This window comes from Pipistrellus kuhlii, unplaced genomic scaffold (assembly GCF_014108245.1).
Source record: "Pipistrellus kuhlii isolate mPipKuh1 unplaced genomic scaffold, mPipKuh1.p scaffold_m20_p_9, whole genome shotgun sequence".
Taxonomy (NCBI): Eukaryota; Metazoa; Chordata; class Mammalia; order Chiroptera; family Vespertilionidae; genus Pipistrellus; species Pipistrellus kuhlii.
Genome location: NW_023425595.1, coordinates 63749199 through 63862930, shown reverse-complemented (window position 1 = coordinate 63862930; position 113732 = coordinate 63749199). Strand labels below are relative to the sequence as shown.

General features: G+C 46.4%; 2 protein-coding genes across 3 annotated transcripts; both read right to left on the bottom strand.

Moving 5' to 3' along the window:
• Positions 1–22137: 22137 nt before the first annotated feature.
• On the bottom strand, positions 22138–34183 carry HTR3A (5-hydroxytryptamine receptor 3A). Of its 2 annotated transcripts, XM_036427931.2 has the most exons (9): positions 33961–34183; positions 31818–31984; positions 30779–30823; positions 28997–29106; positions 27546–27715; positions 25283–25443; positions 24727–24937; positions 24400–24621; positions 22138–22450 (listed from the first exon to the last, which is right to left on the bottom strand). In XM_036427931.2, the coding sequence occupies exons 1-9, from the start codon at positions 34025–34027 to the stop codon at positions 22152–22154; spliced, it is 1452 nt and encodes a 483-aa protein (XP_036283824.1). In that variant the 5' UTR covers positions 34028–34183; the 3' UTR covers positions 22138–22151. The 2 variants fall into 2 exon arrangements, with proteins under 2 accessions (XP_036283824.1, XP_036283823.1); XM_036427930.2 differs by having other exon boundaries at positions 24400–24937.
• Positions 34184–49330: 15147 nt separating this feature from the next.
• Positions 49331–93332, bottom strand: HTR3B (5-hydroxytryptamine receptor 3B). The gene is made up of 11 exons (XM_045578152.1): positions 93315–93332; positions 91953–92109; positions 86144–86248; positions 81335–81495; positions 63440–63484; positions 63026–63135; positions 62436–62605; positions 61564–61721; positions 52343–52553; positions 52027–52209; positions 49331–51223 (listed from the first exon to the last, which is right to left on the bottom strand). Exons 1-11 carry the CDS (start codon positions 93330–93332, stop codon positions 50988–50990), a joined length of 1554 nt encoding a protein of 517 aa, XP_045434108.1. The 3' UTR covers positions 49331–50987.
• Positions 93333–113732: the final 20400 nt, after the last annotated feature.

The following is a 113732-nucleotide window of genomic DNA, read 5'->3' as shown; positions in this document are numbered from 1 at the left end:
CTTTAAAGAGGTAATTGCAATAAAGGTCATATGAGTGGGCCCTAACCCAAGATGTCTGTTGTCCTTATAAGAAGAGGAGATTAGGAGACAGACACACACGGAGGGAAGAGCACAGGAGGAGAAGGTGGCCATCTGCATCCCAGGGAGAGAGGCTTCGGCAGAAGCCAACCCTGCTGACATCTGGATTTTGGACTTCCAGCCTCCAGAACGGTGAAGAACTAAACTTCTGTGGTTTAGCCGAAGCCAGTTTGGCTCAGTGGTAGAGCATTGGTCTGCAGACTGAAAGGTCCCGGGTTCGATTACTGTCAAGGGCATGTACCTGGGTTGCGGGCACATCCCAGTAGGGGGTGTGCAGGAGGCAGCTGGTTGATGTTTCGCTCTCATCGGCGTTTCTAGCTCTCTATCTCTCTCCCTTCCTCTCTGTAAAAAATCAATAAAATATATTAAAAAAAAAAAAAAAAAAAAAAGAGCTGCTGTGAGAATTGCTTTGGGATTTCGGGAGCAGAATTGCTGGCTTGTTATTTATGTAAGCAGTGTCAAGTTACTCTCCGAAAACTGCCTTTCTCTTTGTGAGTGCTGTATACATTTCAGCCCCAGCCCACCTGGCACACCTGGGGGGAAAAAAAGAAGGCTGATAACAGAAACCATGGAAAGCACAGAATTCAGGGAATGAGCAAAAAGGAATGGTAAATGTTAGGTATTTTCTTTTCTTTCTTTTTTTTACCTCACCTGATGGTACTTTTTTTCCATTGGTTTTTAGTGAGAGTGGAAGTAGAAAGAGACTGGGGGAGGAGAGGAAAGAGAGAATCGCAGGATTGAGCCTACAACCAGGAACATGCCCTTACCAGGAATCCGACCTGCCACTTTTAGGTGCGTGGGCCAATGTTCTAACCACTTAGCACACCGGTCAGGGCAGGTATTTTATTTTTTAACTAGAGGCTCGGCAGACAAAATCCATGCATTCGGGGGTGGGGCTCCCTCAGCCTGGCCTGCACCCTCTCACAGTCCAGGAGCCCTCAGGAGATGGACCTAAGCCATCAACTGAACATCCTTAGTGCTGCCACGGAGGTGGGAGAGGCTCCCACCACCACTGCACTCACCAGCCATGAGACTGGCTTCTGGCTGAGTGGTGCTCCCCCGTGGGAATGCACTGGCCACCAGGGGGCAGCTCCTGCATTGAGCATCTGCCCCTGATGGTCAGTGCACCTCATAGTGACTGGTTGTTCCACCTTTCGGTCGATTTGCATATTAGCCTTTTATTATATAGGATAGCTTTTCATTCAAACACTTCTCAGAGTTTGTGGTTATATTGTCATTGATTATTTTATTAATCTATGTATCCTTCACTAAATTGTATACTACATCACGGTAGAGACCTTGTCTGTTTGATTATGATTTTAAATTATGATGTAATACAGTACCTGGGACAGAGGAAACACAATAAATATTTATTGAATTAATTAATGAGTTAAATACAGAGGATAATTATGGATTGGAGTAAGTACAATAAAGGAAAAGACAGCATGCTGTGTTAGGGAATAACTGAGATGAGGGAAGAAGCTAGATAGGTCTGCAAGGAAGGCTTCTTTGAGAAGGTGATATGAGCTAAGAGAGAAAAGTAGAGAATGGCCCATCCATCTGGAGAGTTGAGGAAAGAGTATTTCAAGCAGAAGAACAGCACGTTCAAAGGTCCTGGGGCAGGTGAGGTTTGGGCACACCATGGGAAGTCAATGAGGATCTTAGTCAGTGATATAATAAGCAAAGAGAACAGTTAGGAGGTTGTTTCCGTTGGGAGATGATGGTGGCTTATATTGAGCCGGTGATGAAAATGTGGTGGGTTTGATATGCCTTTTAGAAGTGTAGGTCAGGACAAAAATACATAAATCAAAGTTGACTTGGGCAATTGTGTGAGTGGTGGTGCCAGTTATTGGAAGAGAAAAGCTAAGAAGAAATTATTGACTACTAGAAAACTATGAAGATAGTCTATGTTTTTGTTTAAAAGCTTTATTGATTTGTCTTTCACATTCAGATCTACCGTCCATATAGAATAGATGTTTGTGATTGATATGAAGTAGGAGTCAAGATTCAATTTTTTCCCATGTGGACATCCAATATTTTCAAAAGACCATTCTTTTACCATTACTATGCAGTGCCATCTTTGTCAAAAACCAAATATCCACATATGTTTGAGCTTATTTCTGAACTTTCTATTTTGTTCCATTGGTATATTTTTCTATGCCTGCCTCTATTTCAATCAATCATGTTTAATTATGTAAAAAGTCTTAATAACCAGTAATGTAATTTTTCTAATTTTTTTATTCTTCTTACAAGATTTTCTTGGCTTTTAGCATTTAAAATAGTGGTTCTCAACCTTTCTAACGCTGCGACCCTTTAATACAGTTCCTCATGTTGTGGTGACCCCCAATCATAAAGTTATTTTCTTTGCTACTTAATAACTGTAATTTTGCTACTGTTATGAATCATAATGTAAATATCTGTGTTTTTCAATGGTCATAGGCTCTATAGTAGCAGTTCTCAATGTGAAGGGTTGCCTAAGACCATCAGAAAACACAGATATTTACATTAGGAAGGTTGAGAACCACTAATTTAAAAGAAGTGAATGAATTGAGAACCAAGATGGTAGCATAGGTAAATGCCAATACTTGCTGCCTCCCACAACAATATCAAAATTACAACTAAAATACAGAACAACCACCATTCAGAACCCCCTGAAAGCTGGCTGAATGCAAGTCCTACAATTAGAGAAGTAAAGAAGAAAGTACACTGAGACTGGTGGGAGGGCAGAGGCCCAGAAAGGGCTGGTCTGGCATCTACATGGTCTGCTTTCCTAATGGGAATGGAGGTCATCTCTGCAGAGACTTCCCATGAGGATCAAAGGTTTTTAGTCCCACACCAGACCCTCATCCCAGGTTCCCAAAGCTGGGAAAAGAAGTCCCCATAACTTTGGGCTGTAAAACCCAGCAGGGACTGGGGCTCAGTGACATGGAGGCTCCTGGAGACCAGCTGTTCCTTTCAAAGAACCAGAGCACAAACTAAACTTACAAGGTCCCACTTCCTTTGAGCTTCAGCACCAATGAGAGGCTCTGGAGGATCCAAACACATAGGAGGAGCAACTGGATTGTCTGGCATCTGGGCAGGAACTTGGGGCCTCTTCCTCCTAGATGGAGATAGGGGTCATTGTTCCTGTGCTGGGACCTGCCCAGTCATAGGGCTTTGTGGCAGCAATATCTGTTTGCTCCACCTTGGAAATTCCCTGAGACCCCACCACATCCAATTTGCAGTCCCACCCAACCTGTTTGCATTGGCTTTTACAGATGAATGGCCTGTCCTAGCTCAGGCTTCAGACTTTGCTAAAATTGCTTAAACAAGCAGCATTCCCCAAACCTATCAATAAAAGTCCCAAGACCCTGTACTAGCATGAGCCTGCTATGCTTCACAGCTGGACCTTGCCTGGGCACCTCCAAGGCCAATACAAATAGTCCCTGCAAGGTGGTCCCAGGCAGTGGCTGACTTTTTACCTCCCTAGAGGTCCTAGAGCAAGTGTGCCCACTGGATAGCATCAGGCTATACCAGATTACAACTTCTACATATCCACAAATGACACACTCAAGTGGAAGACTCAGTGAACACCAAAGCCCCACTGAGGTAAGTCATGCTCCATAGGGGTGTTTCCTGCATAGCAGCTCTCCCACTGTTGCCTCAGCTGGACCTCACAGCCAATTGGCCTGGAGGTCAACTCCTCCCAGAGACACCAACAGCACCCAAGGCTCAACTACAAGACTATGCATACAGCCCACAGAAGGATGTACCTAAAGCTCCCAGCTCAGGTGACTAGGGAGGCTGAGCCACTGGGCCTACAGGACACCTACTACACAAGGCCACTCTACCAATTCCAGGAGACATAGCAGCTCTACCTAATACATAGAAACAAACACAGGGAAGGTGCTAAAGTGTGGAGACAAAGAAACATGTCACAAATGGAAGAAATGGAAGCAAGCAAAATATTGGATACAGAGTTCAAAACCATGGTTGTAAGGTTTCTCAAGGATCTTCATGAGACTTTCAAGGGTCTTAGCAAGAAGGTTAAAGACATAAGAAATTAAGCATACACTAACTGAAATAAAAATAATTTACAGAGATTCAACAGTAGAGTAGTAGAGGAGTCCAAGAATCAAATAAACTATGTGGAATATGAGGAAGTAAAACACACCCAACTAGAAAAAAAAAGTATAAAGAAATATGACAATAATGTAAGGAGCTTCTGGAACAACTTCAAGTGTACCAACATTCTCATTATGGGGGTGCCAGAAGGAGATGAGAGAAAGCAAGATATTGAAAACCTATTTGAAGAAATAATGACAGAAAACTTTCTCTACTTGGTAAAAGAAATAGACTTACATGTTCAGGAAGTGCAGAGAGTCCCAAACAATAGGAACCCAAAGAGGCCCACACCAAGACACATCATAATTAAAATGCCAAGGGATAATCTTAAGATAGAATCTCAAAAGCAGCAAGAGGAAATCAGTTAATTATCTACAAGGGAGCGCCCAAACAATTGTCAGCTGATTTCTCAACAGAAACTTTGCAGGCCAGAAGGGATTGGCAAGAAATATTCAAAGTGATGAAAAGCAAGGACCTACAACCAAGACTACTCTACCCAGCAAAGCCATCACTTAGAATTGAAGGTCAGATAAAGAGCTTCACAAACAAGAAAAATTAAAGGAGTTCATCACCACTAAACCAGGATTACATAAAATGTTGAAGGATATTATTTAAGAAGAAGAAGAGGAGATAAAAAATATGATGGTAACAAATACATATCTATCAACAATTCTATCTAAAAAACAAAATAAACAAACAAGAAATCTAATGAACAAAATAAACTGGTGAATAAAATAGAATCAGAGGCATGGAATCATGGAACAGACTGATGAATCTCAGAGGGAAGAGGGGAAGGGGGTGGAAAGAAATGAACACTTTGGACACAGACAGTGTCCTGGGGCAGGTTGGGAACCAGGTGGAGGGAGACATCTGTAACACTCTCAACAATGAAGATTTTAAACTAATAAATAAAATAAGTGCATGAAAACAAAATAATAATTTAAAAATACAAGATTGTAATGGATTGAATTGTGTTCCCCCTAAAAGATATATTGAGAACCTAATTCCCAATTTCTCATAATGCGATCTTATTTGGAAACTGGGTCTTTGCAGATATAATCAAGTTAAGATAAGGTCATACTGGAGGAGAGTGGATAAGGACACTCCAATGACTAGTGTCCTTATAAGAAGACACAGATACAGGGAGAAGGACATGTGACAACAGATGCAGAGGTAGGAGTGATGCAACTGCAAGCCAAGGAACAGCAAACACTGATGACCAGAAGCAAGAAAGAAACAAGAAAAGATTCTCCTGACAAGTTCCAGAAGGAGCATGACCTGGTGACACCTTGACTCCCATCTTCTTGTCCTCAGAACTGAGAGACAGTACATTCCTGTTGTTTGAAGCCACCCATTTTGTGGGATTTTGTCACAGTAGCCCTAGGAAACTAATATAAAGATATTGTAACAAAAAACTTTATCTCAGTAATTAATTTGTATTATTCAATGAAATAGACAAATTCATAGGACAATACAACTTACAAAATTAACACAAAAAGACATTTGGAAAAATTCTATATATATTAAATAAGTCAGATCTATAATTATAAAAAAATTATCCATAAAGAAAACTACAGACCCAGATGACTTCATCATTAAATATTATCAAACTCAAAGAGATACATTTACAAAAAAAATATATGTTTTTATTTATTTAGAGAGAGATGAAGGGAGAGAGAGAAACATTGATTTGAGAGAGAAACATCAATCAACTGCCTCCTGCACTGGGGATCCAGCCCAAAACCCGGGCATGTGCCTGACCGAGAATCAAACCTGAGACCTTTTGGTGCATGGAATGACACTCAACCAACTGAGCCACCCAGCCCAGGGTCAGAGATGCATTTTAAATCCTCAGTAATATGGAGAAATGTTTAAGGCTAGAGTTACAATATCCCGGGTGAAAACCTATGAGAACAATGATAACTTAGATTTTATTTCAGTGAAAATGGGTATGGTAAAGAGAAGATAGATACAAGAGATAATAGGGAGAAAGGAAGAATCAACAGAACTTGGGGAAGTTCTAAACATGAGAGGAAGATGACAGAATGACACCTAGTCAATAGTTGAACATCTGAATGAACATTTGTGACACTCTTTAAAACTGAAAACACAGAAGTTCTAATAACTTGAAGGAGGGGTCGATAGGGAATTGAAATTTGACATGTTGAATTTTGATCTCCAAGGAGGGGTGTTCACTGCATGCTAGGTAAATAACTCCGGAGTGCAGTGTGGGTTGGTGCTTAAAAGTTAGGCACCCATTGAGTAACACAGTCGAACTTTGTTTCTTGAACATCTCCCACCTTGAATTATTCAGTTCTCAACCAAGTTGTCCAGAGAAAAAAAATGTCTCGGTTGTCTACAAAAGCTTCAGTTTTTGACCTGATAGTCCTTTCATGCTAATACCTCAGCATGACAAAAAGTGTGTCTCAGGCAACAAACAAAAGAGAGAATGTTTTTATTGCTTTCTAAATCAAGGATTAGCACAATTTTAAAACATAAAGAGGTCCTCAAGAGTGCTAATGTTGCTAAGGTTGTGAAAGTGTTCACAAAACAACAATCACAGGCCATTGAAGAGCTGGAAAAGCTGTTGACTTGGATAAATAAAAAGCAGTTAGCCTGTGATAGCATTTCCCAGGTAGTGATATGAAAAATTCATGTAAGGCTAGTAGGGGGTGGTTCCATAAATTTAAGAAAAGATGCATATTCATAGATTAATAATACATTAAACAGGTACATAAGAAATCATTTGGGGGTCTGGAAAGGATTAATTCAATTTGTATTATTTCTAATGGGAAAAATGGTTCCGTTTTCAAACAGGTCACTTCTCGAACAGTCTTCTGGGTTGAATTAAGTTTGAGAAACAAAGTTCCGCTGTATTTGAAGCTTTGAGCATGGATGAGCTCTCCTCAGAAAGGAGGATGAAGTTAGAAGAGAAGAGGGCCAATGTAAGACTTAATGGTTATCAGTCACGCCTGACCAATATTGCTGAGTGTTTTAAAAGCATCAACATATGAACCAGGTCATGGTTGGATTCCCAGTCAGGACACATGCCCAAGCTGTGGACTCCATTTCCAGTGTGGGGCAGGCAGGATGTAGTCGATCAATGATTCTTTCTCATCATTGATGTTTCTATCTCTCTCTCCCTCTCCCTTCTTCTCTGACATAAATAAAAATATATAATAAAAAATAGATATCAGTCATGAAGCTAATGCAATCTAAAAAATACAGGCAAAAAGCCATATTCAACTATATTAAATGATAAAGGAAAATTGTTATTTCATATAACAAGTGATTTCAGGGTAGGGCAGCTGTAGGGCAGTGGATAGGTTGGAATGGTCCTGTATTACTCTCTTAGGTCTGCATCACAATGTCACACTCACTGGATGGCTGAAAGCAATAGAAATGTATTTCTTACAGTTCTGGAGGGTAGAAGTCCAAAATCAAGTAATCAGCAGAACCATGCTTCCTCCGTAACCTACAAGTCTCTCTATAAGAGAGACTCCAGTGTCTGCTGCATAGCCATTTTCTTTCTGTGCCCCCTCTTCTCATAAGAATGCCAGTCATATTAGATTTAGGGCCCATCCTACTCCATTATGACCTTACTAGAGGCCCAGAGCACGGATTCATGCACCGGTGGGGTACCTCGGTGTGGCCTGTGGGAATCAGGCTGAAACTGGCGTTCAATGCCACCTGCCACTTTTGCCTGACGCTCCTGCCCATCCTGGTCCCACTGCGCCTGCTGCCACTGCCTCTCCAGGCTGCATGGCCAGCTGTGAGCTCTGCATCTGGTGTTCATTGGTCAGCTGAGCAGTGCTCCACCTGTGAGAGCGTACTGACCACCAGAGGGCAGCTCCTGTGTTGAGCATCTGCCCCCTTCTGGTCAGTGCACGTCATAGCAACCAGTCGACCTGTCTTTCAGTCATTCAGTCACTTAGGCTGTAATTAATTTTTAAAAAATTATATATTATATATACATATATAATTTTTTAAAAATTAATTACATTTGCAATGACACATTTCCAAATCAGGTCAGCAGCTTTATTTTGAAAACAAGACATGGGAACACTTATACAAAACACAAAGTTATACATATATCATTGTCTGCTACTGATGCCAAGTGCTAGAGCTAATTCCTAGAGTTGGGATTGGCTTTCCTGGAATCCAGATAACTAGGTGAGTGATAAGGAGTAATGGGTTTTGATTTGCTGCTAAGCAGTAAAATTAACTTACTGAGACAGAACTCAGTGTTCTGAGCTCAGGTTCAAACAGCTATAGCCCGAGTCCTGAGTTCCAGAGAAGAGATTGTGACTGCGGGGAAAAGATTAGCACATGCTTATTTATTTGTCGATCTACACATCTGTCTTCACATGTGTTCAGATATGTCTACTTAACCAGCAATTCCCACATGCTTCTATCTATGCACATTTATTGTCTAGCTTCACATATGTGCTTGCTACTGGAATGCCTCTCTTGGTCTCCATTTCACATTTGTGAGATAGAGAGAGAATTGCACTTCTCAAAGATCTGTTGTGAGAATTAAGTGAGATCATGTCGACAAATAAAAATGTGTATGTAAGATTGTTATGACTAAACATCCATTACTCTCTCTACACACAACATGATCAGCTAACAAGCACTTGATTCCCAAGTGTTGGATGATTACAATTTTAAAAGTATATTTATCCGGTATGATTCCAACTATATGGTATTCTGGGAAATTAAAAACTATGGAGACAATAAAAATATCAGTGGTTTCCAGGAGCTGTAGGGCTTGAGGAGGGTGGGGATGGATGAGGAAGTGGAGCACAGAGGATTTTTAGGACAGTGAAATTCATCTGTAGGCCACTATAATGGTGGACACATGTCATTGTACATTTGTCTAAACCCATAGCATGTGCAACACCAAGGGTGAACCCTAATGCAAACTATGAACCCTGGGTGATCATCATGTGCCAACGGAGGTCCGTTAATTGTAACAAATGCACAGTCTGGTGGGAGATGTTGATGTGGGAAGGCCCAGTGTGTGAAGGGTATCTGGGAAATCTCTGTACCTTCCACTGAATTTTACTATGAATCTAAAACTGTTCTAAAATAATAAAGTACTTTTTGAAGTATATTTATAGCTCTAGCCAGCTTGCCTCAGTGGATAGAGCATCAGTCTGTGGACCAAAGGTTCCCAGGTCCAATTCTGGTCAAGGGAATGTACTCTGGTTGCAGGCTTCTTCCCGGTCCGGACTCTGGTCAGGGGACTTGTGCAGGGGGCAACCAATCTCTCACATCAATGTTCCTCTCTGGCTTTCCCTCTCTCTTCTACTCTCCCTAAAAAAACAGTGGGGAAAAAAATCTTTGGGTGGAGATTAAGCAAAAATAAAATAAAATAACCCATTGATGATCCTGCAATTTAAAAAATATATATATATTTTTTACAGAGAAGAAGAGAGAGGGATAGACAAAACATTGATGAGAGAGAAACATTGATCAGCTGCCTCCTGTACACTCCCCTCTGGTGATGTGCCCACAACCAAGGTACATGCCCTTGACAGGAATTGAACCTGGGACCTTTCAGTCTGCAGGCCGATGCTCTATCCACTGAGCCAAACCGGTTTCGGCTGATCCTGTAATTTTCTAAAAGTATATTTATAGCTATCAACTTTTACCCACCTACATATGCTATACCCAGAGGTACACCTGAATTTGCTTCTAGCATTGCATGTACACATACTCTCATCTATTCTACCTGTCTAGTGTCTGTTGACAGCTATCTGCATAAATAACATGTAGGCACAGAGTTTCCATCCCAGACACTGATGTATACAACCCTCTCCTTCTGTAAATGAGAAGTGTGCTAGTCCTGGTCCTCTGAGAATCAGATGCCAATATGGGATTAAATGTGAGAGCACTTTGCGTTAGGGGAAATGCCTGTTAGGGAAAGATGGAGAGGGAGCCGGTGTAGGCCAGGGGAGCTCTCCGATTGCTCTACAAGTCTGGTTTCAGTGAAGGAGGGAAGGCTGGGTGGAAGCTTCATAGATTGCCACGCAGTGTAAGAAAGGTTTGGTAAGGCTGTTGGGAAGTCCTCCAGCCAGTCAGCGCCAGAGGAACCTCGCCTCCCTGGAGTGGGCCTTACTTAGTCACTGGCCATGAGCAGCCCACTGAGGGTGTGACCTCAGTTCAAACGCTTCCATGGAGATCAGAGCAGCAGTTGGAGTCCTGGATCAGTTACCCCCAGTGCAGCTGGAGGTCCAGGGCGGTGCAGTCTCTTGGCCACCAAATGAGGTGCTATCCATTTTTGCATTTGACCCAAACAGTCAGATTTAAAAAACAGAAAACCAGCTCCAACTTGGAGAATTCACCTGGGGACAGAAGTGCCCGTGTGATCCTCATTACCGCGGCTGTTCTAGACAGAACCTTTGCTCAGAGAGGCCCTTGGGCTGGAGCCTCGGGAAGGACAGGGTGTGGCTGCCATTGAACTTGGCCTGCACTCTGCTCCACGCATGCCTCCTGGAGCTCTGGCTGAGTTTATTGCTGCTGCTTCCCAGCTACGTCCTGCGAGGTCTTCTTACCCAAGGATGGGAGCAGCCGGGACACTTACCAGTGTCTGCAGGGACTCAGACCTCAGATGAGGCACCAGGCAAGTGGGCACCATCCCCTCCGGGATTCCTCCTTTCGTTTCCCTCTGCCTGGTCCATGACCTCCTTCGTGGCAGGGCTGCTGGGTCAGCCTGATCGGAGGAGAGGGACGAAGGGTGGCCAGCCAGCCCAGTGGCTCCGTGTGTCACCTTGCGTTCTAGGCCAAGTCCCACCGATGAAATCACGGAGAGCCGCAGTGGCTGAGCCCAGTACTGTACAGACAGAAGTCATAGTATTTATGGGGAAAATATATCTGCAGAGGGAACAATAAACTGCAAAGTATGACGGTTTGCAGCAAACGCTGTAAAGTTTTATATTCCTGAAAACGAGGGATAAAAGATATAACCATTTAAAGCAAAGTAGATGAAAGGGGCTTCCACACAATTGTAAAACAGCCTTATAATAGTTAATTGCTGGTTTCTTATTATAGCGGCGTCAAAATAGCCTTTAAAACACCCGTGGTTGGGAAAGGAAAGGAGAGAAGAGGACAGGAGGGGTGACCTACCGGAAAGAGGGTTTGGGCCCCTGCTCCCAAGTGTTCTCAGAACAGGGGCCATTGCTCCTCCTACCAGCCCACCCTGGCCCAGCTCCGAGGGGCTGAGCGCTGCCCCAGCCTCTAGCACAGGGGTCGGCAAACTGCAGCTCAGGAGCCAGGTGCACCTCGCGAGCCGCGGTTTGCCGCACTGTTGACTAATGAGTTTGCAGACCACTGGCATAGGGGCTTAATCACAAGGAACAGCAACAGGCTGTAATCATTGGAATCGAGAGTCTAGGTCAGTGGTCAGCAAACTCATTAGTCAACAGAGCGGCAAACTGAGGCTCAAAAGCCGCATGTGGCTCGCGAGCCGCAGTTTGCCGACTGCTGCTCTAGCCCATTCCCATCACTGCCACAAAGACCTGACTGTGCAATGGCGTGGCTGAAAGGAGAGATGGATCTGGGTCTCCCCTAGCTTCCTGACCACTCCCAGGGGTCCCCACAGTTTGGGGGTTTTCCTTCCCTGGGCCACACATCTTCTTTACGGCCAGAGAGTGCACAGCGGTCTTGCAGGTCCCCACTCAGTGACGCCGGCTCCTGGCACTGGAAGGTGGAGGAGGAAGGCTGCGAGGAGGGCAGTGGAGACAGAACTGACGCGGTGCTGCACGTCTGTCTGTGCAGGTGCTGGGAGCAGAGGCAGGAAGGTGTGTTGGGTGCCCGGGGAGGGAGGCCTTCAGACCCGGGAGACGAAATTGAAGCTGGATCTGGTAGGTTGCAGGGAAGCTTGCCAGGGTGACCTTTGAGGTGCAGGACTAACGTGTAAAGGCTCGTGACCAGAGCTTCTGGGTGGCACATCGGGGACGTGGTGCCCCTGAGGTTGTGCCACGCATGACCTGCACGACACAACACAGCAGCCCTGTCCACGCGGGCCTGGCTACAGGCGGGGGATGGGGATGGGACCCCCAATCCAGCACACAACACAGCTCAGGCTTGGACCTCTCACCCCACCCCTCTTCCCACCTCATGGGCTACTGCTTAGATAGGACTGGGCCTCAGAGGGTTCTGCTCTACTCCCAATCTGAGGGGACCCCCAGGAAGTGGTCAGGAAGCTAGGGGAGACCCAAGTCCATCTGTCCCCTTAGCAACACAATTGCACTTGCTTTCTACTCCACAGGGGAGCACACCCCGTTTGTGGGCCTCCTCCACGAACGGGGTTCCTAATGGGAGGCACACCTCAAAGGCAATGGCTTGCCTGATGTCCCTGTCAGTCCAGCCCAGTTCAGCCAGCCTTCAACCCTATGTCCATGTCCCTTCTGCCAGCAGCGACTGTCCACACCGCGCCCCACTCCACCGTCTTCCATCTCCCACGGGAGGGAGCCCCAGAGCCATGGCCTCGGTGGTGAGGCCCCAGAGCCTGGCCTGCCTGCCTCAGCCTGCCCCACGCTGCTTCCTGCACCCAGAGCAGCTCATCCCTCTTCCTGGGGCCGGACTGCAGACGCCCAGCTGGCCCTCCACACAGCTCTGCTGACACTGGCGGCCTTTGACCTGTGACCCCACAGGAAATTCTTCCGACCTCTGAGGGGAAGCTCAGGAGGAAACCACAACCCCACAGTGGACAGGGCAGTGCCGAGGCCTCCCCGCCCAGACTCTAGACTCTAGAATCTGTCAGAATCAGGCAGAAGCACTGCTGGCTTGGCCGGCTGGGGTGGGACTCAGCTGTGGGAGAGGCAGGGAGACCCTAAGGAGGGAGGGTGGCCGTACACCCTGCTCTCCTGGGACAGCCCCAGGGTACAGCGTGCTGTTTGTGAGCAATGGTGAACTCTACTCACCTCCTTCATTCAACAAATAAGGAGCCTGGCCCCCCAGCCCTCCCTCCCCCTGCCAGCCCTGCCGGGCCCTTCCCCCCCCTGCTCCCCCCTCTCCCCCCCGGCCAAGGTGCACCCCTGGCTTTGCAGACAGAGCTGAGGAAGAAGCTGCCCTGGAGCTCCCTACTTGGGCAGATTCTGCCCCAAACAGTTAGAGCACAATGTGGACGTTCTCAGGGGAGATGTTTGTTCTCTCAAAGGATTTCAGGGAAGGTTCGCTGAGGAAGGGGCATCAGGGGCTCCAGTGGCCACCCAGCCTCCGAAGCCCCCCTCATGCTCCAGGATCCTCAGGGCCTCAGTGCCCAGGTCTCTCGTGCCTTCCTCCCGCTCCCACCCACAGGCAGTGTCCTCGGGGCTGAGGAGCAGCTTCGAGAAAGAACCTCGGAGAAGGGCTTCCTCTGCACGGTGAAGGTCTCCTTCTCCTCGTTCATACACTGATTTGCTCCCCAAATGCAAGGCACGGACTAATGTCGGCACCGTGAGTCGTGAATGGGACGAGACATGCCCGCCTCCGGGAACTCACGGAATAGGAGTCAGGACAAATGTTAAACATAAATAAGTGATTAATGACTGTTGTGGGTAAAGATATTGGGAGGGTGTGGAATGAGCACCTACTGGGTGAGGCTAAGGTAATAGGAGAAGCACTACTCACCTTCAGAAGACTTAAAAATGATTTGAGAGAGAAAGGGAGAGAGATTGTGTATGTGTGTGTGTCTCTGTGTGTGTGTGTGTGTGTGTGTGTGTGAGAGAGAGAGAGAGAGAGAGAGAAAGAGAGAGAGAGAGAGAGAGAGAGAGAGAGAGAGAGAGAGAGAAAGAGAAAGAGAGAGAGAGAGAGAGAGAGAGGCATGCCGTACCCAGGAACTGAACCTACAGCCTGGGCATGTGCCCTGACCTGGAGTCTATCCTTCAGTGTACAGGACGATGCTCCAACCCATTGAGCCACCCAGACAGAAGACTTTTGAAGAATGAACCCTTTAGTGGGAATTTTAGGTTGATGACAAACCCAGATGCCAGATTTGAGTTTCATCAGTGAGAACCAGAAAAATGAGTCCTTAGGTGAGAAGGGCAGAGGGTGACCATGTCAGCAAAGAGAAAGGGTCAGAGCCCAGAGCTGGCAACTTGCTCCGCGGTTAAGCATCACCTGGATGGACAGGCAGGACTTCCTGGGCCCTGAGCTGGGAAGGGCCTCCAGGGGTTTCCTGTCTACCCTCCTCCCGCACCCCTTCCCCAGGCAAAGGCAGGGAGTCAGAGACTCACTGTTAAAGGCTCTGAGGGGAGAGATTCTGCACCCCTCCTGTGTGACACCCCTTGCCTCAGGAAGCCCTTGGTACTGCCAAGCCTCTCTCCCCGGAAGAGGATGGGCAGCCCTTGCGTGTGGGGCAGAGAGAGGAAAGAGAGAGGCTGCCCCCAGCCTGTGCTTTACCTCCAGCCTGGCTGGCATCTTGGACTCATTGCTGCCAGGCTCCTTCTTTCATATCCTCCATCTCTTAAGGTTATAAAGCAGCTCCGTATTCATCATCCTGATGCTATTGCACGCATGAATGTTGCCTACTAGGAACTATTGTCTTATGTAGCACTAATTAGATGGCTGCGAGATGGACCACATCTCAATTTTGCCATGCGGGCTAGGCAGGAAGCCTCTAATTTATGCTTAAGAGCAACGATGCAACCTGTGGGCCCTGAGGAAGAAGATACCTACTCAAGAGGCTCCCAGTGGCTAACGGGGCTCCAAGATAAAAAACAAACAGCCTGGCCAGTGTGTCTCAGGAGTTGAGTGTCGACCTATGAACCAAGAGGTCGCAGTTCAGTTTCCCAGTCAGGGCTCATGCCTGCGTTGTGGACTCGATCCCCAGTGTGGGGCATACATACAAGAGGCAGCCCAACGATGATTCCCTCTCATCATTGATGTTTCTAACTTTATCCGCTTCTTCCTTCCTCTCTGAAATCAATAAAAATATACTTTAAAAAAAAACCAAAAAAAAAAAAACAAAACAAAAAAAAACCACACACAAAACACAGTGCCTAGCAGCCATTTCTACACAGGGCCCTCTCATGCACACTGCACTTCAGGGATAAGCCAGCATTGAACTGCCTGCCTCTGCACTGACCTGCCTGTCTCCATGAGAGCCAGGCCTTATAAAGCAGTTCCTGAAATCCTATTTAAACCAACAGGACTGAGGTTTTCCCCATCCAATCAAAGCTGTGAAACTATAAGCCAATCAGCTTCTTCATTGACCAATCAGAGAGGCTCTATTTTGACCAATCAGGACAGTGCCTTTTGGACCAATCAAACTGTGAGGATTTGAGTCTTTGTTTGCATGAGGACAGACCAGGGACCAGGAGCAGGGACTTCTGTTTATATAAGTCAGCTCCTCTGTGGCTCTAAAAATGCATTTTTCCTTTCCAAGGAAGAGTGCGTTTTCTGAGCTGGTGCTGAAACAGCAAAGATGTCTGCCCCAGCAGAGCAGTCCAGCCAGAGAAGGGCCTGGCCCTGGGCCACCTTGCCCCAGGGCTGCCTCACAGCCAGTGCTGTCACAATTGAGCTATTTTGCATTGAATAAAGTTTTCTTCTTCACTGCATCCCAAACTGGAGGTTCCTGTTGGCCTTGAATTGTCAACAATGATTGAGGAACCATAGTTGAAATTTATCAAGTATTTATTTTGTGCTAGACCCTTTACTTGTGTTGCTTTTCAAAACATTCCCAAGTGTTTGGTGCTTTTTCCATGCTCATTGAATAAAAGTAGGAACTGTTATTGTATGTATTTTGTAGGTGAGGAAACTGAGGCACAAAGAAGTTAAGCAACTTACCCAAAATCTCAGAGTAGTAGACAAGATGATGCACCGCCCTCCTCCCCTCCCCCTGCAAAGTTAATCACTTCCAGATCCTGGAAGGTATGATTGTGCTTCATTACAAGGCAAAAGGGACTTTATAAATGTGTCTGATTTAAGGATCTTGAGATGGGACATTATTCTGATTATGTGAGTGGGCCCATTGGTACCACAAAGGAAAAGAGGGAAGCAGGAGAGTCAGAGGAGGTGTGAGAAAGCAGAAAAATCTGAAGATGTTACACTCCTGGCCTTGAAGAGGGGGGCATGGGATATAGGCAGCCTCTAGCATCTAGAAAAGGCAAGGAGCTTCCTGAAAGAACACAGCCTTGCCAGTCCGTTTTGGACTTCTGACCTCCAGAATTATGCTATAATAGCTTTGTGTTTTAAGTTGGCAATTTGTTACAGCAGCGGCCAGAAACTAAGATGCACAGCTAGCATGTGGCATCAGTGAAGTTATGAGCATTGGCCTGGAATGGGTAAAAAATACCATGTCATTTAACCCCCATGTCACTGAAGGCAACTTCACCTTCTCAGTCCTTACCCTGGAGCCACTGGGTGAGTATCTCCCAGCAGCCACCCTCCCTACCTACCTACTTCTCCGACCTACCTCCTCGGCTTCTAGTCTGGGTGGCACCCTCCTCTCACCCTTCCTTTCTCAGCACCATTGCTGTCCATCTCAGAGCAAATGTGGGATGAGTCAGTCCATGGGCCTGTGTATGTATGGATTTTAGGTAAAAAAGTTTCTTCACCCTGAGTCATCAATATCTTGCTCACATGAGCAGAAAGTGAAAAAGCAATGAAATGTGTGCTGTGGGTGGGGTCCATGACTGAGCACAAAAGCCAGAGGGACGGTTGCTCAGGGATCAGTGTGGGCACAGCTATGTGATGGGGGAGGGGCACCATGCATTCTGGAACATGCTCCTTAGTGCTGCCCAAAGGAAAAGGCTGCCCAAGAGGGACGGGAGCTTCAGAGCCCTGTGGAGAGACATGGGGGCATATGGAGAGCAAGGGGGCAAGGAAATATTTCATAGGGTCTCCTCCATAGAACCTCTGGGCTTTGCTGCCACCTTATGGACAGAATTAGAATTACAGGGTTGTGACTGCTGTTGGTCAAAGGTAGATACCAATAGTTTAGCTCTCTTTGCTGGCAAGGAGATAGGAGGCATGGAGCAGGAGAGACCCAGCCACTATAAGGCTAGGCCACCCAGGTTTTGTCAATATTTAGACACATTTTTAGAGCAGGACTCAAAGCTGTGGTTGTGGGGAAGAACTCCTTGGAAAGGAGCTGAAAATGTATGGAGTTGAGGTGGGGGGGAGGGGTGGAAGAGGAATCGGGGAAAGGGACATGGAGAAATGGGACGCAAAGGCCTGAATCCAGCCTGGAGGGGACAGGAACTCGAGGCCTCACTGGCCTGTGGTGTGTGGCCAGTTCACTTTGCCCTGTCCACATCTGAAATGGGGGGTGAGAAGGCCAAAGGCTCTCCTCCGCCCTCCCCTGAGACGAGTTCTCACCCATTCAGAGTGCCCTGTGAGCAGAAGGAGAAAGGGCTGACACGCCACTGGACATCTCTCTCCTCCAGCCGCCTGATTCCCGGGCTTCTGCCCCATTTGGGAGCGTGATGCCCCGCATCACCCATGAGGCAGGTGCTGATGTGATAGCCATTGACAGGCGTGAGGACTGAGGCACAGAAGACCCAGTACTGGTCCGAGCTTTCCCAGCTGGCATGTGATGGGAGAAAATCCAGTTTGGGCAACTCACTCTTACATTGTTCCCAATAAACGTGCTGCAGAAAGGAACGAGAGGGGCCAAACTTCAGAGGGCCAAGCTCTGGAGCGCCTGCCCTCCCAGTCCGGTGGAGTAGTGGGACTTGAGGGAAGTCTTCTCTCCAACTGGTCTGCCCCTTCCCAACCTAAACGAAGCTTTCCCCTTTAAAGGCTCTGGGAAATGATATTCCACGTCTTTCCTTCCGGAGTCCCGATCTAATTCATGCGGGGAATATGAGTATCAATCAGGAGGTTCTTCCTACAATCTAACCTACACACCTCCTCCTGCAAGCCCATTTATAAGGTCTGTTAAACAAAAAATTGAACTTTCATGGCTGAGAGTCTTTTTAAAAGAAATGGTTTATTAGGCCATTGCTGGCAAAGGGAGGAGAAGGAGGAGGAGGAAGAGGAGGAGGAGGAGGAGGAGGAAGAGGTGGAGGAGGAAGAACTCTTCTTTTTTAAAATATATTTTGTATTGATTTCTGAGAGGGAGGGAGGGAGAGAGAGAGAGAGAGAGAGAGAGAGAGAGAGAGAGAGAGAGAGAGAGAGAGAAATATCAATAATCAGAATCATTGGTTGGCTGTCTCCTGCACACCTCTCACTGGGAATTGAACCTGCAAACCTGACATGAGCCCTTGACTGAATTGAACCTGGGACCCTTCAGTCCGCAGGCCAGTGCTGTATCCACGGAGCCAAACCAGCCAGGGCGGGAGGAGTCTCTGCTCCTGCTGCTGGGTCCCGGGCACAGAGTCCGTGTCACAGCAGCTTGGCCAGGAGGGAAGACAACAGTGCGCTGCGCAGTGTTCTGCGTGTTTGCACATCGAGTAGAGTGCGAGATGTAAGCCTTTCTGGAAGGACTGACGTTGCTGTGGACCAAGGGGCTGCGGAGGCTGAGGCAGGCAGTTCAGGGGCAGGTGCGGAGTGGGGAAGGGGAGTGCCCTCTCAGCAGGTTGTAGGCAAGACTGGAGAGTTCACGTGTAACTCAGAAGCAGAGACTCCTGGGGTTCAGAGTGCCTGGCGGTTCTCTCTGAATAATCGCGGACACAGCCACCTGGACATGAATCTGACATTCCTGCATACACTGGGGAGTGAGCGGCCTTTTGTCAGAGCTGGCTCACAGCTACCACCGGCCACAGTTATGTCTCTTTCTCTCACTCTGGCTGCTGGGATGATAATTTAGAACATGTCAGGGGGAAAAATAAAAAGTTTTTTTTGTTTTTGGTCAGGTCCTAGATGGAAGAGACAGAGGATGTGGAAGCAGGCTTCTATTTCAGAGAGGGTATTCATGGTCTCTAAAACCAGGGTTTAATTCTCCATCCATGCAGTCAGGGCTGGCCAATCACAGGCCTTCATGGGAGAGCTGAAATTATAGAGGACCAAGTTAGAGGGAAGAAAAAAGCAACAAAGCCCACCCCACTCCCAGCCACTGGGCTGCAGCTGATGGGCAATTATCTGCTGCTGGCGTGCCGGCCGGCTCCCGTCCTGACTGCCGGGTGGACAGTGTGGCTGGGGGAGGAGGCCAGTGAGTGCGTGTCAGGTCAAGACAATCGTGTGGGGGCGTCCAGACCTCTCTCCACTTCTTCCCCCTTTCACCCCTGCACTCGCCTCCAATCAGGAGAGGAGCTGCCCTCTCTTGCCCACCGCCCCTCCCCAGCCCCCGGAGGAGAGGGGAGTGATTAGCATGGGGCATTGTCCCGATAATGGGCCCCAGCTGCCGCTTCAAAGAAGAGACAAAGCGCCTGGCGCTGCACACGCATCAATCCCTCGTTAAATCTTGTTATTAGATTCCAAATGTATTGATTTGGAGGCTGGAGAGCGATGGGGGAGGGAGGAGAATCTGGCTGGGGATAGCTGAAACACCTCTCCTCAAGCCTGCCCTCCCCGCTGCCGTCCTCCCAGGCAGCTTGTCCTCCTGTTCTCTCAGGAGCTCACCTCCTAACTCTGAGCTCAGTCACTCCCCCTGGAGCACTCCCACGAGGGGCCCTGGGCCACTGAGGGAGGCTGCCATCTTCCAATGGGAAAGGCGGCCTCCGGGGATATGGGCCACTGGCTCTGCTGCTTGGAGCACCACAGAGGGCTGGGCACTTTCAAGACCTTTAATGGGAGCTTTTGAGTAGAACTGACAGGTTTTGGAAAGCAGGTAAGTGGGGAAGGCAGCTGAGAGCAGGGAGTCTTCATATGTGAATAGAAAGGAGTAGAGATGAGATGGAGAACCAACAAGCTTCTCAGAAGGAGAAAGGAAGCAGATTCTGGGAAATATTATAACAGCTGGGAGAGACATTCTGGGCCTTCTTCTCCTTGGGAGAAGTCCAAGGTCAATACTGACGACAAGAGTTAGTGCACTGGGATTCCCTGGCCCCAGCCTCAGTTTCCCATCCCTGGGTAGCACAGCCTGGATGTGGATCGATGAGCTGATTGGCTGTGGCTAGTGGAGCAGACGATGTTACACATGGCAGCTCATTCTTAAGGTGGTTAATTGGCTGCCGCAGTGCTGGGCTCTGTTGCTCCAACGATTGTGGGTGAAGGATGGGGAGGGAGAGATGAGGAATCAATAGGTTGATTAGTGTCTCACTAGCTCTCTGGTTGGACACTTTGTCAATAGCCACCCTCTTACTGACCTGACCAGTGGGGCATCAACAGTGCCAGAAGCATGACTGGCCCAGCAAGTCCAAGTGCAGTGAGCAGCTCTTCCCCGACACCAGGCTCTGAGGTGACCATCCTGGGAGCGTCAGGATGAGCCATTTCTACTCACAGGAGCCATTGTGAGTGTGGCTACTCTCCAGCCCCATAATCTCCTGCTTTTTGTTGGGAGACCGTGATACCCACCCACCAACAAAACAAGGATAAACATAAAGTCCTTAGCTAATCCCAAAGGCCGTATGCCTGGGTGGAAGATCAGATGAACTCCCAGGGCAGTTCTCCCTCTGTGAGTTCTTGCTCCACGCTGGGGACCTGGGATGAGAAGCCAAGAGAAGCCAAACCACACAAGCCCCTTCCTCAGCCTCAGGCTCTTCCAGACACGAGGCCCCAAGGTTTTGCCCAGGATGGTCTACTAACTAGAACTGCAAGTGTGGGTCCAGGGGAAGGCATAGCTTCAGGTGCTTCTTACTGAATCCTTCTAATTGGCCAGCTCTGATGTGGATCGATGAGCTGATTGGCCAGCTCATTCCAGGTATTTCTTTGGGGCCCTTTCCCTTTAGCCTGGTGTGTTCAGTCCCAGTCCACACGTCTTCCCCTGAGAGACAGCAGCCCAAGGCAGGGAGAGGGGTGTGCTGGACTGAGAGAGAACGGCAGAGCCAGCCTCAGGCCTCCATGGAGGACACTGAGGTGGTCACCTCCATGGCTCTGGCAATCCTCTCCTCTGAATGAATGCCTGTGAGGTGGGTGGAGTGATAAGAGTTGGGGTGCCGCTCAGCACGTCTTGAACCCCAATGTCTGGGAGAGGAAGCCACCAGATCAAAGGCCACCCTTCTGCCTGCCTCCCTCGTGGCCCTGCTTGCTGGTGGGTGTGCCAGTGGCCGCCGCTGGGAGATCCCAAAGGCAATTAAAAAGGCAAAACCAAGCATAATCTCAAACCAGAGCTGGCGCTGGCCGTGGTGCTGATGTTCTGATTTGCACAGCAGGGTTCTGGAGCGGGGAGGACGCTGGGTCTGTCCAGCATCTTGCCAGAGATCAAGAACTGAGCTTCCCCCTCCACACCTCTCCATTGCTCTGTTCACGGTCCTGACCTTCCCATTTTAAATCCCACCCCCTATTACTTCTCCTTCATAACAGCCACCATTCCTTGGGGGCAGGAAGCACCAAACAGAAACCACAGAGACTCTCCAACCTCACTTTCACCAGTAACTTTAAGCCTCTTCATCCTCATGACAAATGGTCAAGAAGAGAGATCAGGGGTTTATCGCATTTTATTCTCCCCCCACCCTCACCCCCACCATCTGATGAAACGTGAGTGTTCAGGGAAGTGGTCACAGGTAAGGTGAAGAGAGCAAAGTTGGTGTTGGATAAACCTAAAGCAGTTATCAGGCCCATGTATTAGAGAATTGGATGACCTTCAATCTCAAAAACAAGGCTGAGGGAGATGAGCAGAATTCCAAAGTGCCTTATTTAGGGAGGTGCCAGTGGGGAAAACTGAGACTTACTGCATAGATATAGAGTGAAGTTAGGAAATGCATGGATTTCTCTGATCTAATACAACTTCTTTTAAAGCCATCATGGCAGGTGGGTGGGGGCGGGCGAGGACGTAAGGACCTTGGATGCCAAGATTTTGGGAGAGAGTTAAGGCCCTGCTTTGGGATTGCTGAGATTAATTGGCATTGGAAACAGAGGTGGAGCTGTCTATGTGACTTGAGAACATCCTTGGCACCCCCTGGCCCTTGAGATCCCCCAGCCTGGCTCGGCTGGACTCCTTAGGAATACTGCCAGATGGACCAGAGCGTGACCAGGGTGACGCTGTAGGCCAGCACCGCCAGCAGGTAGATGCGGAACAGCAGCCTGTCCAGCACTGAGCCCACGCGCAGCCAGTCCCGGGCCACCTCGCGGCTCTCCTCCCGCTTCTCCAGGAAGTGCCGGATGGAGGCCAGCTCCTGCAGCAGCCCACGCACGGCCAGGGAGGCCTCCCTCGGCGGCGGGGGCGGGCTGTCTTTGCCCTTCGGGATCTTGTCCACGTCCCTGGGTCCTCCCAAATGGCCGCAGTGGTTCCCCACGTCTAGAAGGAGGGGCAGAGCGTTGGCAAGGGAGGAGGTCCAGCCAGGTGGCCTGAACACCGTCCTTTACATTCCTCTGGCCTGCAAGAAGCTTTTATTACTAGCCATCTCAGACATAAAGAGCATCGGGAGTAACCTAAATATTTGTGGACCCACCACCCAACTTAAGCAAATTAAGAAAGCCAGTACAGCCGAGACTGGTTTGGCTCAGTGGTAGAGCGTCGGTCTGCGGACTGAAAGGTCCCAGGTTCGATTCCGGTCAGGGGCATGTACATTGGTTGCTGGCACATCCCCGGTGGGGGTGTGCAGGAGGCAGCTGGTCGATGTTTCTCCCTCATCGACATTTCTAGCTCTCTATCTCTCTCCCTTCCTCTCTGTAAAAAATCAATAAAATATATTAAAGAAAGAAAGAAAGCCAGTATAATGGGAGATTCCTGTACACCTCTTCTTTGTCACATCCTCTGCCCCATCCCCAAGTCACCAACATCCAATTTGGTGTTTATCCTTCCCATGCACTTTCTTTTTAACTCATGGTCTTTCCCCAGCTTTGATATTCCCTAGTAGTATTTCATTTGTGCTTCACAGCAGCCCGTGGAGGAGCAAAGGAGGATGAGTTGTTACCCACACTCTTTGTATGAAGGTGCGAACGCTCAGAGAGGGTAAGAGACTAGCCTGTGCTCACACAGCTAGAGCGTCATTTAATTGCAAGGCCATCGAGGCCTAGATATCTGGGCTCTGAATCCACTGCCCTCTCCACTGTGTCTTATTGAGGCCTTCTGCACCAAAAAACACACCTGTAGATATGGCAGCCTTCCCCAGGTGAGCAGGGAAATCAGGTAGCAGGTGGGTGCTCTAGCTCAGAGATTTTCAACTGTGCCAGAGTAATTTTTAAAACATGCAGTATCTGACTATGTAGTCAAGGGCATTGACCTCTTTTTCCTTAGATTAACACACACACACACACACACACACACACACACACACAGCCAACACAATAGCTGTTCAGTGTGCATGAATCAAAAGTATACCTATTTTTTTCAGATCGGCAAAAAAATATATTTTTTTTGCTATGCTGCAGAATTTTAGTGACTAGTCTATATTTGCCATGAGATGAAAAAATTGAAAATTTCTGCTCTAGCTCATGAGATCATGAGGTCATAGTTAATGAAACATCTGTAAAAGGTATGAAGGGAGGACAGAAGGGAGGACAAGGAGGAGTGTGGTGGGATGGAGTGATTAAAACACCAGCTTAGTCAGATGGGCTGATTTCAAATCACACTTGACTATTTCCTAGCTCTGTGACTTAGGGCAAGCTATTTGTTCTCACTGTACCCCTGTTTTCTCATTTGAAAAGTAAGAATGAGGGCAATGTGGATGAAATGAACAAAGTCCTAAAAAAAACCCCACAATCTCCCAAAATTGAATCAGGAAGAATCAGAAAACCTGAATATGCCAATAACAACAGATGAACTAGAAGCAGAAAGAAAAAAAAGAAAAAAAAAAAAGAAAAAAAAAACCTCCCAGAAAACAACAGCCCGGGTCCAGATAGCCTCACTGAAAAATGAGAATGAAAGTCCAATGGGGTCACCATCAGGATCACCTGTGATCCCTCAGGAAATACTTTGCACATGCCTGGCCCAAAGTGCTCAAAAGACAGACCAACACACCACCCAGCATGATCACCAGCAAATGGTGGCTGTGGCAACTCCTCAGCAGGTCCCCTGCACCCTGTATCCTGCATCTGTCCAGGCTGATGAGCATGTGCAGGTGCAAAGAGATGGGCACTCAGGCTACCCTGCCTTCAGTGAGGTGGTGCGTGGGGTGCCACTTGCAGGACAACCCCCACTTCCCAGGTCCTGCTGAGCTCCCAAGCACGTCCTCCAGAGACACCCCCTCCCCTGCCTCCAGACTGGAAGGGCCCCTGCGTAGGGACTCCCCCTTCCCCTCTCACCTGGGCAGTCATCAGTCTTGCTGGTTTGGGAGGCAGCTGGGCACCGGTGGGAAGGTGGCTGCTCCCCCAGGCAGAGCAGCAGGGAGATTCGCTCGAGAACCAGGCGCCGCAGCCAGGCGGGCACGGGCTGCTGCAGGTCCTGCTTGTGCACCAGCCGCACGATGAGGATGGTCTCAGCCAAGCTGATCACCAGCAGAGCCATGCACACGACAAAGTACACACCTGTGTCCCCCGGGCAGGGGGAGGGAGGGAGACACATAGGAGGTGGGAGGGCCCACTCCTGGCTTCCTTGGCCACCCCGAGCTCTTCCCCAGAGGCAGGCCTTACCAATGAGGGGCGTGCCGATGGCGGTGGCTGGCAGCGTGTCAGACACAATGATCAGGAAGACTGAGTAGCCCAGGAGGAGTGTGATCTTGAAGGAGACCCTCTCCCCACTCTCTGGGGGCAGGTAGAAGCCCACAATGTCCATGACCATGAGGAAGATACTGGGCAGCAGCAGGTTGACCGCATAGAACAGGGGCCGCCGGCGGATGACCACCTGGGAGCAGGAGAAGAGCTCTGGGGAGGCCTGGGCAGTCAGACCCTGTGCCCAGGAACAGCCCCCCACCCCAGGCCCCTTGCTTGGCCACGCTTTCAGCCTGCATTTCTTAGAAAAGGACGTGGACAGACCCCACATGTTGCCTCTGGATCCAGGCTATGGCTGCTAGGATAAGGGGGGACAATTCAGCGGTTGCCCCACCTGCCTCGTCCAGCACATGAGTGTGACCCTGCCGTTGGGCCAGGGCCATGGTGGTTCCTCCCCGTGTCCCCTCACATCTACCTAGGTGTGCCAGTTTAGTGGTTCTATTCCTTATTTTAACCACACCCCTCCTGTTCCACTCACGTAGAACTTCATCTCTGCATAGCAGCTGCTGCTTTCCATGCTGAACTCCCGGAACTGGGTCAGCACGGCCAGCAGCTCCCACTCGCCCTGGTTCATGAAGACGCTCTTATCAAACTTCACCTTTTCTGGCAGGCGCCAAAGGGAGATGTTGATGTCCTGGACTGGGAGACAGAAAGCAAGCCAGAGCTGGAGTCCACACCAGCAGCACCCCAGAGCCTGCGATGTTGGGGTGCCGTGTGGCGCACCTGCATGGCTTAGCTCGCTTCAGCTCCTCATCTCCAGCCTCAGTTTCCTCAGCTACCCAATGAGGTAACTGCACACTGTACCTATCTGTACAGTGGGCCTGGAGTGAGGGAAAGGAAGTATGAAGTGAAACACACAGCAAAATGCAAAGAACCAACAAACCATTTATTAGAAAACTCCTCCCCCACCGCCACACACACACACACACACACACACACACACACTGTTCTAGGTTCTCTTGTTATAATTACCTATTCAGGAAATAAACAAAAGTCAATACTCTTCACCTTGACCAGCAGAAAGCCTCCTGACCTGGGAAGCAAGCAGAACTCGCTTACAGAACAACAGTTGAGTGCCTCTGTCTACTAAAGAAACAGGTGTACGAGAGCACCAGAGGGCAGGAGCGCCCACTGCTGTCAAGCAGCAGGAGTGACTGACGTGTCCATGAATCAGGAGAATGCTGAGCAAACCGTGATGCATCCAGACCACGGCATAGTCTACGGCGGTCTGAACTCATGAGGGAGATCTACATGCGTACTAGCTTGGAAAAATGTCCCAGATATGCTGTTGGGTAAAAAGAAGCCAGTAGCAGTAGCAAAAATGATGTGTGTAGAATAATTTCCATGCACTTTCCACAGATGTGTATGTATGTGTATAGGGGCAGAGGGTAGAAGAGGATCTGGAAGAGCGTAGCATATGAAGTTTATTCTGCTGAAAGCTGGGAAGTCCTGGTGTGGGGAGTTGGCAAAGGGTTTGGGAATGAGGGTAGAGGTCAAAGACCATTTGCAATTCTGGGTCTGGGTCAAAATTAGAATGTCGTGGAGGATGCCGTTTTGCAGTGAAGTGATGCTCACTTCACTAGACCTCAGCGAGCACCTAGCGTGCACCCCCTCAATGTGTTTGTCAGCAGCTCTCTCTGTGCCAGGCGCCGTGCTGTGCACCCATGGTGGGGCAGAAGCCATGTCCCGCCCTCTCTCTGTGCGCATCTGGTAGAGAAGTGCACATTGGACAAGTGCTTACAAACACAATAGACGTGGGAAGACGAACAGGAGGCTGTACATTGGACGATGGGGATGCCTAGTCTGGGGGTTGAGAGGGGGTTTCCCCGAGGAGCTGCCCTGAGCTGTGATTTGAAGGTGAGCAGAGGAGTTGGCCAACCCAGGTGTGGCTGGGGCAGGAGGGGGACAATAGGAAAGCAGGAGAGGAAGGAGGGCAAAGTGGCCTCAGAGTGGAAGCAGCCTGTGATTGGGGGAAAGCACAGGCCTGTGGGGGCCGGGAAGGAGGCAGCTGGGCTGCAGCAGATCGCAGGGGCATGTGCTGAAGGGGCTGGAGGAATGGGCTGCGGGGGCCAGCCCAGGGCCCCACGGGCCAGGGGAAGGATTTGGATTCTGTCTCGGGAGCATTGGAGCATTGGGAAGTCATCGAGAGTCTTAAACAGATTTGCATTTCAATAAGGTCTTCGTTTGCTCTGAGGAGCATGAATTGGAGGGGAATAAGAATAAAGGACGGGGACCCGCTAGGAAGCTACCGCAGAAACCTGGGCACAGTGAGGGCTTTGAGAGACATGGCGTGCCACTCCTGTGAGTGGCTCAGTGGCATTAAGAATATGAGTGGTGCCCTGGAAGGCATGGCTCAGGGGTTAGAGCATTGATCCCAATCAAGGACACGTACCTGGGTTGTAGGTTCCCCGCCCTAGTTGGGGTGCATTGGTGAGGCAACCAACTGATGTGGCTCTCTCACATCAATGCCTCTCTCTCTCTCTCTCTCTCTCTTCTTTTCTCCTCCCTTCTACTCTTTCTAAAATCAAGGGGGAAAATATCCTCCAGTGAGGATTAACAGAAGAAGGAGGAGGAGGAAGAGGAGGAGGAGGAGGGGGAGGAGGAGGAGGAGGAAAGAAAAAGAGAAAGAAAGAAAGATGTGGTAGGTAAGCTGGATAAGGAAGTTGCTTCTGGGATGTGCTCCTCACTCAAGTGCCCCGGGCCCCAGCCTGCAGCCCTGCCTCCATAGCCCATCCACTCACTGGTGTGCAGCCAGCTGGTGAAGGTCAGCGAGCAGTTCTGCACATCGAAGGGGAAGTTGTAGATGTCCAGGCTGCAGGCAGTCACCACCTGGAGGGGCTTGTAGTTCTGGACCTCGCCATGATGCTGGACGTACACGTACGGGATATCTGGAGACTTCCCCACGTCCACGCTGACCAGGGCAGAGGGGTCAAGAAGCAGGTCAAGCCCAGTGTCTGAGGGTCTCTGAGAGCTCAGCGGGGAAAGAAACCCAGGGAGGGGCGAGGGAAGCAGGACAGCTTTGTCTGGACTCGGTTTTTCTAACCTTCCTGTATCTCTGGCCTCCTTCCCTGCCATCAACACTACTTTCCATGCATTCCTGAATAAAGGCATTTTTTGTTTATTCCTTGGCAACCTAGCCAAAAACGCAGACAAGGATCCCTGGACCCAAACGCCACAGACCCTAAAGAGCATGCCCAGCTGTTCCTACACTGCCACCCACTGGCTGGGCAGAGCTCAGTTCCCAGGATGCCTGCCCGGTGGCCATGGGCAGGCTTGGTGGGTTCCATCCTGACTCTGGCTTCTCTTGGATTCCCATTACTAGGAGCCCTGTGAAGTGAGAGGAATCATCTCTGCAGGAAAAGGAACCAGAAACGTCATGGAGAAGAAGGGGCACAGGGCAGAAAGTGACCACTGCGGCATGCAGGGGCCTGGGCCTGGGCCCTGGAGCCTGCAGGTTTCTGTGGGATCAGGCTGAGAGTTGAGAACTCAAGACTATAGCTATTTCACCGATTCAGCCAGAAACTGAAATTTCCCCGCATCCCTCCCACCTGAGCGATGCAGGGCATGGGGCTCCTGGTGAACTGACTCTATGAAAACCAGTGTGGGTGGCGCCCTGGGAGCCGGGCAATACAGTGGGTCCTGGCAGAGGGTGACCGGCCCCTCCACCTCCTCCTCCCACCCGTCTCCTCAGCCAGAGGGTACCTGAGGGCAGGGAGAAGGAATGTTGGCCAAGCCAGAGAGACTGGCTGCTGAGAATAAAGGCTAGTGGGACCCACTTCAGACTGAGGGTGCAATCTATGGCGGGTCAGGCGCAGGTGAGACTTGAGAAATGTGAGTGTCACCCATTTGCAAGTCTCCCCTGCGGCCAGCAACAGTGGCCAGCACTTCATTCCTTCCAGTAACGTTACTGTCCCTTTAAAAATGCAGCCATCCCTCATTCGACTATTATAACAATGTGAATTCATTCACTGGCCTCCTTTCCCCAGCAAGGGGCCCTGGGGTCAGGAAGTGCAGTTTCACCATTAAGCACAGAGGAGTTTTTAAAAAGGAAAGGAAAAGCAGGGAATGTGGGCCCAAGTTAATGTTACCCACAGCGCTACAAGTCTGGGTGGGGCATGGCAAAGGGCTCCCTGCCCCTGCCCTCCCCAGCCCGCAGCTTCCTGGCCGCCCGGGACCAGGAGGCGGTACTCACAACTCGTTGATGAGAATGTCCGGGACCCAGATGCTGTCCGTGGGGATGGACAGCTTGGTGATGTTGTCGAAGTCCTCGGGGTTCCACTGGAGAAACTCGTCAGTCCAGTACTAGGGAAGGAGCAGGACTCGTTAGGGTGGGCACTGGGGTTGTCCCCAGCACAGGCCACCTCCACCTCTCAGTGCCCAGGAGAAAGGCAGGCATCTTCGTGGGGGAATCTGAGTGTCAGTGGCACCCTTGTCACTCAGCAGCACCCGAGAGTCCCCCACCTTTGTGTCCACACACTTCCTACATGCAAATACGATGCAGCCTCCCAGGGACAGTGGTCGGGCATTGCTAACATTTTGAATCCCCTAGCCACCAACGGAGGGATCTGAGGCTGTAGCTTCTTGCTCTTGTCTGCACAAATGTAAGTGGGGATGATATCATGCACCTCTCATGGGGAGAGATGGTTACTGTTCGATGCATTCTCCATGATCCTGCTAGAATGGCGGACCTAACAGATATACATGTTAACATTTCACATTCTACTTGAAGGCTTGGGGAAAAGATGGTGGGTCTGTGGGAGTGTTCTGGAATACTCAATCGTGGGTGGAATGCTTCGGAAGTTAATAGACTATATTATCACTGATAACTGTACGGCAATCTCTGTCTTCTTGATCGAGGTGAGTCTTACTCATCCTTCTAGACTTAACCAAGACACCCGTCTATTCCATCCTCCAAGAACCTCTGGGAACCCCATCCCTAGTGGGTTTCATGTGTCTCCTCTGTGCTTCTGTGGCTGACATCTTGCCTGCTGTGTGGGTTGCATGGAATTGTCTGCTCACATGTGTGTGGTCTGCCCCAGTCTGTGAGCTCACTGTGGGCAGGGCCTGATCTAGTTTGTGTCTCTAATTCCAGTACCTCAGCACGTGGTAGACTGGCATGCCCTCACTGCTGGGGCAGACAAGTGACCCTAGAGATGCAGAGATGGGAGCTGGCCATGGTGTCCCACTGGGTCCATTCCCTGAGGCAGCGAGTGTGGTGCAGTTAGGAGTCTCACAGAGGCAGAAAGGGAGCAGAACCGCAGGAACCAGCATTTGGCTTCTTCCTCACTCCCACTTCCTGTACCATGAGCTGGCTGTGATGGGGTACTCATGGAGAGTGGGAGGGATTTAATGGAGACCCATGCTGCCAGGCATGTCCCCAGAGTCTCTCAGGCTTGGCCTCAACGAACTGACCTCATGTCCCTGCCCCCTTCTCTTTAGCCACGTTGTTGGCTTCCCCTCTGTTCTGACACCTTCTCCAGGTACTTGGGGCCCCGGGGGCTACCAGCTTAGGACACACGGTGGACAGCAGCCTCCCCTGTTTGCCTGCTCTCCCCCACCAGCTCCGAGCCAGAACTGCTGCCTGGGGCCTTAGAGATTGCACACGCCAGCCAGGAGCTGGAAGAGGTGGGCAATAGACACTGGGTGAAGACTGTTTCAATCACCCAATTTGGCTCAATAGGAAGCAGACTTGCGAGCCATTCGAGCTCCATGAGAGTGAAGTGGCTGCCCATGAGCTCCCAGTCACTGGAGGGGTTCGATGGAGAGGTGGGACACGCACTTGCTGGGGGTTCCATGGAGAACTTCAGAAGACTTCCCCCACTGAGCCTTCCGTCCCTCTCCACCCCCAGTCCCGAGCTAGGGGAGTCCAGGCTTCTGCATCTCAGCTCCCTGACGCTCCAGGTGGTGGGTCCCTTCCCGGAAGGGTAAGTCCAGGCCAGGAAATGAGGCAGGAGGCCAAGGGGGAGCTGCTCACCTGCCGGTACCAGATGTAGGTGGTCAGGACTTGGTTCTTCTCGTCCTGGGAAAGGAAAAGGAGGTCGCACAGGGGGCCCTGTGGGTTGAGGGTCCACTCTGCACACACAAACCCCAGAAGGCGCTGCTGCTCTGTGTCCCTATTTCCTTGGGAAGTGGGGGTGAGGCAAAGGGGCAAGGAGAAGAGGCCGGGAGAAGTTGGTCTTTTACTAGGGTACAGCTAGAAAGAAATACAGTGATTGATTCTTAAACTATATTTGCATGTACGTATATATGCCCTCTATTATCGTCTGTTATGCCATACATATTATATATGTTTATTATGTTATCTATATTTAAAGAAATATGATATACATAATAGAAGATATGACATAATAGAAGAGAATACAAATCATATTTTAGTAATATCATGTATATGTATATCTCTATCTCTATCTGTATCTCTATCTCTATATGTCTATCTCCTATCCTAGAATGAAGTCAAAAGGTACAAAGCCACGTAGAGTTAAAAATTCATCACTCTCCCTCCTATCCAATCCCCAATTTCCTTTCCAAACAGCCACATGGCCCACCCTAACAGCACAATGCCCCCATTTCGGCATCTCTGCAGTCGCTTTCTGCTATCTCTGCCATGTCCAACCTCCTGTGCTGGGCAGTGGACTCCATCTACTACTGTCATTAACGGAGGAATCAATTAATTGATTTGTGATGAACTCTTCAACAGCCATTGAGTAACACCCACCATGTACCAGGGACCTGTGTGCACAGGGCACAGAGATGAATAGGACGATCTGAGCCCTCACACAGCTCGCACAGGGAGGTGGTACCATCATACGGTGAGTGGCCCGCTGGCTGCAGGCATGTGGGAGGGATGGCCGCAAAGGTGGCCCCAGGTTCCTGGTTTGGGCAGCTCTGCAGTGGGGGTGCTGCATCCTGTCTGAGTCATGGTGCCAGGCCACAGGTACGATGGTACCCGAATGTCCCCCAGGTGCCCAGGGCCTCCCCCTCTGAGTTGGGGGCACCTGGGGCTGAGCCCTCACCACGTTGAGGATGGCATAGACAATGACGTCGATGGAGATGGTGGTTGGCCTCCTCCAGTCCCTCACGGGCCGCACGCCCTTCTTGTAGTTGGTCAGCAGGTGATCCGACAGTCGCCACAGCGCAGGCCTGGAGGTGTTGTGGGCCTGGAGGCCGCCCCTGCGCCTGGCTGGGAAGGAGAACAGTTCCAGGTGGACATCTGGCCGGAGCCACAGGGCCTCTCGCCCAGGTTTGGAGCTAGAAGGAAAGTGCCCTCGCCAGTCCCACCTCACAGAACTTCCAGATGCCCAACCACAGAAATTCCCATTGTGACTGCAGACTCCTCCCCAAGTTCAAAGGTGCGATCTCCTACGGGTAACCCACACACCATTCACATGAGAGAGGGAGCCGGACTGGGAGAGAAGGCGACATAAGACAGGTGAGGGTGAAGGAGGCCCCGGGCTCCGAGGTCAGCCTGCAGGGCCCTGGTCCGGGGGCTCCCGAGAAGGAAAGTGGCTGAGAGGGGTACAAAAAAGTGGCCCCCAGTGCACAGCTCCTCAGCCCGGAGGTCTGCGTGAGGGTTTGCCTCTGCCGAGGTCAGATGTCAGTGCCCATACAGCCCCTCAGCTCCTGGCCCCCAGCCTGCACTGACGAAGGAAGAAGAGAGCATCCAGTGAAAACTCACATCTCCTCTTCCCTCCTGCAAAACACACCCCAAGAAGCCCGCCACCCCGCCTGCCGGGGCGCCCAGACTCTTGGGGGAGGGTGCCGGGTCCCTCACAGGGTGCTGTGTGGGCAGTTGGTTAGGGTTAGGGAGAGGGCTGGGGAGGGGTGTGGAGGAAGCCAGCGGGAGCCGATTGTCCCCAGTGCAGGAGGCCTGCAAGGACCCAATGGTGAGGCGAAATCCCCACTCTGAGGCCTAGCCCCGTCCTCTGGGGTGTCCTGTGGGCCTCAGGTGCCTTCTGGGAAACAGCAGAAGCACTTCCCGAAAGGTGCCAAGAAACAGGTGAAAAACAGGGTGGGAGAGGGAGGACTAGGGTGTAGGGTGGAAGCCTCGGGGGGGGGGGGGGGGCTGGCAGCGTGAGCGCAGGTCCCAGCAGGCCTGGCTCTGTGTGCACAGCCTGTACAGCAAATCGATCCTCAGGGTCTCCTTCCTGCCCCTCGACACCTGTCCCTGATACCCGCAGCTGCCCTCAGGACAGAGCTGAGAGGGAGAGGAGAGGTGGGAGAGCGTGCGCAGGGGCTGCCTCTGGAAGAACACCAGTTACCATAGCACTGCTTCCACCCCGGAGCCCGGGTGTCTCCCACGGCAGCAGCAGCCCGGAGCCTGTGGTCTGGGATTCGGGCCAGTTTGGAGAGGACCAGCCTGGACCCCGCGGGTCAGAGAAAGGCCGTTTCGGGGGCTCAGAGGGCTCCTCAGCCCGGGCAGCCCGGGCCAGTCATCCCCTGCTCGTCCTGCTGAGCTTCCCCAGGGCCAGCTCTCGGGAGGAAAAGCATCGTCCACCCTAACGTACCCTGTCCAGCCCAGCTCTGGATGACGAGAAAACGGCCTAAGATGAATGAAGAGTGTCTGCAGAGAGAAGACGCAACCCTTTTGTGAGGAAAACACCTGTGTCCACCGGGGAGGCGGGGAGGGATGAGTGGGGATGCAGAGAGGGTTGGTGTTATCGGAGGCTAGCCCCGGAAGCAAACTTTGGGAGACAGAGATCTCAGGAGCCCATGCAACAAAGCCGGCGCTGCTGCTCACCCTGTGCCACCTGAGCACGCCATCCCCCTGGACCACAGCGCTCCCTCCGAGAACAAGGGGCCCTCGCAGCTCTCCTTCGGTGAGCTCAGGGGCAGGCAAAGAGCAGAGACCTCGCTCCTGCCCCGTCCACGGGTGTCCCACACAGCAGGCTGCGCCCCTCTCAGCAGCCCTGCTCTCACCGGGCTCAGCCTCGACCTCCCAGCTGGGCCACAGAGCCTCAGGATGCTCGCATGTGCTTTTGGGGTGAGAGCCTGACCTCCTGCAGCCTTACCCTCTCCAAAGCCCACCGGCCCTCACCCCTGGCAGGAATCGAGCCTCCCCTTCTGCCCCTCGGTAGGTGGCCACTCATCCCCACTCATCCTGCATCCCCACTCATCCTTCCACGTCCTCCGTGTTTCCCATTTCCCCCACCGCCTTACCTTCTCCCTGAGGCAGGAGCACGGGCAGGAGCAGGGCAAGCAGCGCCTGCGGGGCCCACAGCAGCATGGCGAGCTTCCACGGCGTGGGTGCCTCCGGGCGGTGGGCGGGCAGGGAGAGCCCCGCCGAGGGCCAGCCTGTCTGCGCTCTGCTGGCCCGTGTCCCCGCCGGCCTGCCTCTCCGGGTGCTCCCAGCACTTCTGAGGCTGAGCCTTGCACTGCCCGCACTGCCCGAGCCACCAGGCTGGGAAGCTGCCAAGTGTCCCTGCAATCAATCCCTCATTCGAATCAGGTTTCAGGGTGGGCGGGGAGAGGATGGAACCACTGCGGGGTTGGGGGACTGGCAAGCTGGGTCATTCAGGAAAGCTCAGACCTTCTGTCCTGCCAGGTGCCCTGCGCAGTTCCCCAGGGACTGGCTTGGGGACCGGAAGCCCGGGAGCCCCTATCAGCTGGGAGGTGCTCCAGGCAGCAGCCTTCATGTATGTCCCAGGCAAGTATGTTTCCTGGCGCTGGGCTGGGTGGGTGAGGCGGGAGGAGCAGGAGGGCCACTTTCTCGCTCGGCAGGGTGACACAGGGCCCCTCGCTAGGCCGATGACTGGGCATCTCTGCAGACAGAAAGGGGACCTGGAGTCTCCACTGCCCTTTTGTCCTTCATCGAAATATTCATATTTAAGAAGCCAAGATGTAATATACATATATATTTATACAATACAATTTTTGAGGCTATATATAACTATCTTATGTATTTTTATCATACAAAGTAGATATGCATAGTTAAAATACAACAGCAATACATCCTCACTGTGGGAGAAATGAAGGAAAATGGAAATCATCCATAGGCATACTGACTGCCCAGGACCATTCAGACTTTGGTGTATATTTTCTGTAATACACACATATTCTATAATATGTACACAATGAAGTAAGTTACCATACATGTAAATTTGGGTCCTGCCCCCATGTTTTGCTTAGTGTCATTTCACGTGTGGTCACAACACTTTTTCTTTAAATGTGATTTTCTTGAAAGAAGTGTCTTTCTTTTGTTTTGTAAGTAAAATAAGCATGTATCTATCCCTCCGATACCGAACTGGGTGCCACCAGGTTGTCTGGGAAAACAACGGCTATAGGTTTATTTAGAGGCATCCCACTCCCACCTCACCATGCAAATAGATGTATAAATGTAGACTTTTCTTCTTCCTTTAAAGAAAATTGTTATTTATTTTAAAATATGTTTTTTATTGATTTCTGGGAGAGGACGGGGAGGGAGAGGAAGATAGAAACATCAATGATGAGAGAGAATTATGCCCCCTGCTGGAGATTGAGCCTGAAGCCCGGGCATGTGCCCTGTCCGGAATCAAACTGTGACCTCCTGGTTCATAGGTTGATGCTCAACCACTGAGTCAGCCTGGCCGGACGGGCTGCGTAGACTTTTCTATCTGGACTGTTTTCTAGGTAAAATGCACCTGCATCAAAGTGCAGTCATGCAAACTCCAACCACAGGACATTTAATCCTTTTCCAGCTGAATTGAAGGGTAGATCGGGCTGAGAACACGGCAAGGAGAAAGGATTTTCTGAATTTTAGTTAAGTTAAAAAATACCCACCTGGATCAGAAGTAAGCCCTTCCTGGTTCTGTCTGGGTTTTCCCTCCTGTTCATGTGCATGTGAGCACCGCGTGTTGCATTATCCCCTCGGTTGGTGGGTCCCTCACGGGGCCACAAGCCAGGGGTGGCCGGGGATGTTCCCTCAAGAATGGGCTACCCCTCTTTCCAGCCATGTGTTCTCTCACGGCACAATCTAGGAAAACAGGGAGAACCAGCTCCAAGAATTCCCTTTGGGGGAACGGAGATGGGGAGAAGTGATAGAAAAGGAGGAAACAGGGAGCCCCAAACTTGTAGAGAATTTAGAGCCACCCCCTCCTGTCCCCTGAAAGAATGTGCCCGGACTCCAGGCTTGCCCGCAGGACGGGCCGGACAGGAAGGCTCAGGCCGTGCGGAGGCTGACTCAGAGCGGCTGTGGGTTCCCAAATGCAGCCTCGAGCCCACATCGGAGCCATGAATGAACGCTCAGGCTCCTGCTCACTCACCTCCGTGGCCACCTAGAAATCCGCTAGGAATTTCTAGAGGGCGTTCTCCTCTGCTGGTTTGCGTGGTGAAGTCTGCATCTAGCACCATCCCATTCACTGAGGGGCCCCTTCCTATGGCGGTAACAAACCCCCTTGGGGTTTCCTTATAGTTGCTTCATCATTGAAGAACAGACACTCAACCACTCCCCCATCCCCCAATGCCCACACACACTGACTGCTAGCCCAAGTGCTCCCTGAGCATGTCCAGGAGGCCCATCCCCACCTCCCTCCACGCGGAGGCCTATGTGGCCTGGCCTGTCCCTTCCAGAGCCAGGCTGCGGAGACAGAGAGCAGCGAGAGGCACCCGGCACTGAACTTGCTCTGGAAGGGGCAGTGGCAGAACAGGAGGGGACAGGGCAGGAAGAGGAGAAAAGAAACAGGAGATAACATCATAGGAGATGGGGGATCTGAAGAGGAGAAGGGAGTGAAGTAGAAAATAAAAGGAAGATGAGAGAAGAAACATTGTTGGGAAAGCAAGGAGGTAGAGGAAGACAGAAGTGAAAAAGGCAAGGAGAGAGGGAGGAAAAGTCTAGGAGGAAAGGGAGAGAAGGGAGGGGGAGGCAACAGCAGCAGGAGAGTCTGAGCTGTCAGCCCAGGGTGGCCTGAAGGGGGCTCGCCCCGGCCCACCATGGTGCGGAGGCCTGATGTGGTGGGGATCTCCTTTTTCTGCATCCCGCACGGAAAGAGAGATGAACGAACCGGTTCTAAGTGGAGGTGGCCAGGGATTGAGAAATAATAGAAATAAAGTGAGAAGACACAGAGATAGACTTTAAGCTGGGAGCAGGGAGGGCCGCCGATCTCCTCTGCTGGAGAGACAGACGACGACCTCCTGAGCCACGCAGCACATCTATTTATTCTCCAATCCACCAGGGGGGTTCACAGAAAAACAAGGAGCCTGGGAGGGCTCAGGTCCCACCCACTCCTTCCTCCCAGACAAACAAGCCAGGAACTAAGAACATCCCCGCACTCTCAGGGCCCGAGTGCAACTGACATGACTCCGCCAATGTCCTGGGTCCAGTCAACAACAATCTAAAGAATGTCCATGTGTCTTCCCAGGTGGCCCTCTACACCAGGGGAGTCTGGAAGGAGGGCTCTCCACACCGTAGAGTGGCGTGCCAGCCACGGGCACGTGCTCAGAGCCATCTGGGGGCAGTGCCACAGCCTGGACACCCTGTCCCCTGAGCCCAGGCCCTCATCTCTGTGCTGAGCTCCGGCCCCTCTGGGACCGCCCGATCGCGTTAGAGAAGGAAGAGGATGTCTTGGGCACAGGGTGCGCATTAGAGAATTAGCTTCTTAGGTAACAGGGTTAGAGCGCGCCAGGCAGGCCGCGTGCCTCTCGGCTGGAGCAGCAATCACGTTTCCCCAAGAAACTTCCTATTAATGGATCTGGTGGCACAACGGACAGGGAGGAGCTGGAGCTGCTGCCAGTGGCGGGGTGTAAATTGCCTCCAATGAAACTGTGGAGTCACTTTTGCCCCTTTTAAACAAGAATTAGCTCCAGGCCGGAGGAGCTGCCCTGGGCCGCGGGGACCAGGGGAAGGCAGAGGCAGAGGCAGGGCTAATTTGATTCCGGAGCCCTGGCTGCAGACGGCGGGCTCCTCCCCGGGAGCGGAGGCAGACATGCAGATGGCAGCGATCCAGCGAGTGTAATGAAAAGCTCGCGCCTGCAGGAGCCGCAGGCCTGGGCTTCCCTCGTGTCCAGCTGCCCCCAGCACCCTGGAGAGGAGGACTGTACTCACACGTGCCAGGAGCTTCCTACCCATCCGCCCACCTCACTTTTCTTGTTCCCATTTTCCAGGTTAAAACACGGAACCCAGAGAGCCTTTGCGACATGGCCCTTCCCCACAGGTGGACACGATGGAGCTGAACACCCCCCCCCCCCCCCCGAGTTCCAGCTTCACCCTTTTCCATGGCAGCTGTGCTTCCCACCTTCCGCAGTAAAGTTTTACTGGTCTGTAAAACTTTTACCACCAAAGACCCTGACCTTTCAAAACCTATAAAGTTCCCCAAACTCTGCAATCCGGAGTAACATCTGGCTGCACCAGGGGCCACCTGCCAGGAAAGAGCGGAGGGAGGGCTAAGGGGTGTCATCCTGGTGCTAAGAGGGAGACGATCTGTATCTTCCCCATCGCCTCGGGGAGAGGGCTCCATGAAGCCCCCCTGGGTTGGACCCAAGACGCAGCACCCACTCAGGGTCCCTAGGAGACCCACCCTCCATGCTCTGGGGCTGGCACAGGGAGGACAGACAGGGGCAGCCTTTCTCCACCTACTTCTGTGGGCCTGACACATGTTGGTAAGGAGGTTAAAAGGTTCAGGAGCTGTCCACCCGTGGGGAATCCAGCAGGATGAGAAGGTGCTTGATTCTGTTTGCCTAGTTCCCCTGCTAAAGAGACAGCAGTGGCTGTTATAGGGCGAAGGGAGCAGCGGCAATGACCTTGCTATGCCGTCCTGTCCCATCGAGGGCCTGGTCTCTGGAATCGCCCGGCTCTGCACCCTCCCGCAGCAGCACCTGCCCCTGATCGCGCATGAACTACATGCCAGACTCTGTGCTAAGCTCTGTCATACTCAATCCTTATTTCCTATGAAGAACGTGTTATTATTATACAATACTTGCATGTTGCATATGAGGACACCGGGACACAGAGGAGTGGAGCCGCCTGTGGAGAATCGCACAGCCAATCTGTGAGGGGTGTGGTGTTGGGTCTTACCGGGCTCTTGCCCACCTGGTTACACTGAGTCCCAGAGCATCTCCTGGAGGAGCCCCAGCAGATTGGGCTCTGGCTCCCCGCCTGGAACGGATGGGGCCCGTGTTCTTGCCGTGATTCCTCTCGTCGAAAGGCAAGCCCATTGTGTGGGCCCCACGTTAGCCTGCTAATTAAAGATATTTTTATTGGAGCGTGTCATAAGTGAGGATACACAGCGACCCGATGGGCCATTAGTGCAGCGTTCCCCAGTGCAGCATGGATTCGGCAATGCTGCGCTCCGGCCTCCTGGTCCCCCGAAGCCGTGCCCGCTCACGTCAGCTACGGGGCTCATGGGGAACTTGGACTTCCGCGGCGATGCTGGCGTTTGGGGATGTGATATTACTCTGCTGAGTCTGGGGTTATTTCTTGTCTCCTGTCACCTGGGGAAGAGGCCTTTTCTAGCCTTTTAACCAGACAGGATCAGATCGGGAAGGAAGAGCACAGCGGGGTTCTTCCCTTGGGGCTGGCCCCCAGGGGCAAGATGGCTGGGGTCTTGTTTTTGGAAGGTGTGTGCTGCTGTTGCCACGTCCCACACGCAGACAGGCAGGGAGAAGGAATGAAGAGACTCAGGCCGGGAGCTGTGCTGGTCTCTCGGGACTCCGGGGAAGGGTTCCGGCAGCGGGGAAGGAGTGGACAGGCCTTGGAGAACGGGGCCTCTTGTTCAGTCCACGTCCCCTGTCTTGTCCCTGAGTGTGTTCTTACGTCCGACTTTCCAGCCTTCACCCTCCACACGGAGGGGAGACTTTGCTCCTGTGTAGCCCAGTGTGGTGACAGCGGCAACGGTCTGAGAGAGAGAGAGAGAGAGAGAGAGAGAGAGAGAGAGAGAGAGAGAGAGAGAGAGAGAGAGAGAGAGGTACACAAGCACGGTGACCTCCTGCCTGGAGACCTTCATGGGGTCTTGTTTTCATAAGGGAGGTAGCGACCCTCCCCTCAAGCCACGAGGGGCCCCGGGCATGAGGAACAGCAGAGCAGGGGGTCTGCCCTTCGCCCCCCACTTCCCTGCCTTCCCCTCTAGTCCCTGCAGGTGCCCACGAAGGGACACTCCAGCCTCCTGAGTATGTCTCCTCCACGACAGGACACTTGGCCCCACCCCTTTCCCCAAATCTCTCTCAAAGGCCAGCTTTCCAACCTCCTTGAGGGCGGAACCCTTTTTTTCTGTGCCCCAAACAGCAGAGCCCCATCCAGGGCGGGGTCCAGGGCAGGTCCCTGGGAAGTGCTCCTGGTGTTAGCAAGCTGGTCGCCAAGGCCAGGCCTCATGGTGCCGGTGATGAGTCAGTAGCCCATCTGGTTCACCCGAAGCTGGACCCTGGCACAGAAGGTCACTGGGCTTAGATTTCTCTCCAACTCAAGAGAATGACTAAACTCAGGAAGGAAGGGACCAGAGAAGCCATCTCATCCCCAGTGCTGGACCTGGGACAGAAAATAATTCGGCTTAAATGTCTCTCTTACTTGAATTCTAATTTCCAGAGAGGAAAGGACTGGAAAGGTCTTTCCATCCATCCCTATCCCCTTATTTCTGGGAATATTAGCATCTTAATATGTTGTAATTAGAATTTTCTGAGAAATTCTCAAAGAAAGGAACCTCACAAGTCCCTTTGGGATTTTAAAACAAAGTTTCTCCTAATATCTAACTTTTAAGTGCACTTGGTAAAATTGGAGTAATTTCCTTTCATCCTGTAGAAACATCTCCCATGTCTTGTCTGTCCTCCCCACCGCCTCTGAGAGGGACAAGGACGCAGTGGCCGGCTCTGGGCCCCCCCGGAGAGAAGGACGCAGAGGCAGACAGCAGTGACAGTCACTCGCCCTTGCACACACATCACTGAGTGCTGTAAACGAACGTCCATGCCTGTCCTCTCCTCCACTTTGAAACCCTGTGGAAGGTGAAATGATCTCTGTTTTATAGACAAAGAACCACAACACTGAAACATGTGGTGACTTTCCCAAGGTCACTCAGCTAATACGTAACCAGGCCTTGTTGGAACCCTGCCCCGAGCAAGGGCAGCCCCTGTGAGATCTGACTCTGTTTTCTCCTTTCCCATAGGAGTAAGTGGTGAGAAAGTCATAGGAGAGACCTACTGGGAGGAAAGAACAACAAACTCTCTCCAGAGGGCCCAGACGCGGCCATTACGTCCTCGTCCCCTCTCAGAGGCGGTGTGGAGGACAGACAGGACATTTCCACATAAAAGTCATACCTTATAGTATTTGTCTTTCTCTGGCTTACTTCACTTAGCATCATGTTGCAAATGTCAGGAGTTCCCCTTTGTATGACTGAATAATAAATATTCCTATTATACCCATATCTCTAGGTCTCTACCTAGAGATATGGGTATAATAGGAATATTATGTCATTTTTTTCTTCATCCATTCATCCATGGACAGACTTTTCTCTTGTGTCCATTTCTATCTTGGCTTCTGTGGAGAATGCTGCAATAAGTATGGGAGTGCAGATATCTCTTCGAGATCCTGACTTTGTTTCCTTTGGAGATGTGCCCAAATTTTGGATTGCTGGGCCATAAGGAGTTCTATTTTTAACTTTTTGGGGACCCTCCATACCATTTTCCATAGTAGCTCTACCAATTTACATTTGCAATTCACAAGAGTGCACAAGGCTTCTCTATTCTCCATGTTCTCGCCAGTATGTGTTTCTTCTCTTATTTATGACAGTCTGAGGTGACAGCTCATTGCGGTTTAGGTTTGCACTTCTCTGATGGTTAGTGATGTTGGCATGTTTTCACTTACCTGCTGGCCCTTTGCATTTCTTCTTTGGGAAAATGTCTATTCAGGTCCTTAGCCCATGTTTAAGTCAGATTATTATGTGATGCTGCTGAATTGTATGTGCTCACTATGTATTTTATATACTAACCCCTGATCAGATATATGGTTTGCAAATATTTTCTCCCATTCCATACTTTGCGTTTTCACTTTGTTGATGGTTCCTTTGCCGTGCAGAAGGTTTGATGTTGTCCCACTTGTTTATTTTTGCTTTTGGTGTCATATCCAAAAGATGAGGCTAAGATTCACCGTGTCCCTCACCTCAGCATCTATGGGAAAGCAGTCTGTCCCTCAGCAAGGCCCTCAACACATCTCACCTTGGACCTGCTCACATCAGCAAGGTCACAAAATTCCTAACCCCAGAACTAGTGTCCAGTCCAGAGAATTTTCCAGAGTTTTGTAACATACTTTCAAATCAATATCACCAGTTAGAGATATCAAAGGAAACCCCCTCAGTCCTTAAAACCATCTAGTCCAGCCTCCATCCAACACCCAAACCTCTTTCACATCCCAGAAAATTACCTTCCGGCTCTGCTTGCACACCTTTAAGGATGAGGGAAACTCTCATGACAGCCCGTTATACTTTTGCAGATATTTGTCTTATTTTAATGCCCAGATCAGTTTCCTTAAAATGTCTACCCATTCAGTGCTGTCCTTTGGGTGTGTTCAGAAGAAGTTCTTCCACCATCTTGCCTTCTTGTCGACAGGCCACGCCCTCACTTCTTGCAGCAGAGAATTGGAGCAGGGGAGCTCTGGGCAGGGAGGGCACACACTGCACATGACCTTCCTTGGAGCTTGCTGTGCCGTGTGCCTGGGCCCTCATGGGTGACTGAGTTTTGTGAACGAATGAATGAATGAATGAGTGAATGAAGGACGTGAATGGATGGCATAATTTAAAGTGAGAAAAGTGAATCTCAAGGGGAATCAGTGACATCACCAAGGTCACGCAATTCCTAACCACAGAACTGGCGCCCGTTCAGAGAATTTCCAGAGTCCCAAACCAGAGGGTTTAGAGACCTGGAGTTGCTTTATCTTCTCTTTTATTTTTTGGGTTTGGCCTGGTTGGCTCCACGGAGGCCCTCCTAGCCCACCAATCTTCTTCCTGTGCCTAACAAACCAGGCGTCTTCTGCTTCGCTCTAGACCAGACACCTTCTGCTTTATAGCTCTTCCCTCTGCCTGAAGCTCTCAGCCTCCACCCATGGACACTTAGTTAATCCCCCCTCACCTCCTTCAAATCTTTGCCGAAATCTCACCTGTTCAATGAGGGCTACCCTGACTACTCATTAGTCTCCTCACTTGTCCTGGCCCTACCCCTCTTAGCCTGCCCTATTTTCTTTATGTTTTCCATGGTCCCATCACTTTGTGCCATTCCACATGACTGACTTACATTGATTCTTTATTCTCTGTCTCCACCAATAGGGAGGGCAGGGAGCTTTTGGGGCTTTATCTACTACTATTGAATAGTAACCCTGCACACAAATCTGTGCACCAGTAGCTCACCAGTAGCTCACTGCCACCCTCCAGTAGCTCTCCACCCACTGCCCTACCTTCCTGAAGCTCCTCCCACCTCACCTTCCCTTGGACCCCCCTCATAGCTCGCTGCCCTGCCAGCTCCTGTAGCTCTCTGCCGGCTTATAGCTCGATGCCCCACCCTTCTGCTGATCCGTAATCCGATCCTTAGGCTTCACAGCCTCACTACTATTTGCATATTACATCTTATTTATATAGGATAGGTACTTGTATCCCAAATACCTGTCATAGAGACTGATACCTACTAGGTCTCAATCAATATTTGTTGAGTGAATGTCTTACTCAGAGAACCTGGCAAAGTCCCAATTCTGAATCACCTCTTTTAGGACACAGTAGGTATGAACAGACATTTGTTAATAGATAGATGGATGGCTTATATGATGTGTCTTTGCTGCTCTGTAGCAAAAAGGGAATAAGAAGGACATTTGATAACAGAGAGGAGAAGGTCTTGTGCTGACAGAGGGAGAAACTGGAATGGTGAGCCCCGTATGTACAGGAAGGTGTCACAAACCAAAGAATGCGAGTGACCACTGGACGCTGAAAGGGCTGGGGAATGAATTCTCCCTTCAGAAGGAACCAGCCCTGCCAACATCTTGACTTTAATCCAGTGAAACTGAATTTGGACTTCTGGCCTCCAGAGCTGTAAGAGAATATATCTGTATGGTTTTAAGCCACTAAGTCTGTGGTAAAAAGCCACGTGAAACTAACACACACCATTCCTCAGGCACAAACTCAGGTCTATTTTCTCACATCATACAAAACCTCAGAAACCAAGGTTGGGGTGCGAGGACCCTGCAACCTCCCGAGTGATTTCACCCTGAAAGCTTCCTCCTCCGGAGTGTGGTTCCGAGCTGAGCCACCCACTTCCATCTCCTCTGGAGCTGTCCAAACACTGTAACCAGGCCCTGAAGTGCCTTGCTGGCCTGTAGTAGCTTCCCCGATAGGACCCTCTGACTTCCTGCTTCCAGGTGCCTGATTAGCCCTCAGTGAAGAGGCCCCCAGAGGTGTCCAGCGCTTTGCCCATTTGTGGACACAGTCACATCTGCACCTTTACTGTGGCCCCTGATTGTCATCCTGGACACTCATCCTCTTTGGCTCCCCTGGAGGAGATTCCAGAAGCCCAGAGAGCAGTAGCGCTTTGCAAAGCATGTTCTCTCATTTCATGGGAGCCTTCCCAATTCCCAATTCTGTCACCACCAAGCTGAGTGCTTCTCTTTAGGCGGGGCTGGGAGCAGATGGGATCCCCAGGATTCTGGTCCAGGACCCTCGAGGGCACTGGGGTGGGGCATCTTTACAGCAGGACAAACCTCAAGCTGCGTTGGGGAGCAGAAGACCCCAGGTCTCCTCAGGCTCGGCTGGTGAGAGTAATAATTTCATATCTTTGTGGCTCCCACCCCCACAGCTCCTGTAACTGCCACAGCTCCCTGGGGCAGAGGGGCGCTTGTTCTTATCATCGCCTCTCTAGCGGTACTGGATGCATCTGGACACTAGCAAAGCTACATATTACGTCAGATAACCCTGAGTTCAAACTCCACTCTGTCACTTACTCATTGCGTGATGTAAGGCAAGTTACTTAATCTCTCTGGGCCTTGGTTTCTGCATCTACACATTTACCCTACCATAGGCCACATTAGACACAATGTTGGAACCCGCAGGCAGTGGATAATCAGCATCATTACCACCGTCTTATCATTATCTTGGGCTTCTTGTTATCCTTTCTCGGCCTCATCTACAACATGAGAGCTTTGAACGAGCTGGTTCGTTCCTCTCCAGCTTTGAGTTACCACCTCAATCACACATGCCCACACACATGCCCACCCTGCTGCCCAAAGAGGCCCGGAGCCCCCAGGCCTACAAAGCCACGGTGGCAAGCCCGGGCTCTGCCCGGTACCCCAGCAGCAAGTCCAGGTGTCAGGAGAGTGTCCTGGCAGCTGAAAGGCAAGAGGGACGGCTGAGTGGCCGGAAGGATGGGCAGGCTGTAGGGAGACCGGGGGGCCTGCAGCCCCAGAGCCAGCTCCTCCCGCGGTCCTGCAAGCAGCGCCCATAAAACCTAATGGGCACTTGAAAGCTCACCAGCAGGGCCAGGTCTGATGGAGAGAGCTTTGGTCCCTCCTGGGGACGGGGGCTGAGACAAGGTGGCGGGGAGAGCAGGCACTGGGCAGCCTTGGGGACTGAAGAGGAGACGGAATGCCGGCTTTAGTGAGCGGCTCAGGGTAATGGTTGGTGGCGGCAGCCGGCCTACCCTGTCACCTGGGGCTCTTTCCCTCCCCACACCCACACAGTGCTGTGGTGGTGAGGGCAGCAAGGCGCCTCCTCTATTGCTGGCCTCCATTTGGGAAGCCGGGGCACATGTTCCTTCATTTAAACCCTGTGCCCGTTCTCTGGGCCAGGCTGGCACAGGTGCCACAGATCAGGAAGGATGACAGTGTCAGGCCTGCCTCTGCCCATGTTCTCAGAGTGAGCTCTGGGGAGAGGAGCGGGTTTGGCTGAACTAAGGGGCTATGTCTGTACATCACACATGGAGAGGGGTGCCCACGGAGGACCCTGGAGGCACTGAGGCCAGGACACAGAGGCCGGCTGGCTCGGGGTTTGCCTCTGCTGCGGGGGGTGCTGCGGGAAAACAAGGCACCTGACTGTGGTGCTGGCAGTTTGGTTCTCCAGAAAAGAGGGTGTCTGCTCTCAGGGGAGGGGCAGTGGAAGGGCTTTCCTTGCTCTCAGTCTGGAGCGATCCTCTGAGGGTTCGCTGGGTGACCGGAGCGCAGTCTGACCGGGGCCGGCCGTCCACGTGCAGCCTGCTCCTCAGCGGCACCGAGAGGAGCTGATGAGCCCCCTGGGCCGGGAAGCGCTCCTGGGTTCGGAGCCTGGCACTGGGCCAGGGGAAAGGGAGGGAGGCCAAGGGGGCTCCTCTCCTTCCCCTGCTCCTGCTTCCAGATCTGGAGTCAGGCCTGTCACAGAGCTTGCCCCTGTCCAGCAGTCCCTCCCCCCGCTGCAGGGCCCTCCCTGCATTCCCGTTTACTGACTCTGCCAAATGAAGCGCAAACTTAACTACATCACCCCCCTGACAGGACAGGGGAGGGCTGGGCAGCACAGTGGGCTGCTCAGTCCCCAATCTAGCCGCCGGCGGGGGTCATTTCAATTACAGACACCAGAGTGTGGCGAGAAGAGGCTGCTCATAAGAGCTTCCGTGCTATTGCTCTGCTAATTACGAAGCTCTTACCGCCTCCCTCGCAGGTAAATAACAGGCTGGGAGGCTTGGGCTGCTGAGATGGAGGGTGAGCCGGGGAACAGGGCAGGGAGGTGCCTGGCCTGGCAGGGAGGGAGGCATCGCCTTCCTGGAGGGAACATGGCACCGAGGCCTCTACCCCGCAGTGACCATCCACCGTCCAGGAACTGGTGGGGAAACTCCTGACCCGCAAGCCCAAGATCTGGAGTTGTGAGATACCTCAGGGCCCAGGGGATCCTTGAGAAGTGAGGGGACCGGGAACCCTGTGCTGAGGAAGGGCTCTGCCCTGCGCTCTCACCCCGGCAACTCTCTCGTTTGCTTCCTGGTCTGACCTGTCCAGGCTTAGAGCAGACCCTGCAGGTGGTTGTGTCCTAGACTGGGGAGAGACGAGGGCACAGCTCCTTCCCCACTAAAGCTCCTCTCCTCTGCACAACCAGGAAGGAGATGGGCCGTCTGAGAGGAGAGCGAGACCCTCGAACGGTCACCCAAAAGGCTGCAGAGGCTCCGAGAAGCCACAGCCCCGGCAGTTACGCTGAGACGTGAGGATGAGCAGAGGCTGCCCGTCTAGCCGGGGGCCGTGCTTAATGGCTGCTATTCCAGGCGCCCACATCCCCAATCCCCAATCGGAGCTGTGGTTTCTCGGTGAGTGCTGAGCCGCTTAGGCTCTGGGAAGCAGCAGATGGTAGGAGCACTCACAGCTGGGAGAATTTCGGTTTTGCTCTGTTCCTCAGTTTCCTTTCCCCATGAAATAGGCAACATGAGATTTATAAACACACAGAGGGTCTGAGCTACGGCTGCTGTGTAAACACGGGCTCCTGGCACCCTGTCTTCCTCCCATGGTGGAGGGACACCATCCCAGAAGGAGGACTTTCATGCCACTGTGTGTGTGTGTGTGTGTGTGTGTGTGTGTGTGTATTGATTTCAGAGAGAAAGGGAGAGGAAGGGAGAAATGGGAATACCAATGATGAGAGAGAATCATTCCTCCGCTGCCTCCTGCACGCCCCACAATGGGGATCGAGCCCACAACCCAGGCCGGTGCCCTGACTGGGACTCGAATCGTGACTTCCTGATTCATAGTCAATGCTCAACCACTGGGCCATGCCAGTCAGGTGCCACTTGTTAGTAACGGCAGTGCTCCCAGTGTAGAGCTGGCCCTGGCCTGCCTGCTGTGCTGAGATCAGCATCACTTGGCACATGAACAGAGGAGGCCACACTGGAGCCCAGCTTATTGGCCAGTCTTCACTCCAAAGGGCTGCTTCTCAGAGGCTGATGTAAAAAACCTGAGAGATGTTCTTTTTGAAAAATATTTTTAATTGAGTTTAGAGAAAGAGGAGAGAGAGAGAGAGAGGGAGAGAGAGAGAGAGAGAGAGAGAGAGAGAGAGAGAGAGAGAGAGAGAGAGAGAGATGCTACCTCCTGCATGTCCCCTACTGGGGATGGATCCCAAAACCTGGACATGTGCACCTGACCAGGATTTAAACCAGTGACCTCTCGGTGCATGGGATGATGCTCAACCAACTTAGCCAGGGCTTGAAAGATCTTCTTTGGGAAGGGAGCAAAGGAAGGAGCTGTAATGGAAGTGGGATAGAAAGTCCCTTTGGCAGCCCCCCTCCCCTGAAGTCCCCTACAAGGAGGCATGTGATGGCTTCAGCCTTGACCTTGGGAATAAAGCGCTTTGGGAAGTACCAGAGACAATAACTGGACTCTGATAGAGGTGGCTGGAACGGGAGCCCACAAAGACTCAAACATGGAACCCATCTGCTCATAGCAAGCAGATATTTTATTTTGTGGTGTATTATTTACTCTTCAAAGTGCTGTTGAATACATTGCTTCATGCTGATCTTTAAAATTCTGTGATGTGGGTAGAGCCCCAATGTCAAATAGTGAAAGCAGAAGCTCCGAGAAGTTAAGCTCAAGGTCCCTCAAAAGATGGTGGTGGAACCACAATCAAAATCAGGTGCTTTCTCCAAGACACGGCTGGAAAGGAAGGAGACTCCATAGTGGGGAGTTGGCCACCGGCTTTTTCCTCCTCTAGCAACTGAGGAAGTGGAGGGAGACTTAGGGATGGACTCAGAGGCTAACTGAGCAGGCCGAGGCGGAGGAAGCCAGTGGCACAGAGTAGGAAGTGAGGAGAGAGACAGGTGGAGGTTTGCATGGACACTTCCTGCTCACAAACTTCTTATGCTCCTCATTTCATTAACAGCAGCAGTGGAATTTCATGGGCAATTGGCATTGAACACTAACTGGGAGGTAATGAGAGAGAGAGGATGCAGGTAAAGGCTGTTTGAATTTAAATTCTTTTTCTTTGGGGGCAGGGGGAAGGAGGGAGGCAGATTTTTTTAAAAGGCAATTTGAGTGCTGGAAAAGTTTTCAGCAAACAGCTTTGGACTTTTGCATCCTCTGTGGCAGTGTTAGGACTGGTGAGTGTCATCCAGCCCACTGTACTCTCCAACCCAACTCCCTGGCTGCCTTGGAGTGAGAGATGGTGAGGGACTGGGTGTTTGGCCTTAAGTCAGTGTTGGCCCTCAGACTTGGGAAGACACACTGGAAACATGTACATCATCCATGAGCTAGAATGAGTTGCTCTGTAATAGTTATTGCAGAATCACCATAAGCAAAACTCTGTATGGACCTGGGCAGAGGTGAGGGATAAACTAGAAATAGAAAACAGAATTACTGTCCTAGGTATGCGTGATCTATTTGACAAGTGATGTACACACACACACACACACACGGCCACAAAGCATTCCAAGGGAGTAGGAAAACGGGGAATGTAAGACTGAAGGTAGAGAAGAGGGAAGGGTCATGAGATGACAAAGTGACAACAGTTGGGGGAAGGAGGCTGCTGTGGGCCGGACTCTCAGTGACACTTGGGCGAGTGAACTGAGGGGAGAGGCTGAGATGGAAGGAAAAGCCTCCCAAGGAGGTGGCCAGCTGGTTGGCGTGGCTGGACCACAGACTGTCATGGGAAGCAGTGAGAAGTGAAGAGTTACGTGTAGGGGAGGGAAATGTTGTGGAAAGCTTGAATTCTAATTTTCGGATTCAGGATATGAAACCATCGGAACTGCCACAAAAGAGGCAAATCAATGCAGATTTGGCTACGAAAGAGTATGAGCCAGAAGTGGATTAGTTACCCAGGTGCCAGCTGATCAGGGTTCCTTTGTTCAGGACGAGGAGCTGTGGGCACAGATAGGAAGCTAAGGAGCCATCGGGGTTGTTTAATTTTATGTGTCAACTTTGCTAGGCCATTGTGCCATTCTAGATGTTTCTGTGAAGTTATTTATTTAGATGGGGTTAAAATTTAAATCGTAGAATTTGAATAAAACTGATTATCCCCCAGAAAGTAAGTGGGCCTCATCCAATCCTTTGAAGGCTTAATAGGAAAAGACTGACCTACCCCGAGAGGAACTCCGCCAGCAGACTGCCTTTAGACTCAGACTACAACTCTCCCAGGGTCTCAAGGCTTCCAGCCTCCATAATCACGTCAGAGTTATGGGCTGAATTGTGTATCCACAAAATGTATATGCTATATCTTACAAAATGACTGTATTTGAATATGGGGCCTTTAGAAAGGTAATTAAAGTTAAATGAGGTCATTAGGACGTGAAGTCAAAAAGGTCATGAGGACACATATGACTGTGTCCTTATAAGAAGAGGAAATGTGGACAGGCACACACAGAGAAAAGGCCACATGAGGATACATGGAGAAGACAGCCATCTACAAACCAAGGAGAGAGGCCTCAGAAGAAACCAACTCCACCAGCACTTCGATCTTGAACTTCCAGCTTCCGTAGCTGTGAGAAAATAGAGCTTTGCTTAAGCCACCGAGCCTGTGGTATTTTGTTATGGCGGCCCAAGCAGACTGAAACAGGATAGCAGATTATAAATTCCTTGAACCCAAGGGCTATGCATTGAGCCTGTCCCCTAGCTCAGTGCCTCGCACGTGGTGTGTGCTGGCTGTGTGACCTAGACTGCGCTGGGAGCCTTGGCACCTGGTTTCCCTCCATCAGTGATGCCCTGGCTGCTGGGGCAGCAGAGGAAGATGGCTCACAGTGGTACAAGAGCTTCGGGATACAGGCTGGTGGAGAGGCTCGGCTGCTGAGATGGAGTGTGAGCCAGGGAACAGGGCAGGGAGGTGCCTGGATGTAAGGGAACTGAAGGTTGATGCAAGGTCGGGAATCCAGTCAAGGGAAGGATGAGCTGTGACTAACCTGTTTTGTATTTTCTGGTATGCTTAATACAATGCCTAGAATTTATCTGACACCCAATAAAGATTTTGTTGAAGGACTGACTAAATAAGTGATCAAGACAGGGCTGGGAGATGGAAGGATCTTACACTTAAATAAACCTGCGGAAACATACATGCGAAGTGCTGGATGTACTTGGGAATTTTCTGAAAGAGATTGCTAACAGGGATCACTGTTCCCTGTATGCCCCAAACTGTTTATGCATTTTCATCATGACTACATTACTCCTGGGTCATTTAATCTCCCATTAGGTGTGCATGCCTGGACTGAATGAAAAGAGGCAGCAGGGGCTGGAGAGCTTTTAACCCACCATTCCTCTCTAGTCTCCTCACAAAATTCTCAGCCTCCGCCTGCTGTGAAAGCACATGGACGGAGGCCAGCCACACCCGCCTTCACAGGCGGCTCCACAGAGCCCAGAGGGAGCACAGCGTGACGGCATAGAGTCCCAGCATCACCAGGTAGCCTTGGAAGAGCAGCCGGTCAATGCGTTCCAGGAGGGCCAACCATCCGACCTCCTGCTGGGCTGCCTGGTCCTGGGCTTGGAAGTACTTGCTGATGGATTGAAGCTGGGACAAGACTTCCTTCAGGGTCCTGGAGTGGGCCTGGTGCTCTTGAGAAACAGGGGACTCTGCATGAGAGAGGAGAACACCCAGTCAACCAGGGACGATACCAGTCAACCAGGCCCCTCAAACTTCCCATTGAGGCTGATGGCCTCCCCCTTCAAGAAAGGTTGTAGGTGAAACAGGACAGTGGGTTGAGTTGGGGGCGAGGAATCTCTTCCCACCTGCTCAGGGGTTTAGAATGTAGAAAAATCCTTTTAAGTTTTTAGATAAAACTAATATCAATATTACTAATAATTATAATAACTATAAAAGAAGCTACCATTTACTTCCCACTGCTGTTTACTTGGCACCAGACTGTGTTCCCCATGTTTTGTCTTAGTCAATCCTCACAGCAACTCTAGGGCTGGATGTTATTATCTCCATTTTATATACGAGGAATCCCAGGTTCCTAGAGGTGAAATTGCCGGAGGGAGCCCTGGAGAGCATATCTGTGTGGGGTGTCTAGGCCAGACCCATTCAGGAGGCTTTCGGAGCTGGGGACAGCCCAGGTTGACCCAAGCGGAGCTTCGTGGCAGAGATGATTTTTAAACCTTTGCACATTAAGCTACTGCAATCCAAAGCCACACAGTGTGTTTATGCATGCGCCTGTGCACACGGCACTTAGGAAATAAAACAAGCTAAGGGAATCGAGGACCTGACCTCCAAGCTGAAATGAGACTTTCTGGGAAGCCAGCAGGAGTCAGTGGCCTTCAGTCCCCAGAAAGGCTATGTCAAACACAGCACAGAGGCCGACAAGCAGATGGTTCAGGTTTCTCACGCTGCCCAGTGCTCCATCAGTGGGAACGGGACCTCAAAGCTTCTCACAAACCTGCCACCCCATCAAGATGGGCCCTGCGATCCATTATAAGCCCATCAGCATCGCTGTCCCCTCCAAGGCATAAGAGGGGCCGCTCCTGCCCGCTGTGCTGCTCTTCGTGAAGGAATTTGATCAACAAGATGGACTTGGATAAGCTGAGCACCAGGAAGGCCATGCAGACGGTGAAGAAGATGCCTGAGGGAAGGAACCAGGAGGTGGAGTTAGCTGGGGTCTCGGGGGCCCCTCCCTCCCCAGATCTGAAACGCAGCAGCAAATCTTTGCCACGAGTCATGCAAGACAAATGTCTGGCGACCCCAAGGCTGCTTACCAATCAGAGGGGTGCGCACTGTGCTCTGTGGCATCTCGTCCGACATGTTGACCCTGAAAACGGTGTAGCCCACCAGCACGCTGGTCTTGAACACGATCCTGGCGCGGCAGGTGGGGGGGATGTAGAAGCTGCCCAGGTCCACCAGCATGAGGAAGATGCTGGGAATCAGCAGGCTCACCACATAGACCAGCGGGCGCCTGCGAATCACCACCTGGACAGGGACAAGGAAGCTGTTGAAAGAGGGTCTAAGCCGATGGACTAACGTTTGGCCAAAACCAAAGCCAAGAAATCCTGACCGTGTTGTGTAATGTGAAAAGTCTATGTGGCTCAGAAACAGGAAACTGTTTTGTAGGTTAGAACCACCTGCTGTTTGGTAGGCACCCGACTAAGAGTTCCCTGTTTTGTCTCAGCCAGTCCTCACAGCAGCTCTAGGGCTGAGTATTGTTATCCCCGTTTCGCAGACATCGAATCCCAGGTTCCTAGAGATGAAACTGCTTGTGTAAGCTCACAGAGCTGGTTAGTGGGAAACTGTTTTAAAACCAGGGCTTACACTGAAATCTTCCCTCTTAAACCACGTGTGATGCAACACAGTGTGTGTTTGGGATCTAGTCTGTCTTCTTACTTGGAACATGAGCTGCTTAGCACCTGTGAGTGTATCCGTCGGAGTCTGGGCAGGAGCAAAGCATAACTGACTTGGGAAATCTGAGGAGGACTTAATAAAGAGACGGTTTACAGGATGTGGGCGGGACACAGGAAAGCCACAGGAAGGAGGGCAGTGTCCCAGAGGCTCGGGGGCACCGGTGAGCTGTTCCACCCCTTAGGCCTGAAGGGACCTGAGAGAAGCTGTGGGGACAGGGCTGCAGCAGTTGTGCCTTCCTCTTAGGGACAAAGCCAGTCTGACTGCGACTCCACAGAGAGAGAATGGGGAGACAAGCACCCCCTCGCTCCAATCTCCTGCCTGGGTCCCAGTCGGCCAAACAGCGGAGTCCTGCAGGCCACAGCTCAGTCTCCGGAGCAGGGAGCAGGGGCAGAAGGGGCCCCGCCACAGGCCGACTGGAGAGGCCCAGCGAGGCCCGCGGCGTGGCTGCCGTGCAGGGTGCTGAGTGGGTTTTGTAGCTGGAAATTTGAGCCTCATAAAATCACATTTTTTTAGTTTCTCTGGGATGATGACAGGAATTGTCTTTAATAAACACAAACTGTTTCCTCCCTTGAGATAAACCAGGGACTGACAGGGCTGCTTTTCTCACCAGGCGTTGGACCCTCCGAGGGTGAAAAGCAATGTGTTAGATCTCCCACAGAGCCAAAGGAACACCTATTTTGCAGTGGGTATTCCATAAGTGCTTGCTGAACAAATGGCTGGTTTTGGACCTTCACTGTTGGGATTTGGGGGGAAAAAACAATGTCTGAAATTTCTCATTTCTCTGATTCTCAAAGCAACAGGTTTTCCACGTGTCAGAGGGTACCCTTGGGAGTGGTCTTAGGCACATGGTGTGGTTTAGTTAATCCTCCCTGCGCGCTTGCTGGCAGGTAACCTCATAGCCCCGCTGTACAGATTTTAACAAGTGAAGCTCAGCCCTCAGCGAGGTGAGTTAGCGGCAGAGCTGGGAAGAGCCCGATGTCTCCCGATTCCAGCCCGGGGTTCTTTTTCATACAGCGTAGCTACAACTCTTGATCTGGCCAGACCTCTGAGTTGAGTTCAGGGTTCTTCCCCCTCCTCTCTGTCTCCTGTTCTGGAAGAGAACCACAGAGAAATAAGCCAGACAGAGGCCAGGGATGGTGCAGACAGTGGCAGGGCTAGAGCTTGCATGGGGGAGGTCAGACAGCACCTTGCCGATGAGAGCGGGACCTCCTCCCCCCGCCCCCCCTTCGCCATTGGGTCTGAGAGCATATTCCGTCTCAGTGGTGCTTGACAGGCCGAGTGTTTGGCGGATTGCAGTCTGGTTGTTGTCTTTCACATTAAACATAATTGGCTGCAGGTACCTAAACCAGAGCAGCACTCACTGCTTTGCAATAATTTGGTTAAAACCCATTTCTACTGAAGTGCAATCAACAGCAAAACAACAACAAAATGAGCTGTCATCAACCTGTACCCCTAGCTCCCCCTCATCCCGCTGTGCCTGGCTGTGGTTGGATGGGGGCAGTGAGCAGGGTGCCCAGTGGGCAGAGTCCATGGGGTCCTGGCGTGTGGGCCCAGGCTGGTGATCTGGGCATACGCGTGGGGGGTGACCAAGCTTGCTGTCTCTGGTGAGTAGAAGCGGAAAACCCTGTAGAGGCTTCATGGTGGCTGCTGCATGAGGGGTGAAGAGAAAAGTATAGGTGAGCACGTTGGTTAAGCAGAGAGTCCAGACGTCGTCCAGGGAACAGAGCTCCAGAGCCCTCGGCCCAAAGTCCTACCCGTGCTGGTTTCAGTGGTCCCGGGTGAGATATTTAACCTCTCCATGCCTGATTTTCCCTATTTAAAATATTAATTTCAGAGAAGGGAGAGGGAGAGAGAGATCGATACATCAATGATGAGAGAGACTCATTGATTGGCTGCCTCTTGCACGCCCCACCCACACTGGGTATAAAGCCCTGCAACCTGGCATATGTCCTGAGTGGGAAATGAACCATGACCTCCTGGTTCATAGGTCAGTGCTCAACCACTGAGCCACACTGGCTGGGCCAGGCTGCTTCCTTTTCTGAAAGAGCAGTTCACTGTAGCCTTGCCGAGCACCTTGGGTGCAGTTGAGATTATGGTAAAACTCTTCAAGTGGAGCTCCTCTGAAAAAGCAGGAGCTGAGATGACTGCTCCCCAGCCAGAAGCGGCTGCAGGGAATGAGGGTAAAGCAGGGCCGGAACCAAGGAAGATGCAGTTGCGGGGTAGAGCTGTGGCAAGAGCGAAGAGGTTGGGGGGCAGGCGGCTCCTGGGGCATGGAGCGTGCACTTTGTTAATGCTCTGCTGGTGCCGTTTTGAAAGTCATAGTGATTTTTTGTCAAGGGGCTGCCTTTCACTTTGTGCTAAGACCACACAAACTCTGTAGCCAGTCCTGTTGGGAGGGTATTCATCGCTGGGTCAACAGTAGCTGAAAGCAGAAGTAAAACGGTGGGAACAGAAAGAGGCAGCTTATGGTGTAAGAGAGCAGAAACCCCTCCTGTCTGTGCTTGGCTTATAAAATGGTGAATCTAGACAGGCCCTCCAAAACAGCCTCATCCATCTTCCTACCTTTGGTAAGGATGCTCCCCTTCCGAAGACAGACAAAATAGTGCCTGTACAGAGCTTGCTGAATTTTCCTTGGGCCTACTGACTAATTTGAACCCAAGACTCCAATACAGTCGAGCACTGAACAATGTGGATTTGAACTGCGAAGGTCCACTTATACACAGACTTTTTTCAATAAATATACAATCAGCCTCCACTCCATATTCCTGGGTTTTGCATCTATGGATTTAAACCAACTGCAATGCAGAAGGCTGACTAGGATTTATTGAAGGGACTTGAGCATCTGTGGGTTTCAGTATCGATAGGGGTCCTGGGACCAATCCTCTACACATGCCGAGGGATGACTGTAGTTTAGTTTGGGGAGACTTAACAGCTATGCTAGGATTTTCAACTGCACTGGGCACGTGGGATAGCCCCTAGTTCCCATGTTGTTCAAGAGTTTATATTTAATGCAGCAGAAAGCCCAGTGTTTAGAATAAAGCTGGTATTAATGACTAAAAAACAAACAAAACAAACAAAAAAACACAAAATAGTGCCTGTAGTTTTTGGTTTTCTTCAAGAGCGAAGGAGCCGCCTTTCCCTCTGGGTTGATTTAGGAGCAGGCTAATTTTCTCTACAAGTCAAGGATAGCCTAAAGAAATAGTAACTTTATCCCCCAGTTTTCAGAAATGTTTTGTTTTTATTATCTCTTTCAATCCTCAGAGCCCTTTATTCCCTTGTTCAGGAGACATGAATTGGGTATGAACAGAGTGTCAGACTCCAACCTAAATATTGGAGTCAGGACTGTACATAGGAAACTTCCCCGTCTTATAGAGTCAGGAGCCAGACTCTGGCGTTAGATGTTTCCCAAGTCTCCAGAGGAAGGGGAATGGGCCTCGCCCAGAGGCTGTGCCTGCTTCAGATGCTGAGATTTGTGTTCTTTTGAGTTTACATTAAGATGATATTTTGGTCTTAGAGTTGGAGCAGGTGTGGGTTAAGATTTTTGGGGGAGCTGGGACAGGGTGAGTGCATTTTGGGACAGACACGAATTTCCAGGAGCCAGAGGGTGGTGGACTGCAGAGGGTTGAAGAATGAGTCCAAGAACCCATGCCCTCCTGGAAGGTCATCATGTCACCGAACTTGGAAATGGTGATCCGTTCAGAGGAGGTAGAACTGGGGAAGACGTGCCCTTCATCCGATATGACTAGAGTCCTTTTAAGAGGAAGAGACACAAACAGGAGAAGGCCGTGTCCAGATGAAGGCAGAGATTGCAGTGCTACCTCTGTGAGCCAAGGACTGCTGGAGACTGCCAGCAACAGCAGGAACCAGGAGGGGGCACGAGACTGATTCTCCTCCCTGGGAGCCCAGAAGGAACCAACCCTGCTGGCACCTTGATTTCAGGCTCTGGCTTCAGAACTATGAGACGAATCACCTCTGTTGCTTTTAAGTCACAGTTTGTGGTGCTTTGTTAAGGCAACTCTGGGAAACTAACGCCGGGCCTTGCGCAGTAACGCACAGTGCACAGATGCCAAAGAACGGACTGGATGTGCTGCGTTATGTTTAGTTGTATCATCATCACATGGGACTAGGCATCGTTTCTTGTGTTAGATTGCCTGGGTTCAAGCCCAGGCTCCACGAGCCACCCCTGGTAAATGACTTAACTTCTCTGCAGCCCAATTCATCCGTTTGTGGAAACACAGACACGTAGCGCACCTATCTATCTCCTCCAGGTGTGGGGGTTACGTGTACAAACTCGTAGAACGGGGCCTGACACCGAGCAAATGCTCACGCCTGTGGTGATTGTTCGTATGTCTCCCTGAGCGACTGTGAGGTCTATGACAGGTCCCGGGAGCCTTGTTTTATTCATGTGTGTGTCCTCCGTGCTTGCTTACCGTGGAGCCTGGCACAGACAAGAGCTTAAAGGCTGTTTGTTGAGTTGCACTGTAGTCTATTAATAATTCTATTTTTATTCAATGGGGTGGGATCCTGGGAGCAGCCCAAATGGGGGCTCTGCAGCTGAGGTCACCCTCTGAGGGCTACCTCTCCGTGGGTACGCCAGAGGCAACGGCCCTGCTTCTTCTGGGGGAGGTACGTCACCGCCAGCTCAGTGAGACGCTGTTCTCTGTGGAGCTGCCCCTACCTAGAGCCCATCATTTCTAATGGACTAAGGGAGCCGGTGCCTTTAAATTTCACAGAAAGGGAAGGAAAAGCACTTTAGTTTCAGTCTGTGTTCTCCATTAGACACCCTTCAGGTGTTAGCAATATTATGCCACAATTTCATTATCCATTAAAGCCAGGTAATAATAAGTACACAAAGGTATTTGGAGCCTATTGTTGTTAATGAAAGAGATCAATCTAATTCCGAATGTGTGTGTGGAGAGCTCCTTGGAGATGGAATAGGCCCCAAGGTTAGCCTCTAATTGCCTCTGTGATGGTAGACCCCACCAGTACTCAATTTTGCATGACCGTCTTTATGACATAGTTGGAATTTTGACGCCCAGACTCAGGCTTCATACCGAAGCCCATTTTCCTCTTCTCCTAAGCCCCTCTCCACATTCCTAATTCAGAAAGAATGGGGAAGTGGCTGCCATCTATCTAAGATCTTTCCACTGAGGGAGAGTTTCTCAAATTTGGATCATAGCTCAGTGGGATTAGCAGAGCCCGTGATTCTGGGATTACTTGAGTGACCCTGGAAAGATTTCTAGGGCTCTAAATTCATATCTCCTCTCTCTCTCTCTCTCTCTCTCTCTCTCTCTCTCTCTCTCTCTCTCTCCCTCTCTCTCTCTCCCTCTCTCTCCCTCTCCTTCTCTCCCCCTCTCTTTCCTCTCTCTCTCTCTCTCTCTCTCTCTCTCTCTCTCTCTCTCTCTTTCTCTCTCTCTCTCTTCTCTCTTTCTCTCTCTCCCCCCTCCCATCCCCCGCCATTCCTCCTCCTCCTCCTTCTCCCCATCTCTCCCATTCTTGGCCTGGTGGTACTCAGAAGAATCTTCTATCAAGTTTATGAGCTGCATTGAATAGGTATCTGAACAGACAACTCTTCCTAAACTAGAAAAGAAAATCACGTCAGGAGAAAAAGACGAGGCACCTTTCTTTCCCAAACGGCCCTCCGCATTTTCCTGGAATCTGCCTGTGGACCCCCCTTCCTGCCTGATTGAGCGTTTACTCGGTGTGCGGCTCTGTGGTTGGACTCACGTTAGTTCTCACAGTGTCCACTCTCTTCTATCCAACATGCATTCTTAATTTTTATTCCTACCTTCTTCCCCTTCTACCCTCATTCTTGTATTTTTTATCGATTTTTTTTTTTTTTTACAGAGAGAAAGGGAGGAAGATAGAGAGTTAGAAACATCGATGAGAGAAAACATTGATCAGCTGCCTCCTTCATGCCTCCTACTGAGGATGTGCCCGCAACCAAGGCACATGCCCTTCATCAGAACTGAACCCGGGTCCTTTCAGTCCCCAGGCCGATGCTCTATCCACTTAGCCAAACCGGCCAGGGCTACCCTCATTCTTTAAAAAACAAAAACAAAAATGCCAGTATACAGACACCGAATGCTGGCCCTGCTGTTTCTGGGAACTATCACCTCTGAGGGGGTGTTGGAAGAAACCCCCCCTCCAGGGGCTGCTGGCTCCGGCGGCACTGGCTGCTCGCAGACACCCTTGCAGGTAGGGGGGCTGTGCTTGGGACCCTAGGGCTGCAGCCCCATGCCAGGCTTCGGCAGTACGTGCCCCATGGCTGGCAGATACGATTGCACGTTAGCTGGAACTAGGGGCGCAGCCAGAACATTGGATTTGGTTTTGATGGCAGCAGTGTACCTCAGGCCCAGGTGGCAGACACGTATTTGGAACAGATAGATCATTGTAGCTCCTGCCTGCCCACCTGTCCCCGACCCCCTGCTGTCCCAGCCTGGACTGGGACTCAGCAGGTGATCAGATTCAGAGGGAGGTGATTCTGCCCAATGTCTGAATGGAACTGGGCTCCAAATGTCTTGTTATTGGCCACGGGTGCTGAAGGACACATGCCTCGGCCGCTGAACTCAGAGAAGGATGTGTGGGATGAAGTCAGGGCAGCTGAGCCCAGCCACGGTGCACAGAGCAGGACTGGGGAAGCAGGGAGGCTGGCAGCGGTCAACGGAGACAGGATTGGGAAAGCCACCAAATCTCCTTCAAGCTCCCGAGTCTAACTCCCTGCCCAGCCAAATGTGATCTGTGAGTCTGCTCAGGATTCTTGCCCCCGTCTGTTCTGGAGGGCCAGGTGGCCGCCAGCCCTGCTGGATCACCCACCTTAGGCCCCGGGCAAAGGGCCCAGGGAAGAGCTCTCAGAGCCGGAAACCTGCCTTCACCACGCCCATCACAGACCCTGTGAGTGGAGAACCAAGTGCTGGGAGCCACAGGCCCAGAAGCTTCCCGTAGGCAGTCTTTCTCCCCAGCTGGGCAGGGTAGTGCACACAGTCCTCAGCCACTGTCGAGATGACAGGTTAGTATTGAGGGCATGTGTCTACCAGCAATGGCCGCCTATGCAGAGAGTGTGTGCGTGTACCTGCCCATTTCTGCTTCCCCCCCTCTCCGTGCAGCCCAGGTAATGGCGTGTGCAGCGTTCTCGGGGTGCTTGGTAGGTGACTGTGCCCCACCTTGCATGTGCTGCTCCCTCACATTTCCCTTTAATGCTCTCCATTATTCGGCTGCATTAATAATGTTTGCGGGCTGATATCTTTAAAATTAATGAGGTGTTTACTCTGAGCCAAGAAACTCATTGAAATTTAAAAAGCTCTCTTTTCTCCACTCCCTTCCCCTCACTTAAAAAAAAAAAAAAAAAGTGGACAAACAAGCCACAATACAGGCTTTGCTAAAAACCAAGCAAAACAGGCCAGAACTCAGACCCACCACTAAGAATACATGAGTGGCGATCAGCTAGTGTCCAGGGGGATACGGATCAGGGTCACACAGCAGCTGTCTCTCAGGGGTTCTCACTTAACGAGAGCCTTCCTGGGGAGCTGCGTGCACCTTTTCTCCAATGCAGGGCGTCTGTGCCTGCAATGACACCGCCTTTCACAGCCGCTACCCCTTAACACGCAATTATCCATTGTAACCATAGCACCTTAGTCTAGTCTCAACTTTCCTTCTTACTCAAAAGCCTTATTTCCAGGACAATTCATCTTGTGTATCCTGGTCTGCCTTTTCTGTTTTTCAATGGAATCCCTTTCCTGACATAAAGGATGCCCCCTCCTACCACTCCCCAAACTGCCGCCACCACTGGCAGACTTTGTGCAGGAAAGCAGAGCTGCATGATAGTGCTGAGTCTGTGGGCTGCAGGAACCTGCTTTTGCTCACATTCAGGGTGGTTGGCCAGGAGGGCCGGGGAAGGGAGAATGGCTCTCGGGAGTGCAGAGCAGCGGGCTTCACTGTCCTGCGCCCCACCCCCAACCCCCAACCCCCAGCCCCCAGCCCTGCGGGACAAATCCTCTGTGAACAAGGCAGCCCAGAGCATCCGGGTGGCACGTCTGAGCAGTTGGGGTTTGCATCACAGCCTTTTAGGGCAGTTATTCTCTCTGATCCAGAAACCATCAGCGGTCTCTGCGGATTCTGCGGGTGATTTGTTAGCTAATCCCTCCAGATACCCAAGTTAATAATATGGTAATTTTATGCACCTGCATCTGGAATTAATTAATAATTTACTAAACTGAAAACAGGACAATAGCGCTGAAGAGACAGCTCTCTGAGGTGCTGCTGTTGTGTGTGGGTTCTCTTTGGTTTCCCTCCGTAGGGATTGTAGGTGCCGGCGTTGGTGTGAACTAAAGGCCTGAGTTCCTGCTGTGGTGGCTCACGTGTCTGGTGTCTGAAAACCATTCCCTCTATATTCACGGGTGGAACAGCTCCCGCCGGAGTCCAGGGCCGGTGCCTGCACCCCTGGCCTCTGAAATGCTGAAGGCAAGTGGACGTCCAGAGTCGGCTGTTCCCGAGTAATAGTGAGTGAGAATAAGCAATGGAGGAGAGAAGGCCAAAGAGGGCAGAGAAGTGGGCAGAAGCGACGGGAAAGGCAAGGACCTACGTGAAACTGAAGCTGCGCAAAGTCTCCGGCGCTGCTCCGCAGGGTGCTGTAGGCAGAGGACACAGAGAGGAGCTCCCACTCACTGTCATTGGAGAACGCCTGTTTGTCATGCTTGACATCCTCTCTGCTCCGCAGGAAGGCCAGGTCTACATCTTCCACTAGAAATCACAGGAGCAACGGCGCCAACATAAAACCAGTCCTCTCACTCCTGCCCGCCGGGTACAGCCTCATGGAGGTGGAGTTCCATACAATCATTTGAATTAGGAGTAAAAGGGTAGGAATAAACTCTTTCTAGCCATGGAAAAAACAATTATGGATGTAGGGTTTGGGTTCCACTATCCATAGAATGATGGAGCTGCCACTGTGACTGCTATAACATCCCCAATGGCAGTAGAGGCCGGATAATGTATTCCCAAACAAAAAGCAGATGCTGAAACCAGTTTGGCTCAGTGGATAGAGCGTTGTCCTGCGGACTGAAAGATCCCGGGTTTGATTCCGGTCAAGGGCATGTACCTTGGTTGCAGGCACATCCCCAGGGGGTGTGCAGGAGGCAGCTGATCGATGTTCTCTCTCATCGATGTTTCTAACTCTCTATCCCTCTCTCTTCCTCTCAGTGAAAAATCAATAAAAAATATATATATATTTTTTTTAAAAAAGTGTGCATCTGGCCACAGCACCACACTTGGTCTGAATTACAGCATGAGCCAACTAATGGCAAGAAATTTAGGTTTACAAAAGGTTAATTATGTGCAAGAATAAAAGGGACCTGTAGAGTGGCATAATATAATCACACCTATGTGTGCCAACCACCCAGCACAGGCTGTGCCTCTAGCAGGCTGTGCCTCCAGTAGGCTGTGCCTCTCCCAGCTTACCTGTGTGCAGAATGCTATTGAAGGTTAGGCTGCAATTCTGGATGTCAAATGGAAAAGCGTATGTCTCTAAACTGCAGGCAGAGACCACCTGGATGGACTTGGAGTTCTTAACAGTCCCGGAGGAGTTCACATACACATAGGGAAGGTCAGGGAGTCTGTCAAGGTCCACGCTGTATGAAACACCAAAGGATTCATTGTTAGAGAGCTTTAGCCGATGCACAGAACTGGTTATGAGATGGTAGAGACTGCGACACCCAGGACTAACCCAGAAGCGCAAAGACAGGGTCACCTTTCCCCACGACGATTCACTCTAAGCAAAGATGAACTCAGCAATGACACCTCATAAATGAACTCACTTGCTACTGTTACAATACAAACACAACCCATGAGCAACCTCAAGCATTAGTAACCAAATCTGTATCTTAAGTGATGTCAACCTATGGTGGTACGTTTAACCTGAATACTCCCAACAATATGTTGGTCTTTAAGTTGAGAAACAAAAAATAGCAACAATGAGTGAATGGAAGCAGAAGCTATCCTGAATATCCTAAGCCGTCTAAACCCCACAGAAATATAGCCAATGTACTTACAATTCATTAATGATGATATCAGGGGCCCAGATGGCACTTAGAGGTAGGGAGATCTGGCTAATGTCATCAAACATGCTGGAGTTCCATGATAAAAACTCATCATCCCAAACCTGTTAGGAGTAGCCAGAAAGGAAACTTATCAAAAAGAGGCAATATCAAAGAACTGAAAAGAGATTTGGAGAAATAGCCCAACTGATCAGCCTGTTGGTACTGTCAGGATAGAGGACTTCCCATCCAACCCCAAAAGATGGTAGCCTCAACCAGGAAACATGGCCTACACATACCTGGATCCTAACTAATTAGGTTTGCTGCAGATCTAAGGAACTATAAACACAAAGATAATGTCCATTCCTCAGGGTAGTAATATGTTTCAAAGATCAAGGGCAGCATGCACAGAAGGAAGCAGTCCTTTACCTCAATGTACCAGACATTTGTCTTTAACTTTTGGTTCTGTGCATCCTGCAAAGCACAAAGAAAATACACACCAAACATTAGCATGTTAGCAAGTCAAAGCCCAACTCAACAATATGACAATTCCGAGGAAGGAAATCAAATGTAAATAAATAGTGCTGGTTTTAGAAACATTATCTTGACTCTTCAAGATGGGAATATTTTCAGTTCCCTGTTTATTACGTACACCTGTCACTGTGAGCTTTACTATATTATCTGTGACAAAATGGCACTTTGACTGCACTTGACATCTTGAATGATTTGTAATCTCTCTCCCACTCTAATTAGTTGCTCTGCCATTAATCAGACTAAAAAATGATATTTACTTGTGGCAAATTCTGGGCTAAAAGGATGAGACCCAGCTTTTATTTGTAATCAAGATATTATTCATGTCTTTCAATGCCTGTTATCTCAGCCACTATTGGCAGCCATTCCTCAGTTACCTTATGTTTGGATTTCCATTCTTATAAATAGACTAAATGAGCATATGTAAATGAGGTATATTTTGATGATATAAATAGATGTGATATCCCATGTCTGCAATGAGTCAGTGATTTTTTAATAGACCCCCAAAAAGAACAAACAAAATAAAACCTCCTTACTAATTTTTAAATCTAATCTAGTAAAGAACATTCTAAAACTACTATGTCTCTAAGGATTTAAAATTTTTATACCATATAAAAATTAACTTGAGATTAATCATAAATCTTAATTTAAGAGTGAAAATTTATTAAACCTTTAGAGAAAACACAGGAGTAAGTCTTTCATGACTCTGAATTAGGTAATGACTTCTTAGCTATGACACCACAAGAACAAGCAACAAAAGAAAAAAATAAATGAGACTTTATCAAAATTAAAAGCTTTTGCATTATAAAGGACATCATCAAGAAGTAAAAAGGCAGCTCACAGAATGGAAGAAAATATCTAGTAATAGCCTTGTATCTAGAATATGTAAATAACTCATAACTTAACAACAACAAAACAGACAACCCAAATTAAAGATAGACAAAGTGCCTAAGCAATCTTGAGAAAGAAAAATAAAGCTGGAGGCATCATGCTCCCTGATTTCAAACTATATTACAAAGCTATGGTAATTAAAACAATATGGTATTGGCATAAAAATAGACACATCTATCAATGGAACAGAATAGGGGGCCCAGAAATAAACCCACACATATATGATTAATGAATTTATAACGAAGGAGCCAGAAATATACTGTGGGGGGAAAATAGGCTCTTCAATAAATGGCATTGGGGAAATTGGACAGCCACATACAAAGGAATGAAACTGGGTCACTATCTTACCCCAGTCACAAAAATTAACTCAAATGGATTAAAGAATGTAAGACCCAAAATAATAAAACTCCTGGAAGAAAATATAAGTAGTAAGGTCCTTGAAATAGTTCTTAGCAATGATTTTTTAAATCTGACACCCAAAGCAAAAGCAACAAAAGCAAAAATAAACAAGTGGGACAGGACTACATAAAAATTAAAAGCTTTTACACAGCAAAGAAACCCATCAACAAACTGAAAAGGCAACCCACTGAATGAGAGAACATAATTGCTAAATATATATCTGATAAGGGTCATATATCCATATAGAGAACATTTATAACTCAATAACAAAAAATTATCTAATTAAAAATGGGCAGAGGATCTGCATAAACATTTTTTTTTCAAAGAAGATACACATAGGCACATGAAAAAATGATCAACATCATTAATCATCAGGTAAATGTAAATCAAAACCACAATGAAATATCACCTCACACCTGTTAGAATTGTTATTATCAAAAGACAAGATATAATAAGTGTTGACAAGGGTGTTTTGAAAAGGGAACCAACCCTTGTACACTGTTGGTGGGACTGCAGATTGATGCTACCACTATGCAAAACTGAATGGACTTTCCTCAAAAATTAAAAATCTAAATTACCATATGGTCCAGCAATTCCACTTCTGGGTATTTATTTAAAAAAAAAGTGAATACATTAATTAAAAAATATATGTGCACCCCATGTTTATTGCAGCATTTATTTACAAGACCCAATTTGTGAAAATAGCCTAAGTGCTAACCAATGGATGAATGGATAAAAAAAATGTGTCACATATATAATGGAATATTATCCCACCATAAAAGAGTAGAATGCCATTTGCAACAACATGGATGAACCTTGAGTGTATTATGCTAAGTTATAAATTAGAGAAAGACAAATACCATATGATGTCTCTCATATGTGGAACCTAAAAATAAAAAACAGCAACAACAAAATCCAAGTTTATAGGTAAAGAGAACAGATTGGTGGTTCTAAGAGGTAGAGAGTGGGAGGTATTTGGTTTTGGGGGTTTATTTTAGTTTTATTAAATTAAAATGTACAATATTTTAAAAAGAAAACAAAAGAACAACTTGTAAGTGCTTTGGCAAGCACTATAAGTCTTAGAGATTATAAGCAGCTACTTACAATACAACATTAGCTTTTCAAATGATAATCAAATTTGACCATAAACAATATAACAATTTGAAGAGAAAGCTTTGTAGTAAAAATAATCTGAAATTTTATATTTCATTAGAAATTTTCAATATTCAAAATAAAGCATACAAAAGAACACCTACAAAGGCTTTAAGGCTATGTGCTTTATGTAATATTTATTGACTTCATGGTTAAATATACAATTCCAATTGATTTCTTTTTAACTGTAAGGACAAAATTTAATTTCTCTATGAGAAAATATTTTACAGGAAAAAAATGACCAAAGGACTGAATAGACATTTCTCCAAAGAATATATGTAGTCATACGCTGATAATAACTGGGTAATTTCTGAGAAATGTGTCATTAGGTGGTTTTATCATAGTGCAAGCATCATAGAGTGCACTTACACAAATGTAAATGCTATAGCCTACTACACACCTAGGCTTATGATATAGGCTATTGATCCTAGACTACAGCCTGTCCAGCATGTTACTATACAAAATAACAAGGGAATAAATCAAGCACCAGAGGAAATGATGCAATCAAATGCAGTAACATGAGATGTATGTGGCTCTGCCAGTATAACACAGCACACTGTTTCACTGTAAATTTTTTTTATAAGTAGAAAGAGTATACTTTAAAATAACAATAAAAAATATATAGGCGTTCGGTGCTGAAATCAAAATTCTGCCAGTTGGGGGGTGGGCGGTGGGGGGTGGTTGGGAGGTCAGGGCTTCGGTGCTGAATTGCCCATATGGAAAATTCTGCCAGTTTTGGGGGGAGGGTGTTCGGTGCTGATATGAGAAATCAAAATTCTGCCAGGTGTGTGTGTGGGGGGGACTTGGACCAAGTCTCTTTGTGGAAGAATTGAGACTGACAGCATGCCGCCCCAGCCAACAGCCTTTTTTTTTCCATGAGGCAACCCTGATCGCATCTTCCTACTAATATAGCCAGGCCCATTCCAAACCAGAAAGTCAACTCCAGTGTAAAAAGACGATTAAAGCCTTTTAAAGGGGTTTACATACATTAAAAATTTTATATGCATTTTGCATTTCCTTTTCAGTGTTCACATGCTGATTCCGAACATATCAATTTGGCCGTTATATAGAGAGATATAACCGAACCCCATCAGGGACTGAGCTGGTCTGCTTAGAAAAGCCTGCAAGAGGTAAGCGTCCACATCGGGGGCAGAGACCTACTAATGAGAGTTCATACACTGTGTGTGTGTGTGTGTGTGTGTGTGTGTGTGTATATATATACACACACACACATATTAGTATTTTACTAATAGCAATTTGGAATCCCTAGGAAACAATGATGTCAAGAAAAAGAAAAATTGACTCCGACTGTAGGATATTCAAAGAACAGTGGACTTATGATTACTTTTTCACGCAGTACAAAGAAAAAGCTGTGTGTCTGATATGCCAGAATATAGTTGCTGTGTTCAAAGAATACAATTTGTGACGCCACTATCAAACTCAACATAAAGATAAATATGATTGTTTGGTCGGAGAAGGGAGAAAAGATAAAATATTAAAACTGAAACATACACTGACAACTCAGCAAAATACTTTTGTGAAGCAGAAGCAGCTAAATATTTCATCACTGCGGGCAAGTTTTCAAGTTGCCAAGCTAATAGCACGCAATGGCAGACCATTTGTGGAGGGAGAATTTGTTAAAGAATGCCTTCTTTCTGTTGCCAAAGAGATGTGTCCAGAGAAGGCCGATTTATTTAGTACAGTGAGTCTTTCAGGAGCTACAATGACACGAAGGATTGAAGAAATGGGAGACAATTTGCAGCACCATTTGCAAAACTCTGCAAAAAAACTTTGCTATTTTTCCTTGGCACTCAACGAAAGCAATGATGTTCGTGATTCTGCCCAACTTCTCATTTTTATGCGTGGGACAAATGAGTATTTTGAAGTCACAGAAGAGCTTGCTGCACTGCAAAGTATCAAAGGTACAACCACAGGAGTGGATATATATGAAAAGGTTTGCCAAACTGTGAATGGTTTGGAGCTGGACTGGGCTAAACTAGCCAGTGTGACAACTGATGATGCTCCTAGCATGGTGGGGTCTAAGAGAGGAGTAATTGCTCACATTAAACAAGAGATGGACAAACATAACCATCCTCATCCAATTGCCATACACTGCCTCATCCACCAACAAGCGCTGTGTTTTAAATCACTGAAGTGGGACTCTGTTATGAAAATTGTGGTATCTTGTGTTAATTTCATTAGAGTTCATGCACTAAACCACAGACAATTTCAGGAATTTCTGTCTGAGCTAAATGTTGCCCATGAGGATGTTCTGTACCACACAGAAGTCCGTTGGCTGAGTAGAGGGAGAGTTTTGAAATGTTTCTATGACTTACTTCCGCAGATTACAGCTTTTCTACTTTCAAAAAACAAAGAAGTACCAGAGCTCAATGATGCAGAATGGAAATGGCACCTTGCCTTTCTGACAGATTTAACAGAGCTACTCAACAGTTTCAATCTGCAACTTCAAGGAAAGGGGAAGCTCATCTGTGATATGGCATCGCATGTGAAAGCATTTGAAGTAAAATTAGGCCTTCTCATCAAACAAGTAAAGGAGGAAAACTTCAGCCATCTCCCAATAATTCAAAACCTGTCAGTGGACAAACCATTGGTTGCATTCCCAAAGAAAACATGTGTGGATTCACTGGAATTGTTGCAAAAGGAGTTTCAATTTAGAATCAAAGAGCTTCATCTCCATGAACAGGACATACAGCTTTTTCGTAACCCATTTTCTGTTGAGATTGAAAATGTCCTTACAATTTACCAAATGGAACTGGCTGAACTGCAGAATTGTGACTCTCTGAAAGACGCATTCAAGTCAAGTAGCCTTCTGAATTTCTATGCATCTCTCCCCTCTGAGACATATCCAAATATCAGGAACCATGCACTCAAAATGGTAACCATCTTTGGTAGCACTTATGTCTGTGAACAGACTTTTTCAAGAATGAAACATCTGAAATCTCCAACCAGATCAAGATAACTGATGCCCACTTGCATCACTTGTTACGACTAGCAGTGACAAATATGGAACCGGACATTGACCATCTCATTAGCCAAAAGCAGGCCCACAGTTCCCATTGAAATACTGGTAAGTGATCTGTTTATTTATAAATGTTCTTCATTTTATTTATATTGTATTTGTTACCTTTTTGCGAAATAAGATATGTGCAGTGTGGGTAGGAATTAGTAGTTCATATAGTCCGGCCCTCCAGCTCTCTGAGGGACCGTGATCTGGCCCCCACTTTAAAAAGTTTGAGGACCCCTGGGATAGAGCGTCGGCTTGGGGACTGAAGGGACCCGGGTTCGATTCCGGTCAAGGGCACCTACCTTGGTTGCGGGCACATCCCCAGTAGGGGGTGTGCAAGAGGCAGCTGACCGATGACTCTCTCTCATCGATGTTTCTAACTTGCTATCTCTCTCCCTTCCTCTCTGTACAAAATCAATTAAAATATATTTTAAAATGGTATTAATAAAGAAAAAGGAAAGCATTTTGAAGACATTTTCAGGGAAGTTATAAGTAAAAAGGCTGATACAAACTATTAATGAAATTGCCTTGAACTCATATTTTCCATGTATAATAGAACCAAAAAAAAAAAAAAAAAAAAAAGAGAGAGAGAGAGAGAAATAGAAAATTCAAGATGTTAAATAAAATGCGTAAAACATGTCCCTTGATGATTTAGGTTCAGAGCTGAAGAGTTATTCAGGTAACCTTTGTATTTGTGAAATACTTAGTAAAATATCAAATTTTAATGAAATAATAGAGTTTGGGGGGCTGATGGCAGAAAGCAAATAACTCAATTTTCCTCGTAGAACAGGATATATTAAACAAATTTCCTCCTAGAACAGGATATATTAAACAAATTGTCCAGTCAATTATTCAACAACATCAAAAGTGTACAGATTTTGTACACAGGTCAAGACCACTACTCTCTTCAGTCTACGTTTGGTGGGGTGTAGAGAGATACCATTGCTGTTTAGTCCATGCAGGTGGCGTCCCTGGAATTGTGCAGTACACAGGCTATACAGACACACACAGGAGGCATCGTTTGGAAGAGAAACAATGAACTTTTTAGATTAAAGCTCCCTCTTTTTTGCAATCAAGACAGCAGGTTGCTAATAAATAAGCATTTTTAGGCACCTTGAGAAAGAAGAAATGATTGTGAGCAAATATGGAGTGGCCCTGTTTTAGGGGCTTGACAAGGACTGGTCTGAGCAAACTTACTGTACAGAATTTTTTTGACTTCCAAATGGATACTTGGAAAAGGCGGTTTTAAAGTAGTATACAAAGGGGGGGGGGGGTGGCTGAATTCATGAGGTTTTTCACAAGGAGCAGCTTGGAGGAGAAACAGAGGGGACTCCCGCCCAGCCAAGATCAGCAAGGCAGGGGGGCCTTGGAATTAAAAATGAAAGGCCCTGTGTTGAGAGCTCAAGGTTGAGTGACTCCACTTCCTTCCAGTCTTACCAGCTGAGAGACCCTGAAATTAGCCATATCTCACCCAGGAAAGCACAAAAGCCTCTAGGCTTTGTTGCAATCAACAAGGGTTCCCCACTAACAGGGAGAAAAACAAGTCCAAGTGCAGTTCATTTTACTGGGAAATACAGCTGTTAACTACTCTTTTACCACAAACACAGTGTACATTTAGGACATGCCTTCAGCAGTTTGTCACTGCCATGCCAAGTCAGGAATCTCGTTGACTCAGTGATGCAGCTGGGAGAAGGTCTCTGTGTTTCAATGTCTATTTTCACTTTGTTTTTATTTTTGGTTGATTCTTATGAAGTACCATATTGAAGCCTTAGCTCATTTTTCTCTTCTTACCCATTGCTTTGTCATATCATATGTAAAACTAGAGTCCAGAATTTCTTTTCTAACATCTTATGGGGTGGGGTGTGGGAGGATTCGTCATTCAGCCCTAAAGAACACAATGTCAAAAAGGAGTCTGAGGCTGAAACTGAAATCTTTTTTGTCGAAGGAAATAAGTTTCTCAATGCCAGCTGGTGAACATAATTGGTTCTCTAGTGGCATTATTCACAGCTTTCCCCTCTGTGTGTGTGTCTCTCTCTTTCTCTTTAGATAACTTCCATCTTGCTTGTTAAAAGCAGAGGATATTTCAGAGAATTGGAATTCATTAGTCTTCCTAACAGAGGGAGTCTATTTAGATCTAAATTGGTGGTTAGCAAATATATAGATAATTCCCGCACATTCTTATTTATCTTTCCCAGTCCTGAAGACTATAGAAACAGATGCCTCGGCGTCTGGCCGGGAGGCTCTACCCAGTGTACTGGAATACAAAGGTATCTGTGATTCTGATTGACAAAATTCTACAGAAACAAATGGAAACTTTTCACTGTTGAGTAGATTATCTCTATAATCAGATTTCCCTAAGGTACTCATAATACCCAGAAATTCTAAGATAAGACTATAGTCATTCAGAGAAACAGAACGAGAGGCAGAACATTATAATGAAAGCGAGGTGTTGTGATGAAAGCTGGGCTGGAAGCTCTTTCTCCAAACTAAAGTTGCCAGCAGTTCAGCCGCCAGCAGGTGCATCCAACAAGTTATCTGTTCACGTTGGGAGTGTCCTTGTCTAAGCAGGATCTGTGAGTGATCTGATCAAGTTCTTCAAACTTGGCCTTGCCTCTGGAATGAACTTTAGGTTTAGCCCAACTGAACGTCATAAAGTCATTTGCAAAACATCCTATATAATAAAAGGGTAACATGCAAATCGACCAAAAGACGGAGCAACCAATCACTATGACGCACACTGTCCACCAGGGAGCAGATGCTCAACACAGGAACTGCCCCTGGTGGTCAGTGCACTTCCACAAAAGGGGGGGGGGGCGAGGGGGTTATAGAGGAGGCGGTGCACGGGGGGGGGGGGGGGGGGGAGGCGCACAGAAGGGCACCACTCAGCCAGAAGCCGGGCTTGCCAGTGGGCTCACGACTGGCAAGCGCACCTGCAGGAACCCTGTACTGCGGAGAGGGCACAGGTCGGGCTGAGGGACCCCCCACCAGTGTACAAATGTTGTGCACCGGGCCTCAAGTATTAGTCATAAAAGCAATCCTAGAATTTGTATTTATATGTTGTAATTAATTAGTTTGTTAGGCAAACTTCTATCCACTATCTTTGAAGTGAGATATATTGTACTGCCCAGCAGGTGTGGCTCAGTGGTTGAGCATCAACCTATGAACATGGAGGTCAGTAATTCCTTCTCATCATTGATGTTTCTATCTCTCTCCCTAGCCCTTCCTCTCTGAAATCAATAAAAATATATTTAAATTTTTAAAAAGGTATAGTGTTGTATAATGGGGGAAATATGAGTAAGAAAGTCCTTCCCTCAAGTAGCTTATTAATAAATTAGGGTATGGGACATTGTAACAACTATATGCATTGAGAAATATAGGGACTTCAGTGGATTTAAAGAAAAGAGACACTGCTGTCTGCTTGGATAACTGAGGGGAAATTACACTAGGAGCTAAGATTTGAAGGACTATACTCTTTTGCAGTTGGAGAATGAAAAGGAAGACATTTCATGGAGAAAATAGCAGAATGAATGGCATACAAACAGGAAACAACAAGGGGTTCAGTTGCAATGTAGCCTTGAGCACATGTAGATGATAAAGTTAAGATAGGGATAAAAATAGAGGAATGGGCCGAAACCGGTTTGGCTCAATGGATAGAGTGTCAGCTTGGGGACTGAAAGGTCCTGGGTTCGATTCCGGTCAAGGGCATGTACCTTGGTTGCGGGCATATCCCCAGTAGAGGATGTGCAAGAGGCAGCTGACCGATGACTCTCTCTCATCGATGTTTCTAACTCTCTATCTCTCTCCCTTCCTCTCTGTATAAAATCAATAAAATATATTTTTAAAAAAATAGAGGAATGGGAGCCCTACTTGGTTTAGCCCAGTGGATAGAGCATCGACCTGTGGACTGAAGGGTCCCAAGTTTGATTGCAGTCAAGGGCACAGGCCCAGGTGGCAGGCTCGATCCCCAATGGGGATTGACTGCAGGAGGCAGTCAATCAATGATTCCCTCTCATCATTGATGTTTCTATTTCTCTCTCCCTCTTTCTTCTTCTCTGAAATCAATAAAAATATTTTTTAAAATTTAGAAATGGGATATAAGGGAAGTTTGCCATGTAAAATAATACGATATGTCTAACATATTCTAGTAAAAATTAATATATTCTACAACAGTGGAGAAAAATATGATTGAAAAAATAATGGTGTACTCCTTAGCTGCCATAAGGTATCTAATTTCATTTTTCTTATTAAGGTAGGAAGAAAGAGATAAAGTTTTCAATTTGATAAAAGTTGTTCTAAGATAAAATTCTATATAATAAAAGGCTAATATGCAAATCAACCAAACAGCAGAGTGACAGGTTGCTATTACACACACTGACCACCAGAGGGCAGACACTCAATGCAGGAGCTGCCCCCTGGTTGTCAGTGTACTCCCACAGGGGGAGCGCCGCTCTGCCCAAAGCCAGGCTGATGGCTGGAGAGCACAGCAGTGGTGGCAGGAGCCTCTCCCACCTCTGCACAGTGCTAAGGACCCCTCTGGGTTCCGGACTGCGAGACGATGCAGGCTGGGCTGAGGAACCCCCCACCCCAGCGCACGAATTTCGTGCATTGGGCCTCTAGTCCTATCTAATAATAGAGTAATATGCAGATTGACCATCACTCCAACACACAAGATGGCTGCCCCCATGTTGTCAAAGATCCTACCCCCATGTGTACACAAAATGGCCACCACAAGATGGGCAGCAGGAGAGGGCAGTTTGAAGGGACCAGGCCTGCAAGGGAGGGCAGTTGTGGGCCATCAGGCAAGCAGGGGAGGGCAGTTGGGGGTGATCAACCCTGCAGGGGAGGACAGTTAGGAGTGACCAGGTTGGCAGAGGAGGGAAGTTCGGGCAATCAGGCTGGCAGGGGAGCAGTTAGACATCAATCAGGCTGGCATGGGAGTGGTTAGGGGGTGACCAAGCTGGCAGGCAGAAGAGGTTAGGGGCAATCAGGAAAGCAGGCAGGCAAGCAGTTTGGAGCCAGCAATCCTGGATTGTGAGAGGGATGTCCCAGATTGGAGAGGGTGCAGGCTGGGTTGAGGGACACACCTCTCCCCCCGCCCCCGCCATGCACAAATTTTGTGCACCAGGCCTCTAGTATTTATATAAAAACCATACTCCTTTTCTATAGTTACCTCCCAAAAGCCTCTAGTTTGAGCAATTTTACTCTATGTGAATCAACTTAGAAAGTAGGAGGAAGAGGGCCTTAGAAAGTGGTCTTAATCCCCTACTCAAGGCTGGTTATTCCTCTGCCCTGAGATTTCACATCACATGGTTCATATTATGTGACTATTAAAATCATGCTTTTGTTCATTGTACAGTGTCTGATAATAACCCACTGACAACTACGTAGTAAGGACTAATATTTCTCAAGTATGTAAGGATACATCCAATAATGCCCTAGGAAATTGTTCACAAAATTCTAGTTCATTATCCAATTAGGAAAGAGAATTAAAGAAGTTTTCTGTTGGAGTTTGTGTAACAGGAGGCATTTTGGAGTAGAGGTGGTATTTCCTGGTATTTAATTAAACAACATTTTCTAGGATCTTATATCTAGTACTTTTACTAGTGTGAGTGAGAAAAAGTGAAATTGGTTTCTAAAAGGAGGATTTTTTTTTGTATTAGTTTAACTTTCCTCTTTGCAAAGAAATAATAACTACAGGGTTATATAAACTGGAGGAAAATATTCTATAATAATAATTGCAGGATACTAAAAGGCCAATAGGAGAACTAACATTGAATATTAAAAATTTTTTAATTTACCTAAAATAAGGTTGGATATGAGAAAAAGAAAAACATAAGACAAAATAGATGGGACAACTAGAAAACAAATAATAAGATGGCATTGGTAAATGGATAAAATACTTCAATAAAAATGCATAAATTGGCGGTTTCAAAAGCAATACCCTGGACTACTGCTTGGTAACAGAAAGAAATGAACTATTGATACGCACAACAGCTTCCAAGAACAGTAATGGAACTAGACTGAATGAACAAAAGCAGTCTTGAGGGTTACATACTGAGTGGTTCCATTATAATCGTCTTGAAAATATAATGATAAAGATAGAGAAAACATTGACTGGTTGCCAGTGGTTAAGGATTGGGAGGAAAAAGGGCCGGGGCTGGGGAGGAGCAGTACCAGGAAGGCCTATACCGATGGCAGTGGCATAGCTGGAAGTGGTGGTGATGATGACTACACCTACGATGAAATTACACAGAAGCACACATACCCCAATGTGAATACATGTAAAACCCGAGAAACCTGAATGAGCTCTATGGATTGCACAAATGTAATTTTTCTAGTATTGACACTGTACTGTATTAATGCAAGATGTTAATATTGGGAGACATTGGGTTAAGGGTCCACAAAACTTCCCTGTAAGTTGATTTACAACTTCCTATAAATTTATAATTATTTCAAAATAAAAAGTTGAGAAGAAATCAAGACCCTTACATGCTATCTCCAAGAAATGACTCCGAATACAACACAAAAAGATTGAAAATAAAAGAATGGCAATATACATGGTGGGGCAAAAGTAGGTTTTCAGTTGTTCATATGGAAAAACATATGCAGGTTATGATTATTATAATAGCTTTATCAACTCTGTTTCATGTACCCACAACTGTAAACCTAATTTTGCCTATCCTTGTATGTACCATGTAAAAGTTAACATAAGAAAAACTTGAAGAAAAAAAGAATATTACCAGAGATGAAGAGGGCCATTTCATAATAATAAAAGGATCTGTTCACCAAGAATACATGAAACCCTATATGTGTATGCACCCAAGGAATGAGCAGAGAATAGACAAACCACAATTATAGGTGAAGATTTTAACATTCCTCACTATAAAATTAATGGAACAACAACAACAATTTTTAAAAATTAGAAAAGACTTTAACAATGCTATCAAATATATTAAATTGATATTTATATAACAGTATATCCTTGTATTCAGCATTGTACTGACAGTTCAAGCCAAGGCAATAGGCAATAATAAAAAGAAATATAGGTTTAAAAAGCAGAAATAAAGAAGTGAAACTATCTTTATTCACAGATAATATGGTCTTCTACATAAAAAATCTGAAAGAATCTACAAAAAAAGCCTCTGAAACTAATAAAAGATGGTAGGATCACAATATCCAAGGCCAAAATGTACAAATCAATTTGTTTGTTTGTTTGTTTTATGCTAACAACAAATGGAGACTCCATTTAAAATACCATTCATAATAGCATTAAAATGTAAAATACTTACAGATATACTTAACCAAATATGTACAAAACACTGAAAACTATAATATGTTACTAGGGAATATCAAAGAAGAACTAAACAAATGAAGAGATATACTGTATTCATGGGTTGGAAGACTATTAAGATGACAATTCTCCTCAAATTGATCTGTAGATTTAATGTAATCCCAATAGAAATTCTACCAGGTTTCTTTCCACTAGAAATTGATGAATTGATTCTAAAGTTTACATGGCAATACAAAGGATGTAGAAGAGCCAAAAGAGCTTTGAAACAGAAGAACAAGGTTAGAAGACACACTACCTGATTTTAAGATTTCTGGAATGCTACGGTAATTGACAGTGTACTGGTGTAAGGAGGAGCATATTGAATAGTTGTACAGAATACATATAAGAAATAGACCCAAAGTACATATAAGCAATGCTTGTAACTCAATAAGATAATAAGCAACCCTATTTTAAAAATGGGTAAAAGATTTTAACAGATACTTTACCCACCAAAACACACAATTGGCAAGTTAGCTCACAAAAAGATGCTGGATATCATTAGTCTGTAGTCAAACGAAAGTTAAAAACCTCATGAGCCACCACTACAAATCTACTAGAACAGCTAAAATGTGAAAAGACTGACAATAGCAAGTGCTGGTCATCATGTGAGGAACTGAAACTCTAATACATTGCAGGTGGAATGGAACAGGATAGTCACTTTGGAAAACAGCAGACCTTTATGCAGTTAAACATCGACTTATCACACAACGCAGCAATCCCATACCTAAGTATTTATCCGAAAGAAGTGAAAACATATGCAAATGTTTATAGTGGCTATATTCATAATAGGCACAAATCGGAAGCATCCTGCATTTCCAACAACTGTTAAATAGATAAACAAATCGCAGTACATCTGTACAGTGGAATACTGCCGTTGATATATGCAACAACACAACATGGATGAATCTCAACAGCATTATGCTAAATGAAAGAAGCCAAAAACAAAGTGGAAAATGCCATATGATTTAATTTATACAACATTCTGGGAAGGCAACATCATAATGAGAAAAACAAGCTCAATCGCTTCCAGGGACTGAGGATAGAAGGAAGAGATTTGCTTAAGGAAGATGAGTTTCATTTCTAAAATGTTTCAAAATTTTAGAAATGAAAAAGCAGTGGTTAGAGGGAAATTTATCATTTTAAATGCAAAATTAAAAAAGAAAAAGAATCAGACTCAATAAGTTTCTACTTTAAAAACAACTAGATGAAGAAAAATGAAATGCAAAAGAAAGAAGGAAAAAAGATATAAGCAGATATCAATGGGAAAAAAAATGATAAACCTTTGGAAATACTGGCCAAAGAAAAATAAGAGAAAACACAAATTATTGATATGAGAAATGTAAAAGACAATATCACTATTTACTGATGGGCACTGAAAGAATAAAAAAGTGATATCAGAGGCATCAGGCTGGTATGGCTCACTTGGTTGGAGCATCGTTCCATACACCACAAGGTGGCAGTTTGATTCTAGTCAGGACACATACCCCAGTTGTGGCTTCAATCCCTGCAGGAGGCAACCATTGGATGTTTCTCTCTCACATCCATGTGTGTGTGTGTGTGTGTGTGTGTGTGTGTGTGTGTGTGTGTCTTTGTCTCTCCCCACTCTCTCTAAAAATCAATGGGAAAAAGTCAATTCTTCCCTAAATATCTCTGTATTTCCCTTATCATTTGAAACAAACTTTAATCGGGGTTGTTGTTTTTTTCCAGTGTTTAAATAGAAATGAATGGCGGCTCTCTCTCTGAAGCACACCCACACCTTTCTCCTTCCCCAGGCTCCTTCTGTCTGCCTTTTTTTTTTCTTCAAAGGTCCTTTCTTTGCCTCTATAATTTGTTTCCTGATGCCATAAAGCCCAACTGGCTCACCTTTTCTATCTCTGTGACTTTCTAAATTATTTTAAAAATTATATATACATATATATATATATATATATATATATATATATATACACACACACACACACACACACACACACACATATATATATATATATATATATATATATATAGAGAGAGAGAGAGAGAGAGAGAGAGAGAGAGAGAGAGAGAAAGAGAGAGAGAGAGAGAATTGTACAAGATGACTATAAAATGTATGAAGAAATACTAAGGTCATAAAAAAACAAACTATCTTAAAAACAAATAACAAAATCCAAGGACTTACATTATCTGATTTCAAGAGAAACACAAAACAAAACCTACAAAAACCTCATAGCATCACAAAAGATCATAGAACTAAATCTAAAGAGCTAAAACCTGTAAACCTTCTGGAAGAAAATATTTTCATGAACTTGGAGTAACAAAGGTTTCTTGGTACCATAAATAGTTGATAGAAATAGACTTCACTAAATTAAAAAGTTTCTGTTATCAAAAGACCCATTAAGGGCTGAAACCTGTTTGGTTCAGTGGATAGAGCGTCAGCCTGCAGACTGAAGGGTCCTGGGTTCAATTCCTGTTGAGGACATGTACAATACCTTAGTTGCGGACATATCCCCAGTAGGGGGCGTGCAAGAGGCAGCTGATCGATGACTCTCTGTCATCGATGTTTCTAACTCTCTCTCTCCCTTCCTCTCTGTAAAAAATCAATAAAATATATTTTTTTTAAACGCCCATTAAGGGATGAGTCAATGAGCTGCAGACTGGGACTAAACATTCACAGTACATATCTGGCAAAGGACTTGTGTCCAGAATATATAAACAACTCCAATAAATCCTGCATAATAAGAGCCTAATATGCTAAGTTTCCGACTGTTTGACTGTTCGACCAGTCACTATGACATGCACTGACCACCAGGGGGCAGATGCTCTGAATGGTAGGTTAGCTTGCTGCTGGGGTCCAGCCAATTGGGATTGAGTGAGATGGCCAGACACGCTTTGGAGCCTTCCTATGGTCCCTCCCCATCCCCAATAGTACACTGATGGAGTCCCTCGGCCTGACCTACACCCTCTCACAATCAGGGACCCCTCAGTCGGAGTGCTGGTTTTTAACTGATCTTTGCAGGCCAGGCCGAGGAACCGCACTGGTGCACAAATCCATGCACTGGGCCTCTAGTCTATAATAAAAAGACAAACAGCCAAATAAAAATAAGGAAAATACTTAAATAGATACTTTACAAATAAGCTATGTAAGTAGCCAATAAGCACATGAAAAAGAGCCCCAAATCATTAGCCATCAAGGAAATGTAAAGTAAAACCACAATAACAGACCACCACACCCGACCAGAGTAGCTAAAGGTTAAAAGTTGATAGTATCAAATGTTGGTGAAGATGTGGAGCAATGGAGATGCTAGTGCTGACTGTAAGGAGAGCAAAATGACAACCATTTTATAAGTCAGCCTAGCAGTTTCTCAGTTATTCCACTTCTAGGTTTTACCTAAGAGAAATGAAAACATGTGAATGCAAAGGATGTATACAGGAATGTTCATACTAGCTTCATTAATAATATCCCCAAACTAGAAACAACCCAAATGCTTATCAACAGGAGAGTACATACATAAATCATGGTAGAGCCATAGCCAAATACTGCTTATCAATACTCAACAACATGAGTGAACCTCAAAAACATTACATCAGGAAAAATCCAGACACAATAGGTGAATAAAATTTCATTTATATGATGTCCTAAATATGGCAAAAATAATCTATGGTGAAAGAAATCAGAACAGTGGTGGTTTCTATGGATGGAGGGAATGGAGATTGACTGGGAAGGAAATGAGGGAACTTTCTGGAGTGATGAAAATGTTTGATAATTGATAGGTATGGATTATATGGGTGCACACAGTTATCAAACCTCATCAAATTGTACATTTAAGATCTGTGCATTTCAATATATGTATCTTATACTTCAATTAGAAAAAGATAGTTTTGAGAAGTAAATTGAAAAACAATCATTAAACTACTTTAACAAAACAAGCTCAATAAAAGTCTGCTTATAAAAGAAAGCAATGTATGGTGCCAGATGGGTACTAGACTTATCGGGGTGGGTCACTTCATAAGGTACATAAATGTCTAATCACTGTGTTGTACACTTAAAAATAATTTAACATTGAATGTTAACTCTATTGAAAACATAAATTTAAAAAAGAGAAAATTAAATCTGGGACCTACTCGTATTGAAGTCTTTGTTATAAAAAAAAAAGGAGAAAGCTGAGCTGGAGTGGCTCAGTGGTTGAGCATTGACCTATGAACCAAGAGGTCACTGTTCAATTCCCTGTCAGGACACACGCCTGGGTTGCAGGCTCCATCCCTAGTAGGAGGCATGCAGGAGACAGTCGATCAATGATTCTCGCTCATCATTTATGTTTTTATCTCTCTATCTCCCTCTTCCTTCCTCTCTGAAATCAATAAAAAAAATGTTTAAAAAAAAAGGAGAAAGAGGAATCAAGGATAATCATCAAGACCATCATTTATTCTTATGATTTTTTTCTCATTTTATTCCCTCCGCAACCCATTTTTCAGATATGGTAGACAAAAACATGATTTAATAAACAAATCTTCCCCCACCAGCCTTAGCAAAAACCTTAGGTTTAGGCCCCTTATACACTCAATATCAAAGCACTTTTTTCTCTTTTTAAATTTTCAGGCAATACTATCACTAAGAAATGTGAACGGAAGGGAGGGGAAAGGAGGGAGGGAGAGTGTGGAATGCCTATTACCATTCTTTGTTTCAGCAATACTCATAAAATATGCACCAGATCCATGACCAGAATTCTTGAAACATCTTATTCTGTGCAATTCATACTACTAGATTATCTGCCAGGCCGAGGGACCTCACTAGTGCACAAATCCATGTACCGGGCCTGCAGTGTAAGTTGGGGGCTAGAAAGCATGATTTTCCTAATAAATATTCTACCTCATGCTCACTGCAAAACCGAGCCTAGCACAACCCCCCTACCATCTCAACTAAGAGTCTCAGGGACAAAACTATGCCTAAGCTCCTGTGATAACAGCACACAGTTGTACACCAGGGCAGCAGGAACAAGAACGGGTAACTGGTCCTTACCACATCCAGTACCGCACGGACACACACGTCCAGGTAGACCATGGTGGCCTCTGTCCAATCGTGAACTGGTCTCACGTCCTTATGATACTTCTGCAGCAGCTGCTTGGTGAGATGGTGCAGAGCAGAACTCCTGGGACGAGGAGTATCTATGGCTAGGGTTCCTGAACAAGAGAACTGTCATTGTGAAGTTGAAAACAAGAGGAGCTTAGCATCTTCAGGAGAGTTCAGACTATTCCTGACTCCTAGCAGAATAGAGCCTCAGCTCACCCCAATCAGCCTAAGCCCAGAGCCAGCTGGTAATTTTTTTTTGACAGACAGCTTTAAACAACCGATGTAAGTAAGCTGATGGCCTCTGTGTCCCATAGAGAAATCTCATTGCAAAGATAAATAAATCAGCTCCATCTTCAAGGAAGCCAAGCTGCGCCCACAATCTCAGTTTCAAGCAATCATGCATCTTGGAGACGAATCCTTTCCTTGTTCTTGTACCGTCTCTTCCTGTACATGAGACTAACCTTCCTACACACTTAGCCAATTTTCTTTTGATTTTCCATTTTTAATTCAACAGTTAAAATAGAAAACCCAGGCAAAAACATGGACGAACCTACGAACCCAAAGATTTGCGTGGATTTCTAAATAATGGGATTAATGAGATACCAATTCTTTTCTACTAAAAAAAAAAAAAAAAAAAAAAAAATCACTTTTCTCACTCGGTCTGTCTTTAAATAAAATGCACTTGTCAGAAAATGAGATCTTCATTTGGGGAAATTCTCTCTAGTTCCAGGGAGCACCCATTTCCTACGGCCCAGGAATCTTGATGTGTAGAGGAGCAGGGATTGGTGTTGGGGGAGGGGGAAAGAAGCCAGAGAAATGAGCGTCAACAATTGGAGGTGACAAATCTGTGAGGGTTTTCTCCGAATTGCAGAAAGATATTTTGTTCACAAGCTCTGCCAGCCCTCGGGGGATTCAGAGCCTCACTAAGTCATTGGACTGAAGCAAATTGTGTGCCTCCTGCCAGGGCGTGTGAGTGAAATCTATCTGTAGTGTCCTGCCTGCGAATTCGCTGGCGCTCAGTGGTTTTGATGGTTATTTTGATGAGCTGCTGAAGGTATGCGGGATTCAGCAGGAAACTGTAAATGAGGTATCTTCTCCCTGCGCAACAGTCCTGTTTCTACCCATTTCTCTATGAATGATGCCATGTCACTCGCAGCCACAGGCAGCAATTTCTATGATTTATCAATGTCATTGTGACCAAAATGCTCACAGCGATGCTGGAGGTGCAATTCCAGACTCATCGTGGGCAGTGGAATATTCACTTTCATTACCCTCGGAACCGGGAGCCTAATGAGAATATTAACTCCCTAACTGCTCACCTGAGGGGCGCCTGAAGTGGCGGGAGCTAGTCAGGCGTGCAGGCTGAGGTGCGTGGCTTGCATCAGGCATCATGTTTAGGGTATTTTGTGAACTCTGATTGTCAAAAAATGTGCTGTGACTCTCCACCTGAAGCCACCTCTTGCTGGCGTACCCCAGGGGACAGAAGTCAGAAGCACAGAGACAAGCTGGTCTGGGCCTTTTCCTGTGAACTTTGCTGTGGGCGACCTCACTTTTACCTGGCTCAGAAGCTCCCAATTCCAGTCCCCGCTGGGGAAACACTGAAAGGGCATGTTTCAACACGGACAACCTGCCCGAGACCGAATGAAGACAATTCTGAGAAATGAACACGTGTGTTCCCTACACCCTCTGCTCACAAAGGCTCTGATTCCCCGCTACCGTCTTTTCTAGGAAGCAATCGACAGGTCTCCTTAGGTAAACATGTATTTCCTAGAACAGGTCAAGGTCTTTGGGTAAAAAGAACAAATTCTGGAAGCCAGAACTGGGAACAAAAGAGAAACGGGCATCCATAGGAGAAACATAAGAAACAAAAGGAAGCGGGTTTAAGTAAACTGTATGAGGAAAGAGTTCTTTGTTTAACATGGGAAGAAATAATAAATTACATTTCTATGATGCATGCAAATTTGCCTGAGGAGCAAGATCTATAGCAGGAGGGAGATTAAGGATCTAAGTGACCATTAATTAACAGTAAATTATGCCCCTTGAAAGCTAATGTGACATTCCCACGAGCGCCAAATGACTCACCGTGAAGTGATGTTTCAACAGACACTGATGGACGCTCTCGGCAGACCCGGGGCAGAGTGCGCCTAGCTCTGCCTCCTGACAGCCAGCTTTAAATAACTCACTCAAGATCGTGGGAAGGGGGAATGTGAAAGGAACTGAGATATGAAAATCTTTTAGGTGAAGAGAGGGTGTGTGTTTTTTTTAAAAAGATAAGAATACAGTAGGATAATTCCTTTGTTTTCCTTATTTGAATGAGTTTTTCTTGCACACACCTATCTTAAAGTGTTCTGCACTTTGATTAAAAGAGCTATTCTGGCCAAAACAGGTTTGGCTCAGTGGATAGAGCATCGGCCTGCGGACTGAAAGGTCCCAGGTTCGATTCTGGTCAAGGGCATGTACATTGGTTGCAGGCACATCCCCAGGGGGTGTGCATGATGTCTCTCTCTCATCAATGTTTCTAGCTCTCTATCTCTCTTCCTTCCTCTCTGTAAAAAGTCAATAAAATATATATATTTTTTAAAAAGAGCTATTCTGGCTTTAGTGAGCATCCTATCTTTAAGATTATGCCAGGTGTATATACACCTGAGAGGTTACAAGGAAATAGAGGTTTAGGTGTGTGGTTCTATTGAATACCTCCTGCGGATGGAATGCTTTCAAATGGCAGGCACGAGGCTAATGGCGCTTTCCATGAATTATCTCATTTAACTTTGGCCACGGCCTGTGACATAGATTCTCTGCAGCCCCATGTGTCACTGTTATTACAGATGAAGGACTACAGCCTTGAGAAGGTTAGTGCCGCCTGAGGTCACACAGCTGGCGAGTAAAGAGGCCGGGATTTAACAGCGACTGATCAGTGGCCCAGCTTCCTGAAAATATTAGCCACCGCGGTGAGCAACCTTTGCCAAGAGACAGGTGCATCGCATCGTACACTGCTGGGCAGAAACAGCCCCTCATAATTTTTTTGCGAATGTGTGTTTTCAGGTCCGTCATAGCTTCTGTTTGCATTGCACCTTGCACAGTCCACCATGCTGCCTTGTCTGATCTTCGTGAACATATACACTAGTTGACTTGCAGGAAAACTGACTCTCTAAGAGATCAGTGGACTCAAGCAGTGGCGCAGGAACTAACAGGCTCTCTTCATCCAGGCCCTCTGCCCAGCACACTCCCTCCAGCAGCAGCAGTGAAGTGGTGGCCGGCTCAGTGACCTTATATTGACAAATTCTCCTGGTACTAACCAGTTAGCATTCCCGAGGGTGGGTTATTCTGCGACTGATGTGCTCAGTAGGATTTATGTTCAAGCACAGATTACTAGATACTGTCAAACCACCTTTGTCTGCAACATTTAGAACAAAAATCAAGCATAACACAAAACATTAGGAGGAGACGTTAAGAATTTCTTCTGTTTTCTTACCCTCATTTTTCTATTTTATCTTAGTTTAATGTTCATAATTATTTTCTGCTAGGAAACCCATTTGGCATTTAATGAAATTTCCTCTGTTTTCATTTTTATAATTAAGATAGGCTTTTATCCTTTAAGTTCAATAATCAGGATTTTTATACTTTAATGATAAGTGGCTATTCCCACCTCTCCCCCCTTGTATAAAAAAATCATTTCCAGCTTCCTGACCACCAAATTCCTTCTTCATCCCCATAATTGACTCATTCCACTTCCAGTTTTATTTTAAAACATGGAAATTCAGATATGGGCTCGAGGAGAACCCTCAAGAAAGGGGGATATTGGGAAATAGCAGCATAAAGATAAATTATTTATTTGTACATGTTTCCTAAGAATCCATTGGCGTCCTAACTAAAATGGCTTAATTCAGTAGAGTTCATACATGGATGTTTAGTTCCAAAATTTTAGGGGGGAAAAAATACATTAGCTTCTAAGAGGAATTGTTACCTAATTTTAAGAGGAACTGTGCAGCCGAAACTGGTTTGGCTCAGTGGGTAGAGCGTCAGCCTGCAGACTGAAGGGTCCTGGGTTTGATTCTGGTCAAGGGCATGTACCTTGGTTGTGGGCACATCCCCAGTTTTTGTTTTTGTTTGGGGGGGGGGCGTGTGCAGGAGGCAGCTGATCAATGTTTCTCTCTCATCTATGTTTCTAACGCTCTATCCCTCTCCCTTCCTCTTTGTAAAAAAAAATCAATAAAACATATTTCTTTTAAAAAAAAAAGAGAGAGAGAAACTGTGCACCCAAAACATGTGAGCTGACAGCGTGTGTCTTTGGACACAGACTCACCTGTACAGACCGTGTGGCTGGATGGAAGCCCCAGAAACCAAATGGTCTTCAGGCATCTGTAGCCATGATGCGTCCAAGGGCCCCTCTCTCTGGGTTACCAAAAGCTTATGATGAAGCCAAGACTATTTTGGATAACAAAAATGGACGCTTCAGACACAAAAACAAACCTGAGAAAGAACGTCCCCCATGCTCCATGGAAACTGCAGCAGAGAGAGGGGTCCTCGAACAGCAGAGACTCGGCAAGCAGGGCACCCCGAGGCCCTCTCGCTCTGTGGGGCAGCTGGGCTGTGGGGCCTGGTGTGTGCACGTGACTGTACCTATAGGAGCAAAGTCTCCATGGAGCATCACAGGACTGGCCTATGACAGGTGAGGTAGTCACATAGCACAAGGCAGAAGACACTGTCTCTAGCTCCTGAGCGTTAGCATTCCTGCTGTTAGATCCCCAGAGGACTCACCTGACGCAGCCACCAGGATCAAGGGCCACAGAGGAGCCATCACACCTGCCAGAGTCTCCGGACAGAGAAGGCAAGGTTGCCCGTTGGAAGGAATGGCACTCAGTCCTGCCTGGCAGGCTCCTCTTCACGGAGCTGCTCTCTGCCGCTTGTCCCTGCCGATGCCACTTGGCAAACACCAAATGGAAGCCAGAGGCAGTCCCAGTGCCACAGGAACTTTTGGAACTGGTGCCGTCGCGATCGCCCTGAACTTCTCCACTCGCTTCTGCCCCAGGATCCAATCAGGGCCAGCACTGCCATTCCCCAACAGGACGTTCTAAGTGAATAATGTAATTGAAGAGGAGCCCTGGAGGACGGGAAATTCCACATTAATATGATTTCCTTGGCAGCTTCTACCTAAGGCAATGCTCTTGCTTGCATTGAGGACACTAATCTCATTCATAATTGAGACCCAAATCGCTGTTCCAAACATGCAGGAAGATCTTCAGCATTCACAGAGTTACCAGCCTCAGACTACCCAGAGCGAGTGGAAACCCGGTGCTGCCTCATGGAGGACAAGTGCTGGCGTGGGCTTTTTGTGTTCCCTAAGCCCCTTTCCTGAAGAGAGGCGCTGATTTTTGATGAGTAGGAGTGCTTTTTAAATGTCCATTGCCCACAATTCAGAGTAACTATGTGAGAGAGGGTGGTCTAGGCTCAGTGGACATGAGAACTGCTGAAGTTTAGCATCATTCAACACATTTTTTTCTTCGCTTTTTGATCGAGTGACCATTATCTCTTCATTATTTTTTTTTAAAGCTGCATAATTCTATAGTATAATAACTCTATTTTCCAGTAGTAGACTCCTAGATGCTCTCAAAACTAATACTTCATTTCATACCATTTTTTAAAAGCTGCCTTCATATGGTTCATTTTCCTCATAGCTGTAGAGACACAGTGGACACTCAATAAAGGATTGTTGAATGAATGGGGGGAAAAAAGAGCTGCCTTCTTTTTACTATAAATGGGATTGTAGAGGCACAAGTGTGACATATGTTTTTATAAGTAAATTGGGGGAGGGGGATATATACCTGATTCCTAAGTATTCAGTCCCTTTGGTTAGAATCCTTGGAGTTCTCTTCCTAATTTTCACTTACCAATAAAATGTAGCCCGATGGGTTTCCTTCTGTTGGTGAAGACTCTGACTCTGAATTGGATCCTGTTACTATAAAAAACATTTGGGGGGAAATTGGTGAGACTCAAATGGAAGCTGTAGATGACATAACAGTGATGATATTGTGACTTTGATTATATGGAGAGGATATAAAAGTATTCTTGCCTGTAAGAATAAAATGCTAAGTGCTCACAGGTAAAAAGGCGTCAGATGGCAACTTACTCTCAAGTGGTTGGTGGAGGTGGAGGTGGGGGTGTCTGCTATTCTTCCAATGTTCTGTGCATTTGAAGTTATTTCTGAAGGAAACGAAATGAAATTGTTGTACCTGGTAGAGGAATTTTGATACAAAGTTATAAAAAGTTTACTGGAGAAATATTCCTCAGAGATATTTATCTCTAGATTTATTCATCTGGTGAGCAGATAAATGGAGCTTCGTCAAGAGATACAATCACTACCAGGGGTTGATCTGGCCGTCGAGTCCCAGCACTCCCCATCAGTTCTCCGAACTGTTGGCTTCTACCTATGAGATGAGTCTGGACCAGAGGAAGGCAAGCTGCAGGCAGCACCACGGAAAGCACAGAAGCAGAGGTTTAATTGAGACGATGATGGACACTACGTTCTTGCCAGGCATTTCAGTAAGCCACGACTCTAAATCAAACCCTCCCGCTTCTCCTCACTTTCCCGTACACCCATCTGTTACGGGAAGGCCTTTGCTAATGATGTGTAATACAGGTACATTACGACCTTCATTAGCTAATTTAACAACAGTCTGGTGCTCCTGCCCATTACAGCTCCTTGTTGACTGATTGTTCTGCCAAGAGGGAAAGGTTTTGTGTGAGCGACTTGTCTTCAAAGTACTTGATACACAGACGCTTCCTGGTCCTTCCTCGGCCACCCTGTCCGGTACAACCAGGCAGCTTAGGTCTTCCTCCTCCAGCTTTACAATTCTGTCTGCATTTGGTTGGTTTACTCCGTGCCTTTCAAGTTGGTATCTCTCCTCTGCTCAACCTATACTTTTTCATGAAAATTTAAACATGGCACTTTTAACTTGCACTGTTTCTGATAACCACTAGGCCCAGTGCATGAAATTCATGCACTGGGGGTGGGTTGGGTGGGGGGAGTGAGGGAGGGTGTCTCTCAGCCTGGCCTTCACCCTCTCTAATCTCAGACATCCCTTTTGCAATCTAGACCGCTGGCTCTGAACCCCTTACCTGCGTGCCTGCCTGCCTGATTGCCCCTAACCACTCTGCCTGCCATCCAGCTCACCCCCAACTGCCCCCCCCACTGGCCTGCTTGCCCCCAACTGCCCTCCCCTCCTGGCCTTATCACCCCTAACCGCCTCAGCCTCAGTCCCACCACCATGGCTTTGTCCGGAAAGACATGCGGAAGGTCTCCCAGGAGGTATCCCAGTCTAATTAGTATATTACCCTTTTATTAGTATGGATTAGTCAAAAATTTCATACACACACACACCCTTATACCTCTCCTTAGAAAGGATGAATATTGGGATTGGGGGGAAATGCCATTTGGGTCCTTCAAGCAGATTAGTGTTTAAATAAACAACCAGAATTGTCACCTGGGAGAAAGAAAGACTTCCTAATCTGAGGTTTGGATCTGCCCCTCTCTGTCTGTGGTTCAGGACAGGCCTGTCTTTAGGAGATTCCTGGTACGTACTTCTCTCTGCGGTCCCCCTCCACACCTGTGAGCCCATGCACTGGCTCCTCCAGCGTTTCCAGGAAAGATAGGGCCCCTCTCAGATGGACCCGGGTCTTTTGGAGGAAGCAGGGGGAGAGGGTTTATTATGCAAATATAATAAGGAAGTGTTTATTATGCAAACAGCAACTGTGTTATGTGTCCTTTAAGACTACTAAATAGTTTTTAATTACTGCTATATCAGTAAATCCCATAAATATGCAAATGCAATTAGTTCACAAAATAGGCCTTTAAATATCTTTATTCCTCTCCAACAAAGTTCTTTGAAGTTAATCGCCAGCTCTCTTTGTCTGCTCCCTTGGCAGTCCTGCTCAAAGTGACAGGGATTTTGACAGATGTACATACTCAGAGGGAACTAGATTCTCTGAGCACATCTGGTCAGGCCAGAGGAGAAAGGCGGAAATGGACGCTCTCACGAAACTCAAATAGCTCATGAGGAGAGCCTCACGTGGAATTCTTTTCCTCCACAGCATTGTCCTCTGAAATAAAGAAAGACCCATGTGGCAGCCCTTCAAGTCCAAAGCCACACTCAATATCTGACTTTCTTCTGGCTCAGAATTTCATTAATAATGATTAATGAACATTTTTCTGGTCCCTAAAAAAAATAAAAATAAATACAGAAAGAGTCCCCGTGACTCTGGCCCTCCTGGTCCACATGACGTGCGTTCTGGGAGAGGTCACAGGACACAGGAGCTGGGGTCCCAGGCTTTAAAATCAGACACACTTTGTTTTCCCTCCCTGCTCACTGTTGGATGCTCATGGCTTTAGTCAAATTGCTTCCTGTTGCTAAGCCTTCGTTTTCACACCTGTGAAAAGAGGGCTACAGGCTCTGGTTAGTTTTCTTTGGCTGCAGAATGAGTTTCCACACGCTTAGCAGCTTAACCCCAGCAGGAGCTCCCAGTTCTGAGGGCCCGAGCCCAGGCACAGCACAAATGGCCTCTGTGCGGGTCTCCCGAGGCTGAAGCCACGGCGGTGACCTGGAGCCAGTGGTGTCCATCCCTCCCTGAGCATGCTCAGGGAGAACAGGGGGCAGTGTGGAATCAGCCACGATGGGGGTATGTGCCAATGGAAATCGGAAAGCACTATGCATCAGGCCGCTCCACCCCCTGCTCACTGACCATCTGCAGCTCACCTTGGTCGCTCCTGGAAAGCACAGGTCTCGTGGGTACCCCCATTATTGCACTTATTCAGGTGCATCGTGACTATTTATTTCCCCGGCTCTGCCCCCTGAGTTCCTTGAAGACAGAGCATTGTATCTTATTCATCTTTGTATCTGCAGCCAAGAGCCCGGTACCTGGTGAGTGCCCACCGAATGCTGGAGGGTAATAGAAGGAAGACAGGGATGGAATAACCAAATGGGCAGAAAAGAACTTTGGTTTATACACGAAAGATGGCCGCCGACAGAAGGGTCTAGCTTTCCCACGGCCACATCCACATGCCTTCCTTTCACCACCCCTCTCCCAAAGTAGGTGTGAGTGTGACAGCCTGGGTTCGAAGCAAGATTGCACAGCCAGCTAGCAAGTAGTGCAAAGGAAAAACATGGGCACAGATACCAGCAGTTCCCACCTCCCCGATTCTCTCAGAGGGTGCCAGTCTTAGCCGCCTGGAGTGAGATGTCCCCCCTAAAGCCAGAGCCACAGGGGCCGTGGGCTCACTGCTTCTGTTTCCGCCTCCCACTGTGTCTGTGCAGCAGAGTGCTCAGGCTGCACTGGAGGCAGCTGGTCTCACCCAGCGAACTGCTGCTCAGGCCCCTGCGTGGATCGCGGGCCTTGCTGTGCCAGTGCCCGGGACTCGCCCCTCTCCTCTCCATGCTCACTGCAGGGCCCAGGGCTTTCCCATTCGGCCCATTGAGGAGTTGTCACTGGAGAGCCCTGCATGCTGCCAACCACAGCAGCCAACAAGATATTCTGGATCAGGTCTACAGTTCTGGATATTCCCATCTCTGCTGTGGCCTTAAGATGGGGCTCGGTCTTTGACCCTTTCCAGCTTGTCTCATTTATTTATTCATTCATCCCCTCACTGTGGGGCATTGTGGTAGACCCTGGAGCTGGGTAAAGGTAAGGAAGCTAAAGGAGCTGGGGGTGGAGGTGACAGGTAGGAAATGCTTAGAACACAATGAGATAAAGGCCAGCAGGTGAGTGACCCCTGGGAAAGAAGAGTAAGAAAAGGAGCCCAGACTAGGGGTGGGTGAGGGGAAGTTGCGCTTGGTAAAGAGAGACTCCGAGGAGAGGGAGAGGGGAGCGCCGGCAGCAGGAAGAGCACGTGAAAAGGCAGGATGGTGAGAAGAGAGCATAGCACCTGGCCAGCCTCACTTTGGAAAATCGGGGGTGAGGGGAGCAGGTAAATCCAAATGAACATAGTTGAGTGGATTAACAAATTCACGTTACCAAGTGTTGAGGGGAATAAATAGAAAAGTGAGATACTGTCTACGTTTGTGTGAGTGCTGTGATTATAAAGCTGTCTCCCAGGGGCCTGCAGCAATTACTCTAAAATGCACAGCAGCTGTATTTGTCCCCTTCCTGCCCTTGCTGAGATTCACACTGTCATTGCTCCAGGAGGAAGGCTTGGCACTAATAACAGGTTAGCTGACTATGGCTGGAGGGTGACAGACCTCTAGTTAGAGCCCTTAATGACTGCAAGCAGAGCAGGGAAGTGGAAAGCGCAGTGGAAGCAAAGTGAATGTAGTCAGAGCGCCGCCTTGTGGCAGCTGTCATGCCTGCAGCCCCAGAAAACAACATTTATTATATTTTACTAGTGGCCCAATGCATGGATTCATGCACATTGAAAGGAAATAATTAGAAGAAGTAGTTTAGTATTGCTATTTGCCCTTTCTCTCTCAATGCCTGGGAGCTGGGCAGCAGTCCCACCCCCGCCGCTGCTGCTAATGGCCATCTGAGGGGCGATCAGGCCTCTGCTTACACCCTCCTTGGCCTGGTACCGCCCACTCACCTGCTCCACCATCCCGGCACAGTCCCGCTCTCGTTGGGGCCCGCAGCACCTGCACTGCCGCCTGCTGCCAGCGCCACATCACCACCCTGTTCTGCACCACCCCCTGGTAGTCAGTGCACATCACAGTGAGCAGTCCAACTTTTGGCCGAACCACTGCCTAAGGGGACAATTTGCACATTAGTCTTTTATTATACAGGATTATACCAGCAATTTTCAACTGGTGTCCCACATAAAATACCTGACTATTTAGTCATCGATATTGACCTCTCTTTCCTTAGATTTTCAAATAAAATTAATGACAACAGCCAACAAAACAATAGCTGTCTGGTGTGAAGAAATCAATATTATACCTACTAGAGGCCCGGTGCATGAAATACATGCATGGGTGCAGTCCCTAGGCCTGGCTGGTGATCCAAGCGCGAGCAGGTGTGGAAGGGCAGGTCCCAGCTGACCTCTGGGCCCTGGGCAGCACCTGGCCCCTGGGCCCCTGCGAACCCCCCTCTGCCAGAGTCACAGCGCCTGAGTCCCCATGCAAAGATGCAGTGAGTGTGGCCGGATGCTGTGGGCCAGGGTGCAGAGTGGGCCTCTGGGCCACCCAGCAGCACGGCACAGAAGCTGGGCAGGCAGCCAGCTTGCTCCAGGCTGGCCTTGCAGACCGGCTCCAGTGCGAACCTGCTGGAAACCAAGATCAACAGTTATTAATATAAATGTGAGAAGTCTGGCAGAAGGCTGACCTGGGCTCCTTTGATATTCACAGGGTGAATTTGCATTTTATTACCTACTGCTGACTCAATGGTCTAAAAGCAAACTCCCCCCCACCCCCCACCCCCCAAAAAAAAACACCTTGATCATCTTACTGTTTACTAAACATTACCATTGATATGTCTGTTTGCATTCCTAAAAGGCAATTGCGTATTCTAGTAAATAAAAGCGGCTGAGAATGGAGACTCAGTGGAATTTGACTACTACAGTTAAGCTTTCCCTGGCTTCCCCCCCCCCATAATTCCAAATCTGTATTTCTTGTCTTGTGTTTTAATTTGTGCGTCAGCTCTTTCTCCAAGCCTTTGAACCCGAAAGCCAGGCTGGCCATGGCTTTTCACATGAACCCACGGGGAGCCTGAGCGGCGCCTGCAGTCCTGGCAGCTGAGGCCCGGCTCACCCAGAAGAGGCCATGCGGGTGCAGGGTGGGCTCCTCGCGGGCACCGGGCACCTGAGCGCGGGGGCCTCCCCGTGTGTGAGCCCTGGTGTACTGAAGGAGGGTAGCAGGGGGAGTGAGAGCGAGCTCTGCGGACACCCCGCATTCTCACTGCACCTTCTTCATCCCTGTCACCCTGCCTCCAGGTAGCCGGCAAGACTCCTCACATTGCCAAAGCCCATCATGTTCCCCTCCCGAATGACGGCCCAAAGGGACAATTTGCCTATTAGGCTTTTATTACATAGAATTTTTTTGTCAGATCGGCAAAAAATATATATTTTTGGTATGCCGCAGAATTTCAGTAATTAGCCATATGTGCGGAGGGAAGGGGAAGGTGGGGCAATGAAAGAGGTTGAACATCGCTGCATTATCTGTGCACTTTAAGGTGACTTGAAAGTCATGTCATGCTCTATTCATGCCACCACTCTTTGTCTTTGCTCTAAGTATCCCTCCTCAGGTTTTCCAATACCAGCTCACACCAATGATGCAACTTAATTCTACTCTGCTCACAACTGCCAATGGACTCCTCCCTGCTTACTTTCTTACTCTCATGCCTCCAAATGTTTTGTCCCTAGGAGCTCCCATGTTCCCCAGTAAGTCAGCAGCTTCTCAAGGGGTAACTTCTCTACTCTCTTCCTAACAACAGCATAAATAAAACTTTGGTCGTCCGCCTCTGCAAAGTTATAAACAATAGTATTAAAAGCCATATAGAGCCTGGCTGGTGTGGCTCAGAGGTTGAGTGTCATCCAAACCAAGGAGTGATGGTTCTATTCCCTGTCAGGGCACATCCCTGGGTTGTGGGCTCGATCCCCAGTAGGAAGTGTACAGAGGCAGCCAATCAATGATTCTCTCATTATTGATGTTTTTATATCTCTCTCCCTCTCCATTCCTCTCTGATATCAATAAAATTATATATTTTTAAAAGCCACATAGATTTCTTTTTTAATTCTCACCCAAGGACATTTTTCCATTGATTTTTAGAGAGTGAAAGGGAGGGGGAGAGACAGAGAGAGAAACACCTATGTGAGAGAGACACATCGACTGGTTGCCTCTCACATGTGCCCTGACTGGGGCAGGGACTTGAGCCTGCCACTGAGGTGCATGCCCTTGACCGGAATCAACCCATGACCCTTCAGTCCGCTGGCCATGGAACCAAACCGGATAGGGCTAGAATTTTAATATTAGATAGAAAGGGTAAGATCCCAGAAAGTTGACTTAGACTGGCTTTTTCTGAAGCATAACTGAAAAGGATTTATGTACGCGTGTTTGTTACAGAATGACTCACAAAAGAAACAGCTAAGGGAAAAGGTGGTGTTAGCCTGGCCCTGCAGGGAAACGGGCGTTTTCTGCTCTTTTCCCAAAGTGTTTAGTAGCCCAGGCAAAGAATTTCGGTGGGCCTTTGGGAGCAATAGCACCCAGAAGCCGCGAGAGGGAGCACAGGGACCGTGGAAGGGGACCTGGGCCGGTCTGGAAAACCGCTGCAGACCAGGGAGATGTAGGAGGGGCGGGCACTGCTTATCTCTCCAAAGACAGGTACTCCCTAAGGAACCTGACGATCAACTTTTTCAGAGCCTAATCATACTGAAATATACATATTAGCTATTGTCAGCTTAATGCTCTTCCTCCTGAAGGAAGCTCTTTTTCCTCAAAATACTCAGTGAGGGTTTTACCATAAAACTTTGCAGAGGCACGTGGTTCCTAACTTGATCACATTTTTAAAGAATCAGATCTGGCTCTGGCCGAGTGACTGGGCTGGCTGGAGCTGTGTTGTGGTCCCGGGCACCAAAAGGCTTCGGGTTCAATTCCTGGTCAGGGCTCCTATAGGAGGCAACCGATCCATGCTTCTCTCTCACATCGATGTTTCCCTCTCCCTTTCTCTCTTTAAACATATCCTCAGGTGAGGGTTATCTTTAAAAAGAATAAGATATGAAAACATAAAATTTGAAGTTTAAGTTACACTGAAGTAAAGTCTAAACAAGTAGTTTGCAACCCTGACAGAACGTTAGGATCATCTGGAGCAGTGGTTCTCAGCCTTCCTCATGTTGTGGCGACCCCCAACCATAAAATTATTTTTGTTGCTACTTCATAACTGTAATTTTGCTACTGTTATGAATTGTAATGTAAAATATCTGTTTGCTGAAACCGGTTTGGCTCAGTGGATAGAGCTTCCGCCTGTGGACTGAAAGGTCCCAGGTTCGATTCCGGTCAAGGGCATGTACCTTGGTTGTGGGCTCATCCCCAGTGGGAGGTGTGCAAGAGGCAGCTGATTGATGATTCTCTCTCATCGATGTTTCTATCTCTCTATCCCTCTCTCTTCCTCTCTGTAAAAAAATCAATAAAATATATTAAAATATATATATATAAAAAATATATATATATATATATATATATATGTGTGTGTGTGTGTGTGTGTGTGTGTGTGTGTGTCTGTGTTTTCCGATACTCTTAGGTGACCCTGCTAGCAGTTTTCAACCTGTGGGTTCTCAATCGCTGCTGTAGAGCCTTAGACCATCAGAAAACAGATATTTACATTACAATTCATTAACAGTAGCAAAATTACAGTTATGAAGTACCCTGTTTCCTTGAAAATAAGACAGTGTCTTATATTAATTTTTGCTCCCAAAGATGCGCTAGGTCTTATTTTCAGGGGATGTCTTATTTTTCCATGAAGAAGAATATGGTACACATTTATTGTTAAATGAAAATAAAGGAAATTTATCACCTGTATACGGTACGGTAGTACGGTAGTTGTCAACACAAACCAGACAAACTGTGAATCCTACAGTATCAAGAATTTACTCATTTATTCAATGACAATCATGTCATCGTCTTCTGGAACATCATCATAACAATCCAATTCCTGAATTTCCTGGTGAATTTCTTGTGACTCCATTTCTTACAGAATCAGTGGACCAAATCTCTCATGTTTAGCCTGGGGGGGAGGTTTATTTTCGGGGAGATGCCTTATATTTCACTCAGAAGGAAACCTGTAAGTAGGTCTTATTTTCGGGGAAACACGGTAGCAACAAAAATAATGTTAGGGCTGGGGGTCACCACAACATGAGGAATTCTATTAAAGGGTTGCGGCATTAGGAAGGTTGAGAACCACTTCTGGAGTATTTAAAAACTTTTAAAAAATTACCTGGGCTCCACCTGCAGAGATGCTGATGTTAGAATACAGGGTGGGGACCCCAACTGGCGAGTTTCTGAAACTGCGCGAGTGACTCTGATGTGCAGCCAGGTCTAAAAAACACACACTTAAGCCAACGCAGATGCATGGAATACATTTCCCTTCGTGCAGTTACCATTAAACTCCATTTGATCCTTATAAAAGGAAACTGCTGGGCTATCTGCCGCGTCTGCACTCCCTTCTCAGAGAATTGCCTTCTTCTCCGGCCCCAGAAGCCATAGGTGTCCTGTTAGCTCACCCCGCTGACCAAAGCCAGTAGGACAAGGGGTGGATATCAGGTCTAAGTGAACCTCCAGACTCTCTCCTAGAATTGAAGCCGGGGGTAGTAGTGTGGGGCTGGGGAAGTATTGTGGATCCAAGACTGGAGGGATGGCAATGTCCACCATTCCCACAGAGAAGTGCAGAATGCTGGCAGAGGGGTGAGGAGGAGAAACCGCCTGGGCCAGCAGTCAGAGAGAAGTCATTCTGAATCCTGGTGATTCTCTGAGAACCCATCCCAGCTGACTCCGTTGAGATTGCTATGTGGTCTCTAAAAAAGTCACCCTCCCTCCATGTATCAGAGCTGCTTTGTGCTGGTTTCTGTTACTTGCAACTAAAAAGCCTTTGTTAAAGTGATACTTTGGCCAGGTACTAAGTTTGTGCCAAAAGTATCTTTGTTAGGTTAAATAGGTAGAGACGTGTAAGCGATAGTGCATATATGCTCCCGGGCCTATGTATAATAGACATTCCTCGCCACCACGTCTGCCTGCCTCCCCAGAGGTCACGGAATCACCCAGCACGTACAGTGGCATGGTGGAGGTCCAATCAGTAGTTGTTGAATTCAACTATTAGGCTTGCCAAAAAATATGTATGTATGAGTGTGCTAGGGCCGTGGTCAGCAAACTGCGGCTCACGAGCCACATGCAGCTCTTTGGCCCCTTGAGTGTGGCTCTTCCACAAAATACCACAGCCTGGGGGAGTCTGTTTTGAAGAAGTGGCATTAGAAGAAGTTTAAGTTTTAAAAATTTGGCTCTCAATAGAACTTTTAATCATTGTACTGTTGATATTTGGCTCTGAGGACTAATGAGTTTGCCGACCACTGTGCTAGGGCGGCCATAGCAAAGGGTGGCTTAAACAGAAGCTCATTTTTTCACGAAGGTGTCAGCAGGGTTGGTTTCTCCTGAGGCCTCGCTCCTGGGCCTGCAGATGGCCACCTTCTTGCTGTGTCTTCATGCGGTCGCCCCTCGGTCTGTGTCCTAATCTCTCCTGGTAAGGACCCTGTCATATTGGAGTAAGGGCCACCCTAACACCCCATTTTAACTTAATCACCTCTTTAAAGGCTCTGCCTGCAAGTACAGTCACATTCTGAGGTGCTGGGGGTTAGCACTTCATGAGAATTTGCAGGGGACACAACTCAGTCCCTAACAAAGTATATTCACTTATTTATTTATTCCAGACACTTTTGTGGGTCGCAATGAAACCGTCCTAGTGTAATCCTCCAAACCAAAGCCTTATATCAACGCTAAATGTGCCAGCACCTTCATATTGTTAGTTTATAACTTTCAAAGCATCTTATAGTGTTTATATTCGTAATATAGATTGAATTGCTCCAAATTACATGAAAACTCTTGGAGGAGGCTACAAACTTCATAAAAACAGATAAGTTTACAGCACACAGTTTTATTATCAAAATTAGAACGGATAAAGGTTTTTAAATGTTGCTTTCTTTTCTTTCTTTCTTCCTTTTTTTTTTAAATTAAGACTTTATTTTTTAGAGCAGTTTTGGGTTCACAACAAAATTAAAGGGAAGGTACAAAAATTTCTCATATACAGCCCTAGCCGGCTTGGCTCAGTGGATAGAGCATCAGCCTATGGATTGAAAGGTCCCAGGTTCAATTCTGGCCAACGGTACATGCCTGGGTTGTGGGCTCGATCCCCAGTAGGGGGGCATGCAGAAGGCAGCCAATCAATGATTCTCTCTCATCATGGATCTTTCTATATCTCTCTCTCCTTCTCCCTTCCTCTTTGAAACCAATAAAGAAATATATATTTTAAAAATATTTCTCATATACAACCTGCTCCAAAACATGCATAGCCTCCCCTAGTATCAGAGTGGTACATTTGTTACAACTGACGAACTTACATTGACATGTCATTATCACCCAAAGTCCATCATTTACACTGCACTTCATTCTTGATGTTGTACATTCTGTGAGTTTAGAAAAATGTATCATGACACGTCTCTGTCATTATGGGGTCATATATAGTATTTTTATTACTCTAAACACCCTCTGTGCTCTGTCTTTCCTTCCCTTTTACCCCCAGCAACCACTGATCTGTTTACTGTCTCCATAGTGTTAACTTTTCCAGAATGTCATAAAGTTAGAAACAGACCTTTCAGATTGACTTTTTTTTTCACTTGTTAATATTAATTTAATATTTCTTCATGTTTTTTTTCCTGACTTAATAGATCATTTCTTTTTAGTGCTGAATAATACTCAGTAGTTTGGATGTACCATAGTTTATTTACCCACTCACCTATTGAGGAACATCTCAGATACTTCCAAGTTTGGCACTTATGAATAAAGCTGCTGTAAACACCTGTGCCCAGGTTTTAGTGTGGATGTAAGTTTTCAGCCCTTTTGGGTAAATAACAAGGAGCATAATTTGGGGGTTATACGGTAAGAGAATGTGTATATAGTTTTGTAAGAAACTGCCAATGTTCTAAAGTTGCTGCACCATTTTTCATTCCCACAACAATTCACAAGAATTCTTGTTGCTTCACAGCCTCAGCAGCAGTTCCTGCTGCCAGTGTCCGGATTTTGGCTATTCTAGCAGGTGTGTGCTGGCATCTCGTTGCTTTAAGTTGCACTTCCCTGGAGATGAATAATATGCAGCCTTTTTTTCCTATGCTTATTCACCATCTGCTTATCTTCTCTGGTGAGAGATTTGTTGAGGTCTTTGGCTCATTTTTTAATCAGGGTGCTTGCTTTCTTATTAAGTTTTAAGAATTCTTTTTATATTTTGGATAACAATCTTTTGTTAGATATGTCTTTTGTAAATATTTTCTTCAAGTCCATGACTTCTCTGCTCATCCTCTTAACATTGTCTTTCAGGAAGCAGAAGTTTTACTTTTAATGACATCTAGCTTATCAATTATTTCTTTCATGGGTTGTAACTTTGGTGTTGTTTCTAAAAAATCACCCATATACTCAAGGTCATTTAGAGTTTTATAGAGTTGTGTTTTACATGTAAGTCTGTATTACATTTTGAGTTAATTTTTATGAAAGGTGTAAGGCATGTGTTTAGGATTAATGTTTTTGCATGTAGATCTCCAGTAGTTCTAGTACCTTTTATTGAAAGGTCTTTGCTCCACTGTATTACCTTTGCTCATTTGCCAAAGATCAGTTGACTGTATCTATGTGGGTCTAATTCTGCACTTTCCATTCTGTTCCATTGTTCTATTTGTCTGTTCTTTTCCCAGTGCCATACTGTGTTGATTCCTGTAGCTCTCTAATGTCTAATGTTGAGTAGTATCAGTCTTCCTACTTTGTTCTTCTCCTTCAATATTGTGTTGGCTATTCTGGGTCTTTTGATTCTCCTTATAAACTTTAAAATCAGTTTATGGATATCCAAAAGATAACTTGCTGAGATTTTGGTTGGAATCCCATTAAATCTCTAGATCAAGTTGAGAAGAACTGACATCTTGACAATATTGAGTTTCTTATCCTCAAACATCGGCTAGCTCTTCATTCATTCATTCATTCATTCATTTACTTATTTATTTTAAAATTTTATTTTTTAAATTACAGTTTATAGTCAATATTATTTCATACTAGTTTCTCTCCATTTATTTTCCCTCCATTTATTTTATTCATTGATTTCATTTATTACAGTTTTCTAGTTTTTCACACATAGATCTTATACACATTTTGTTAGATTTATACAAAGTATATCATTGAGGCAGGGTGATATAAGTGGTTTTATGTTTATAATTTCAAATTTCTCTTGTTCATTCTGGTATACAGGAAAGTGATTGACTTTTTTATATTAACCTTGCTATAAACATTGATTAATTCCAGAAGTGTTTCTTATTTGCTTGTTTGTTTTGCCAATTCTTTTGACTTTTCTACATAGGTGATCATGTCATCTGTGAATAAAGACAGTTTTCTTTCTACCTTCAATCTATACACCTTTTATTTCCTTTTCTTGTCTTAATGAATTAGCTAGAACTTCCAGTATGTTGAAAAAGCGGTGAGAGGAAACATCCTTGCCTTCTACCTGATCTTAGTGGCAAAGCTTAGAGTTCCTCACTAGTAAGTATAATGTTACTGTAGGCTTTGTAGATATGTTTTTATGAGGTTGAAGGAGTTCCCCTCTATTCCTAGGATATTGATAGTTTTTATGATAAATGAACGTTGGGTTTTGTCAAATGCCTTTTCTGCATCTATTGATATGATCATGTGACTTTTGGAAACAGTTTTAAAAAGACTTTTATTGTAGTTTTCACCCTAAGTTTGACCAACTCATTTTTAATTACTTCTTTTTCTTTTCTTCCTTTTTGTGCTTTGTTGTGTTACTATTCAAAGGAGGTAATAATTTAAAGTGCACAGTCTTAAATGTGCAGTCTTATGAGTTTTGGAAAATGTATAAATTCTTCTAAGCAACATCAAGATTTGATACATTTCCAAAAAGTCCCTTTATGTTTTTTGCCTATGTTAGAATTTCCTACAATTATAATTATAGACAACCCTTGTGTCAGGGTTCTTTCTCTCAATGTCTTTGAAATTCACACGTTGTTATGTATATCAATAATCCTTTGATTTTCAGTGCTGAATGATATTTTATCATGTGGATATTATACAATTTGTTTATCTACTCTCCTATCGACAGTTATTTGGGTCATTAAAATTTGGGACTGTTTTAAAGAAAGGTACTATGAGCATTTTGGAACAGGTCTTCTCATGGATCCACACTTTCATTTCTCCTGGGTAAAAACCCAGGAATGGATTGCTGGATACAAGATGTGAATGTTTAATTTTTAAGAAACTAAAGGTTTTCCAAAGTAGTTTTACCATTTTATATTCCTGCTAGCAATGTATGTGAGTTTGGGTTGTTCCACATCCTTTCTAACACGTTATAAAGTCTTTTAGCCTGCGTAGGTGGCTCATTGATTGGAGTGTTGTCCAATATACCAAAGAGTGGTGGCTTAGGCCCCTGGTCAGGGGCATGTGTGGGAGGCAACCAATCGATGTTTCTCTCCCTCCCACCCCCTCACAAATTAATTTTAAAAACTTTTTTAAAAGCCTTTAAAATTTTAGTCACTCTAATTGGTGTGTAGTAGTATTACATTATAGTTTTAATTTGTAATTCCCTCATGACTAAGGCTATATTGGCCATTTATATTATGTATCTTACTTTGTAAACTATATGTTAAAGTTGTTTTCTCATTTAAAAAAAATATTTTTTATTAATTTTTTACAGAGAGGAAGAGAGAGGGATAGAGAATTAGAAGCATCGATGAGAGAGAATCATTGATCAGCTGCCTCTGGCACACCCCCAACTGGGGATGTGCCCGCAACCAAGGTACATGCCCTTGACCGGAATTAAACCTGAGACCTTTCAGTCCGCAGGCTGACACTCTATCCACTGAGCCAAATCGGTTTCAGCTGTTTTCCCATTTTTATTTATTTTTTATTTTAAAATCTTTATTGTTGAAAGTATTACATATGGCCCCTCCCCCTCATTGACCCCCTTCAGCCCAACCCTGCTCCCCACACCAGGCCTTCACCACCCTAGTGTCTCCACCATGGGTTATGCATATATGCATAGTCTTTGGTTGATTACTTAACACACACCCAACCTTTCTCTCTTTCCCTCCAAGATTATTTTGCCCATTTTAAACTGAACTATATTTTTCTCAATGATTTGTAGGAACTCTTTAGACAGCTGGTTATGAATAATTTTCTCAGATTATATATTATAAATATGTTCTCCCAGCCTATAGTTTACCTTTCAATTTTGTTAACAGTCTTTTGTGGAGCATAATTTTTTTTATTTTGATTAATCCAATTTATCCATTTTTTCTTTTATGTTTAGTGTACTTTATGTCCTGTCAAGCTAACCTGCCTATATCCAGGTAGAGAAGGTACTCTAATGTTGTATTCTCTCTAGAAGCATTAAAATTTTAAAATTTATATATGGCCATTTTGAATTAGTTGTTATGTATGAAGAATGATTGAAGTTGTTTCACTTTCTTCTCATACAAGTATTTTGTTATCACCATTTATTGAAAAGGCTTTACTTTCCCCACTGAATTGAATCAGCATCTTTCTAAAAATCATTTGACTCTGAATTTATTTCTGGACTCTCTTGTGCTGCATTGATATGTTTGTCTATCATAAGGTTTCTCAACTTCGGCACTATTGACATTTTGGGCCAAATAATTCTTTGTTGTGGGAGCTTTCCTGAGCATTATAGGGTATTTGGCAGCATCCCTGACCTCTACTCATTAGTACCAACCCCTCAATGTGACAACCAAAACTGTCTCCCCACATTGACGAATGTCTCCTCAGAACAAAATTTTCTTGGAGGGAAGAACCACCAGCATATCCCTTTTCCAACATCAAACTTGAAACGAATCAAAAAGGCAAAATATACACTGAGTGGCCAGATTATTATTATCTCTAAACACATAATAATCTGACCACTCTGTGTGTGTGTGTGTGTGTGTGTGTGTGTGTATGTGTGTGTGTGTATTAAAGGCCTGATGCATGAATTCGTGCATGGGTGGGGTCCAGCCAGCCTGGGCAGGGAGAGAGGACATGGGCAGTTGGCTGGCCAGCCTGCTGGTCGAACTCCTGATCAAGGGGACAATTTTCATATTAGCATTTTATTATATAGGATATATGCTGGGTTGTTGTTCCAGCATTTCAAAGGGTTCAGCAATCTGAAGAAAGGCTATGGATAGATTAAATAAGAGTCCGGAGATGAAAATAATTTTGAAAGGCACTGGAGGTCAGGGAGCTTCAGCTAAAGTAGCTAAAGTTCTAAGTTCTTCATTCTCATTGTCTCAGGACCCCTGTTTTTTATTAACACAATTTATCCTAAAGCAAGGTGGAGATAATACTCTTCAAAGGGTAGGGTTTACAAAAGCATTATCAGATTAGGGAAAAGCCTACAGCTGTTTAGGTGCTTGGCCAACTGGAGGCAAAACATGTAGATAAGAAGCCCGGAGCTGTCCAGGCAGTAAACAATCAGGTATGGGGAAGTGCCCTTTAGCCACTCCAACAGGCAATTACATGTGACTCGGCCTTTGTTGAGCCCCCAGGTTTCATCAACCTTTTGATGAAACTCTTGTAATTATGACATGCTGGAATTGGCTTCTGGCAGATATGCACTGAGTGGCCAGATTATTATGTGTTCAAAGATCACATATCTTAGTGTATATCTTAGCATTTCTAGTATGGTTAATTACTGAGAATGAATTCCTAGCCATGAAAATAAATAAACATTATTGTTTTATAACCTTGTTTTAAGCAACCTCCCTCAAACAATCTCTAGAATCTGCTATGAATAGGTTGGCTTATTTGATAATGACCACAAAGTGATGGAAAAGAGGCTCTTTATCTTAACCAGTTTGAGCAATGCATATTTAGATTTTGTAAAAATAAAAACTTATTCAAGCATCACTGCAAAATATTCAAAATATTTTCATGTTCTTCATATAATATTATAACCAGATCAGATACCAAAAGATACTCAGTATGATCAAGTCATAGCATTAGTTTGGCCTTCATCCCATTCTTTTTGTCTTGCCAATGAAATAATGAGACAGCATAAAACAACGGTTGTTCAGGTCACTGCTCATCTTTTTGTAAAACTGAAGAAATCAAAGTTGAGAATCCACTACTTTTAAATACCATGACTAGTAACGTTAAGCTGAAATACCTTCCTAAAGCTTTTATTCCTACGTACTGGAGCTCCTTGACTGACGTAGGCCAACTCTCTGCTCTGCGGGCTCCAGGAATGCCGTTCTTCACCTGCGTTTCTTAAAGCACCAACACCCACTCTACAGAGTCACAGCTCTTCACAAAGATGGCTGGAGTCCCACACTCGATTCAGCACCCGTTTCTTTGGTTTTAAGTTTCACATTATGGATTACTCTGGAGAAGTATTAGAGACCATAAATACTACAAGAAATAATTGTTTCAGGACTTCAGAGTTTGTAGCTTTGCCATTCCAGACCTGAAATTCTAAACTCTCTTCTCCAACGGGGCCTGAAAGCTCCATTCATCTCCGGCTTTAGTTTCTACCTCTCTAGCAGAGACCATCCTCTATTTTCTCTCCTTTTAACTCCACTTGGTCTCCAGCTCTTCGACGATTGCCTTGAGGACACTTGGGCCTCAAACGATGATTGAAGTTGGCTTACAAAATTGGAAAAGTTGCAGTACTTAAGGGCACAGGACTCCAGGTAGTGATCCCACCCACTTTCAGCGGGGTTCCTCCTATTACTTCTGGTTATGTTCTTCAGAAACAGATTAGCCAATTTTTGTTAATGATGCATGCTTATCAGATTTGGCTAGGGATCTGCGTTTTAGCTGTATTTGAAAGACTGGGAAATTCTATGCTAAGAGTCTCTAGGACCATTGCTTAAACTCAAGATGAATGGCTCTGTAAGAGGGTGACCCTACAATTTATCATTCCAACCTGAGAGTTTGAGAAAGGAGGAGCTAATGATAATCAAGCTGGAAAAACAGAAATAAATAAGAATTGCCCCAGGCAAAGTGGGACTTGTGATTACCCCAACCACATCAGCTTTCCCTGCCTCTCAACTCAACTCAGGTGGCACTAAGAAGAGTCTTTACAGGCTGCTCCTTCAATTATTCATCTTTCCCAGTGAGAGTTTTTCTAAACCAAAATCTTCTTATTTTTTGCTCCACACCGTAGAAAAAGCTAGCCTGCTTGACTTAGATACCAGACTCTACCTTTATCAGTAGAAAGACCTTGGGCAAATTACTTAACCTGTCTGAAGTGGTTAACTCATTTGTAAAGCACATCATATATAATAATATATAATAAAAGGGTAATATGCAAATTGACCCTAATGGCAGAACAATCAGAACAACTACTGGACCAGTCACGATGAGGCACACTGACCATCTCTTGGTCCCTTTCCCTGGCCAGCAGGCTCAAATCGCCCGATGGCAAATGGGGAACCGGGGGATAGGTATCAGGGGACATGAGCAGCACCAGGCCAAGGCTCCTGCCCCACCAGTTGCCCCACACACAGAGGGCAACTCACAGTAGGCCAGCAAGCAGGTAGAATGGCTGGCCTCTTGGTTTCTCCCCTCTGGCCTTCAAGTTCTGACAACCCAATTGAGAATGGGAAACCAGGTGTGGGTGGAAGTGGGGGGCAGGGCCAGCTGTGAAAAACCAGGGGAGATGGCCCTAATCGTAGGCCAGACCTAGAGACCATATCCACACATGAATTTTGTGCACAGGCCTCTAGTATCCTATATAATAAAAGGCTAATATGCAAATCAACAAAATGGCCAAAAGACCAGTCGCTATGATGTGTACTGATCACCAGGGAGCAGGCACTCAATGCAGGAGCTGCCCCCTGGTGGTCAGTGCACTTCCACAGGGGGAGTACCACTCAGCCAGAAACCCTGAGCCAGGCTTACAGCTGGCAAGCCCAGCAGCAATGGCTGGAGCCTCTCTCGCCTCTGTGGAAGCACTAAGGATGTCCAACTGACAGCTTAGGCCAGCTCTGCCTAGGCCAGCAGTTGACATGCCCTGAGAGCTCCCAGACTGTGAAAGGTGCAGGCCATGCTGAGGGAACCCCCTGAGTGCATGAATTTTGTGCACTGGGCCTCTAGTTTATATAATAATAACAGCACTTACTTTTGTTGACTATAAGGCTGAATTGATTAGGTACTGTATTACCAAAAAGAAGTTATCCAGGAACTAGAAAAGATTTCAATCCAGTGCAGAGCCTGAAGCCCTGGTGAGCTTTGTGGAACATCATGCTCAGATAAAGGAGGTACTTTATCCAGGGTAAGAGGAAGTTGTGGGGAAGCACAGGATTTGGTTGGAAAGTCTGTAAGGAGGAATCTCTGAAAGATCAGGGACCTCTAGGGGGACTTACCAAAGGCAGCAGCCCCTGCTTTGACTTTTTCAAGCAAGTCTGAGCCTCTAGGTGTTTCATTGGAATCTTTATATTTAGATTTCAAAATGTCCTTGCTTAAAGGACACTACAGACGCAAGTGTCTTCTCAAGAATGCTTATCCTGCCGAAACTGGTTTGGCTCAGTGGATAGAGCATCGGCCTGCAGACTGAAAGGTCCCAGATTCGATTCTGGTCAAGGGCATGTACCTTGGTTGCGAGCACATCCCTAGTAGGGGGTGTGCAAGAGGCAGCTGATCGATGATTCTCTCTCATCATTGTTTCTAACTCTCTATCCCTCTCTCTTCCTCTCTGTAAATAAAATATATATATATATTTTAAATGCTTATCCTGTTGATAGTATCTAATAGTTAACTTTAGTTCAAGCTGTTGTTACAATAAAAGCCTAAGGAGGCAGGCGAAAGGCGCTGTTTTGGTTCCTATAGCCAAGCAGCCCCTTAGCCCTCTTTTTCACAGAACCATGTGTCATAGTAATCCATTCATTTGTTCCTCAGGGGCTGCCACAATAGAGAGTTCTATTGTAGACACAGAGTTTGGGAAGACTTCAGGCTTTTCCAGGACATAAGGTGCAGGAGCTTCATCTATAGTCCCTCCAATTGATTATATTCAGATGAAGATTTTATCATTTCATTAGTTATTGTGAGGGTAGAATGAGTTCATGCACGGAAAGGACTTAGAACACCTCCTAACTTCCAAGTGCTGGGTAAAGTTAGCTCTTACTTTCTCTAAAAATGTTCTTTTTTTTTTTTCTAGATTCAAGTATCAGAATCTATAAAACCTCAGTAAAAATGTTTACATTTCTAAAGGCAAGTTTGTTTGTTTTTTGCCTTTTCTATGCTTTCACATTTTGCCTCAGCTATTCTTTCAAACTTTGAAAAGATTTTGAAGTAAAACCTTTTTACTTCAGGGGTGTCCTGGATGAAAAAATTCAGTCACCTGGTGTCCCAATTTATGTCCCAGTATTTGCAGCATTGCACAAGTTTCTATTTGCTTTTTCTGGGGAGCTTTCTGGTTTTCATTCTAAGTCATGTTTTTGCTTTCTGCAGGCAGCTTCTAAAGAATTCTTCCCCTAAATTTTGGAAGCTAAAAGAGAAAATCATTTGCAAAATAGACTTCAAAAACTCATTAGACATCATCAATAATCTGGATTTTTTTTGCACACTTTTGCATAAAATGGAATAGTAACATTATTCATTTGTTTTATCTTAAAGACAGTCAAACCATAATTTCTACTTAATAAGAGAGAATGTTAAATGTTTGCCTCTTGCATAAGCCAGCATAAAAGAATTATTTTCGGTATACTTTATAATTCTTAGTATTTTTGGTGGACACAAAAATATTATTAAAGAGTGAGGATGGTATGTTTTTAATCTTTATTATTAGAATAGTGTTCTTTTGATCTTTTGTTTTATTAAGTAGTTATAAAATCTATGTAAAAATGATATAACAAACCCTCATGTATCTACCACCTGCTCTTTCACCATTTCTTCCCTTTTATTTCCTTCCCTCAAAATTTTGTGTTTACAATGTACTTGCCTTTATTTGTAGTTTAACCATGTGTTTATCTCCCTAGTCAATTATTAGTTAACTAGAGGTGCAATGCACAGATTCATGCACTGATTGGGTCCCTCGGCCTGGCCTGTGGGGATTGGACCAAAACTGGCTCTCCAACATACCATGAAGGGTCCCAGATTATGAGAGGGTGGTTCAAGTGACGCACCCTGGAATCAGGCTCCCTTCTCTCTGGTTCTGGGTGCATCACCGAAGAACCACAGCTGCCAGGTCACTGCAAATTAGCAGTTCCTGCATTGAGCATCTTCCCCCTGGTGGTCAGTAAACATCATAGCTACCGATCAGATGGTTAAACAGTCAGCCAGTTGGCTGGTTGCATTTATATACTGTTTTTATAATTTGCATAAATAGAATCATGTTGTATGTTATCTTCACCTTACAACACTGCGTTCCTGAGAATCAACCATGATATTAATAGCACAGATGTAGTTCATTCATTTTTCTGCTATATGTATCATTAGATGACTATACAAAAATTGATCAATTTTACTGTTGATAGATTTATGTTGTTTCCTGTTTTGTCTGCTGTTAAAAGTGTTATATTTGTATACATATATTCTGATAAAAAAATTTTATCACAACTTCAAATTTTAGTAGTTGATATTAACTGCTTTTCCATGTAGTTGTGCTAATTTATACTACCAAACAGTGTACGGTCCTCCCATCACTCCACATTCTAAGCAACATATTATTGTGGCATTTAAAAAATGTTGCCAATTGTATGCAAAAAAATGCTATCTTTATGGCTTTAATTCATGTGTTCCTAGTGACCAGTAAGTTTAGCATCTTTTCATATACTTGGGATTCTTTTCTGTGAAGTGTCTGCTTCAGCCTTTTGCCCCTTTTTCTATTGCATTGTCTTTTTTTTCTAATTTTAAGAGTTTTTCACCTAGTTTGGATCAGTGGTTCTGAGGAGATGTTTTCCTTTAGGAGTTACAAATGTTGAAAATACTTGGCAATGTCTGGAGACATCTTTAATGGTTACAACTGGATATGGGAGAGCTACTGGAAACTAGAAGGTAAAGGCCAGTGATGATGCTAAAACGTCCTATAATGCGCAGGATAGCCACCACAACAGAAAATTATCTGGTCCAACATGTTAATAGTCCCAAAGTTGGGAATCCTTGTTCTAGATACTAATGCTGTTCAAAATATTTTCTCCCAGTTTCTGGATGTTTTCATTTTTCTCATGGTATATTTTAATGAAGAGAAATTCCTAATTTTAACATAATTGAAGTTATTGATCTATTCTTTTATGGGTTGGGCTTTTTGTGCCCAATTTAAGAAAGATCTCTTATTCTCAAAACATAGGGTTCTCCAAAGGTGTTTCACAAGTTTCTAACTTTGTGTGTGTGTGTGTGTGTGTGTGTGTGTGTGTTTTACATGCAAGTCTTTAATATACCTAAAATTGATTTCAGTTTATGATGTAAGGTAAGAGTCTAAAATTAAATTTTATATGGATAACTATCAGTCTGAGCACCATTTATTAAAAGCCCATCATATTTTCACTGGTCTTTGATGCTGGTCAATTAAAAGTCAAGATTGCAGCTGAAACCAGTTTGGCTCAGTGGATAGATCTGAAGACTGAAAGGTCCCAGGTTCGATTCCGGTCAAGGGCATGTACTTTGGTTTTGGGCACATCCACAGTAGGAGGTATGCATGAGGCAGCTGGTCGATGTTTCTCTCTTATCAATGTTTCTAGCTCTCTATCCCTTTCCCTTCCTCTCTGTAAAAAAAAAAAATCAATAATATATATATATATATATATATATATATATATATATATATATATATATATATATATATTTTTTTTTTTAAGTAAAGATTGCAGCCCGGGTAGCTTGGCTCATGCCCAGGTTTTGGGCTCGATCCCCAGGAGTGGATGTGCAGGAGGAAGCCAATCGATGATTCTCTCTCATCATTGATATTTCTATCTCTCTTTCCCTCTCCCTTCCTTTCTGAAGTCAACAAAAAATACATTAAAAAAAATAAAGATTGCAGAAATTCTAGTTTTCTATTTTATTATACCTTTAAAAAATACCTTTTATTTTTCAATTGATGTACAATGTTATATTAGTTTTGGATGTCTAACTCAGTAAGTAGCCATTTATATAAACTATAAAGTGATCACCTCAATAAATCCAGCATCCATCTGACATCATACATAGTCATTACATTATTGACTATATTTCCTATGCTGTACTTTACATCTCATGACTATTTCAACCCATGACAATTATGTAACTACCAATTTGAACTTCTAAATCTCTTCACGTTTTTTCACCCCTCCCATATGGCAACCGTCAAAATGGTCTCTGTATCTATGAGTCTTTTTCTATGAGTCTTTTTCTATTCTGCTTCTTTATTTTGTCTTTTTAGATTCTGCATATAAGTGAAATCATATGGCATAGATACATACAAATGCCATATGCTGATAGATATGTATGTATTGCCATTTTATAATAATAATAATAATTTTTATATTTTATTGATTTTTTACAGAGAGGAAGGGAGAGGGATAGAGAGCTAGAAACACCAACGAGAGAGAAACATCCATCAGCCACCTCCTGCACACACACCCCGACAGGGGATGTGCCCACAACCAAGGTACATGCCCTTGACTGGAATCGAACCTGGGACCTTTCAGTCTGCAGGCCAACGCTCTATCCACTGAGCCAAACCGGTTTCAGCTTAGAATTATTATTTTTAATTTCTGTTTCTTTTTCTTAAAGAAGAGTCTTTGTCATCTCTTATACTACAAGTTTGGTGCTTTTTCCTGTCTGGGAAGCTCTTTAACTGTCCTTTGATTCTAAATGATAGCTCTGCGAGGTAGAATCTTTTTTATTATAAATCCTTGCTATTCATTACTTTGAATATTTCATGTCAATCCTTTCTGGCCTGCAAAGTTTCTATTAAGAAATCAGCTGACAGTCTTAGGGGAGTTCCCTTGTAGGTAACTAATCACTTTCTCTTGCTGCTTTTTAAGATACTCTTGTCCTTACCCTTTGTGAATCCTGAGCGGAAAAGTAACACCTACTAAGTAGGCCTCTTGATGGCTAACGAGGCTCAAATGTAAAAAAGACAACAGAGCAGCCCTGGCCAGTGTTTACAGTAGTTAGAGCATCAGCCCATGCACCAAGGGTCTCTAGTTTGATTCCTGGTCAAGGCTACATATCTGGGTTGTAAGTTCAATCCCCACCCAATGTGAAAGACACATTGATTGGAGGCAACCAATCAATGTGTCTTTCACATTTATGTGTTTCTTAAAAATATATTTTTATTGATTTCAGAGAGGAAGGAAGAGTGGGAGAGAGAGAAATATCAATGATGAGAGAATCATTAATTAGCTGCCTCCTGCACGCCCCACACTGGGGGGGTCAATTCCACAAACCCAGGATGTGCCCTGACCGGGAATCAAACCTCCTGGTTCATAGGTCGACGCTCAAATCACTGAGCCATGCTGGACAGGCTCATAGTGATGTATCTCTTTCTCTTCCCATCCCTTCCACTCTTTATCCCTCTTTAAAAAAAAAAAATTATTGGGTGAGGATTAACAAATAAATAAGCAAAAACAAAACAAATTTAAAAACAAAAACAAAAACAAAAACAAAAACAAAACAGAGTCTAGCAGCTATATAGGGTCTTCTCACACAAATTGCATTTCACAGAGAAGCTGGTGTCTCTGCACTCAACTCCTGTACTATGTGTCTACCAGCTGAGTCAGCCCTTATAAAGGAGTTCCTGTAATATTTCAGCCAATTGGACTGAGGCTTTCCACGTCCAATCAGAGCTGCACAGATCCGACCAATCAGAGCAGCTCTATTCAAACCAATCAGGACAGTGCCTTTTGGACAAACCTGTGAGGATTTTGCATGAGGACAGACCAGTCAGGGACCAGATGCAGGACTTCTGTTCATATAAGCCAGCTTCCTTCTGGCCAGAGAGTGTACTTTCCACGGAAGACTGAAGACTATAGCCCCGGCTTAGTTGAAACACTGAAGATGTCTCACCAGAGCAGAGGGGAGCAGGCCAGGGTAATAAGGCAGACTGTTAAGGAGCAAAGAAGCAAAAGGAAGGGAACATGAGCATGTTATTTTGATAGATATGTATTTATTGCCATTTTATAATTATTATTTTTAATTTGTTTCTTTTTCTTAAAGAAGACCCTTTGACTACCCAGGTCAAATACTTCTAAAATAAAAATGAACTTTACTGTAAGATGTTTCAATTTCCACAAACCATATTTTCCTATTGTACAAATTTCAGGAAGGTTGGAACGGATTTTTCCAACTAGCAAAAACAACACCTATAATTTAATCTCAACACTTATACATCATCTAAATCTTTAATCTGTTCTCCTTTTCTCCTCTGTAGTAAGAAAGGTCCTTTTTGTAATTGCTGAGAAGCTGGCTCTTAAGGATATTTCTGTCTAGGTCGTTCCTGGAAAAGATCCTATGGCTCAGAGAACAGCCCCTCCTGTCAATCAGCCTCGGCCATCAGTTTTCAACTCCAGTTGGTCTGAAGCCAGTGGCAAAACCTATTTATAGAGTGAAGCCCAAATGAAATGCAAGTATACATTTTTCCTCCCCTTTTCCTTTTTTCTTTTCCTAACTCCTTCCTTCCCTTCTCACTTACCCCACAAAGTTTGACAGAAGCATTCAACAATATTGAAATAGGATCAATTTATTATAATACAAACTATATTTAGAGTTTGAGATAAATCAGAAGCAGAACTATAAATACACTGTCTCAGAAAATTACTGTGCCTTGGGACAAAAAGTTTTCTAAGGAAGGAAAACATAATTCAATTTCTTCCTTAGGAAAATACTCTGAAAATTACTCCCCCTTTTCAATAGGTCAACTATTTATTGCTCCATATTAATATTATGTTTCCTGAATACCCTTGAAATGATTATCAACTAAAAACGTAATTATTGTGAAGCCTTCATGTATGGGTTTTAAAGAGGAATGAGAAGGGATTTTCTGAAGTGACAGAGTATGTTCCATGATACCCACTTTTGTTATTTGATCACCATGTAGTTTGCCAGCTGATGGCGGAGCACTGACGTAGAGCATTCATTAAATACGCTGGTGGGACTGGGTGTCTCTATCTGATTACCATGTCCAGGACCAGCTGGTGGTTAAACCCCATGGGGCTATAGCCCTCAAATTGATTAGGACAAATTTATTAATATGGAGTCTTGTTTGAAACCACATAGCAGAAAGCTGCTTAATCAAAACTCAGGGGCCAGTATTTACGACATGGTCTGTACATATCCCTTTCAGAGACATGAGTATAAATAGTCTTCGCTGGTCTTTCAAAGAAATTTTCATAAGTAAGTGTAATAGGTCTCCACCTACTTGCACACAATAAATAAGCAATTTCCTATAACAAATGTGCAAAGATGAAACAAGTGGCTCCAGAGACATGCTAAAGACACACAAAAATAGAGCTTTCTAGCAATGTACAAGTATGCAAGGCTGCAAATAAGCTAAACTAAGAAATCAACTTGTTTTGCTCTGACCCCCAAGGTTGAGGCCATGAACACTAGGTTTCGATTACTCATTAAAAAAATGAAAGGGGGAAAAGCCACAAAAAAAGTAGTCTTACAACCATTAGACAAAAACACAGCCTGTTGAATGTGGAAGATTCTGA

Coding starts and splice junctions, on each gene's coding strand:
- HTR3A (XM_036427930.2), bottom strand. CDS start 34,027: ATGCTGCTGTGGGCCCCGCAGGCGCTGCTTGCCCTGCTCCTGCCCGTG. Junction 30,824..31,817: donor TCTATGCCATCCTCAACGTG/GTGAGGGCTCAG, acceptor TTCCTTTCCCAG/GACGAGAAGAACCAAGTCCT. Junction 29,107..30,778: donor CCTACATCTGGTACCGGCAG/GTGAGCAGCTCC, acceptor CTCCTTCCCTAG/TACTGGACTGACGAGTTTCT.
- HTR3B (XM_045578152.1), bottom strand. Junction 61,722..62,435: donor CAATAGCATTCTGCACACAG/GTAAGCTGGGAG, acceptor TGTGATTTCTAG/TGGAAGATGTAGACCTGGCC. Junction 52,210..52,342: donor AGTGCGCACCCCTCTGATTG/GTAAGCAGCCTT, acceptor TCCTTCCCTCAG/GCATCTTCTTCACCGTCTGC.